A 130,053-nucleotide genomic window follows, 5' to 3' on the forward strand; every position below is an offset into this window, starting at 1 on the left:
TTAAGGAATATAAAGTTACATAACTGTGAATTTTGAGATAGCCATCCGATAAAATTATCATTTCTGCTAAAACTGAATGGACAGAATACTTCCAGTAACATGTATTACCAACCATCAAAGCAATGCAAGTAATACAAAATGTTAGTACACATTTGAATATTTTAATCAAATAACACTGATTTTAACAATGTGGAAAATATATACGTGTGTGAGGTGTGTGCATGTGCACGTGTATAGAGGCCAGAGATCAACATCACGTTTCTTCCTCTATTGCTCCTCTAGGTTTCGAGACAGTCTCAGAATCCGGAGCTTATCCCTTTGGCTAGGCTGGCTGGCCAGCAGCCCTCCAGGATTAGCCTAGCTCTGTCCATCTCCTAGTACTGGGATTTACAGTCACTCTTGGCCTTTATGTGGGTCGTTAAGATCTAGACTCTGTTCCTCATGCTTGCCTAAAAGTCTTCTCAGCTCTAAAAGTACCTTTTAGAAGAAAACAAAACAAAATAAGGTAGCTGAGTGAAAGCCAACTAAGTAGGCTAATTTCTGATTCAGGAGCATGTGGGTGTGTGTTTGGGTTGGAGCAAAAGTGAAAAGTCATTTTAGGGAGGGAAGGAGGTCTACCACAGTGGACACTAGAAGGATGAAGACAAAGTAGACACAATCCCTTCGGTGGGAAGTTTTAGTTATAAATACCCGAGTTGTCAAATAGCCTGCTCAGTTCATTTGTCAATAGTGATGGACTGGAGTATGCTCATTTTCACTTAGGAACTCAGAACATTGGAGCATTCTGTGATAAAGTCATGCTCACACATGATTTTTCCAAATAGTTTATTCAATGTTATAAACAATGTCACGGATATATTTGGCTACTTAATCATTATTTTAAGTATATTGTACAAATTCATGTAGTCAACATTGTGGTTTCTAGGAGATGACATAGATAGTGTTTTTATTTTTGTCTCTATAGTAAAACAGTGAAAATTAATAAAAAAAAGTTACATCATACTATGTATGATCTTATACAGCAATTCCCAGCCTCTTTTACCATGCATCCCATCAGCTATTATATACAATAGCTTTTATCAACTGAAAACTAAAAGCTTACACTTTCAGAAATGGTCATATTATATTCCATCAGTTTTCTGTTGTCATCTTTCACATTTACTGTACATTTTAAGCCAATATAAATATAGTATAAATTTCTGTTGTCAAAGTAAGCAAAGCTATTCCTTAAGTAGTTTAAAAATATTACCATATGGTTAATATAAATTTTACTACTTTAGTAACAGTAAAACACAAAAAAAGTTTAGCGAACAAACTTGAAGCCAGTAGGTATACATAAAATTCCACAATGCAAAGTAAGCAAAGCAGGATGAAAGTGCTGGGATATAGATGTCAGAGAAAAAAAAGTGAAGCTCAGGGAGGAGGAGGTACGCTAAGGAAGTGTTGGTCAAAAGAACCAGAGAAAGAGCAAAAGTTAAGCTAATATATTTCACAGTGAGCAGTGCCACTGTGAACCCAAACAACAAAAGAATTCTTGTGTAAGGAGAGCAAGTCGTAGAGAAATTGCATCCAAGTTGATGCACGCATTCAAAGTGACAGCTCTTGGAAAGTGGTGAGGACACAGCATGGCACAAACCTAGGACATAGCCAGCGATTGAAAATCTGAAGTTAATTCAGTGCCTTTCTAGTAAGAGGACTGCACAGTGGGATCCCATTCTACTTGGATACCCCAATCACAGTTATGAGTGAAAATGTGTTCCATTTCCTAACATAAGCTTGGCATCCTGAAACTTAAACTGATATCTCTTAAAAAAAAACATCAGAATTCTAAAAAGGAAACAAGTAGCTGGGCAATGGTGGTGCACACCTTTAATCCCAGCACTTGGGAGGTAGAGGCAGGTGAATTCTGTGAGTTCGAGGCCAGCCAGGACTACAAAGTGAGTTCCAGGACAGCCAGGACTGTTACACAGAAAAACCCTGTCTCCAACCCCCTGCCCCAAAGAAACAAGCACAGGTAACATTATCCCACTTCACAAATACTGGCTTTCTTTTTCTCTAATTTTTCAGTTATCCTGCCTTTCCACACATGTATCATACCTGTCTAGATGTGTAGGTATTTGGAGTGCTAGACTTCTTAACAGAAAGAGTTGGTCTGAGGGCTGCCTGGGGTATTTACCAATTCATTTGGTGCTTTGTTCTTAGTGAGAAACAGTCATCTTGGGCAGGAACTGGTCCTCCGCTAGTTGCTCTAGTATTTCAACCTTTGTTTAGAACCGGGGAAACATTTTGTATTTTTTAGGATTTTGAAATGGACCCTTGTCTAAAGCATAGCATGATTTATGGTGCTTGTTCACCTGGAGAGATCTGAAAGAGTGAATTCGTTCAGAACTCAAAGCAGACGAAAGCAAATGCCAAGACTGATTGTCTTTCGATTTCTTTACCAATGCCCTATGCCATATATTCATGTTTTTATTGCATTTGTATTTGTACAGAGAAAAAGAAAAGAATTTTATATATAATAAGATAAACATTCCACAGCATCTTAACCATCCCCTTAGATGTCTCTTCCTTTCTCTCGCCCTTTCTTTAGTGGTAACATTTAAGTTGTTCAAGCCAGAACCCACAAGCTTCTTATTCCACTAAACTTTAGAAATCTTAAACATAATATTTTCACTGTCGTTGTTATTTTCTTGTATTAGAGCAAGCTGGTTATCTTTCACGCCTATGTATGTGCCACGCTGATTCTTACATTCGAATGAAACGTAGTCGGAGGACTTTTTGTGAAGGACGAAGAAGACCTCTTCTGGCAGGGGGGATTGGCACTTTTCCAGCTGAGGGAAGAAGAGAAAAAGCCGGTCTGTGAATGGGAAGTCCAGGGCTCACATTGCCTCCCTGAGCTAGAACCCATGGGAGAGGAACCATTTATAACTGGTCTCCCTAGCAGGTCTGTTTACTGAGTCTAGGATGGAGGATTAAGCAGTGGGCGGGAACGGCAGAAGGCAAAGGACGTGCGGTAGGAGTGGAAGTGATTGACAGGGACCTGGCACGTTTAGATCAGCGTGGTACACACTGAGCCCATTTGTATGTGGTCCTCTGGTTTATGCCCCTCTTTTGCTGTTTACTGTCTCTAATGCAAAGCACATGGCACTTTCTCTAGCAAGCTTCTACCTTTCCTTTTTTTTTTTTTACATTTTTTTCATATTTTGATTTCATTTTTACACTCCAAGCACAGTTCTCCCTCCCACCCCTCCTCCTGCACCCCTCACCTCCTCCCACCCCTCTTCACCTCCCCCCCTAGCCCACTTCTCATGGGTAAGGGCTCTCATGAGGAGTAAACATAGTCTGGCACAGTAGGTTGGGGCCGAGCCAGGCCCCTCTCTTATGCATTAAGACTGAGCTTGGCATCATACCACAGAGAATGAGCTCTAACTAGCTAGCTCATGTACCAGGTTTGTACCTGGCCAGCATTCCCTATAGACTGGTTCATTTCCAATTTAAATACAGACATTTTTGTTAAATTAATTAGATTAATTAATAACTTAAATTCTTTAAATTATTAAATACAGAAAAGTGGTGATCATTATTTATGTTATCTTTGGGATTTATTTTACTTTAAATTATAGACATGTGGGTATGTCTCTGTGTGGGTACATGCACATGAATGCAGATACCCATGGAGGCAAGAGGCATCTCACCATCTTGCAGCTGGAGTTACAGGTGGTTGTAAGTCATCTGACAATAAATACTGGGGGCCCAACCCAGGTCTCAATCGCTAAGGACCTATAAGTGGTGATTATTTTAATCCACTGAGTTTTGAGATGGCTTGTTGCACACTAGGTGTCCAGTGTAATTATTCCATCACACACTTCCATTGAGGATCAAAGAGACGAGGCGTGTGAAGCATTGAGCCAGGACTTGATATGCCGTGGCACCCTGCTTTAACTTCTATTATATCTGCTAGATCTGACAGTATATACACTTGAGAAAATCCTCTTGAACAGAGTGCTAACCACTATCCACTGTTCATGTTGATGTCTTACGTGACTGGATCACTTTAAGTTTGGTATATTTATAGAAATGTCTTCCTTATGATGTTATCCTATTTTCTTCCTAACTTCTTGCTCTGACTTGTTTGCTTGTCAACATGCTGTCTCCTTGACAGAGGAGAAATTAATTAATACACGATTAATATATAATATATAATTAATATATACTATTTATAATATGTAATGTAAAATTATTATATAATTTCTGGTAGAACACAGCCAAATGGAAAGCATGTGAGACCATTCTGCATGGAAGTGACTCTCAAACTGCAGAGAAGTGGTGAGGCTCCTGGGAGACTGGTCAGACTTTAGTTCTGATTCAGTTGTGGGGGAGTCTGAAATCCTGCTTTCTAGCAAGTTCCCTGGTGATTCTGTGCTGTTGCTAGAGACCAGACTTGTGGTAACAAGGCCACAGCACACTTTCCTCCTTCCCCTCCTCCTGAGCAAGTCATTAGACATGACTGACTGTGTTTTCTTTACAATAGTATGCACACACCTCTGTCTACAAAATTTCCCTAACATCTGAATACACACAAACAGGTAGAATCAATTCGTGGCAGTTACATTGTCGCATTTCTGTTACCTTCACAGAGTGGTTCTTGTCATTGGCATGCAGCCTGATGTCTGTGTCTTTGAGAGGACTCATGTTCACCATCAGTAACTTACCATCCACTCCATCACCTTACAATGAAAACGATAACATGTGAGGTAATGCATGTCACTTTGCTGCACTCTACCATTCTACAAGATAGATAGACGACAGATACTTCCAAAGCTCCTGCTGTGGGGCCAGAGAGATGCTTCTGTGGTTAAGAGCATCTGAAGCACTTGCAGAGGACCTGTGTTCAGTTCCCAGAACCCATAGGATGGCTTACTTACAGGAGGTCCATTGCTTTCCACTGGCTTCTTCAAGCACTGCCCACATGTGGTATACTTATATGCATTCAGGCAAAATTTAGACACATAAAAAATAAACTCTTTTCAAAAGTATCATATTGTACATAATTAATACAATCTTACCTATCAACTAAAAATAAAAAGAACATAAGAAATTATAAGTAAAAAAACCACCTAAGTTTGTAACTCATCTCAATTTAACTTAACCCAAAGAATCCAAGATATGAAGGAGAATAGCTCACTGATCCATTTAGAAGTATTTGTACCCAAATGAAATTGAAGAATCATTATCAAGTAGGTAGAGGGCCTTTCTTCCTTTCTTTTTCCTTCCCCCTCCCTCCCTCCCTCCCTCCCTTCCTTCCTTCTTCCCTTCCTCCCTTCCTTCCTTCCTTTCTTCCTTCTCTCATTTCTCTTTTTTGAAACAAGGTTTCTCTCTTTAACAGCCCTGGGTGTCCTGGAACTTGTTCAGCAGATCAGGCTGACCTTGAATTTAGAGACTAGCCTGTCTCTGCTTCCCAAGTGCTAGGATTAAAGGTGTGTGCCACCAAGCCTGGCCCAAGATTCTAAATTCCTTAAAGGAGGAGGCTATGTTCTTAATTTCTGTCATTGTTCTGATCTTTTCTAACTGAATTGATCCCAATGGACATGACTTTGGACATCAGCTTGTCTGTGTGCATGTGAAGCCATCTCCGAGTTGTCTTTTAATAGATAATAATAGAACATTTCCCTGCCTGTGTTCTCATGGCTCAGTGTTGCTTTTGGGCTAAGTTCTGACCAACTGAAGGATGAGGAGACATGTGATGTGTAACTTCTAGTTGTGTCCTGGAAGGGAAAATGAATGTACTCACTTACCTTCCTCTCTCTTGATGATTGGTATAGTAATGAGGCATGAGACATGGATGCAATGATGATATAGAAGGTACTGTCTCTGGAAAAACTTTGAGCAGAATCTTTCTAGCTGTGGCTGAAGATGGGCTGTATTATTATACGTAGCTTACTGCTTTATATAGCTAATCCTTTATCCTACTAATCCAGAAATAGATGAGGTGGGATAAGTGCTCTCAGAAGCTAACACCTTACAATGAGCATGGGGTTGAGGATAACCTTTTGAACCTCTCTTTCTTTATTAGGGCTATTTTAGATTCACCCCTGAATGAGAAGCCAAGCAGCACCTCCACCCTGACTCCACATACCTGATTCATTCGAGGAACGGGGAGACTCATAGTAGCGCAGCAGCATCTTGTCTGAAAGACAACATGGTGTCACTTGGTGAGAGACAATTGTGTCTAAAGGTTTCCATTCCATCATTCACAGGGCCAGAAAACCTTGCCCTATTCCTTGCCATATACCAGTAAAAGCAAAACTTTAGTGGCTCTTACAAAAACTTCAAAATATATTATGCACTGATGAATTCTTCAACATGGGTGTTACCGCTTATGGCAGAGAAATATTCTTTCACAGAAGATTTATGACACTGAAAAGGTTGGAAAGATCTAGCCTTAATAAATACATGTAGTCTCTCTTTCTGTATTTCTCAACAGTTATTTCTCAACATTTGAGTTCTTTCCTGAAGAACCTGTCTATACGGAACACTTCTTAACACAGGAAAGACTGGAATAAGCATAGATGATGAAACCCATTGCTGTTGAATAGCTCAATTAGTCTATTGTTGATATTGAGTATATATATATATGTGTGTATATATATATATATATAATTACTGAGTATAGACATGTGGAAATAGTCAAAAATTGCCTACCTTTTTCTTGGTCTTTTCCAGAGTCTTCAACGTTGATCACATAGCGTCCGTTCTCCAAAACTTTGAAGCTAACAGATTGGTCGTTATATGTGCTCAGGGAGGCACAAGCCACTGCAAAGAGTGAAATTGCTGTCAGTAAGGATAAACAGCAAACCAACAATCCTATCAACAATTTTCTTGGCTAGTTTTTGAAACAATTCCTGTGAAGAATTTTGTTGTTGTTTTTTTAACATGAGCTATACTTTGTCATTGCAACATGGGCAAAAGCCACATACCATAGTTGGTACCAGGGTAGGATTAAAAGTGCTTGCTTCCTGCATGGTGGGGCTGGGGTTGAGGAAGAGGACAGCTCCATTCTTTGCCTTCCTACAGTCTAAGGGACTGTGAAAAAGAATGGTCACGTTTTGGAAGACATAGGTGAATCTATGGCCCTTTATAAAGAATGGTTACTTAGAGATGTCCAAAACACTAGGTCAGTGGTTCTCAATCTGTGGGCAGCAACCTTTTTGGGAGTTGAACAGTTCTTTCACAGGGATCAAAAAGCCATCCTGAGTATCAGATATTTGCATTACAATTCATAACAGTAGCAAAATTACAGTTATGAAGTAGCAACAAAAATAATTTTATGGTTGGGGCCACTATAACATGCGGAACTGTATTAAAGGGTAGCAGCATCAGGAAAGTTGAGAACCACTGCTCTAGGGGATGCAGATGTAAGCTAGTTTGTGTCTTTGCCTGAGACACATGCAGAGCACATGATAACATTTTTAAAGCATATGTGTGTGAACTGAAGTAGACTTGGATCCTTATGACTATCCTCCATTAAAATTTATTGTATCTTCTTCAGGTTATTGAATTTTACAAATAAAAATAACATGCAAAATAAGAATTTGTATGTGAACATTAAAGCAAAGTAATTTAAAACCAGTTTATGAGAAATAAATATTGATTAGAAGCTCAATATTATTTGTATTAAATATATACTAAATACATACTAAATATGATGCATACTAAATTGCTTTACATAATATCCTATATATAAAAAAGTAATATATATTAAAATAACATGTGATTTGTAATCATTTCCTTAGTGGTGGGGTTTTCCACTTGTTAATTAATTAATTAATTTGGGGCTTTATTTTTGAGACACTGTCTCACTATGCAGTTCTGGCTGTCCTGGGACTCAGACAGACAGACCTGAACCCACAGAAATTCACCTGCTTTCCAAATGTTGGGATTAAAGGCACATGCCACTATGCCCAGGACTCACTTTTGTTTTTCCCCACATTGACAGAGATTAAATGCAGAGCCTTGCGCATGAGGCAAGTGTTCTACCACTGAATTACACTCCCTGGACGCTCTTCAGTTTTTGGTTATCACAGTTTTATTTGGAACTTTGCACAAATTGTAAGAACTTTATTCTTCAAGCCACATTGTGTTAAAATTGTATTTTAAAAAAATAATAGTTCTTTATTCTGTCTCATGGTGAAAATTGTGAAATGAATGCAGTTTTTTCTTCTCAAAGGAGAATTCTTTTATCAGGACTAATGGACACATGATTCCAACCTACAGCAAGTATTCCAAGATATCAATGGACTGACTGCTAACCAGAGAGCGCACAGGCACAGCTACACCACGCCCGTCAGACCACGCCCATCAGACCACGCCCATCGGACCTCTTGAGTCTGATGTGCGGAGTAGCACTTGCCAAGGCCCCTGTTTTTTTGTTTGTTTGTTTGTTTGTTTGTTCGTTTGTTTTTGTTTTTTGGTTTTTTTGTTGTTGTTGTTGTTTTTTACGAGACAGGGTTTCTCTGTATTGTTTCGGAGGCTATCGGTCCAGCCCGGCCTCGAACTCACAGAGATCCGCCTGCCTCTGCCTCCCGAGTGCTGGGATTAAAGGCGTGCGCCACCCCTGCCCGGCCAAGGCCCCTGTTTTATCTCCTACCTCACCCCCACATGGCCCCTGTGACCAGTCATACCTCGGATACTCTCTTTGTCAGGAGATTGGACACATTCTTGGAAACTGCATTTATCAATCAGGGAGCGCTTCACAGCATCCTGGGAATAGGCAAGGAAGTTCCTTTCATGCTTTCTACCTGCAAGACAGCAATAGGAGGCAGGGGTGAGCCACCAATCTCCGTTCTGCAAAGATACTATCCTTTTTGACGGGCAATATGGCAGCAGCGGTAATTGATCCCAAGGCGGTGTTCACCCAATGGTCTAATGGGATCAGTACCTCTTTTTTTTTGGTTTTACGAGACAGGGTTTCTCTGTATTTTTTTGGAGGCTATCGGTCCAGCCTGGCCTTGAACTCACAGAGATCCGCCTGCCTCTGCCTCCCGAGTGCTGGGATTAAAGGCGTGCGCCACCACCACCCGGCGGGATCAGTACCTCTTTAATGGTGAGGTTTTCACTTGAAAATATGCTTTTCCATTCACACTCCAGCGGAGCTCACCAAGAGGAAGAAAACTGCTCACCACAATTGCAACACTCAAAAGCAGTCACTGTGAACCAGTTAGTGTACCTCCTCCATATTAAAACAAACAAACAAAAAAGCATGAAACCCCAAATGAGTACATACTTGTTTATAATCTGTTTTCACTTACCATTGTATCCATTTCTCCCACGTAACTAAAAACCCCCTCTAAAATGACCCACACAGTATCGTCTTTACTCTTTTCCTCAAGGATGAGGAAAAAGTGTATAGATAGATATGGAAAGTAAAAGCTGCTAGATGCCCATCAGTCTGTCAAGGAATGAACTTACCTGATTTTTGTGAATAACTTTCGGTGGGTTCCTTCTCAAAGTAACAGGTCTCCTTTCTTATGGTGAGGCCAGAACGGAGCCTCATGTAGTAGACATGGCAAATTTCTTTGGCCTTCTGTTGGGATCCTAACAATAGGAAAAAAAAGTATAGAGTTCTGTAGGTCATATCCTATAAATATATACAGCACCTCCAACAGAGACTGGAGTAGTATTACTTGGTTAAAAATTAACTTGACTAATTTTCTAGTAAGCCATAGGATATGCTATACAAAATGAACTGAAGTCTTCTATTAGTTACATTTCTCGTTGTTGGGACTTTGTCAAGAAGCAAACCAGAGGAGGAAGGGACTAGTTCTGCTCATGTTTCGGGTCCTTTATATAGGGGAAGGTGTGGCAGTGGGAGGCTGCCTGCTCACATCTCAGCAAACCGTGAAGGGGAGACTGAGAGGCGGTGCACAGCTGTCTTTACTGTATCCTTTTTAACTGGTTCTGGATACAGGCCATGGGATGTTGCAGCTGCCCATTTCCAGGGTGAGTCAAAATTAGTCCTGTCTGGAAAATGCTGTCATAGGCATACCCAAAGATATGCCTACGGAATGCCTCAAGTGGTTCAATCAAGTTGACATTTGAAATTAACCATCACAGACTTTGGGATTTAGCAGATAATAGGCTGGGATTATTATTTTGCTGCCAAATGAACTGTTGAAACATTTAGGTCTTTGTCGTTGTTTTCAGAAAGTCATTTGAGGGATCATGGCTCAACATTAAGTATGCATTAACCCAGTCATTGCCTAACCCAGGGGAGTGTTGACATCCATATGAGATTTGAGCTGTTTTTCTGCTCATCTAGAATAAACTGTAAAGGGTATTTGATACTAAAATAACTGCCATTAACCAAGCATCAGCCTTAGGCCAAACACTCTGCCAATTAATTTCATAGGTCTTTTAATTCAGCCACTCATAATAATCTTGTAACGTTTATTATTTTAGCTTTATAATGATAATCTGAGGCTTCTAGGAATCACAACACTGCCCAAGGTTACATGGTTTGTGAGCCCTCTAAGGAGTGTGTTAAATGTCCTTACAGACTCTTGTGCTTGGATACTTGGTCCTCTCCTGGTGACACCATTTGGGAGATTGTGGGACCTCTGGAATGTAGGTCCCTGCTGATATGCATACACCACAGGGGCCAGTCTCAGAAGATTACAGTCTGGTCCTTCAGTGTCCTCCTCCTTTTGGTGCCATGGAAGAAACTGCTGCTAGATCAAACTGATCCAGCCACCACCCATATCACGATTGACTGTACATTCTAAGCCGTGAAGCAAAAGGAATTGTCTGTCTTTAAGTGGCTTCTGTATGGTTTTGGCCATAGAGGTGTAAAAGTAATTAATGCAGTATGTTTAATATCAAAACTATTCATTAGACTCTACCGCCACTGATGAAAATGACCACAGTCCAGATGCGGTCACTCTCTAGTTCCAGCACTCAAGAGGTTAAAGAAGGAGGATCCTGAATATCCAGATAAGTCTGAGCTACATAGAGTCTTATTTGGCCGAGGCGGGGTGAAATCTGCTCTGCTAACCAAATACAAATTCAATCAACTAAACTAAAAAAAAAATCAACCAGTTGTTCAGTAGTCCTCATTTTACTTAGCCAAAGAAAAATAGAAAATTCCATTTGTGTCTTAGACATCATAAATAGCCTCTCAGGGTCAGGTTGAAACAAAGGCTGTAGCATGTGGGTTGTAAGATCTCAATATTCAAAGGGAGCTCTGGCATCAATGTCGGGAATTCTGCCATGTCTACTCCATAACGCAGTATCTATAATGGGCTTCATTTTCTGGATACTAAGACTTTGTTTCTCTTTCCTCGTATTCTAAAATCTGGGTTTGGAATTAGATAATTATAGTTGGTTCATTCTTCTTTATTTGGGCCTGGGTATCTTCATTTGAGTTTTGGGATTTGGTGGCAGGAACTGTGAGAAGTGTGAAGGGACTCATATAAAGGACTGTATTTTACTAAGTTTACACTCACCAAAGGTCTAAGTTATCTAAGCCAGCGCTACCCTGTGCTGTGCCCAATAACACCATGAACCACCCTTTTCCTTTCAGCTCTTACGTTCTTAGGTGTTGTGGGTAAGGTAGCATGATTGAGCATTGAAATAAAAAGTGTTTGATAATACACTGCAAACAGCGTGGAACAGAGGAACACTGATGCTCTTACTTCTTAACTTGCAAGGTTTTACCACAGCTTTGCCTGTTGTGCTGCTCAGCTTGGCCGGGGAAATTCTGGAGGTTGAATATGTCATTTTAGGTTTCATTTTTCAGGTTTCTGCAGGATTAAAATACAATATTAGTACAACCATGCGTGCTTGGAATCATCAGAAACAGCCCTGGCTAACTCAGCATGAAATTGATAGTCATACAGAATAAGAAAATAAATAAACTTGAGCATAGAATTCTGACTGTGCACTTGTGCTACACTCTAGCCATAGAATAATACCAATTTTTTAAAAGCACAGAAAAATCTCAAGCTGAGTAGATTTACTGTTAGTCGGGCAATGTTTATATTGTAACCTTAGGATTGTTTTGTTGCAGTACATAGCAAAAAAGCCATACAGATGTTGCGTGATTTTCACTGTAAGGAAAGAAATACAAATATGTAACTCAGAAGCCAAGACAAAACCCTTGTAATGATAAATTTAGTCAGTATTAAACGAGTGCCGAGCAGTGTGTGCACATACATTATTTTCTAAATATTTTCTCCACATAAAAGGAATTATGACTCCAGGAAAGTAATAATGGACAGGAAACATATTGCGTCAGAAAAGCGTCAGTTAGTTAGAAACTAATGAGGTTGTCTTAAAGCATGCGGGAGCCACCTTGGAGTTTCTGCCTCTCACAGTTGGCATCCTCTGAATATTCAAAAAGTAATGACGGTGATCAAGAATAAGCGTAATTTCTCAAGAATAAATGGAGGGAGTAAGATTGCCGATTTTCTCTGATCACTTTCAAGGTACAAGATCAGGGTAACAAAAGAGAAACTATATTCCAAGGAGGCAGGGAATCAAGGCGCGTGGGGGTGGGGGTTGGCTAAAATGCATGAAGAGCAAAAAGAGAACGTGAAGAAGTAGGAAGCAGTCCCCAAACTCCTGCTGGGCTCCGTGCATGAGTGGAGGATGGGGAGAGGGGCTGGGAGGGGTCAGGAGGGAGGGAGGGAAGCAGCAATCACGTGGTCAGCCCAGTTTGGGTGACCACAATGAGAACAAAGGAGCGGTGGTAGCCTCGGGAGAAGCACAGTTCTCACAAGCGTTAAATCCAGGGCAGGCGTTTGATCTGAGGTGAGTCCTCTCTCAATGCTGACTAGCATTAAGGAGCCATCTCCTTAATAAAGTAACTCAGAGCGTTGTGATCAGGAGCTATCTTCAAAGGGGGTCTATTGTTTGAGAAAACTCTGGAGACCAGAAAATGCAGGCAGGTGACCAGTCAGCGTGCCTGGGGACACTCTGCCCTAGCGACTGTCCAGGAGAAAGCACTGTAAGAAGACGGGACGACAGATCCACTGAGAAGTTCTAGTAACCCGGAGCCTGAGCTGTGGAAGACTCAGTGATCAGAAGTCCTGACCCCTGGTGGCGAGGACTGTGACCTGTAGCTTGTGACCTGCCTAGACTGAGGCCTCCAAGCCTGCTGCTGCAGATTTCTGGAAAATCAAGGCAGTCTGATTGATGGGCAAACAAGGTGGGTGAACTTTGCCATCCCGTGGACTGCAGACTGAGGCTCTCTGGAGTGAATGGGAACCTGTCCAGCTACAGAATGTAGACCGCAGCGTGGGGCTCAAAGGCCCCACAAACACAAAGGAAGAAAGCCTCTAGACTTTTTTTTTCTTAGAGCCTAGCTTAAACACCGCCCGGAAGCAGGCAACGCGTCCTCCACACCAGTCTGCTTAGCAGGAGCAAACGCAAACCCACTGCTCTCTCCACACAGACCTGGAAACGCGCTTCTGTCTCCCTTTTGATTTCCCTTCCGTTTAAAACTATTACTTCATTACTCAGGCAAATAGAACCGTCTAATTCTTGACAGAGATATCAAAAACACATATTAAAAAATAAAACTTTAAGCATTTTTACTGGGAAAACTGGATATCCACATGTAGAAGAATAAAAGCAGAAACCTATATCTTATCCTGTGTAAAAAGAAAGAAACCTCAAAATGTTATCTATTCTATCGTCCCATTACTATCCTATCTCCCTTTTCTGTTCAAAGGGGTTAAAAATTAACTAGTCTATAAAAGTTACAGCCCTGTATTAAAGGAAATCATTTATTCTGAGCCATCGACGATGACTGATCCTGGCTCAGGAACATGGATTTGGGTTATCCTAAAGATGCAGGCAAAGGACAGAGGAAGTCGTAAACCAGTACATTCGACAATTATTAGTTAATTACTGCAGGGAGGGGTGGGTCAGAACGTGGGGTTTTGTTTTACGCGTCCTCTCTTCTTGCACTCAAGGCACATGGCCCGCTTCTTTGGAATACTAGTCACAGATTTATGAAGATGATGGCATAAGGCAGAGCTCCCTGAAGAAGCTGTGTGCTATCCACTATCTCACACACTCTTCTCTTGGCTGAGTAAAGTATTGTGATTGGGAAGAGGTGTAAGGTCAAGAGCCAAATTATCTCAGACTGCCTTGGGCTTTTTGTGTAAGCAGCCATTTCCTGTTAATGGTATCTGATCTGATGCCCTCAGAATGTTTTGTTTACGATTCGTGCAATGCTAAGGGGCTGTAAGATAGCATACAAAACCTACAAGAAAGATTTCCTCATTTTTCTGTATCTACTGTTCGTTGAATGTGTTGCTTATGACTAATGCAGCTGTTGAATGCATTGGTTTATGACTTCCTTTGTCCTTTGCCTGCAAACCTTTATGTAACTACTTTGATTTAGGATTGAATTAGTCTGGGTAACCTGAATCCATGCTACTATTGCTGGCTTAGAATAACTGATTTTCTTTAAAAAAACAGACCTGTAACTTTTACAGAATAGTTAATTTTTAACCATTATGTGGGGGATCATGAGGCTAGGTAAACATATTAAGGATAGGCTTTCAGTTGGACAGAAAATAGTTTAAATAGTAGCCTGTACCATTAGGAAACAAGGTAATACAAGCATAATGAACATTGCCCTTCTGAGCTGTTTCAAAAACAGTGATTGGTTTTGTTTGCTCTTTCACCCAAAGGTACACGTGTCCTAGAAACAACATTTTTCTGGTTATAGAAATTGCCTTTTAAATAAATCTGTTTGTTGCAGTCTATAGCCTATCTTCTTGGAGAGTTAGAATTCACATTGTAGCATAGTAAAGACACCATGGCCCCCAGCTGAAGTGTTGTGCCTGGCTTTGCTTTTCTGTTTTCAGGGACTATCATAGCCTTCTGTGCCTTTGTTACTCCCATGGGCTAGCCTGAGAAAACACATGTGGAAGAACTCTTCTCTAAAGGGCCATTTGCTTGCATGATTGAACAAGATAGAAACTAAGAGATAAATGTTGATGTTGGAGACATCAATGTGGAAAATCAGATTCATATTACAATTACAAAATCTAAGGTATGTATGTAATCCAGAACTGTTTTCAAATTCCATTCTGAAAAACAAACCACTTTATTCAATAACAAGTCTTTAATCTTTTTGTAACAGAATTATTTGAGAGCCTATAAACAGTACCGCCCCCCCAGCAACAGAGAGCAAATATCCTTGAAGATTGGTGTGGCACTCACCTCACTAGTGGCAGGGAATAGCTGGTCTTGGATAATGCGTGCTCCCGCTCCTGCAGTCAGCACTAGCTGATAGCCAGCCCAGTCACACTCCAGTTCTATTTATACAGTAGCTCAGATTAAGCAATGTAGGTGGCCGTAGCTGATGAATGAAACTATGCAAATAGAGCTATCTGAATGGACTAGAATGTGTGGGTGTGTAGCTTTTTCCTACAGGACAAATCCCAACAGGGTAGTAATTTCAGAATTATACTTAATTAGTAATTAAAAAATACATAATCTATAAAACAGAGGCTCATTGGTGCTTTTTCTGGAATATAGAATAGCCAAGGGAGCAGGTTGTCTCTTCTAGAGAAAGTTGGGTTTTCTTTTTCTAGGCAATTTTTTTTCTGACTGTAAAAATGATATAAGTGCCCTCAGAAAAAGATGTAAATATCTAGAAGTATCGATGCTATCAAACTTTTTCCTCAATGTGGAAATGTTGCATGTGCATCTACTTTAAATTAGAAAGTAGAATCATGTTGCAAATATTTTTGTGAGCCACCTTTTTCATTCTCTAAAATTAACGCCGTATCCTAGGTGCTTTCTGCTTTGAGTCATAGAAATATATATGTACGTATGTATGTATGTAAAAATATATATCCCTTCTTGATGAACACATTGGCTGTTCTCAGGCTTTTCTTTTCTGTTTCCCTAATAAAGTTCCAGCAGAAGGGGAGTGTGTGCATGCTTCTTAGAAAACGTTGAAGTTCAGTGCTAACATACATATCATAATAGTGGAATTTACCTCTGGATCGAGAGGTGCTTGCATTTATTTATTTATTTGCAGTTTTTTTTCTATTTGACTTCTAAAAGCTTGTATTGGTTTACAGTTTGTCAGCACTCTAGCTGAGTTTCCTTGTACCTGGCCCTGAAGCAGTAATAGTTGTTATCACCTTTGACACATTTACCTTTCTGAAGAATAGAAATATTTTCTGTTATTACTCCATGTGTTGGGGTCTTGGACTGAATAAAAATGAGCTGAACACTAATATTCACAGCTTTCTCTTTGCTGGGTGTGGATACCATGTGACCAGCTACGTTAGTGTTCCCACCATGATGGGCTCTATGGACTATCAGCCAAAATAAACCTTGTCCTCTTATGTCCCTTTTGTCAGGTGTTTTGTCAAAATAATGAGATTTACTCCACAAGTTAAGATCAGGAGGCATCACCATACCTGACTTCAAGCTCTATTACAGAGCTATAGTCCTGAAAACAGCTTGGTATTGGCACAAAAATAGACAGGTAGACCAATGGAACCCACACACCTATGAACATTGATTTTTGACGAAGAAGCTGAAATTATACAATGGAAAAAAGAAAGCATCTTCAACAAATGATGCTGCCATAACTGGATATTGGCATGTAGAAGAATGTGGATAGATCCATGTCTATCGCCACACACAAAACTTAAGTCCAAATGGATCAAAGACCTCAACATAAATCCAACCACACTGAAACTCTTAGAAGAGAAAGTGGGAGATACTCTTCAACAAATTGGTACAGGAGACCACTTCCTCAACATAACACCAGTAGCACAGATACTGAGATCGACAGTTAACAAATGGGACCTCCTGAAACTAAGAAGCTTCTGTAAGACAAAGGACACAGTCAACAAGACAAAAAGGCAGCCCACAGAATGGGAAAAGATATTCACTAACCCCACATCTAACAGACGGCTGATCTCCGAAATTTACAAAGAACTCAAGAAGCAAGACTCCAAAACACCAAAGGATCCAATTAAAAAGTGGGGTACAGAACTAAATAGAGAATCCTCAATAGAAGAGTCTAAAATGGCTGAGAGACACTTGAGAAAGTGCTCAACATCCTTAGCCATCAGGGAAATGCAAATCAAAACAACTCTGAGATACCATCTTACTCCTATCAGAATGGCTAAAATCAAAAACACCAAAGACAATTTATGCTGAAGAGGATGTGGAGAGAGGGGAACACTCCTCCACTGCTTCAGTATGAAGATTCCTCAGGAAAATGGGAATCAATCTACCACAAGACCCAGCAATTCCACTTTTAGGCATATATCCAAAAGATGCAAATCCACACAACAAGGACATCTGTTCCACTATGTTCGTAGCAGCATTATTTGTAATAGCCAGAACCTGGAAGCAACTTAGATGCCCTTCAACTGAAGAGTGGATAGAGAAAATGTAGTACATTTACACAGTGGAGTACTACTCAGCAGAAAAAAAAATGAAAACTTGAAATTTGCAGGTAAATGGATGGCACTAGAAGAAACCATCCTGAGTGAAGTAACCCAGTCACAAAAAGACAAACATGGTAAGTACTCACTCATATATGAATTTTAGACATGGATCAGGATAGCACCAGTCTGCACTTCCACTGACAGAGAGTCTGGGAAACATGAAAGAACCTAAGAGAGATATTCATGGTACCCCAGAGAAGAGTAATGAGGCAAGATCTCCTGAACAGATTGGGAACATGGCAAGAGGTGGGGGTGGGGTGAGTGGGAGCTGGAAAAAAGAGAGGTCGAGAAGGGGAAGAGAGAGTAGGTCATAGGGCAGCAAAATGGTTGAGTTGGGGGAAGAATAGGGAGAGAACAGGATGAGAAATTTCATAATAGAGGGAGTCATAGGTTAGAAGAGATATCTGGCACCAGTGAGACCTCTAGTGATCTAAAGCGATGACACCAACTGGCAAGCTAAGCAATGGTGAAGAGACAACATTAAATGCCCATTCCTGATAATGAACTTGATGTCTACCCTATATTTCATCCTAGAACCTTTATCCAGTGACTGATGGAAGCAGAGGCAAACACCCACAGTTAAACACTGAACTGAACTCATGGAACCCAGTGACAGAAAGAGAGGAGCGATGAACAAATTGGCAAAAAATGGGTTGGCAAACCCAGCAGAGACAGCTGATTTGAACAAGGGGGATCTCTTTGACCCCAGACCGCCAGCTGGGAGGTCAGCATGGGACTGATCCAGACCCCGTGAGTGTGAGAGTCGGTGAGGAGGCCTGGGCAACCTATGGGGCCCTGGGCAGTAGATCAGTATTTATCCCTGGCATGCAAACAAAGGACTTCGTGTGTCCAGAACACAAAGAGGAATGCTCTCTCAGCCTGGACTCTTAGGGGTAGTGCCTGGACCCTGCCCTGAGTGAAATGACAGACTCTAGTGTTGGGGAAGTCCTGTGTATATGTCAATAAAGCACTGTTGGCCAATAGTGAAGCAAGATAGGTGGGACTGGGAGTCCAGGAGGACTCTGGGTAGGAAAAACACAGGGAGTCACAATGTAGCCGCCATAGGGATAAGAAGTTCGGAACTATTCTCCGGTAAGAGACATACTTAGATTAACAATTATGGGGTAAATACTTAAGTCAGATCTAGCCAGTAAGAAACAAGCAAGGTCAACAGCTTCATAATTAATATAGCCTCCTGTGTGTTTATTTGGGACTGATGTGGCTCTGGAACCAGGCTGGCGGGAAGGCTTCTCGTTACACTCTAGATATCCCCTATGTGGAAGGAAGTGGTGATAGGGTGGGAGGCTGGAAGGATGGTGGGGGGGGGTGTGGGAGGAGGGGAGGGGAAAGGAACTGGGATTGACATGTGAAGCAAGCTATTTAAAATTAAAGTAATAAAAAAAGTTAAAAAAAGAAATTAAACCCATCAGTGATGCTTGTTAAAACATTGTCCCTTAGTGCTATTTGTTAGATTTTTAAATGACATTTTAATCCATAGAGTTTTTAATTATCATGCGGAAGTGTTTGATCAAAATTCTTGTTTAAAAATCTGTGGTTTTTGTCTTAAGACATCTTTCTCATCTATGACTAAAAGCAAATTTGCTTATGTTATTTCCCAAAATTTTATTATTTAATGTTTTATACTTGGATCTTTGATTGACTCACTATTACTATAAGCATAGAAATGTAAGTTGTGGTCAGCCATGGTGACACATACCTCTGGAAACAGATAGACAGATCTTTCCGTGTAGGAGGTCAGCCACAAATCTCTCTCTCTCTCTCTCTCTCTCTCTCTCTCTCTCTCTCTCTCTCTCTCTCTCTCTCTCTCTCTCTCTCTCTCTCTCTCTCTCTCTTTCTCTCTCTCTCTCTCTCTCTCTTTCTCTCTCTCTCTCTCTCTCTCTCTCTCTCTCTCCCTCTCTCTCTCTCTCTCTGTGTTTGTGTGTGTGTGTGTGTATGTGTGTATGTATATGTGTGTGTGGATGATGTGTGGATGTATGTGTGTTTGTATGTGTGTGTGGATGTGTGTTTGTATGTGTGTGTATATGTGTATGTATGTGTGTGTGAATTTGTATGTGTATTGTGTGTGTGTGTATACACATATATTTGTTGTTGTTGCTGCTGTTTTTCAACTGCTTGTCCCAGTTGCATTTGCAATCCATCTTAGACAAAGTAAACCTTTTGTGTGTTGTTCTGTCCTTAGTGTGTGCAGGGCTATGAATGGAGTAAGGAGAACAGATAACCAGAAACTTCTAAAACTTATTTATTTTTATTTTTGAAGCAAGATCTCAGTATGTAGCCTTGGATGGCCTGGAATTCTCCATGTAGACTAGGCTGGTTTTGAACTCGTAGAGATCCATCTACCTCTGCCTCCAAGTGCTGAGATTAAAGTGTGTACCACCATGCCTAATAGCAGGAAGCTTTTGGAACACTGAAAATTATGTGAGCACAATTTTCTGAATATGCAAAATCCCAAAGGAAAAGAGGGGGGAAAAAGACCAATTTGGTGGCAAATATGAGACAAAAAGTAGTGAGGAATGTGACGAGGTCATGTTAGTAGGACCAATATGAAGTATATGAAGCTAAATGTGGACTATCCACACACTTGAGAGTCCTCGGGTGTCAGTATAAGGAAGTCCATAGTTCTAAGTCACAAAACAAACTGAAAAAGTGTGAACTGTAATCCATTCTGAAGTGCAAAAGTATAGGGTGGCCTCTTTGACTTTTAGAAGACTACATTCAACAAATATTGCATTCCCATTTTAGACCAAGGACTATGAGCATTAACCCATGGAACACGATGTAAAAATTTCTTTTCACTTTGTTGTATTATCTACATCTGGTCAACCAGCGAATCCTTTCCTGAAACCCCTATGTTCTCTTAGGTGTCCCTTTGCACTTAGAATGTTGGTCTGATTGCCAACCTTTCTTTCCTTAGTAGAATCTTTGAAAACTTGTTGAACCATGCATTTCCCATAACCAATGTTGCTAAAATGTGAGGTTCTTAAGGAAGTTTTTATTAAATGTGCATGCTCAACTTGGAAAATCTGGGTAAAAGTGAAAAGAGGAAACTCAACCTTTGACACTCAAGAAAGTAATTAAGCTGTGGACATCATTGCATGGGAAGCCTAACTTCCCCGGAGGTCCTGAGATCATAGCTGTGGTGGGCTTGGGTCTGTTTATAGAGGGCTGCCTCATGATAATAACAATAATAAGTCAAGTACTTCATTACTAGGCTAGGTGCCTGGGCTGCAGTAGTGAACCATGTTAAAGTTCTGCCCTCTGAAGTTTACTCTGCATTGGGGAGGTAGCTACTGAGTAATTAATATTCACACAAACACATTCCTGAACACTGACGTCGGGAATCAACTGTGGGGTTGACTGAGGAAGTGCGGTCACAACCTAATGTCTAAGGTCCATCCAAAAGGTTCAAAGGGACTGTGAAAGGGAGGGGACGAGTGCCTTGTAGGCAAAGAACACTCTAGAACAAGGCACTCAGTTCAAGACAGGCACAATCTGCTTAAAGAACAGGGGGAGCCTGGTCAAAGCTTAGAGACGGCAGAGGGTAGGAGGCAGGTTTGGTTGGGTTCAAGAAATCAAGGTTAATAGCTTGGCCTCAACTTAAAATACACAAGGAGCCAAAGAAAAATTTTTAAATAATATGGATGTCATTTTCTTTTTCTTTTTTTTCATTATTCCATTTCATTATTTTTTCATTTATTTCCTTTCTTTTTTCCTCCTTTCCTTCCTTTCCTCCTCCTTTTCTACACAAAGATTCATGTATCCAACAGTGGTATCAAAGCACTGTGTAGAGGACCTTATAAAACTACACTTATTCATATGTGTGGCACAGTCAGAGAACTTGCTGGAGCCACTATTCTCCCTTCACTATATGGTCCCAAGTATCTAACGCTGGTGACCAGGGTTAGCAGCAATCATCCTTATCCACTGTACAATCATAGTGACCTGGCCTTGCATTCTGATCCTTCTGACTGTCTCACAGGTGCTGGAGGTGCAGTCTGCCACCACGCCCGGTTGTAGGATGCTGGGGCTTGAACCCAGGACTCTGTGCTTGCTAAGCAAGTACTCTACCTGGGTCCTAACCTTTCCTTTAAAAAGAAAAACAAACATGGCTACCACACTAGAAACATTTGAAGGGCAAGAATTTAAAAATACTGTTTTTTTTTAAATTAATGTGTATGTGCCTATGTGGATTCAAGTTCTCTCTCTCTCTCTCTCTCTCTCTCTCTCTCTCTCTCTCTCTCTCTCTCTCTCTCTCTCTCTCTGTGTGTGTGTGTGTGTGTGTGTGTGTGTGTGTGTGTGTGTGTGTGTATCTCTGTCTACAAAGGCTAGAAGAGGGAATCAGATCCCCTGGAACCAGATATCCAGGTGGTTGTGAGCTGCCAGATGAGGGTGCTGGGAGGCAATCTGGCAGCTCACAACCACCTGGAAAGCCAGATCTGATATCAAGATTTTTTCCTTAGGATATGGGGACCATTGATAGAATGGGGGTAATGCTAAAGTCTGGGGCCCCAAGTTCCAGTTCTATACTAGCCAAGCTTTGTGCTGTATCATGAGGAAAAGATGTGTAAGTCAGTGATGAACTCTCAAAAACCTGTTGCTAGTTCATAGAAAAGGACAGTGTCCTTCAAATGGCTTGCCCTAGTTTTGTTTGTATAGCTGTGATAAAATACTCCCACCAAAATCAACTTGGGAAAATGAGCGTTTTAACTTCAGCTCACAATTCCAAGTCTTATAATCCATCGTTATAGGGAAGTCAAGGTAGGACCTTCCGACAGCTGCTCACATCACATCCACAGCCAAGAGAAGAAAAGTGGGTGCTGCTGACATGCTGTCTTGCTTGTACTCAGCTCTATCTCTCCATTCCTGTACTGTTCATAACCAGGGCCCTGCTAGAGAATTGTGCCATCCACCCACGGTGGGCTAGACCCATTAACCCAACTACAGCACTCCTCCACAGATATCCATCCAGTCTGCACACAATCCCTTGTTTAGGCTCTTGTCTAGAATGGTTCTAGGTTGTGTCAAACTGAAACCATCACATGGTTCTAGCTGATAGAAAGGAGAAGAAACTGGGAGCATGACTGTTTTCTCACACACTGTGACATCATCGCAGGACAGTAATGATGTAGTGTCTTCTCACACCAGCCCTCTGCTCTCTCGGGTATAGTGGTTTCACTTCTTTTCCAGTGGAAGTGAGAATACAGGAAGCATAGGAAGAAGGGAAAGCTGAAGTGAAAACAACCTCCTCATGGGAGCTGAACTGCTTTTTCTTTTCTTCCACTGCTCTGAAATTTCCCTCTCCCAGGAAAAGGAAATGGTCCATGGAGAAAGCTGACAAATCATTGAGTCAAGACAGATCACTCAGAGGGGAAGACAGGGATGGCATTACTACTGGGAAGATTTCTTTAAAGTGAGAGGCATTCAGTACTTTTTAAAATTGTCTTTATCTGTACACACACACACACACACACACGTGTGTGCACACACGTGCGCATGTGCTCAGACCACTGTGTGCAAGTACCTAAGGAAGCCAGAAGAGAGTATCAGATTTCCTAGAGCTGTAGTTACATGCAGTTGTGAACTGCCTCATACAGATCCTGGGAACTGAACTTGGGTCCTCTGGAACAGCAACAAGTGCTTTTAACCACTGAGCAGTCTCTCCAGTCCCAGCACTTTCTTTCTGTGAATCTCTGCTTTGCTTTTCTGTCTCTTCTCTGGACATAGCCTTCTCCATTCACTTCCCTCCACACCCTCTACCTCACAGGACAGACTTGTCTTCCTCAGTATCCACCTGTTGTCACACCTGCACACTTTTACCCACCTGCTCTCACACCTGCATACCTTTGCCCACCTGATCTCACACCTGCATACCTTTGCCCACCTGCTCTCACACCTGCATGCCTTCACCCACCTGATCTCACACCTGCATGCCTTCACCCACCTGCTCTCACACCTGCATGCCTTTGCCCACCTGCTCTCACACCTGCATGCCTTTGCCCACCTGCTCTCACACCTGCACGCCTTTGCCCACCTGATCTCACACCTGCTCACCTTTGCCCACCTGATCTCACACCTGCATGCCTTCACCCACCTGATCTCACACCTGCATGCCTTTGCCCACCTGATCTCACACCTGCATGCCTTCGCCCACCTGCTCTCACACCTGCATGCCTTCACCCACCTGCTCTCACACCTGCTCACCTTTGCCCACCTGCTCTTGCCAGTGACTCCTGATGACGTTTCAATTTGACCCTTGGAGCATAATTCAAACATGTATCACTCGAACAGCCCACAGCTAAGGCAACTTTATTGCTTCATCTCATACTTGGTTATCACTTCCAGCTCTGTTTCTCTGCCCCTTCTGTTGGACTACTAACTCACTGGGAGCCAGGGCCATGCTGACATCATCATCATTTTCCAGGGAACTATCCCTCACAGGTACTTTGTGCATATTCTGTGTTTTGGATCAATGCTCTCCTGGAGAATCTCCATAGACTAGTTAAAGCAGGTGTCACCTACTGAAGATATACAGGATACCACCCAAATCTTAAAGGTCTACAGAGCAGGGCAGATGGAACTCTGAGTTGACCTGTACCAACCTGGCACCACTCTGATGGTTTTATACATCTGAACCTAATGGAACTCAGACTTCTTGTTCTGGGGTAACAATTCCTCCTAAAGCATTTAAAGTAGCTGACCTTCTGGCTGGCCTATGCTCTGCAGTGTTACATAGACCATTCAAATTATTCACTTCAGGATGTCCCTTCATTTCTCACCCTCCTCTTGAACCTCACCTTGTGCTCATAGATTTTGGATGTCCCCCATGTGGTGGGTGCATTAATTCTGCAGTGATCTGAATCTCTCTCTCCCTGCCATGCATCACTTCCCCTTCTTGGTCCTTTTGGGGTTTCTATTAGGTTCCCCATTTTAAAAATGTGTGAGCCTGGCAGTGGTGGTACACACCTTTAATCCCAGCCAGGTGGATCTCTGAGTTCGAGGCCAGCCTGGTCTACAAAGCAAGTTTCAAGATAGACTCAAAAGCTACAGAGAAATCCTGTCACAAAAAGCCAAAAAATGAAAAAGTGTGTGCACTGCTGCCCTGTTTCCTGTCTCCCAGAATCCCCTTGCTCACCCTAAAGATGCCAACCTGGTCCTCTTCCATTCACTGTTGGCTCCTGCACACAGGATGAGGCCACAAGTCTGCAGAAGTGTTTGCTTTGTTTTGTTTGTATGTATTCAGAGAGCTGTCAGTGTTTCTATGTATTCAGAAAGCCGTGTGTAATGGCATGAAGGGTGTGTGTAACAAATAGACCTTAGGCTTTAGTTTATCTCTGAAGGGCAAAGTCAGTTTAAACTTAGCAAGTAAATACATAAATGACTTTTACAAAAATTCAAAATGAATATGAAATCCCCAATGAATGCAGTTTTTGCTTATTTGTTTCATTCACTTTCTCTCTTTTTCCATGCACAACAAGGAATACATTGTAAAATCTATACAATATGAGTATAATTAACACTTGAATAAGCACTGTGTGACAGGTGTATTTTACATAGTTAAATATATAATCTATATCATTAACACGCGAATAAGTATTTGTGATGAGTACTTTGCTAAGTGTTTTGCATAGTTAACTTGGTCATCACAGCAATCTCTCCAGGGTGGTACTCTGTTATGTCTTATACAAATGCAGAAAATGAAGCAGAAAATGAAGCACAGATATGAAAGTAATTTACCCAAGGTACGGTGGCTAAAAGTCCAAGCAAACACTAAGGAAAGAGGTGGAGTGACCCAATCCTGCTACATTCCAGATCTCCCTCACCACCCCCACATTCCAGCAAACTTCCTCTTCCATTCTAGGCATTCATTTTTCTAGGTAGCAAAGTTTGTGCTAAGAAAACCAAAACTGGAAGTTTGGAAATGTGGCATTAGATCAGTGTCATCTGGATTATTTGACCCCACAAGTGAGGGTCACACTCGGTATTCAGGGGATCATGGGGTCTGGTCTCCGTAGAGAGGAAATCTTACAACATAGTAAAGAGAAGTCTACGTGCTGTGGTTAGAAGGGGGAACTCAAAACACTTCGAGGCAGGAAAGCCCTTTCTGAAAAACATAACATTTCGTAGAACCCTAGTGGACAAACAAAAAAGCAAAATCAGTGCTTTATTAATAAAAAGCACGGTTTCTAAGTTTAAATTCATGTTTGGTCAATAGAAATTTAATCAGGCAAAAAATGGTTTCCAGTACAGTGTCGAATTATTTATCATGGAAACCTTCCTGACAAGAACGCTGAAGCTAAAACTCTATTAAAAGGAATAATGAGGCCTGGGGAGATGACTCGAGGTGAAGAGCACATCTTGTCTTTGCAGAGGATCCCGTCAGTTCCCATACCCACGTGTTGGCACACAACACTCAGCAACTCCAGTTCCTGGGAACCCAACCCTCTTCTGGTCTCCTGAGGCACCAGGCATTTATGTGGTACATATGCATACATGCAAATGAAAACGTTCATACACATTAAATAAATCAAACAAGTCTTTAAAAGAAAGAAAGAGTTAAAGGCTGCGTGTGGTGGTGCACAATAGTAACTCCAGAACTCTGGGAGACGGAGCTAGAGGATCTCAAATTTGAGACCATTCTGGGTGGGGCTGTAGTGTCCAGAACAATGGCCAGTAGGCAAGCCCAGTTTTCTTCTAAAACCGCCTTTTATGTCCCAGAGAAAAGCTAGAAAGTTACATGAGATGCCAAGGTTGGGGGATAAGGCCCAGGACATGCCTAAGGTGGAGGTTCTAACAGGAAGTCGGTGCCGAGAACAAGAGTTCTCAAGCCGCTGTGCCGAGAGGCGATCCTGAAATAGATAAATGCGGAACACAAAGAGGACAGCTAGAAAGCCTGTCTCAATCACATCCCTTTGAGAACTCGTCTTCTCCTGACAAGTCAGGCCCCACATGAGTGTGTATCCTGACATCATACTGCCTCTGAAATTCCAAAATACTTTACCAGAGAATTAAAGAGAAAGCAGTTTTAGCATAGCAATGTCCGTAAACAAACAGGGACAGCAATTACAGAGCTTAAAGATACTAGCATACTAAAAACCACCAGCTATTCCACGGGATTTTCAGGGCAAATGAATATTGTATAGTCCACATTTACAAAGTAAATAAGAGTTCTGATGATGGCGAGAGTCCTCAGAGAAAAGCTGAGAGCAACCACAAGCTCCCTTCACTGGAACAATCTGGAAAGACATGTGAAATAACTGACTTAATATGTTTATCAAGTATTCTCAAAGAAATAGAAAATAGGAATTGGAAACAGAAACCTTGAAGTAAAAACGTAGCTCTAAAACTAACACTGTTTCAACTAAGCACAGATTGACACAGATGAAGCAAGTCCACATCCTAGGAAATGTTCAGCTACAATCCAGAGACACAAACCAATGGGAAATGTGAGAGAGAGGGGAGGAAATTTGGAGGGCAGATGAGACAGTCTAATGTGTAAATAAGAGCAATTTGAAGATAGACTATGAGAACTTTTCAGACCATTTTTAAATAAAGCAACTCACAGAGCCAAAGATACCAAGGCATCAAGAGCAGGAAAGTGGGGGGAGGAAGGACTCCATACCGTTTGTTATTGTTGCTTTGTTTACTTTTGTTTGCTTTTTGAGGCAGGGCTTCTCTGTGTAGCCCTGGGTGTCCTGGAAATCACTATGTACACCAGGCTGGCCTTGAACTCACAGAGATTTGCCTGCCTCTGCCTCTCAAGTGCGGGGATTAAAGGTATGTGTCACTACTGTCTGAACCATAGCTTCTTTTATTATCTGTGAACCTGATAAACATTTAAAAAGGAAATTACAATATCAGTTCTGGACAATAAAAACAAAGTTTACAGTAGGCTTCTGGGTGGATGATTATGTCTTACATTAGCCCAGAACCTTGAAGTTGACACCAGATATTTGCAGAAGTACCTCTGCTGTCAATTAAACACTACTGAAACTGTAGGGATGGCCCCATACACCATATTTTATTGGTAAGGCACATGATGCAGTGAAATGGAGTCTGCTGAACCCAGGACCAGGGTTCAGGTCATTCAACTCAACTCAAAGGGCAGTTGTTGTGAATATTTTGTTCCTATCATCCTTGTATTTCTTTAGCACGTTAAACAACAGCAAAGAAAAAACAAAATGTGAGGAAAATTACAGTTTAATCTATCAGAGAGATTTTTTTGTTTTTGTTTTTGGTACCATTCTTATTTCATGTATGGGATTTAATAATCTACCGCATTGCTAGCCACTAAGAAGAATGTGCTCTGCTGCTCACCCTGTCCATGGTGGAAGGGAATGGAACCTCAGCTTGTTTCCTTCTAGTGTGGAAGAAGGCATGACGGTAGAAGAGGAGGGTATAGACACGTGCTTAAAGTTCAGACACAGAATGTTTGTCACAGCATTGGGTGGAAGGCAGCAGAGGCAGGCAGGAGAAACCTCAGTGTATCCAAAGGCTTTGCTGAGAAATAAATACACAGGGAAAGGGTGTCAACCCATTGGCTTTCAAATCCACTATCTCACTCAACTGAGGTAGGGGAAATCCCATTTGCTTTTACTTCTGCTCACTTTAGAACTAGTGTGACTTGCTGTCTGAAATATGTATGCCATAGACCCACAAAGGAGACAGTTTACAAGAATAAGGAACAGTGACTTCAAAATGTATCACTCTGCTTATTCACAAAGAGAAAGTATCGTATGCACTCACGACCAACATTTCTAGTTCTTAGCTAATTTACTGCAGAGATATTCCTCCAGGTTTGAAACCATCTAGAGCTGGCAGCAATGCAGTCAAAAGAGATTGTGTAACTGGTGATGAGAAGAAGCTCACTAATGTGAGTCTGGAAACAGTACCGAAATTCCAACGCCTTAGACGGTTTCTGCAGCATGCATAGGTCCAGGTTCTAGCTGCAACAGCTTTTCTGGCAGGGCCCTGACTGGCTTGCCGTTTATTTTTCAAGGGAAGCATGAGATTTTCCAGGTTTTGACACTTTGGATTTGGAGCTAGCTCAGGCCCAAAGTAGAGTGCACTGTCTCTTTGAATTGATTGTCTCATAAAGGAACAGGCTTGTTTGAATCGCCTGCTTTTCTCAGTTACCAACTTACAGTTAGAGCCAGTGAAAGCATCCCTAACTCCATTCTTAGTGCAAGGGGTGCTTCTAGAACAGACTCTATGCATCCGTAGGCATCATTCAAAGACAGCCTTAGAAAACATAAGGACCAGCTGGAAGAGTTTGTGAAGGGGGCATGTGTTTATAGAAAGGAAGAAAGAAGACTCTAAACTTTAACATCTAAGACCCTAAGAAAGAAGCTCAAAGTAGATACAATAGCAAAACCACTCTGGTGGGAATGTACTGGCTCCATTTAAAAAGTGTTTATATATCTCAAATGCATTTCTATGTTTTTAAGACAGGTAGGTTAGTTCACATCTATGACCCCAGAACTCAGGAAGTTTAGGCCAGAGGATTTCCACAAGTTCAAGGCTATCATGGGTTACATAAGTGAATTCCATGTCAGCCCGGGTCACACAGAGAGACATTGTTTCAAAAAAAGAGCAAATTATGGGGAATTTCCTTCTGTATATATGTTTCTCTTATTGGTTGATGAATAAAACACTGTTGGCCAATAAGGCAGGAAAACAGGTGGGACTAGGAGACTAGGAGAATTCTGGGAAAGGCAGGCAGAGGGAGAACACCAGAGCAGTCTCCATGTAGACCACCAAAGGAGTAAAAGGTAGGTCCGGACATTCTCCATTAAGATAAGACCATGTGTAAATACTTAGATTATTAGAAATGGGGTAATAATTAAGACAGAGCTTGCCAATAGGAAGCCATAGGCATCGGCCAACAGTTTTATAACTAATATAGCCTCTGTGTGTTTATTTGGGGTCCAAGGGCAGTGGGACCAGCTGGAACAAAGAACCATCAGCAACAAACAAATATGTGTGTGTTTTCTGATGTAAATGTGTGTGTTTTCAAGAAAGGAAGTCAACTGCTGTTTAGTACAGTGCTTGCTAGTGAACTAAAAGCAAATTTCAAAAACTTGCTCTGCCTGAACTTTTAAGAAAAGACTGATCATTTTATGTGTATGTTTTATGTGCGCCACATGCACACAGGGCCTAAGATTTGTGTCATCATCACATGCATGCAGTGCCCATGGAAGCCAGAAGACGGGACCAGATCCCCTGCAGCTGGGATTAAAGACAGTTGTGATCTGCCATATGGGTGCTGGAAACCCAACCCAGGTCCTTTGTAAGTGCAGCCAGTGCTCTAAAACACGGAGCCTCTGTCTACCCCAGTGCCTGAACTTGGTATCCCAGACTTCTGGTGCCCACCAGAGGTAAGACCTATCCTTGGTGGGACATGAGGGAGAAAGCTAGCTGTACAGACTCATTCTGTAGCCAGTCAATCAGCTTAAGGAGCTTAAGTGTCACATGTGTGACTTGGTTAATTAAATGGGATAAAGTAAGCAAAAAAAACCCCAAATCATTTATTAAATAAATTGCATATCACTTCAACAGTATTATAACTGAGAAAATTAATGGGACAGATTCTGGATTGATTTGTAATGACTCAACAATGTCTTTCATATCATGCCTCCTAATCAGATCCATCTCCCTCCCCACCCCAAAATAAAACAAAATACAATTTAAAAGAAAAAAGGGGGAAGGCAGTGAGGAAGAAAGGGAGAAGCTGCAAAGGGACACAGTGAGTCACACAGAAAAACCCTTTTTCCATGCATTTTTACATGCAGGTGTTCATTGCAGAGAATAAGGTCTGATTCGAGGCCCCTGGTCACTGTTATACCATAGGCACTGGGCCCTCACTGGGATTCTTCCTGGACATCCTGTTGCTGCCCTGTGTCATGGAGATCCTGCAGCCCTGTGACCTACTTCTTAGAAAAAAAAAGATAAAAAAAACTAAAGAAATTCTACTACAGCAGAACATTTGAGCCAGAGGTTATGACAGGATCTTTCCAGTCCTCCTGTTTCTGCCTCCCAAGTGCTGGGATTCAAACTCTGTGCCACTACACCCAGCAGTAGAACATTTTAAAAAGGGCTTTTGATCAACTGTTTTTCCTTTTAAAACACAAGTGCAATGTGAGAGAGCTTGCTTCTTTTACTGTTTTCTTACCTTATTAACATTGCTTTTGCACTGGAACATGGCAGAGGCATGCTCTGTCCCCAAACTCAGTTATAGGGAGACTTTCTTTTTTTCCCTGAAGTGTGCTTAATGCAAGTCTAGGCTGGGGCAAAAGCAAACAAACAGTATTTCCTCAGACTGGCAGAACATGTTTCCAATGTATCAGAATAATTAAAATGAGAAAGAAAACAAACAAACAAAAAACCCACAAGCATTGACAAGTTTGGGAGAGAGCTGGAATTTTTATGTTTGAGTGGGAGAAATACAAATTGCTACTACATCTATGGAAAACATGTGGCATTTCCCACTAACGCTCAAAAAATTGCACATCTTTGATCTGGAAGTTCCACTGAGGATATGCACTCAATTCTGAGGCACAAAGATGCTTACCGGGGAATGCTGTGAGTGATCCTGGCCATGCACCTCTAAGTAGGGAATAGCACACATGTCCATCTGCACCACAACACATATGCTGTGCTGCATTTATTTAGGGGAATTCTAATCAGTTGTGTGGCATTGAAAGCTTCTGCTACCTGACCAACAACAAAACTGCATCTTAGAAGCATGAAGATGAGGGAAAGGCAGGACACAACTTACATATCGTTCAAAACTACATATGTAGGTACACAAACCGAGGTGACTCATGTGCCACATTGGCACTATAATCTTCTGGGACCACTGTTGCGGTTTGTCATCGACTGAAGCATCATTATGCACAGAAGACTGTATATGACATCAGGAAACATGATAATGGTTACCTCTGAGATGGAATATTAGAAGGGGTGAATGAGGAGACTTGGGGCCCAGTAGGCTTCTGATTGTTTATATAATTACATAGGTTTGCGTAGTTTATGGCAATTCATTAAGCATACAATTTGTGCAATTAAGAGGACTATCTGCTTCCATCAGCCACTGAATGGGGGCTCTAGGATGACATATAATGTGTTCATCATTTAAGGTAGCCTTCATGCCAGTTGATGTCATCCTTGTAGATCTCTGAAAAATCTCACTAGTGCCAGATCTCTCCTTGAACCCACAATGGCTCCCTCTATTGTGGTACCTCACATCCTGCTCTCCTCCATTCTTACCCTGACTCAACCTTCCTGCTCTCCCATGTCTTCCCCTCCCCTCCTCTTCTCTCCCTTTCTTCCTCCCACCTCCCTCTCTCCTCCCCTCTCCTCATGCTCCCAGACACCTTAGGAGATTCTCGTCCCATTGCCCTTATCCAGGTTACCATGCATATCCCTCTTAGGGTCTTCCTTGTTTCCCAGACTCTCTGGCAGTGGGATTGCAGACTGGCAATCCCCTACTCCATCACTCACAGCTGGACACCAAGCTGAATTCCTTCCTGGAACCCAGTTGCAAAGAGGAGTGACAAGCAAAGGAATCAAGACCCGGCTGGTGAAGCCCACAGAGGCAGCTGACCTGAACAATTGGGAACACATGGACCCCAGCCTGGTGACTGAGAGGCCAGCATGGGACTGATCCAGAGCCCCCCCCCCCGCACAAACCAGCCTGGGTGTCAGAGAGGAGGCCTCTGCAATCAGTGGGACTTCGGATAGTGGGTCAGTATTTATCCCTGGCATATGGATGGACTTTGGGAGCCCATTCCACACGGAGGAGTGCTTTCTCAGCTTGGACACATGGTCCCTGGAGAGCCTGGGCCCTGACGGGGTGATGAAACAGACTTTGAAAATCCCCCCCCCCATGGAAGGCCTTACCCTCCCTGGGGAGCAGAGTGGGGATGGGGTGGGAGGCTGGGGAGATTGCGGAGCAGGGGAGGAGGGGAGGGAGAGGGATCTGGGAGTAACATGTGTAAAAAGTTAAATAATTTAAGAATTAATAATAAAAAAAGAGGACTATCTGAACCAATGTTAGGAAATAGCTGACAGGAAAGACAAAAATCCTCTCTCTGCTAGACTGAAGAGAGCTTCTGATATGCTTAATCAAACACTATTGTCCGTCCTCAGTCCTTGGATCAACTTTCAAAGGCTTCAGCTGCCCTTCTTAGTGTAAACATGAAGTCTTTAAAAAATGAAAAGCAAGGCTGTAGAGATGGCTCGTGGTTGAGAACCGCTGTAGAGAAGGCTCGTGGTTGAGAACCGCTGTAGAGAAGGCTCGTGGTTGAGAACCGCTGTAGAGAAGGCTCGTGGTTGAGAACCGCTGTTGTGCAAACACCCAAGGACCTGAGTTTGAATCTCCAGCAGCCACACAAAAGGCCAGGTGAGGCCATGCGTGCCTGTGACTCCAGCACGTAGTAATTATGGATAAAGAGATGATGACAAAATGACTTTTCAGGACTTTGAGCTGGAGATAATGATTCCTATAGTCCCAGCACTTGAAGGGACTGAGGCAAGAGAATCATTAATCCAAGGGCCAGCCTGGGCTTCATAGCAACAACCTGCCCTTTTCCCAAAAAGGACTTTAAAGAGAGACAGAGGGGAGAAAGAGGCTGTTTTCAGATAATTGCATAGAAATATTTTTTTAAGTATTAGAAACATTTTGTTGTTGTTGTTAAAAATGTTTTATTACTTTTAAATGTGTGTTTGCGTGCGTGCGTGTGTGTGTGTGCGTGCGTGCGTGTGTTTGTCACGGTGTGCATGTAAAGGTCTGAGGACAACTTTGGGGCGTCAGTTCTCTCTCTCATCTTGTTTCTGAGGCAGGGTCTTTCCGGTGTCTAACCACTGCATTGTATAAGCAAACACTCCGTGGCTTTCCTGTCACTGCCTCCCATCTCATCCTAGAACTGCTAGGATTACAGATTGAGACCACCACATCAAATTTCTATGAGGGTTCTAGGGGCTGAACATGGTTGTCAGGCTTGTGTGGCACGAACCTTTTTCCATCAAGTCATCTAATTATCTCATTGGTCCCAGTAACATTCTTTTTTTTTTTTTTTTTTTTTTTTTTTGGTTTGTAGAGACAGGTTTGTCTGCAGCTTTGGAGGCTGTCCTGGAACTAGCTCTTGTAGACCAGACTGGTCTCGCACTCCTGCCTCTGCCTCCCAAGTGCAGGGATTAAAAGTGTGTTCCACCACTGCCTAGTGAGCAACATTCTTTTTTATGCTGAGTGGCAAATACATTTTAATGTTTTTTTCTCTTCAGAATTTACATTTGCACATATATTGGTTATTAACGTATGATGTTTCCTAATTTAAAAGCTTCAATCAAACATTTGGTTCATACACTGAGCTGTTAAACATCCATCCATCCCCCCAGGAGCTAACTCCAAAGTTAAAAGAAAAACTGTAAATACAACCAAACCAACATTAAGGGCAGGAGCCAAGGCTCAGTGGTTAAAAACAACAGTTGTTCTTGCAGAGGACCTGGACTTGACTTCCAGCAGTCACATGGCATGTTATAACTATCTTTGACTCCAGTTCCAAGGAATCCAATGCCCCTCTTCAGGTCTCCACTGATACACACAGTACACATACACATAGGCAGACAACCACTCAGACCATAAAATAAAACTAAATGCATCTTCAAAAACAAAACAAAACAAAAAAACAACAGCTGGTGGGCCTTTAATCCCAGTACTCGTGAGGCAGAGGCAGGCAGATCTCCGTGAGTTTGAGGTCAGCCTGGTATACAGGACAGGCAAAGCTACCCAAGGAAACCCTGTATTGAAAAACCAAGAATAAAATAAATTAAAAATTATAAAAAAATAAAGCCCACCATCAGCACTTAAAAATTAAGCAGAACAACTTGTCCAATTATGGCAATTTGACTCAAAAGAACAGCTAACTAAAATGACTTAGCCAAAGCAATCATAAAACTGTAAGTCCACAGGGGCATTCAAAAGGTGAAACAAGATATTTTCTGATTAAAATATTATTTCATATTACCTTTATTCTAAAGTTAATTCAAATATATCCACAGAATACAGGAAAGGTTTCCCTTGTCCAAAGGCTATAATCACTCCTAGTGTAGTTTTTATGTGTTTTCTCTAAGTGTTTGTGAGGTCAACATTCACATTGTAGAGCAGGCTATTAAAGGCTTCTTAAGGCTACATGTTTCCCAACACATTCATTGCCACCCCTTCCCAAGTCAGTTGGCATACTCAAAAGCCAAAACTCGAATCCCTCCCAGTGCTGACATTCAGCCGCCAGGCCTCATAGACTTAATTGTGTAAGGCTGGCTTTTGCTTCTGCTTGTCCCCACTCATAGGCATCTCCAGCGGCATCCTAGTTCTCTGTTTGCAATGTTTTTGGAAAGGATTCCTAGTGGGCTCAGTCCTGATTACAAGAAGTGAGGCTGAAGTGAACACATGAAGTTAAAAAGACTGTTGCACACTGGTCTTCTCAGAGGTGAGGCTAATTTACTGCACCGTGTATTGAATAATATTAGCTGATGATGAGACATTTGAAAGTTAGGAGGATAGGGACTGTCCATGCATAGATAATGAGAGAGCTGGGAAACGAACCATCAATCCATTCCTTGGTCATTTCATCCCAGTCTAATGATTGTGCATTTTATGTTAACAGAAATACCACTCAGAGGTCTCAAGATGTGTGGCAAACTTCACATGTTATAGCAAGCATCTGCTGGGTCCCTGCCTCCATCACTTTAAATGGGACCCTTCACAGGCTTAGTCTTCCTAATCTAATTATTGGATTTGACATAAAAAACTCCTAAAGGAAAAAAAGACAGTTAAATACCTATCTTCTCAAAGATAACATGAAGATTCACCCCCCTCCACCTCTGGCTGTATCAGAATACTACTGGCTTTAATCCATCTGTGTCTGAGACTGCTCTCATGGGTCTGATACTGAGAAGAAAGCCTTCCACTGGATGTAATGAAGAAGATATTAGTCAGATGTCCAGCCTGATCATCATATCCTAAGCATGGCACTCTCCAAACAGTTAAGCTATTTGTATTCATTGAATTAAAAGTGCCCAGTTTATTTTATCAAGTGTCTGCTACATAATGAAAATTATTATGTCTTTACAAAGCATACTCTCAGGTCAGTGAAGAAAAAGTATGTCTTCTTTAATAAAAAAATCTATATATCCATTCCAGTAATATGAACTTTTTGTTATGGAAGTCAGAGCAGGAAGCTGAAGGCTGTCACTAAGTCAGAATCAATATGGGTACCAGTTCCTCTGGCTGAAACTTTCAGAAAATATTTGAAATAATTAGTGTTCATGAAAGCTTGCACTGGTAGTAATAATTTGCCACTACAAGTTATATAGAGACTTGATGAAGCTTTTGCTTGTGTCTTGAGACAGGCTCTCATTATAGAGTCCTGTCTGGTTTGGAATTTGCTATGTAGATCTGAGAAGAACCTATAGAGATCTGCCTGCCTCTGCCTCTCCAGTGCTTTGATCCACCTGGCTGCAAAGTACTTTTGAAGATGTTTAGTGTGAACATGGATGGGTCATATACAATATATGCATAAGAGATAACAGAAAATACAATCCCAGGGAATAGAAATCTTGAACTAATAAATTCAGGTTTGAAGAAGTTCTGTTTGGTTGTGATAAGCTCCAAGTAAGAACAAGTGATAAAAGCATATTGTCCTTCATGAAAAACAAAACAAGACATGTGTAGTGGCTCATGCCTGTAATCCTAGCACTTGAGAGGCTGAGGCTGGAGGATTGCCATGAGTTCAAGACCAGTCTGGTGGTTCCCAAGCTAGTCTGGGCTGTAGTGTGAGAACTTCTTTTGTCTCACAGTCAAAAAACCAAAACTTTCTTTAAAAAGGGAAAGGTATGGGGCTGTCCAGAGAGCTCAGCTGGTTAAGGCATTACTATGTGAGTCCAAGGACCTGAGTTCAATCCCCAGGACCCACATAAAGGTGAGAGGAGAGAAAAGACTATACAGAGTTGTCTTCTGATACACACACACACACACACACACACACAAAAGAAAATATAACTTGCTTAAATATCATTTCTTAAATATCTGTCATTAACAACCAGCAAGCTAAAACGGGTTGAGACTGAGCAGAGCAGCCATATACAACTACAAACTTCTGTTAAACTTCTCACAAAAATGTCCAGTCCCTATTAGGATTCCATGGGAATCAACCAGCAAAACAGTCTTCTGATTTATTTTAAGCACATTCTCAGATGAACTCAAACTTCTAAGGAATTTTTTCCCTTGGTAATCATTTGATTTATGAAGTGTTGAAAGCGGAAGGGAATTACACGTAAACAGTAAAGCACCTTGCCAAGTCTGTGGGCAGACCTGTCTTGTACACAGCAACAGGCATAGCAAAAGAAATAGAGAAGAGGTGGTAGGCGGTGGAAACCTTTCCCTCAGGTCACAGTGGGCTCAGCCTCCCAAATAGGTAGAAGACTCCAGTGTTTTCTCACTAATATTTTACACTGGAAAATTATGAGAATTTTGAATCAAAAGTGTTCTTCCCCAGAGAGGCTTCAAGGCATCAATGAAGTTGGTTTAGAAGCATGCTTATGTCCTTGTCATTTTTTTTCTTAGTGAAACTTAGCTTTGGATTTTAATCTCCAACCTGAAATTTGCCAACTTTGCCATTTGGAGTAAGTACTGTCTTTCTAAATCTCACTTTCTTGGTTTCACAAATCAGGACGGTAACTTTATGTTGCAGAGGTACTGCAAGAACTCCACTCTTTTTGTTGTTGTTGTTTTAAACACTTTTTAATTATATATTTAAATTAGAAACAAGCTTGCTTCCCGTGTCAGTCCCAGCTCCCTGTCCCTCCGCTACACATCGGCTCTCCCTCCCAACTCCCCCAGCCCTCACCCAATCCCCACTCCATTCCCCTAGAGTCTGTCATTTCATTCTGGGGAGGGCCTAGGCCCTCCCCCAAGTGTCCAGATTGAGAGGTATCCTTCATTGTGGGATGGGCACCCAAAGACCATTTGTGTGCTAGGGATAAATACTGATCTACTACCCAAAGCCCCATAGATTGCCTAGGTATCCGCACTGACACCCACATTCAGGGGGTCTGGATCAGTCCCATGCTGACCTCTCAGCCACCAGTCCAAGATCTCCCCCTTGTTCAGGTCAGCTGTTTCTCTGGGTTTCACCAGCCCAGTCATGACCCCTTTGCTCATCATTCCTCCCTCTTTGTCACTGGGTTCCAGGAGTTCAGTTCAGTGTTTAGCTATGGGTGTCTGCCTCTGCTTCCGTCTGTCACTGGATGGAGGTTCTACAAAAAAGAGTGACACTCGGAAGTAGCTGTCCCTCTGGCAGCATCAGGTAAACAGGCCAGCTTCCCGGCCTGTGTTCCAGAGCCTGCAGATCGCCTGGGAACTGCACAGAGCTCCCAATCCCCGAGGGAGCATCAGGTAAACAGGCCAGCTTCCCGGCCTGTGTTCCAGAGCCTGCAGATCACCTGGGAACTGCACAGAGCTCCCAATCCCGGCGGGAGCCAAGCACCCCAGACTCCAGATCTTCTCTCCCATCAAAGAGACCAGGAAACTACAGGAGCCAGGGAGACCAGGGGAGTAGCTGTTCCGGATCAGGTACAACAGGACCCAGCATAGGGTCCAGGGGACCAGGTAGGAGGCTAAGCGCCCCAGATTCCTGTTCTTCTTCTCTACCCACGGACCAGCATATGGACAAGGCATAGAAGAACCACCAGATTACTGGACTTACTAGCACCCACCAAAAGGGAACTCTGGTCCCCAGACCAGGAAGGGGCTCTTTCTGCACCCACTAAAAGAAGAGATGGGAAAGAGACAATACAAAAACACAGTCAGCAACAGAAAAACAAATATGACACCGCCAGATTCTAGAGACTCCACACCAGCAAGACCCCAATATTCCAACGCGAAGGAAGCAGAAGAGAACGACCTTAAAAGCACTTTCATGAAAATGATAGAGGCCCTAAAAGAGGATATTGGAAAATCCCTCAAAGAAATGGAAGAAAAAACAAACCAAAAAATGCAAGAAATGGAAGAAAAAACAAACCAAAAAATGCAAGAATTGGAAGAAAAAACAAACCAAAAAAGGCACGAAATGGAAGAAGAAATGAAGCAAAAAATGCAAGAAATGGAAGAAAAAGCAAAGCAAAAAATGCAAGAATTAGAAGAAGAAACATACCAAATAAGGCAGGAAATGGAAGAAGAAACAAAGCAAAAAATGCAAGAAATGGTAGAAAAAACAAAGCAAAAAATGAAAAAAATGGAGGAGGAAACAAACCAAAAAAGGCAGGAAATGGAAGAAGAAACAAAGCACAAAATCCAAGAAATGGAACAAAAAGCAAACCAAAAAATGCAAGAAATGGAAGAAAGAACAAACCAAAAAATTCATAAAAGGCAACAAACGGACGAACAGATAAACAGAAAATTGCAAGAAGCAATGCAAACGCTGCAAGGGTTGAAAACTGAAATAGAGACACTAAAAAAAACACAATCTGAAGAAAGGCAGAAAATAGAAAAGCTGGACAAACAGTCAGGCACTACCAATACAAGCATTACCAACAGAATAGAAGAGATGGAAGAGAGAATCTCAAGTGTTGAAGATACATTAGGAGAAATGGATTTATCAACCAAAGAAAACCTTAAATCCAACAAATCCTTAACACAAAACATCCAGGAATTATGGGACACCATGAAAAGACCAAACCTAAGAATAATAGGTATAGAAGAAGGAGAAGAAATCCACCTCAAAGGGGCAGAAGGCATATTCAACAAAATCATAGAAGAAAACTTTCCCAACCTTAAGAAAGACATGCCAATGAAGGTACAAGAAGCCTACAGAACACCAAATAGAGTGGACCACAAAAAAAAATCCCCTCGCCACATAATAATCAAGACCCCGAACATACAGAATAAAGAAAGAATATTAAGAGCAGCTAAGGAAAAAGGTCAAGTAACATATAAAGGCAGACCTATCAGAATTACACCTGATTTCTCCATGGAAACTCTGAAAGCCAGAAGGTCCTGGATAGATATTCTACCTACACTAAGAGACCATGGATGCCAGCCCAGACTACTATACCCGGCAAAGCTCTCAATCACTATAGACGGAGAAAACAAGATATTCCATGACAAAACTAGATTCAACCAATATGTGTCCACTAACCCAGCCCTACAGAAAATTTTGGAAGGAAAACTCCAACCCAAGGAAGCTAACTACAACCAGAAAAACATAAGCATTAGAGAATCCCTCTCTACCAACAGCCAAAAGAACAAAGGGGCGAAATTCCACCCATAATTCCACCAACAACAACCATCGCAAATCGAAGAAGGATGAGCAATCAATGGTCATTAATATCCCTCAATATTAACGGCCTTAACTCACCCATAAAAAGACACAGACTAGCAGAATGGATTCGAAGACAGAACCCTTCCTTCTGCTGCATACAAGAAACACACCTCACCCTCAAAGACAGACATTACTTGAGAGTTAAAGGTTGGGAAAAAATTTTTCAATCAAATGGACCCAAGAAACAAGCAGGGGTAGCAATCCTAATATCTAACAAACTAGACTTTAAAATAAAATCAATCAAAAGAGATGAAGGAGGTCATTACATACTCATCACAGGTGAAACCCACCAAGACGAAGTGTCTATCCTGAACATCTATGCCCCCAATACAAAGGCATCCACATTCGTTAAAGAAACATTATTAGAACTTAAATCTCATCTAAAGCCCCACACAGTTATAGTGGGAGATTTCAACACACCACTCTCACCACTAGACAAGAATACCAGACAGGAACTCAACAAAGAAGCAAAGGGTCTAATAGAAGTAATGACCCAACTGGGATTAACAGATATCTATAGAACATTTCATCCACATAAAAAAGAATATACCTTCTTCTCACCACCACATGGAACCTTCTCAAAAATCGACCACATACTTGGCAACATATCAAACCTCAGCAGCTACAAAAAAATTGGAATAACTCCATGCATCTTATCAGACCACCATGCCTTAAAATTAGAATTCAACAACAACACAAATTGCAGAAAACCTACAAACTCATGGAAATTGAATAATGCTCAACTGCACCATCCCTGGGTCAAAGAGGAAATAAAAAAAGAAATTAAAGACTTCCTCGAATTCAATGAGAATGAAGACACAACATACCCAAACCTATGGGACACTTTGAAAGCAGTGCTACGGGGAAGTTCATAGCACTAAGTGCTCACATGAAGAAACAGGAAAACAGTTATACCAGAGAATTAACATCACAGCTAAAAGCTCTAGAACACAAAGAAGCACACTCCCCAGGAGGAGTAGACGCCAGGAAATAATCAAATTGAGGGCTGAAATCAACAAAGTAGAAACCAGGAAAACAATACAAAGAATCAATGCAACGAAGAGTTGGTTCTTTGAGAAAATCAACAAGATAGATAAACCTTTGTCCAAACTTACCAAACAGCAGAGAGTGAACACGCAAATTAACAAAATCAGAAATGAAAAGGGGGACATAACAACAGACTCTGAGGAAATCCAGAGAATCATTAGGTCATACTTTGAAAACCTGTACTCCACAAAATTCGAAAATTTAAAGGAAATGGATGACTTCCTGGACAGCTATCATTTGCCAAAACTAAATCAAGAACAGATAAGCAATTTAAATAGACCTATAACCCCTATGGAAATAGAAGCTGTCATCAAAAGTCTCCCAACCAAAAAAAGTCCAGGTCCAGATGGCCTCAGTGCAGAATTCTACCACAAATTCAAAGAACAGCTTATACCAATTCTTCTCAAAGTGTTCCACACAATAGAAGCAGAAGGGTCTTTGCCAAACTCTTTCTATGAGGCTTCAATAACCTTGATCCCCAAGCCACACAAAGATACAACCAAGAAAGAGAACTTCAGACCAATATCCCTCATGAACATTGATGCAAAAATACTCAATAAAATACTGGCAAATCGGATCCAAGAACACATCAAAACAATCATTCACCACGATCAAGTAGGTTTCATCCCAGGGATGCAGGGATGGTTCAACATACGAAAATCCATCAACGTAATCCACCATATAAACAAGCTGAAAAACAAAAATCACATGATCATCTCACTAGATGCTGAAAAAGCCTTTGACAAAATCCAACACCCCTTCATGATAAAGGTCTTGGAGAGATCTGGGATAACAGGGACATACTTAAACATAATAAAAGCCATATACAGTAAACCAACAGCCAACATCAAACTAAATGGACAGAAACTCAACGCAATTCCTCTAAAATCAGGAACAAAACAAGGCTGTCCACTCTCTCCATACCTTTTCAACATGGTACTTGAAGTTCTAGCTATAGCCATACGACAACAAAGGGGGATCAAGGGGATACAAATTGGGAAGGAAGAAGTCAAACTTTCACTGTTTGCAGACGATATGATAGTTTATATCAGTGACCCAAAGAACTCTACCAGGGAACTCTTACAGCTGATTAACACCTTCAGCAAAGTGGCAGGTTACAAGATCAACTCAAGAAAGTCAGTAGCCCTACTATATACAGATGATAAAAGGGCTGAAAGAGAAATCAGAGAAACATCACCCTTTACAATTGCCACAAACAACATAAAATACCTTGGGGTAACGCTAACCAAACAAGTGAAAGACCTGTATCGTAAGAACTTTGAATCTTTAAAGAAAGAAATTAAAGAAGCCCTCAGAAAATGGAAAGATCTCCCATGCTCTTGGATAGGTAGGATCAATGTAGTAAAAATGGCAATCCTGCCAAAAGCAATCTACAGATTCAATGCTATCCCCATTAAAATCCCAGCACAATTCTTCACAGACCTTGAAAGAACAATAATCAATTTTGTATGGAAAAACAAAAGACCCAGGATAGCCAAAACAACCCTGTTCAACAAGGCAACGTCCGGAGGCATCACTATCCCTGACCTCAAGCTCTATTATAGAGCTATAGTCCTGAAAACAGCTTGGTATTGGCACAAAAATAGACAGGCAGACCAATGGAATCGAATTGAAAATCCGGGTATTAACCCACACACGTACGAACATCTGATCTTTGACAAAGAAGCTAAAAATATACAATGGAATAAAGAAAGCATCTTCAACAAATGGTGCTGGCATAATTGGAGACTGGCATGTAGAAAAATGCGGATCGATCCATGTTTATCGCCATGCACAAAACTTAAGTCCAAATGGATCAAAGACCTCAACATAAATCCAGCCACACTGAACCTCTTAGAAGAGAAAGTGGGTGGTACCCTTGAAAGAATTGGTACAGGAGACAGCTTCCTGAACATAACACCAGTAGCACAGACAGTGAGATCAACAATTAATAAATGGGACCTACTGAAACTGAGAAGCTTCTGTAAGGCAAAGGACACAGTCAGCAAGACAAAAAGGCAGCCCACAGAATGGGAAAAAATATTCACTAATCCCACATCTGACAGAGGGTTGATCTCCAAAATTTACAAAGAACTCAAGAAGCAAGTCTCCAAAACAGCAAAGGACCCAATTAAGAAGTGGGCTGCAGAACTAAATAGAGAGTTTTCAATAGAGGAGTCTAAAATGGCTGAGAGGCACTTGAGAAAGTGCTCAACATCCTTAGCCATCCAGGAAATGCAAATCAAAGCAACTCTGAGATACCATCTCACTCCTGTCAGAATGGCTAAAATCAAAAACACCAATGACAATTTATGCTGGAGAGGATGTGGTGAAAGGGGGACACTCCTCCATTGCTGGTGGGAGTGCCAACTGGTTCAGCCACTTTGGAAAGCAGTATGGAGATTCCTCAGAAAAATGGGAATAAACCTACCACAAGACCCAGCAACTGCACTCTTAGGCATATATCCAAAAGATGCCCATTCATATAACAAAGATGTCTGTTCCACTATGTTCATAGCAGCTTTATTTGTAATAGCCAGAACTTGGAAGCAACCTAGATGTCCCTCACCCGAAGAATGGATAGAGAAAATGTGGTACATCTACACAATGGAGTACTATTCAGCAGAAAAAAATAATGGAATCATGAGATTCGCAGGCAAATGGATGACACTAGAAGAAACCATCCTGAGTGAGGTAACCCAGTCACAAAAAGAGAAACATGGCATGTACTCTCTCATATATGGATTTTAGACATAGATCTGGGGAGTGCCAGCCTACAATCCTATTGCCAGAGTGTCTGGGAAACAGAAACTTCATTTACTGGCTGGTTAAGTACTGAGCTGAACTCAAGAAAGCCAGTATCAGAGAGGGAGGACTGATGATCAAAGGGATTAAGACTGGGCTGGTTGAACCCCCAGAAACAGCTGACCAGACAAAGGTTAACTCTTGAATCCCAGGCATCAGCCTGGGAATCCAGCATGGGACTGATCAAGACCCCCTGAATCTGGGTGTCAGTGAGGAGGCCTAGGTAATCTATTGAGCCTTGGACAGCAGATCAGTACCCATCCCAAGTACACACACGGTCTCTGGACTCCCATAGAACAATGTGAGGTGCACTCTCACCCTGAACTCTTGGGGAAGGGTCTAGGCCCTGCCCTATATGAAATGACAGACTATGGACACCCCCATGGAGGGCCTCACCCTCCCTGGGGGAAAGAGGGGATAACGGGGGGGGGGGGATGGGGGGGATGGCACGGGAGGAGGGGAGGGAAAGGGAGAGGGACCTCGTACTGACTTGTGAAACAACCTTGTTTCTTATCTAAATTTAAAATGGAAAATAAAAAAATATTAATAAAAAAAAACTTGAAAAAAAAAAAGAAATAAGATTAACACATTGGTCAGAGAACTTGCAATAGACTTACCTTACACACATGATTCTATTTATTTTATTAATAATTTACCATATTCCTGACTCTTATATCTTATAATTCAATAATCCATTTTGAATACAATTCTGTTGTTTATTCCATATAAAACACTACACAAACTGAAGAGATTTCACTGTTTAATATTTATTTGTTAAAGAAATAAGTGTATACAGTAATGTACATGTAGTTATCTTGATTTAGTCATTCAATAATGTGTCCCTATATTATATCATTACATTGTATCCTGTAAACTGATAGAAAATAAATAAAATTTCTTCTAAAGTAAAAAAAAAAAAGAGTGATAGGGGGTATCCTTCTGTATATTGTAAATATATGTTTCTCTTATTGGTGATGAATAAATGCTGATTGGCCAGTAGCCAAAAAGGAAGTATAGGTGGGACTACCAGACTAGGAGAAGGATAGGAAGAGCAGGGCAGAAAGGAGCCACCAGAGAGCTGTCATGTAGCTATTGGGAAGATAGAACACACAGAGATACACAGATCAATAGAAATGAGTTAATAATTAAGAAAATGTTAGCCAATAAGAAGCCTGAATCATCAGTCAAACAGTTTATAATTAATATAAGCCTCTATTTTTTTGGGACTAAACAGCTTTGGAATCAGGTGGAACAGAAACTTCTGTCTACATAGGAGTCTCATCAGTTTTTCCTGCATTAAGGGTTCTGTGTGTAAGGCGTCAGAAATCTCTACAATATTCTGTCATATTCAGTAGCTACATAAGACTAGTCTGACTAAATTAAGGAAAGGTAAATAAAATAAGAAAGGAAGGTTGTCAGTAGCACTAACCACAAAAAAAAAAAAAGAGTGACACTCTTCAAGAGAAAAATATGCTTTGCTTGTGGAAGTGAAAGTCATTCTTTGGTGAAAGAAATTCATGTAACAATAACACTCCATGAGTCAGAGATTATATTCTGCAGCTTTGACATGAAACAGAGAATGGATGGCTTCTGCCATTGGTGGAAATTGAAGAGAGCCTTTCAGGGCACTAAACATGACCAAAGAATAGAAACCAAGAACTTCCAAAAATAATACAATGAATCAAAACATTCTGTGAACTCATAAAGTATGTCTTCTCACACATGGATTCCTATCAGAGTGTGTAATGTTATGCTAGAAATAGTAAATAGAACTGGATTGTTTCCCTTTCATTACCTGAACTGTTCAATTATGTGCAATTCCATATACATGCCATAAGCAGTCTTCCCATCTCGCTTTTAATTTTACTGGCAACAGTTTCTTGCCAAAAGCTAGAGGAGTCCATGGAATAGGAGAGTGGGTGTGGGTAGAGATTTCAGAATTGGTTCAGACTTATTTTAAAGGCTGATATCTCACACAGCTCATGGAATCTTATAAGTTGAGGGAAATCTCTGCTTGGAATCCTGTGTGCTTCCTGATGCTATTTACTTCTGTATCTCACCATGATTAGTGTTAAGTATGCTAGGTGTGTTGTACTTGCCATTCTGATAAACATAACATCCATGTGAGAGTCTACAAGTATTTATATATTTCATTTTTCTCTTGACATATTAAGCAATGACAGAAAAAAAAGAACTCCAGGTAATCTCACTCTCAGTAGTGTTCAGAGATGAAATCATAGCCTCTGAGGATCACTTCCCACTTATGAAGTCAGCCACAGAACTTCTCTTGAGTGGGATTTTAGTGATGTTTATTTGATGCTTTTGTTTTGTTTCACATTTGACACTAGAGGGGACAAAATCATGTTCAGGAATGTTGAGTAAGATCCAAATTCACACAGCTAATAAAAGGTAGCTAGAAGATGGACTTGAAGCTGTCACAAGAACTTGTTTTTGTTGTTGTTGTTTTTGTTTTCCTACTACACTACATCACGTTTCCCCTAAACAAAAAGAAAAAAACCCTCAGGGGAATAACCTGACAATGGCAAAAGCAATATGTGCCAGGAGTCTGCATCAAACAGAAGGTGCCCCAAACTTCCCACACCCTTTGGTCCCCTCTCATCATGAGATCTGCCTGCCCTGTAAAAGTTGTTCCCTTAGACATGCCTTTCATGGGATATTCAATCACACTGTGAACTCTTGAGTTTGTGTTTGAGTTAATTAAATAAAATAAACCTTGGGTCAGGAGGCCAAGTTAGCAACTAGCTGACAGAAAGTAATCACAGAGGGTCACAGGATGTCAGTAGATGATCAAGAAGTGCACAGGAAGCAGCAGGGAGGGACTTTGTTTAGGCAGAACAGCAGGAAGCTCTTTCAGACAGAGGTCAGCTACTTGCTACTCGGCCTCTCTGAGCTAGCAGGTTTTCACCCCAGCCTTTCAGCTCTAAGTCTCATTGATAACTAGAATGATGGAGATTTAATTAAAAGTTATATTTGGCAGCAGTGACTTAGACAGCAGTAGCTCAAAGTGCAGCCTCTGTGCCCGTGGAGAAACAACAAGTGCCTGCCATAGGCTGGAGAGATAGTTCAATGGTAAGGTGCTTACCCAGTTTGTCCAAAGCCTTGGGTATGAGTCAAAGCACCACAAAACAAAGAGCAGCTCCGGTTGCACCCAGACACCAACACCAAAGAAGTGGTAAGGAGCAGATGAGACAAGAGGTTCTACAATAATTTTCTGAAGTCTGTGAACCAATCATCTTTTTGCACTGTTCTGCAGAATAATGGTTCCTTTCTACTGTTGCAAGTGTTCACATGTGATCTGATAGTATATAACTGTCCCTTCTGCAAATTGATGCACAAAGGGGAAATTCTACCCCCTACCTTTAGACTCACAGTGCTTGCAAAAATGACAACTGTTGCATAAATGATGCATTGATTTTGGCAAAGTCACACTCAGGTTGTTAAAAACAAAATGAAATATGTGCCATTGGATTTCCTCAGCAGAAAAATTCCCGGTCACATATTTATCTCCTTACAGCACTGCCCCTTTATACCGTTTCCTTTTCATGACTTGTTTTATGGATGGAATGTAACACTTGACAATACTCCCATTCCCATAATCTTCTCACAGAGCTCTTTTCCTGTAACCCCTGGCAGCCCCTGAAGAGAAGTCCTCATTTCTTACTGTTTTTAAATTCGCTTCCAGCCCTGTCTCAGCCTGTGCACAAAAGTTAAATTCACCATGGAATTGTTTTCCTTGTAAATGGGAAGCATATACTGTGAATTAGCAGAAATGCAAAGAAGAGGCTGAGGGAGTCAGAAGTTACTTCTCACCGTTGCATAGGAGACCCCAGAACCTCTCCGAGAAGAATGGGGAAAATGTGAAACTCGAGCCAGAGAACCATAGTGCAATCTGTGTGGCGTGCTTAACTGTTTAAGGGAACTCTCTCACTGTGTGACAGGGTTCAGGGGCCCCTAAGACTGAGAAGTTTGGAGTGTAGAACTGTGTATTATCTTCGAGGAAACCAAATGAGGATTATCACGTATTTGAAAGACAAACAGGAAAAGCAGCTGTCCAGGGTGTCGTGCCCAGTGTGGGACTACAGCATCAAGCAAGGACGACTCCAGGAAGCAGGCACAGGTGGGAAGCAAGTGCAGCCCCAGAAGAGGCAGCCAGAAACCGTACTGGCTCCTGGGTGAACACAGTACGGTGGGGGGGGGCGGTAGGCGCTGTGCTCCTTACTAAAACAATCTGAAGGGCATACATGCATCTAGAGCATGTTCTTGTAATAGTAGCTACATTACAGTTACAAAGTAGCAACAGAATAACTGTATAGTTGGGAGTCAACCACAAATTAAAGGATCGCAGCATTAGGAAGGTTGAGGACACTATTTACAGAGAGGCATAGAAAAGACTAAGGAGGAAACATTGTCAGGAGCATAAAGGGCTAGCAACCTGCAGTTTCTTATGTGAATGGTATCAAAACAGATGAGTTTTTAAAACAGTTTTTAGTTCCTTATCCCCCCGCCCCTGCCACCAACACACACACACACACACACACACACACACACACACACACACACACACACTTCTCAGTTTTTCTGTGATCTTCCATTTACTGAGATCCAATTGTAGGCAATTGCTAAGCACAAAAGTAAGAAGTCGAATTATCATCTTGTTTGGTAAAGTTTCACAGTGGAAGGGATGTAAATGCTAACATTGTCTAATCACACAATTTATTAATGATTTTAAAACTCGTCAGAAGGAAAGCCAATGGCATTATGAGTTAGTAGTGGCTATTTCTCACCCACTTCTATTAGCAATGATTTTTTTCCTCAGAAATAAGGGAGGGAGGGGGAGCTCTATAGTTCTTAAGATTTTTTTTCTTTGCAAAACCTGACCAAAAGTTTCACACAATTGTGGGCTCAGTCTTACCTTGGCGATCTTGTCTGGATTTCTCTCTTCAGCAGCTGCAGATTTTCCTCTTTGCAGAGCTCCTGACCTCTTTTTATTACCCAGAATTTGGCAGAGAACCAGATAGTCTTAGAAGGGAGATGTGGGAGGCAGGATTGGGGCCAGTTTTTCTCACTTCTTTTCAAAAAGCTAATAGCATTATTCTTTTCAACAGTATTGTTGACATTCTGTCACCATCTAATATTCAATGATTTCTGCCTCCCCTTCTGCCTTTTCTCTATATGTTGGTGGGGGCAGGGGGAGGGGCAAGGTCTTGCTGTCTATCCTAGACTAGCCTTTAATTCAGGCCCTTCCCAACAGCCCCCAGGGCTGGAACTACAAGGCCACCACACCTGCTCTTCTTCTCTGTCTTGACTGTAAATTTTAATTTTCAGTGATGGATTTCATGTGCCCTCCCCTTCTCCCAGACTCATGCCAGAATTATCTCACATGTAACTCTCCTCCCATCTTCATGTCCTAATTCTTTCTCTGCCCCCACCCTTCACAGTTTGGCTCGTGAATTCCAAACTTGTAAATGAAACCACAAAGCTTTGCCTTCAGCACTGTAACTATTGGTGATTTTTGGTCTTTGTATTACACTTTTTCCACCAGCTGATTTTGAAATCTTAAGATGTCACTTTTTCTTTTAAAATTCCTTTATAATAAAGTCATTCCCTGTTGGGTATCAGAACTATGCAGCTTATCTACAAACAAAAGCTCTCAGAGCTCCATATATCTCAACATAGCTGATCTGCCTCCACACTCTATCCACAGAGCAATTAAGCTAGTAATAATAATGATAACAGAAAGGAAAGCAAACACCAGTGGTTTGAAGAATCGACTCCAGGAAAGAAGAAAAAAAATCCTTCTGGCTACCTAGCTAAGGTGATTATTTCCTAGGATATAAAATTACCATTAAGACAATACAAATCTGTGGTTCCCTCATAGACCAAACAAGCTGGCTTGAAGAAAAAAACATAAAGACACGTTTCTAAGGATAAGTAGTGTTTACCTTCTTGCATGAAAACATCATTGCACAGAGACGGATCTGGAGTTGAAGGAGAGCCACGTTCCTTGCCCTTTCAAAGGGACCCATATACTTTTCCCTCAGCCACTAAGCAGCACCAGGAACAGATCTCTAGTGACAGCCATCCTCGGATGGCAGCTTGCCAGAATGGATGAACTAGGAGGAGTGTGCACTGTATGGTGTCAAGCAGAGGGTGGTATGTTTTAAGAAAGGAACAAGAATGCCAGGTCACAATACCTTCAGTTTTGTGAGGAGATGTGACTGGATGGAGAGAACAGGAAGAGAGAAGCATGATAGATGGGGGACCTTCTCAGAATGCCAAGGCTCCCCACAGAGGAGGAAGAGTACCATTCAGGCCTACGGGTGCCTGTTACAGTCAACTCAAAAGTCGCTGCATTTTGGCTCTGAGTGAACATGGTCTGCTGCTATTTAGCCCTCTTTTCTAAGGGGAGTCTCTTAGAAAAATGAGCATTTCTCTGTAGGCAATCTCATGACATGATTTTTAGTTGTGTTTCCATACTTTATTTTCACCAGTGAGAAACAGAAACCAGATCCAAATGAGACAAAGGACTGTTTTCCCCTTCTCACATTCAAATTTTCCAATCTTTCTGTCCTCCCTTGGGAGAGACTTGATGACAGATCCCATCTCTTTTAGGTAGACCCCAGACAGCACTGTCCCAAAGAAGAGTCTTTGTGTACAACTGGCCAGTTTAGCCAGTCTTAGCAGTTAGACTTTCTGAGAGTCAGAAACATTTTCTAAGATAATTAAAAAAAATAGAGTGTGGCCTGAACTCATATTGTAATAATGGACACAGCCCATCATGACAATCAATAGCTAAGGAGAAGGGCAGAAGAAAAAAAAGAACTTTTTATAAACAAAATTCAACAAAATGTCAAAAGAAATACATTCATGTGGTCCATAAGCCAAAAGACTTTTGGGATTCCATTTTCACTTAACACCACCAAGAAATTAATAGATTTTGTGGGACGGGGAAGAAGCTGATGATTTACTGCACAGATACAAAGTGAAGAAAGAGGGAGAGAGAAAGCCTTTTGGAGAAAACATCTGTCAAGATTATTTTCAGGGACTTGGGGAACAGGTGGGAAGGAGAGAGTCATGATGAGGGGATGGAGGGATGCTTCTGTGATTACAAATGGGTACTGTTCTTGCAGAGGACCCGAGTTGGGTTCCCAGAATCCACATCAGGTGGTTCACAACCAACTGTACTCCAGCTCCAGGGAGGGCATCTATTGCCATCTTCTGGCCTCCTCTAGATCCTGTACTCATGTGGGCTCTCTCTCTCTCTTAAAATTTTTGTTTTTAATGTGTTTGAATTGTGTGTGTGTGTATGAGTGTGTGTGCGTGTTACACACATAGTATGCTGATGGAGACCAGAAGAGGGCATTAGAGCACTGGAAGTGGAGTTATATATAGTCAGAAGTTGACACGTGGGTGCTAAAAATCCAACCAAGGTCCTCCAGAACAGCAGCCAGCCCAGCATCCCGCCCCTTAATTTTTGAAATAAATAAACAAGAACCTTTAAAATACATGAAAAATACTAAAATAAGTTGTGAAACAAGTAAATTAGAGGAGAATTTAATAAAAGTAAATTACTCATCAAAATACCACATATAGCTAAGCATAATGGTGCACGCCTTTAATTTCAGCACTTGGGAGGCAGAGGCAGGTGAATCTTTGTGAGTTCGAGGTCAGACTGGCTTACATACTGAGTTCCAGAACAGCTAGGGCTACATATTGAGACCATGTCTCAGGAGGGAAAGATCAAGCTCTACCCATCATTGGAAGCCTCATGCCTATTCTAGTTACAGTGTAGAAAAAAGACTTTAAGTGAGGTTCCTCATTTATTTCTTTGCTGCTTCAATAAAACACTAATCAAAACAAACAAAGGAGGAAAGGCTCTATTTGGCTTACAAGTTAGAGTCGTCCATCATGGAGGGAAGCCAAGATAGGAACTTGGAGGCAGAGACCATGGAACAGTGGAGCCATGCTGCTTTCTGGATTGCTTCCCATGGCTTGCTCAACCTGCTTTCTTATACAGCCAGGACCACCTGCTTAGGTATGTCACTTCCCACATGATTGGCCTACAAGACAATCTTATAGAGGCCCTTTCTCAAAAAGGTTCCTTCTTTCTTGAAGGTAGCTTATGTCAATAACACTGAATATTTTAGAAAGGATTTCAATTAGAAGGCAATCACAATAGTCTAGAAGTGATGACAAGGACCTATACCAAGGCATTTTTTGTTTGCCGTACATTTTGAAGACAGAATAAGCAGGAATTTTTTTAAATTGGAGGTTAAAGAAGAAAATGGGCCTCATCAAGCTCCAGCAATGCCATGTGGCATAGGATATCGTTGACTGAGATTGGGATCAATAGGTAATGATAACGTTGTGACATAAGGAAAGAGAGTCTGGAGTCCTTTTGCAGACAGCACTGATTTTAAGTCTCTACTAGATACATGTAAGTGGAATGGAGTTTGGCATTTGTGTGGTGTTGTCACTACTCAATGGAAAAACCACAAGGCTTGTTGAAAACGGGTCAGGGAAGAAGCCAAGACTGAAAAGAGCAGAGACATGAAGATCAAACCCTGAAGCATTTCAACATAAGGAATTGGGAAAAGCTGGAAAATCCAGCTGCTAAGGCAAGGAAGAGGCACTAGTGAGATAAGAATAAGGCCAGGAACATGTGGTGTTCTGAAAATTAAGTATTTGTGGGCTTTCAAATTTGTGGAGGAGTAAAACCTCTAAGTATTAAGAGAAATTTGCAGTTAAAAACAATATTTTGTAATTTGTTCTGAGATTTTGAATAGGATGGCTATGGTGCTGAGAGGTTGGGCGGTTACGAAACAATTTTGCCAAAAAGAATGCAGTTCTGGAGGATCTTCAGGTGTCATTAGGGAAAACGGGTTGCTTTGAGAGTGCTGGTCACAGTCAGTGGATCTGAGAGCAAAGAGGAAGTGTGCTGATGCAAGTGGAATGATGGGGGACACCGGGTCAGAATGTTTGGGTAGAGTCTCCACGGATATGTATTCGTTTACTTTTCTCATTGCTATAACAGAATTCTTGCAAGAGGCCACCTAAAGAGAAGTTTATTTTGGCTAACAGTTTCAGACATACAGTCCTTCCTAGCTGGGAAGGCATGGAAGCTGGAGGAGTTCAGCCCATGAGGCCAGGACTGATTCATATCATGGTGGCTCAGGAACAAGAAGGAGTGCACTAGATGTCAGAGCATGATCCATTCCCCTAGGCGGGTACCACAGTCTCCCAGTGTACCAGCTAAGGACTGTGTGCTTAAATATATGACCCGGTGGGAGCATTTCAGATCCAAACCACAAGATGCAATACACTTTTGAGTAAGCGAATGTTAGACCCATCCACTATTTTTAAAAATGGAGACAAGGTACATGGCATCATGCAACATAGGCTATCAATCTGGGTATAGTTTCTGTAAAATTCTGTTTGCTTCTGCATTGCCTAGAGAACTAAGAATGAGGCTGGTAGAGAGGCCATTCAATGTTTGCATTGAAAGACTAGAACAGAACTGGACCAGAGATGTATCTTGGTTGGTGGAATGCATGGCTAGCATGTACACAGCCCTGAGTTCAATCTCCAGAACTACAGAAAACTGGGTATTATGGCACATGCTTGTAATCCCAAGGAAGATAGAGGCAGGATGGCTAGAAATTCAAGGTTACTCTTGTCTATATAGCAAATTTAGTGTCAGGCTGGTCTATGTGAGACCCTGTCTTGAAACAAAAAGCAAGCAGACAAAAAAGAACAGAGAAACCCTCTGAATCGGGTGTCAGTGAGGAGGCCTAGGTAATCTATTGAGCCTTGGGCAGTAGATCAGTACCCATCCGGAGTATACAAATGGACTTTGGACTCCCATCCAACAATGTGAGATGCACTCTCACCCTGAACTCTTGGGGGAGGGTCTAGGCCCTGACCTGGATGAAATGACAGACTATGGACATCCTCATGGAGGGCCTCACCCTCCCTAGGGAAATGAGGGGATAATGGGGGGAGTTGGGGGGAAGGGCACGGGAGGAGGGGAGGGAAAGGGAGAGGGACCTGGAACTGACTTGTGAAGCAACCTTGTTTCTAATCTAAATTTAAACTTAAAAATAAAAAAAAAACTGAAAAAAAGAACAGAGAAGAATAGGATAGTTTTCTGAATCTTGAAAAGTTGACCAGGAATATATAAGATTCTGGGCAAGCCTGAATACCACTGACATTTAGTCATCTTACATGTAAAGGGAGATCAACATACTTTTGCCTTTTTCTTGAGATGGATTCAACTGCTCTGGTGCAAGTACTGAATAAATAGAGAATTTTATTCAACTGGGATGATATTTAGAAGACAAGAATAATACGACAAAATAGAAGCGAAGGAGGATTGAAGGTGCTTGCAAAGAAATGAAAAAGACTGAGCATGGAAAGTCAAGTAGGTCTGAGGGAAAATACAGTAGTTCAAGAAATGCACAGTTCTAACTGAGGTTGTTAGATTAAGGACCCATGTGATAATAAAATATTTAGTGTTTATTAAAATAGTTATGATAACATTGGAGGTGAAGATAAAGTCTTTAAAGCAGGTATCCCAATCTTTAATGATGACAAAGGACCAGTCAAGATGATGATACATGATTGAAATAAAAGGTGACAGAACAATAGGCTTCGTAGTCTAATGAAATAGGTCTCGTTTGTGTCAATGACTTCTATTCTCAAGTTTTTCACTTAAAAACAAGAAAGTCTGTGTTAGTACAGAATTTATCACTGTCTTCATATTTTAGCTGACCTCTTCTAGAATTCATTTAGCTTTACTATGTCTTTAAAATTTTTGCATTGGGACTCCTGTAATGGCATCCCCTGTGAAGCAGCTGAAAGTGGTGAAAAAAATTAATGAAAATTGTTCTAGGGGCATCCAGCAAATGATGGAAAGTGTATTCAAGAAATCTTTTAAAATAATTTCGTTTTTAACAGATGCATGAAAAATTCATGTAATGGACAATGTGGTACTTTGATATATCTATGTGTTCTGTATGTTCAAGACATGTTAAGCCTGTTTATCTTCTCAAATATTTGTCATTTCGCTGTGGTGAAGATTTTTCAACATTCTTTCTTCTGGCCTTTGGACTGTACAGGAAATGGTTGTTATCTACAGTCATCGTACTATGCACTAGCATGCCCTAACTGCTTGTTTCTATCCAATTGTAATGTAGTAAGAGAGTCACCTTTGCCCATTTCTCTCCCACTGCTCTCCTTGGTCTCTGGAGATGCCACGTGTGAGTGTGGTCATGACTATGCAGTGCTTGTCTTTCTATGGCTAGTTTATTTCACTCAACACAATGATCTTCGGTTTCACCTACATTGTCACAAATTCCAAGATTTCATTATTTGGGCGATTGAATAGAATTCTGCTATGAGATTATAACATGTTTTTTAAGGAGAAAATGTTGTATGAAGCTGCTTATGTATAAAAATGAGGGGACAGGAAGAGGAGGATTAGGGGAGAGGGGGAGGGAACATTGAGAGAGACAGCTAGAATTGAGGGACATTTGAAAAGGGGTATGGAAACCTAGTGCAGTGTAAACTTCCTAAAACATTTGAAAGGAATCCTAATGAAGTCTCCAAAGAATTCGGGAGACAGAGTTCTAACTGACCATCTCTTGTTACCAAATGAAGCTTCCAGTAATAGGACTGGGTTATGTCTAATTGAGTTGTTGGCCAAAGGAGTCCCATGGAAATCCCCAAACAACCAGGCTTGCTGGTTGCTCTCTATAAACTGACAGCAAGGTCCTGTTAAAAAAAAAGAAGTCATAATAATAATTTTAAAATACCAACCAGGCAGTGGTGGCATATACCTTTAATCCCAACACTTGGAAGGCAGAGGCAGGGGAATCTCTGAGTTTGAGGCCAGCCTGGTCTATAGAGTGAGGTCCAGAACAGCCTGGGCTCTTACACACAAAAAAATTTAATGATTATTTTATGTGTATGAGTGTTTTGCCTGTATGTATTTATGTGCATCACATGTGTGCCTTCTGCCTGTCGAGGCCAGAAGAGGGAATCAGAGTCTTTGGAACTGAAGTTACAGACAATTATCATCCAAACTGAACCCGGGTCCTTTGTGGGAGGAGCAAGTATTCTTACCATCTCTCCAGCCCATACTCCACATTTTAAAATCATTTATCATCAATCCTTAAGTTCCTTCCATTGCTGTTGCATTGCAATGACCAGTTCCTGTGTGTGCCCAGTAGCAGGATTGCTAGATCATATGGAATTCTTTTTCTTTTTAGCCAGAGATTCAGATTTATTTATATCACTGCCTAAACATGTGACCTACATTATCTTTAAAATAGCACAATCCATGAAAAAGGATTGTTTAAACTCTGTATTTCCCTTTTCTTTTGTCTATTCTAATGTCTTTGTTGCACCAGTTATTCTCTTCAAGAGTCTGAAACGAGAAAAAGCATACCGACATCCAATGTTTACTTTTTTAACTGCTACATGAAGACAAAATTGTTTGTAATAGTGAGATGTGATATTTTGAAGTATATTATTTTAAATAATGCTAAAGTAAAATCAAGAAGATATTCAAATTCCTAGGCCATGTAGCATTTCTTCCATGGAATATGGTATTGGCAATCCTGGGTCATCCCTTAAACACCAGTGACCTTTCTTCTGTGTTCCTTTGTCCTCTCCCTAGAACAACATCCCTTAAACCATTTTGCCTTGTAATGACATCTGTCATAGTACTGTAGCTCACTAGGTCATACTCAACAAGGACTGTTGCAAAGAACTTGTGAACCTGACATGAAAATATAGTACAGGCTAGTTGCCAAACAACACTATTATTAGTCAAATCTCTATGTTCAGCAAACCTTTACATTAAAGATTTGAGATGCTCAGAACAGCGGAGGTTGGCTGGCTACTACATTAAAAATGGGGCCCAAACCATGGCCAGTGTTACCACTGAAGGCCTTGTGGATGGGTGTCCTGCAGCAGAGGGCCAGCCTGATGCTTGTGGTCTGTACTGCCACCAGAGACCACACTGAGGTCTGTTGCTCGTGCTGACACTGGAGACCATGTGGACGTCTGTGATCCATGCTGTCTCCAGAAACCATGTGGGAGTCCATGATCCCTGTAAAGGGCAAGGAAGCCATGTTTGCAGTGGTATCCATGACTGCAGACTCATGGGGACATTAGAAAGCTTCTGTGAAAACTCCTACCCTCCCCCCCAAAAAAACCTAGTAACAGCCTAGACAGAAATCCATCAAAGAGAACTCTTAAAAATTGTGCTAAGGGTGCTGAAGGACGTATAGCTCTTCACAGTTGAGGGCTTCTGCTGGGGAGTGGAGATGGGGAATGACTAAGTTTTCTTTAAGGGGCTGAGCACTGGGAGTTTGAGCATTGCTCCAGTGAGTTATACAGGCAACACAAATTGGGCATTTTTTCCTTTTCCGGAGTGGGGGAGTCACAAGGTTAGGGACAAACTTGGGAGGACTAGGAAGTAAGGGTGATTAGGATGCATGATGTGAAACTCTCAAATAATCAATAAAAATATTATGGTGGAAAATGAAACAAGAGGGGACATAAAAAGAAAGATGTGCACTTACATCTTTACACTTGATCTTAGCCAAAAGGCCGAGAAGCGATGTGCACTTACATCTTTAGCGCTGAGCATCTCTCCAACCGCCGGCTCTGCGCTTGCATCTTAAGCTTGTTGATTGATCATTTCCATCTGCTTAGCATGTTTTGTCCATGTGAACTGAAATGTGCATCCAAAGGGAATACACATTTATTGTTTCAAAGCCAGAGCAATTGAGTTTCTTTCCCGTAGCACTGGTTCACATTGTAGCTGAAGGAAACGGACATCACGTGCTAGGCACCACGTGTGTGAGATGCTGATGACACTGTGGATGCTGGCAGCCTTCACTGAGTCATCTTACCATTCTTAAAGTGGAATTGACTCAGTTAGCCTCTTCCTTTCCTGGAAGTGCATAGCCTCCCAACCTAGGCCAGCTGCTGACAGAAAGTCTGTGTCATCCCTGTCCCCAACACAGAAGAGCATTCTTCTGCCCTGCAACAGCAATTTGTCTCAGGATAACAAAAGGACCATTCTCTTTCCCTATTGATTTCTGGAAGAAAAAAAAACTCCCCCAAACCATCTACACATTTAAAAATTTTCTTTATTCTTCAGCATTTCATACATATTTTACTTAAGATGACCTAAAATACTCCATTTTCCTCCCCTATCTCTACCCATACCCCAACCCCATCCTAACTTAATATCCTTTTTAAAAATACAAACTACAAAGACGTATTGCTGCCTATGTGAGCCTGGGGATGAGGTTACCCTGGAATTTTGGCTGGCTCTCATCACTATTTTTGGCTGGACTGTGAGATAGAGGCCTCCACATGGGTTTTCTTACAGCTCTTCCTTTGGCTTCGCCCTCCCTTCCACCTCCTGGTTTGCCCCATACCCCTTCACCCCTCCCTGCTTGATCTGTCTTCCCAGACCATTCTACATCTCTGCTTCTGGTTTACTGCTCCTCATCCTTAACATGGATGCCGCGCACCCCCAGGCTCCGTTACAGTCTCCTGGCTTCCACATGTGCTCCAAATTAAACACGAAGCAAAAAATTAGAGCCAGGACCCTCACATGAGAGGGAACATGCAGAATGTGTCTCTCTGGGCTTGCCTTGCCTCATTCAGTCTCTTGCCTTTTCAGATCCAGCCATTTACTGCAAATTTCATGATTCCCGGTCTTTTTACAGCCAAATGATACGCCATTGTATATGTGTAGCTCTGTTTTCTTATTCAGGCATCGGTTGATAGACATCCATTGTGGACTGTAAATTAAAACTGCTTTAAGATTCCATCTCACCACAGCAGGAATGACCACCATCAGCAGGATTACAAATGCCAGAAAATGGTATAAAGAACTCATATACTGTTGGTGGAGTATGAACTAGTCCAGCAACTTTGGGAATCGGTTTGGAGGTTTCTCAAAAAAGTAAACACAGAACTATCATATGGCTACACCATTCCTGGGCTTTTATCCTATTACAGAGACACACCAGTGTTTATTGCTGCTGTGTTTACAATAGATAGGAAATGGAACTGATTTCAATGTCTATCAACAGATGAATGGATAAGAAAACAGTGCTACATGTATACAATGCTTATCTTGTAGTTGTAAAAAAAAAAGAAATTTGCATATAAATGGCTGGATCTGGAAAGAAAAGAGACTTAATGAGCCAAGGCAAGGCAAGCCCAGAAATCAGTTCCATTTCCTAGCTATTGTGAACACAACAGCAATAAACACTATGTGGCATGCCAAAAAATGAATGCCCACAATAAGAAAAAGAGCCAGTAATAAAAGTTGCCTATGAGAGGGTCTAACAGACTCAACATCAAAGGAATTCCAAGATGCTATTACAAGTTTGATCATGTGCCTACATGCACCATGCACACACACATTATTAAAAACAAAATCAAATCTTGGGGATGAAGAGACGGATCAGTAGTTAAAAGTGCTTATGCTCTTCCAGAGGACTCAGTTGTAATTCCCAGCATGCACATGGTGACTCATAGTCACCTGGAACCCATTTCAGGGAATTTGACGCTGACTCTGGCCTCCATAGGTACTGCATGCACACAAGTGTCCACTGAGGCCAGAAGAGAGACATGGATCCTCTAGAATTATTGAGAGTTGTAAACTATCCGGTATAGGCACAGTAATCACTCTTAACCACTAAGCTGTCTCTCTGGCCCCTTGATCATACTTTTTTAATTTTTTTTATTTAAATTAGAAACAAGCTTGCTTCACATGTCAATCCCAACTCTCCTCCCTCCCCTTCTCCCCCACCCTCCACTAATCCTCCAAACCCCCATCCAATCCCCACTTGACTCTCCAGGGAGGGTCAGGCCCTTCATGGGGTATCTCCAACGTCTGACATTTCATCCAGGCCAGGGCCTAGGCCCTCCCCAATGTGTTCACACTGAGAAAGCATCCCTCCATGTGGAATGGGCTCCCAAAGTCCATTCAGATGCCAGGGATAAATGCTGATCTAGTACCCGAGGCCTCCTCACTGACCCCCACGTTCAGGGCTTCTGGATCAGTCCCATGCTTCTTGGGATTCTTCTTATGTTGAGTCCATATAGCTCTCCCCATAGGCAGCTTTAGTTGCTTGCTCTTCTTCGTGCATGTGGACATTCATTCTTTAAAAAAAGTAAATAGCCAGCTGGAGGTCACCCATGCCTTTAATTCCAGCGCTTCGGAGGTCGAGGCAGGTGGATCTCTGTTACTTCGAGACCAGCCTGGTCTACAAGGTGAGTTCTAAGATAGCCAAGGCTGCACAGAGAAACCCTGTCTTGCAAAACCAAAAATGAATAAATAGATAAATAAAATCTTAAAACATATGTGCCCAAAATCTAAAATAATGATTAAAGAAGACTTTTTTTAATGGTTGATGGCATTGTCCTGTGAAACAGAAGATCAACAAAGAGATGAAAACCAGAAATTCTAGAGGTGAAAACTGTAATACCTGAAGTGGGAAACTGGTTGGAAGGACTCAGTAGGTTTGAATGTGCAGAAGAAAAGCAGAAGCAAAAGGATATTGATAGAGATCATGCTATCTGAAAAAAAGGAAGAAAAAAGTAAAGAAAAAAGGCAGATGTCCAGGGTACATCAGTATATTTATAAATATATACAAAAATATAGTCTAAAGAGCAAAGGGAAATATTCAAAGAATTATTGGTCAAATATTCCCCAAATTGAAAATCTATGTGTCCAGGTGGGATAAAGGCAAAGACACACACAATGCATCAGTAAAAAAAAATCTCAAAAGCCAATACAAAGAAAAAACATTGAAAAGCATAACAGAAAAACCCTGCTTGCATGCAGTGGGTAACCAATGGTCTTAAGACCAGAAACAGTAGACTCGAGAAGGGAACTGAAGAACATTCTGGGAATGACAAGTAAGCAAATTACTAAGCAAGAAATTTATGTTCAGCAAAATATATTACACAAAACACAGTTTTCTGGTGCTGAGGAGGTGCCTTAGGGGTAAAAGACCTACTGCACAAGCATATGTTCAGACCTCAATTACCTATGGAAACACTGGCTATGGTGGATCACACCTGCAATCCCAGCACTAGGGAGTCCTCAGAGCTTGTTGGTCAGCCAGTGGAGCCCAAATGGTGAGCCCATATATAGTGAAAGACAGTTTCTCAGAAAGTAAGGTACAGAAATATAGAAGAAGACAGCTGATGGTAAACTCCGGCTACACACACACACACACACACACACACACACACACTCACAGACATACACACACAGACACACACACACACAGAGACATACAAACACATACACACACAGACACACACACAGACAACAGCCTCTGACTTACAGACACACACACACACACACACACACGTTTCTCAAAGAAAACATAGATATGGTCACGAAATACATGTAAGAATTCAGCATCACTATCCATCAGGAACTGTAAACCACAGTGAAATGCCTAAAGCAAACCAGGATAATAATAATAATAAAACCAGAGAAGCCACAGTAATGGGTGTTAGAGAGGATGTGGGAAGCTGGAAATTTGAGATACATTGCAGATGTGAAACTTCTTATATGCCTCTGGTCTAAACCAGAGTCAGACATGATTCCTACCTTGGGTCCCTAGCTTCCACAGAAACATTTTGTTTTAGACAGATCACCGCCCTAGAATGTGATGTGTTGCCCGTGCTGGCCTTGACCTTGCCATGACCACTGCCTCTGTCTCCTGAGTGCTGGGGTTACAGGCATGTACCACCATGACTGGCTCAATTTTTAATTTTGGGGGAGAACCTCCATACTGTTTCCCATAATGGATATATTAAGTTGTACTCCCACAAACAGTTTACAAAGATCACCATCATGGCTACTGGTGGAAATGTAAATGGGGTAGCTACTGTGGAAATCATTCTGGAAGTTCACCAAAAGATTAAAACGTCTCCAACAGAGAGGAGGAACTGTATGCCTAAGTATACAGTGGAGAAAAATAAAGACATGTATTCGTGAAAAGAGTATTATGAGTGGTTGCAACACCATTCATAATGGCAGAAGGAGAGATTTGAAAGTCCATTGACTGGAGTATCATTTGACAGTAAAAAGGAATGAAGTCCTGGTATGTACGATAACATGAATAACTCAAAAAACACTGTTAAGTTAGGGTTATGCATGGTGTGTTGTCTAATTCCGCTTGTATGAAAGACCCAGAATCTCCAGATCTTTAGGCAGACAGAAATAGATGTATAGTCCTTAAGGTCTGAACTGGGGTAAGGGAAAGAATGAGAGTGATGGTAGATGATGTGGAATTTCATATGAGATCATGAAAATGTAAAAATGATGGTGGTGATGGCTGTACAACTGTGAACCTGCTTTAAAATATTGACTTGTATGTCTTTACACAGGCAAATTATGTGCACATAAATTGTATTTTCATGGAAGCTGATAGTTTTTCACTAATGACTGGAACAATTGTAGCAACCATTATCAAAGCCCGATTTCTCACATGAAAAGTCATTGCTGTGTCTGTGACTTCATTCCCTTCACTGTCATGCTGATTTTCAAGTTATCCCAAAATAAGTATTTTCCATTTATATAAGATGAAAACATTTGCTTTTAGTACTTTTGCTATGTTTGATGAAATTTAGAGTACTTATTGCAACTTATTTTTAAGGCAGAACAAAGATTGCTTCTCAGATCTGCATAGAACACTGTATTTTAACAGCTTTTATTCCTGTTGTTATGTGTTTTGGAAAAAGTGGAAGAATATTGGCCTGGATATTCAGAGACTTACTTTCAAGTCAGGAGTAGTGGCCCCTGCCTGCCGCATTCAAATGACAGAGGCAGTAGATTGTCAGTTCAAGGCCAGTTTGAGCTACATTAATTTCCCCTCTATCTAACTTTCTATTTCTGAGAGTTTTCTGTTTAAGAATCTATTTATATCATGACCTAGTTTGTTGTTGTTTTGTTGCATCTTAGTTCTTAGGATAAGATCGACTGACATGAAATCTCAGGAATCTATGTTCATCAATCCAAACCATAGTCTAGCAAGTGCCATGTGAAGGTAATACAGAAAACTAAAATGCCTAGGATACCCACTGAATGTGAGGCACTTTTCATATGTCATATCATTATTGCATAGCTTTATGTCATTTCATCTACATAATGGCCCTATGAGGTAAACTGAGGCTAAGCTAAGTTTCTTGCCCAAGATAACAGTGTGAATAGATAACAAGCTAAGGCTGTCTGGTTGCCTTTCTGTGGCTGCTGCCGACGTTAAACAGTGTGGTTGCTGTCTTCTAAGCTCAAAGTCTGCATGTTTCTGGGGGCTGTAAGCAATTGGCATTCCTCTCCATGAACTCTCCACCCCTGATTCCACCCACAGCTCCTCTCTTCTTCCATTCTTCTCATCTTTCCCCAACCCAGCCTTTGACAAAATCTAGCTGCAACTGCAAGGAAGCTAGGAAACTCCTTGGCAGATCTTTCAGCACCTACCCTCAGGAAGTAGCATCACAGCATTGAGGCTTGTCACCCTCTTGGTTTTACAAACCTCTTTTGTGCAAACTATGTGGCAATTCAGTGTTCTGGGGCTGAGAGGTTTGGAGATGTCTCCTGACTTCAGGAGAAAGGGGATTTATTGGAAAGACGCCGGCTGACTCACACTAATACCGGAAACCGATAGAAAGCAGTTTATGAAACAGCAGGATCTGAGACTGAGAAGTGGTCAAGTTGAGACTGTAGAGCACGTCTGTTCAACGGAAGTCACCATGATCACTTTTCCTTCTTTAGATTTTAAAAGATTCAAAGCCCAAAGGAAGAGAACTAAAGTGGTCAGCCTTGGAGGGCAGCCCCTTCTCTAGAAAAGGCAAATTTTCAAGTCAATGCAGGAATTCTGTCACTTAAAGATATGAAACTAGTTCCTGGGCAGAAACAAACAAACAACAACAACAACAACAAATAGATACCAGCAAAACCAAATAGCCCCATGGACCCTCTCGCCTATTTGGTATCTTTTCTCCCTTGACTTGAGTCCATTTCGTATTCCTCTAGGATAAAGGGATCCACCCTCCCTTGATGGGTGCAGGGTCATCTTCTTTTCCTACCTGGTATCCTGGAGCTTGGTGAGTCATCTTATACATACTGCCTAGGAACCATTTTCCCTTCAACACCTCTTCTAAGCCCCAGGGCAGGAATTAAGGTTTGAATGTGAAATGTCACTTTGGTTTCTGTGTCTGAATACTTGCTCACCAACTGGCAGTGCTGTTTTGGGAAGCTGTGGAACTCTGGGAACTCAGAGATGGACACTGGCAAGTATGAGCCACTAGAAGTTGGCCTTGAGACCTATATCGCAGCCTTGCTCCAGGTCCCATTCTCATCGACTTCTCTGATACTGGGATATGGGAAACCCCAGCCATCCACCAAGCCATAAACACTGTCATAGTGGGCTAAATCCCTTGTATTGGGAGCCCAAATAAACCCCTCCTACACTAAGGTGCCTTTGTCAGGCAATTTGTCACAGCAGCTGAAAAAATAAATAAAGCAACTAATACACCAGGTTTCTGTGCACACATTGAACCAAGTGTTGATTTAACTTGGAACTTTTGGAGAGGAGGAGTTCAAGTTTCATTTGAATGTAGACAGAGTTTTAATGAACTTTGAACTTTCAAATCTGATGAAGATTTCTATCTTCTGTGGTCCCTGTGGATCTACAGCAGTCATGTTTATTGTTGTTGTTGTTTTGAATGGATGAGTTTATTAAGTATACAGCAGGCAGGAGTAAAAAGACTAACAGTAAGCAGCAGATTTGGCATGCCTCTGGGACAAAACAGCCAGCTGGAGCCTGGTCACCAAAGAGAGTCCTGGGCAGAAAGTCTTTTCCTGAGTGAGTATTTCAGTTAACCACTAGTATTTCAAAAAACCCAGGTGTTTTCCTATCTCAGCCTAAACTGGAGCTGAGCTCTTGTTTGGAGAAGGTACCCTGGAATGATTTCCCTGTATGAGAACTCAGTGTTTTAACTCAAAGGACTCTCTCTTGGACTGTCTCTCTGTCTCTCTTTCTCTCTATCTCTCTCTCTGTCTCTTTCTGTCTCTCTCTCTGTCTGTCTCTGTCTGTCTCTGTCTCTCTGTTTCTCTCTCTGTCTCTGTCTCTCTGTCTCTGTCTTTGTCTCTGTCCCTCTCTGTCTCTCTCTCTCTGTCTCTCTCTCTCTCTCTCTCTCTCTCTCTCTCTCTCTTTAAGCCATAATACTTTTTTACTCTTGGGCTGTTTTATTGTTCCCTTTAAACCATACTTTGGGGACCAGCCCATCCCTGAACAAGACCTCAGGGAGGACACTCTAAGACAAACATGCTGAAGTGTGTGTGTGTGTTGTGTGTGTGTAGTGGTGGTGGTGGTGTTGGGAGTTCATCTCCAGAGTCCTCGCAATGAGCTCTAACAGCACATCCATTGACAGATACAGCGGGAGTTACACTCAGCATCCCAAGGGAAAATAGTGATGGTGTTTTCTTGTTCTGTCTACAACTTTCTTTCTCTCAAGGAATGTTTTCTGGCTTATTTTGCCCTACTGGTTGACCTAATCTCCATATTAAATACCCATGACTACCATTTATTATGAATGTTTGTTTGGCAGATTTATACATGTTATTTTATTTAATTTGCACCAAAACCCCAATAAAATTCTCACCGCAAAGATAGCACAATCCAGCTAGGCAGTGGTGGTGCAGACCTTTAATCCCAGCACTCCAGAGGCATAGGAAGGTGGATCTTTGTGAGTTCAAGGCCAGCCTGGGCTATAGAGTAAGTTCCAGGACATCCATGGATACACAGAGAAACCCTGTCTTGAAAAACTAAAAGAAAATGAAAAAGAAAAAGAAAAAAAGATAGCAAGTTTAGGGTCAGCAAAGCTAAATGGCTGATTCAAGGTGATATATTCGGTTAACACTAACATTCACATTTGAGTCAGAATCAGGAAATGGAAGAAAGATTGTAAAGTCCATCCATGATTCTTGAAAGGTCTTCATTTCAGAGAGCACTTTAGACAGAAGGGATGTGGTGACATAAACAGAATTGGAGGAGCAGGGAAGCTTTAGTTTGTGCATTTTAGGTATATCATATTATTTAATACTGACACTTGCAATAAAAAATATTTTGACAACATAAAATACCTTGGGGTAACGCTAACCAAACAAGTGAAAGACCTGTATCACAAGAACTTTGAGTCTTTAAAGAAAGAAATGAAAGAAGCCCTCAGAAAATGGAAAGATCTCCCATGCTCTTGGATAGGTAGGATCAACATAGTAAAAATGGCAATCTTGCCAAAAGCAATCTACAGATTCAATGCAATCCCCATTAAAATACCAGCACAATTCTTCACAGACCTTGAAAGAACAATAATCAACTTTATATGGAAAAACAAAAGACCCAGGATAGCCAAAACAACCTTATTCAACAAAGCAACATCTGTAGGCATCACCTTCCCTGACTTCAAGCTCTATTAAAGAGCTGCAGTCCTGAAAACAGCTTAGTATTGGCACAAAAATATACAGGTAGACCAATGGAATTGAATTGAACACCCAGATATTAACCTATAACGTATGAACATCTGATCTTCAACAAAGAAGCTAAAAATATACAATGGAAAAAAGAAAGCATCTTCAGCAAATGGTGCTGGTGTAACTGGATGCTGGCATGTAGAAGAATGCAGATAGATCCATGTCTATCGCCATGCACAAAACTTAAGTCTGAATGGATCAAAGACCTCAACATAAATCCAGCCACATTGAACCTCTTAGAAGAGAAAGTGGGAGGTGCCCTTGAACGAATTGATACAGTAGATCGCTTCCTGAACATAACACCAGTAGCACAGACACTGAGGTCAACAATTAATACATGGGACCTCCTGAAACTGAGAAGCTTCTGTAAGGCAAAAGACACAGTCAACAAGACAAAATGACAGCTCACAGAATGGAAAAAGATTTTTACTAACCCCACATTTGACAGAGGGCTGATCTCTAAAATTTACAAAGAACTCAAGAAGCAAGTCTCCAAAACACCAAAGGATCCAATGAAAAAGTGGGCTGTAGAACTAAATAGAGAATTCTCAATAGAGGAGTCTAAAGTGGCTGAGAGACACTTAAGAAAGTACTTAATATCCCTAGCCATCAGAGGAAGGCAAATCAAAACAACTCTGAGATTCCATCTCACTCCCCTCAAAATGGCTAAAATAAAAAACACCAATGATAGTTTATGCTGGAGAGGATGTGGAGAAAAGGGAACACTCCTCCACTGCTGGTGGGAGTGCCAACTAGTACAACCACTTTGGAAATCAATATGGAAACTCCTCAGGAAAATGGTAATCAGCCTACCACAAGATCCAGCAATTCCACTCTTAAGCATATACCCAAAAGATGCATATTCATACAACAAGCATGTCTGTTCCACTATATTCATAGTAGCATTATTTGTAGTAGCTAGAACCTGGAAGCAACCTAGATGCCCCTCAACTGAAAAGTGGATAGAGAAAATGTGGTACATTTACACAATGGAGTACTATTCAGCAGAAAAAAAAACCAATGGAATCTTGAAATTTGCAGGCAAATGGACGGTAACCCCGTCACAAAGAGACAAACACCATATGTACTCACTCATATATGGATTTTAGACATGGATCAGGGGAGTGCCAGCCTACAATCCCACTGCCTGAGAGTCTTGGAAACAGAAGCTTCAACAAATGACTGATGGAAGCAGAGGCAGACACCCACAGCTAAACACTGAGTTGAACTCAATGAACCCAGTGACAGAGAGGCAGGACTGATGAGCAAAGGGGTCAAGACCGGGCTTGTTTAACCCACAGAAACAGCTGACCTGAACAACGGGAAGCTCTTGAACACCAGACTGATGGTTGGGAATCCAGCATGGGACTGATCCAGACCCCTGAATGTGGGAGTCAGTGAGGAGGCCTAGGCAATCTATTGGGGCCTTGGGTAGTAGATCAGTATTTATCCCTGGCATACAAATAGACTTTGGGTGCCCATCCCACAATGAGAGATGCTCTCTCAGCCTGGACTCTTGGGAGAGGGCATAGGCCCTGCCCTGGATAAAATGACAGACTATGAACACCCCCCCCCATGAAGGGCCTCATCCTCCCTGAGGAAAGGAGTTAGGATTTGGGGAGAGGGATGGGGATTTGGTGGGAGGGTGTGGGAGGAAGGGAGGGAGACAGAGAAAGGACTGGGATTGACATGTGAAGCAACCTTATTTCTAATTTAAATTTAAATATAAAAAAGACAAAAAAATAGTTTGAAAGATAGCTCCAAAAACTGAATGTACTTTTTGCTTCCTTCCTTCCTTCCTTTTTCTTTCTTTTTATCCTTTCCCTTCTTGCATTTTGTTTTTGGTCCTGGCCTTAGTAGGCACGTTGACTGACTAGGAAAAGGACTGCAGTTCAGATCTGTAGACGTACGTAAATGGCATGTGAATATGAAGACTTCCTTGTAATTCCCACCTCCCAAAGCAAAACGCTGGGGTGAGACGGTCAGCAAGACTCACCGTATCAATCAATTTCTGGGTCGGGCTGAGAGGCTCTGTCTGTAAGTTTCAGGAGGAGCAGCAGTTATCCAGATATCAACCTGTCTACATACTGAAGTACACACACATACAACAACTTCTGCCCCAATGTATGTGCGAGCTCATGTACCGGCACACCACAAACACGTGTAAACAGAAAGCATCTACTTACAAAGCCCTCTGAAAAGTCAGTTGTACTATTGAAGGCATCTTCACAAACTTGAGGAGTCTGTGTCTAAGTGAAAGCAGCTGTGCTCATCTCTCCCTTGAAATGGTCACATTCCAGGAATGATGAGTTCTTCATGAGGATTTTGATCAGCTGTGACAAAAAATTATTTTTTGAGCTCCCAAAGTATTTCTCCTAAATAGCAATGTGAACTCCCTGGCCTTTATCCCATAGATAAGAGGAAGCATCATGTCTTGGAAAGCTAAACAGGAATTTCTTGAAACTTTAAGATCAAATTGTCTGTTTTCTATGGGCATGCGTAACTGAGCAGAGACTAAATTCCAAAACACCCAGAAACACAGGAGCCATTGCATAAAACCACATCTTAAAATCATAGCATTGTTATTCTGTGTCTCAATGTGCTCATCTCCCTTGCAAGTGTTACTTGAGTTCTTTATATGTACTTTGATCAAGTGTAACAAAGATTATTTCTTTGAGCTCCCAAAGTATTTTTCCTAAATAGCACTGTGAACTCTTGTCCTGCTGGATCCTCTCATCTCTCTTCTCCCTCTGGGGTCAACTTGCTGCAGATGGCAGACATTCAAACATGTCTTTTGTCCCTTCATGGTCACCAAGTTTGTTCTCAGATTTATTCAGAGTCCTCAGACATCATGGACCCATTAGACCAGGTTGAGTCACTTTTCTTCAATAAACCAATTAAGCAAGTAATAATAAAAAACAGGGGGGAAAGTTATTGTGGCCACATTGAGAAGATGGAGCTGGGAGGTAGCTAGGTCTTTGTCTCTCTTCCCAGTGTGGCCACATAGAACAAATCTCCTTTTGCGGCTTTTCACTGTTAATTGTTTGCATAATTGGCTAATCAAGGATGGGTGACTCTGATACAGTACTGTTCTCTAAGCCAAACTGCTACCATTGTCATGGGTTCAATTGTGACTGTTTATAAGATATCAGCAAGGCTGGCCTTGTTGACTGTTGATAACCTTACATACTACATTAGTTGACAGTCATAGGATGTGTACAGGACTATCCTCTAGCCAAACTGTCATCATCTTCACAAGTTCAGCTGTGTCACTTGCAAAAGATCATCACAGGTGGGAGCATGTGTTTATTGACCATTAATAGTCCCCATAGGAGGAGAGGCAGGGGAAGTCTTGGGACTCTGACCCAAGTATCCAGGCACACCTCCCCAACCAGTTTTATGCAATTTTTCCTAACTGCAAGAAGCCTCAGGAAGGGACTAGAAGTATATTGATTGGGAGGGACCAGGGAGGGGACTCCATCTTCAGAGTCATAGGGAAATTATGATTCACACAGGGTGCAGACCATCTAGAGTGACTGCTTTTGGGATACCCTCACTCCTGCCCCTAACTTCTTACCCATTGCTCTGTAAGTAAGCCTAATACACTCATTGGTTCCCCAGAGTGAATTGTGGTGGAATTGTACCTTAGGTTGTTTGAGACTTTTTAAGGAAGGGAGGTAGATGTTGCCTAGTTTCTCCTCACCACAGAGAAATTTAAAACAGTGGCTGAGCCTGGTTTACTGAGGCAGGCAGGGCCCAGGCTGTTACTCTTGTAACTGTCATCTTTAAAAGGGGACATGCTGGGCCTCGGTTTCCAGCCATCTTTTCTCCTTATGCAGTTTCTTTCCCTAGGACTATTCTGTGTTCACATCTACAGCTGCCTTATCAGTCAATGGCTCTGAATTCTATGTCACAATCCAGACTGCGTTTCACATATCTGTCTTTTGAAATCTGACTGGGACAATTTACCAGCATCTGCAGCGCATTATGTCCTAAATCACTCTGCCCTTCTCCTTGCTCTAGCCAGTGGCATCATCAATTGCCCAAATAAAACCCTGGGTAGTTTCTTTGGCCTCTTCTTTTCCTTTGGCATTCTCCACCCTCCAAATCTCCACTTAATGGATAACCAAATCATCCTAATTCTATTTTCCAAGTATTTCTGGAATCCACGTTCCTCCCTCTGTCACAGACCCTCCTGAACTTAGCATTGAGTCCAAGAGGGAAAAGTGCCTTTAAATTTCAGAGATAAGAAAACGCACTCTGAGTGGAGATGCTTGTTGAGGAATGCAGACTTGTGAAAGCATGGCTGATTGAATCCAAGCCTGTGACTCCAGAGTCTTGGGTGCCTGACTGTGCACCTTATCAACTGTAGAAGAGACATGTTCCCTTCTCCCACTTCCCACCCCACACCCCACACCCCACACCCCACACCCATGAGGCCTCCCAGAGAAATCTCTGTTGATTACCTGTGGTCACATTTGGAAGACTACACAGATCTAGTCCTAATCCCACAACCTCTGTCTACCTAGCCCTTGACTTAGTCCTCTCTAGCCTCTAGAGTGACAAGATCCTCCTCATAGGTGCCCTCAAGCCAGTCTTCCCATCTTCCAACCTCATCTTTATTATTAGTGTGTGTGAGTGTGGTGTATGTGTGTGGCATGTGCACACATGAGAGGAGGTGCCTGAGCCTGTACAAACATGTGCAGAGGCCAAAGAGGCTCTCCACCTTATGCCTTTGGGACAAGGTCTCCCTCTGAATCTTGTGACTATGTTTTTTCAGCAAGGCTGGTAGCCTGCAAGCCCCAGTGATTCTTTCCAGTCTGTGCTCCCTACCCCCATCAACACTGCTGGGGTTGCTGGTGCATATGCTTCATAACAAGTCTTTCTCTATACCACCAGCTCCCAAATAATGGCACAGAGATTTATTATTAATTATAAAAGCTTGGCCTTAGCTTGGGCTTTTCCCACTAGCTCTTATAAATTAACTCATTTATTCTAATCTATATTCTGCCTCCGGCCTCCTTACCTCATCTCTCCATGCTGCTCATGCTGCTTTCTCCATCTGACTGGTGACCTACTTTTCTTCCTGTCTAAGTCTTTTCTATGCTTGGAAGTCCACCTAACCCCTTCCTGCCTAGCTATTGGCCATTCAGCTCTTTATTAAACTAATCATAGCAACACATCTTCACGTAGTGTAAAGGAATATTCCACAAAATTTTCCCTTGTTTGTTTAAGTAAAAAGTATAGGTTTCAACATTAACATTAACAAAACTCTAAATAATAAGAACAATAATCAGGTAAGAATTACATTTACAATGTCTGGTCTATTTGTATTTGACATATTTGGAGAAAATACTCTATTATCTATCTTATCTTGATGAATTTAAAGTCTTATACCTGAACCATTTTCTATCATAGCTTATATCTTAAAACTGTTTTTAGACCTCAAAACATTTTTAAGCTTTTATGTCTCTCAATCTTATACATTTTATATCTCTTTTGTGAGTTTCTTTTTTGAATTCAGTAACAAAGAAAATGTAACTTTAACTATTTTGTCTTCAAGTTCATCAGAGACACAAGAAAAATATAATATTACCAAGTACAGAGGAAGTTCAATGCAAGAAAATTCCAAAACTATGAAATGACAGAGACATCTGGCTGCTTGGACAGTCACCCAGGGTTCCTTTGCCATGTTGGGGCATCCATCTTCAGCCTACAGGCCTAGAATATCTGACAGACTTTTCTGTGAAGCAGGAATTTTGAAGGACTGCCCCAACTTGTCTTAACAAAGTTGGGCTATTGCCTTATTTTGTGCCCTTCTTGTCCTACTTGGACATCATGCGGTCAGAAGTTGAGACAAAGGCAGTGTCTTCCCTTGTGACTAACTTAGTCACAAATGAAAGCATCTCCATATGGATGTTCTTTGATGTCCATCATCCTCTTTTGGATTAAATTGGTACTACCAGGAGCACCAGGAGCAGATGTCTCACTGTCATGAAAAGCCCAAGTTATTAAAACATTACAATGGTATATTCTGTAGGTCTCTGAAGCGTTTGAAGACCATCTATCTACTTAAAATATGTAGTTAATTAACCATGAAACTATACCTAACATGACTATAAGTTTGATTGTAATAGATGTCTAACTATTAACCTGTATTACTTTATTATCCTAAATAGCACTCAAGGACTAGAACTTTACATTACATTTTTAAATGAGCTGCATAGGTACAACACCTTAAACAAGAGTAGACCCATATGCACAGTATAACATAAATAATCTTAAATTTGTATCAACATGCAAAAATCCATAACAATGTAAAATATGAGATTAGTGGTTGTTCAAAAGTAGACTCAACAATCCATACTTTTATCCCATAATTTCTATATTATATCCCCCTTTTTCCCCTCTAGAAAGAGATCTCTGAATCTAATCTTTGTTTAGTTCTTTTCCTGACAATGACCAACAACAACTGCAACACCCCCTAAATGTTGACAAACATCCATAACCCACCGAATGACCAAAAACCACCCACCCCATCCCTTGGGAATCCGGGCATTGTGTTCTCTAAATTTCTTTCTGTTGTCTTAGGGTCGTGGTATCTTTACGAGATCCTGAGGAAATTGAGATAATGGTCAAGTCATGGGGGAGCTGGCTGTATCATTGGTTGTCTAGTTTTTGTGTAATGGGAAAGTGTAGGACTTATCGTTAGTCCTGGCAAGAGTACCCGTGATGCTGGACCACCTCAGCTAGTAGCTTTGAAGATGCTCTAGATGCAGAATTTTGAGAGGAAACTGCAACGGAGGCATTCCAGGAGGCTGGGTCACCTGGGCTACTTGTCTTTATTGACATCTGGTACAAATATGATTTCCTATAAGAGCTTATCCTATCCATATTGTTAAGAACCCCTAGTAATAGACTTTACCTCAAATGGTTAAAATGAAAATCTTTGGTCTAATTAGAAAGGTGTGGACAGGATTAAGGAGACGGAAACAAGCGAGGTTGTATTCATGTGTAGGCCTGAAGGGGCAAGAAATAGTTATTCAGAGGGAGCTGGAGCCACAGAGGGGCATCTGACAGGACCTGTGGTCAAGGCAGGGTAAATCCACAGAGACAGATGTAGCACTGAAGCCAGGGGAGCCATGCCATGGACAGTCCAGGAACTGGACCCAGATGGAAGTCAGTAGGAAGGACACAGGGATTAAGGATCCAGGGAGGAGCCTCATTCCAGACAGGAGCAGAGTGCATTCAGGAGCTAGTGAAAACCGAGCAGCTCTCCTGCTTGAGAGTAACACCTCATGTTGGGAGACACCCAGGTTTAGATGTCTATGGTTTCCGGGACACGCCCCCTCTTGGGCTGGGCTGGGCCTTCCGTTCTGCTTCATCGCATGCTTTATCAGCTCCTGCTCTTCCCGTCACTACGCTCAGCAATGGTTCTCTCAGACCCACAACCTTGTAAACGATTTCCTTTTTTGTTGGTTTCACGCTCCCTCTCTTTATTCTTGATATGTGTCACCTATGTATTTCAATTAAAGTGTCACTCTTTGCACTAATTCTACTATCATGTGGCCCTGACAGGACTTACCCTACATTACCACATCCTATTTCTACTTCAACAAACTTACCAATTTTGGGAAATTTCAGCAAAATTTTCTTGTAGCTTCAGTCCTATTAAGAGTTTTGTGGAACTCAGACAGCATCTATCATGCTCAGATTGTATTCCCAGGATGCATCTGGTACCAGTGTGTATTTATGGAATGAGCATGTGTTTAGTATATTATAGGAATTTTTCATTGATTTTCCTTTTTCTTCAATTAATAGTGAAGTTGCTAGTCTAATCTACTTAGTGGTTGGGCTTCCAAAACATAATGAACCAATCCTTTTTACATATATATGTGTGTAATAAATATATAATATACATAATACATAAATATATGTATGTATACATGTATGCATATATTTGCATGTTACATGCATATCATTGCACACATGTGTATTACATATATAACATATGTATAATGCTATGTGATATTATTTTAGGATCCAAAAGTATGATCTACAACCCATCATTGATTGCAACAGAAATTTAAAGAAAACCCACATGATCACACCAGTACTTGATAAAGTTCAGTAGCTTTGCCTAGTAAAATCTTCGCCTAATGAATTGATGGTTTATGACATATTACACTTTACCGTCCATCATCTTGGGGAAGCCAAGGCAGGAGCTCAGGATGGGAACTGAAGTAGAGTCAAAAGGAACTGCTTACTGGTTTGCCCACTCTATTTTATTCTTTCTTTCTTGCTTGCTTGCTAGCTTGCTTCCTTTATTTATTTATTCTTTCTTCTTCTTTTTTTTTTGAGACAGGGTTTCTCTGTGTAGCTTTGGAGCCTATCCTGGCACTCGCTCTGTAGACCAGGCTGGCCTCGAATTCACAGAGGTCCACCTGCCTCTGACTTCCTAGTGCTGGGATTAAAGGCATGCGCCATCAGCACCCGGTGCCCACTCTCTTTCCTATGGAGCTGAGACCCACCTGCCTCAGGATAACACCACCCACAGTGGGCTGAACCCTTTCCACCCCCACACACAGATCAATTAGCAATTAAGAAACTGCCTCATATACATAGATACAGGGCATTCTGATTGGGGTAAATTTTCAGTTAAGGTTCCTTTTTCCCAGGTGACACTGCATCTGTGTTAAGCTCAGAAAAAAAACTATCAATTCACGTTGGGTGGTAGTGGCATGTACCTGTAATCCAAGCACTTGGGAGGCAGATGCAGGTGAATCTATGAGAGTTCAAGGCCAGCCTGGTCTACACAGTGAGTTCCAGGACAGCCAGAGGTACATAGGGAAAACCTGTCTTGAAAAACAAAAACAAGCAAACAAAAACCCTAACCATCACAGTTTTACCTAAAGAAACAAAAGGGGTGGGTAGATCTTGGTTCCATCTAGGAACAGGTTCTACCACTCGTGAATGGACGAAGATTAAGAAAATTTCCTGACCCAAATGTGACAGAAATACAGGCGTTTCTATTTCCAAACAACATCCAAGGTGCTATTTGGGGTACATAGAGCATGGGATTATCTAGTCTTAAGGTCACAGCTGTACAGCCAGATGCAAAGAGGGGATCTTGTGCACCTGACCTTAGGAAGAAAGAATTTATGAGCCTCCACATGTATCTTCTGGTATACACCCTTTTCCCTCCAGTTTTGTTTTAGTATGTATGAGTGTTTTGTCCACATGAATGTCTTTGCGCCACTATGGGCCTGGTCCTGCTGAGACCCGAGGAAGGTGTCAGATCCCTTGGAACCAGAGTTATACAGTGTTATGAGCTGCCATGTGGGTACTGCTCTAGAAGAGAGGCAGTGCTCCTAACCTCTGCGCCATCTCTCCAGTCCCTCTTCTGATGTACCTTTAAGGTAAATAGTTGCAGGCCCTATGGTATAGATGTGAGGAGGTGAATTGGTTATAGAGGGTGTTGAAATACCACCTGATCTTCTTCCCTTGATAACTATTTTTTCTCTTTCCAGCTCCTCTGGCAGGAAAACTGGACCTTGAGGCCAAGGACTAATACCTTAGGAGAGGAAAGGCAGCAGCAACGAGGCACAGGTCAGCTCCATGGTTTGGGAATCATGAAATTGCTTTGGTACTGACAGATTATCTGATGGGCTTCAATTAGACTGACTCAGAACCAAATTAGGTATAAAATTAGCCCTCTACCATTTTGATTCTCAGAACTGCCTATAGCTATAACCACAAGTTGCCTAACTTGTTCCTGGAGACTGTCAGTGACCAGTTGGCTATGAACTCATAGGTATTAACCCTTGCCTGCACCCATTACTGAAGGTTTCCACCTTTTTAAATCCCACCCTTTGTTTTCCTGTTCAGAACAGTCTTTTGGTTTTAAACAAATATGCCTGCCAAATCACACCCCCTAGAACCCTCATATAAAGTTCTTTTACATTCTCCAGCCTTGATATTGATTAGACTAAATCCAAACTTTCAGAGATCCAAAAGCTACATATTTAAATGGTTAAAATAGAAATTTATCTGGTTGAATATAGATGAAATTTTAGTTGGGGAAGTCCCATCCCATGAAAAGGTCACCTGGGTGGAAGGGAAGATTTACAAATAATACTGTGTTCATCCCCAGTAACCTTTAGTTTTGCTATGCTTATATCTTAGTGTTTTTTTAAACATGTTATGGACTTTTCCCAGCATCACTTGGCAGTCCTTGTCTGTAACTTACCTACCTTCTACCTTCAGCAGTTTCTAGGGCCCTGAGTAGGTGTGTCATGTGGACTGCAGCTGGGGCACAGGAGGAGGAGGAGGAGGAAGAGGAGTGAGCCTCCTCCTCCATCCCCCTTCTTCATCCTTCCCCTATTAGGCATTTTTAAAGTATACATTTGGGCTGTAGTAGACACCTCGAAATTATGAGTTTAGTATTCAGTTACAAACATTTGTAAGTAAGCACATCATTCCGTATGTTTGAATGAGACATACTGTAAAATTGGAGTTGCCAGAGAGTGTAGACAGCTAACACTTGGCACCTGCATCTTGTCTTGCCTTCATTACCATGTCACAGAAGCATGCTACATGGAGGATGGGATGGATACGTCATTTTAGAAATTTAATTATTTTATGTTTACAGGTGTTTTTTCTGCATGTGTGTTTGTGCATTGTGTGTGGGCAGTGCCCATAGAAACCAGGCAAGGGTGTTGGACCCTCTGAGAATGGAGTTACAGATAGTTGTGGCTGCCTAGTGTGTGCTGGGAATTGAACTCCTGTCCACTAGAATAACATTGAGTGCTGTTAACTGTTGAGCCTGCTCTCCAGCTCCTAGACACCCATTCTTTCAAATGCAAAATGGACATAAGTGGAAAGAAGTTAGCCTCTACGACACGAGGATATGCCTTGGAAGCAAGAGACCTTCTGTGGGAGCTGAGTTTGGGGGAATTCCAAGAGTCTGCCTGGACATTTCTCTTCTCACAGCTTTGAGGATGCATGACTGTCTTGGAATGTGTCTATGGTAAATGTTAGGGTTTGTAAAAGTTAACTGTTTTCAATCATGGAACAAGCTAATTAACTTACTCATAAGCAATATATCATTTCTTTCTCACTTCGTTCATATGAAAAGAGTGTTTTTAAGTTCTGCATTTGTGATCAGTCTGTTTTGACTGCAAAATCACATTCTTGTTCTTCAAAAATGATTGCCAGTGACTTGGGACCTGAACAGAGCCTATGGGAGCCATGACTCAAAAAATGTTCCAGTCACAGCTCTCCAAAATTAACAGAGAAGAGTCCAACTGGTATGATCTTTCCAGAGACTGACTTCAGCCAAATTCCTGGGAGTGTAGAAAGTATGCAGAAAAGGGAGCAGGTAACTTTTCCCTTCCCTTCACTCTTCCCTGCAGATAGAGAGACCTGCTTCCAATATCATAAGTTTGGGGATCATTTGTTTTAGATGAAGAGATTGTGAAAGATGTTTAGGAAATAAACTGACTTGTCATGGACCATGTGACCAAACCAGCTATTGTAAAAGGAAGTTGGAAGAGGTTTGTGTTTCTGGAGGCTTTTTGGTGATTTAAGAGCCAATTTTATAATTGCTGCTATCCCTGTGCTCCTGTCTTAGTACTTTATGTTAGCACATTATTACTGTGATGCCACATTTTTTATGTGTTAGCTATATTTTCCCATCATGCATTGGCATAATGTCGTGCACATTATAATTTGGGGGGAGGATTGAGTGAGAGAGTCTTGTATAACTCAGATTGGCCTCAACCTCTCATGCAGTGGAGACTGACCTTGAATTCCTAATCCTTTTGTCTTCACCTCCCAAGAGCCGTGATTACAGGCACTTGCTACCCTGCCTGGGAAACATTGCAATCTTAAATGGTTATCTCTACACCCAGATAGCCTGCATGGAGCACCCTTTGGAAAACTAGCTTACAGACTTCATGAGGATCCTTCCAGCTTTAACAGTTTAGCTGGTTGACCCTTGTCACGTGGAGAGCTGGTATCAGACAACTAGGTATGGGGGCTTTTTTGTTTCCCTCCGGTTCTAACATTCATGGGCTGTACAAAGTGGGCAAGTCATTTGAAACCTCTTACCTACATTAGCTTTTCCCATGTCCCTGAGTTGCAATGAGTCAATGAGACAATAAATGCCAAGTGTTTACTCAGTGCTTAGCCCTGCATCATAGGTTTGAGTCAACCATCATTATCAATGCCAGAATCACAGGTACAAGCAGAGTTTTGCTGCAGGGCACCGCAGTTCTGGAGATATCACAGTTTTCCAGCTACTGAATACGCACATACTTGACTTACTGGCACTTTTAGTTAATGTTGTCTGGCTTTCTCTGAGCCTAATGCCAGTCCCCCTGGCATCAGGAGAACTCCAACAGAGACTATGGGTTGAAGAGAGATACTCTAGTTCCAGTGCTTTTGTTTAGAGAAACCATGCTAGTCTTAAACTCACAATTCCCCTGGCTCAGCCTCTCACAAGCTGGAATTTCAGACCACCACACCCTCTTTAGGTGCCCTTTTAGGTGTGATGTAACCATTTCTTCCCCACAACATGCAAGTCACACCACTGATTTGAAGGGAATTTGCTTCTGCTTACTCTTAAACAAGATGGGGCTACTTCTCACGAAGGGTGGACGTGGAAGTGTAAGCAGGAAATTATTTTCCTGTGGGTATCTTTCTAGAATTCAGGAGAACAGCCCTGCCTTGACATAAGTGACTTTAGAAAAATGACTGTCTTGAATTTTTAATGGTTGGTCCTGATAGCATTATCTGAAGTCAGGGCTGTCACGAACCCTCTGCCACAGAGGAGAAAACTTAGAGAAAATGAATTAACCAGAAGCTGTGGGACTGTTAAGCGGCCAAGTGGCAATTCCAAGCCAGATGTTTTGGCTTAGAAAACGTGCTCTTACCATACCAAACCCAATGTCTCAACATTTGCCTTTTTATGATGTAACCTTCTTCTGCCCACTTAAAATCAATCTAGCCCCTATTCAGAGTAATAACAACACGATGATCAAAGGTAGATTCCTATGCTCACCTCAACCACCTGCATACTGTGTGTATGACTCTATGAGTTAATTATCTGTTCCTTTGCTTCCCTGCACAAAAAGCGGAAATGGTCATAATGGAGATTTCATGGGGCTCTTGTGGCTATTAAATAAAGGACTTGGGACTCATAATAAACACATTGTAACTGTTGGCTATACTTAGTTTCTCCCTTCATGATTGAATATAAATTTATCATATTTATCAGTTTATCACGAAATACTTTAAATTTAGACCTTTCTGTGGTTTGCCTAATGAGTAATGATTTGCAGTTTTGGAGAGGTTCCTTCCTTGGAGCTCCTGGAGTTCCTAGCAGAGTGATCTCACGGTCCTCCCTGGACTGTGCAGCCTGTCCTCCTGTCAAAGAGTAAATGTGGCTCATATTTTAGGGAATTCTTTCTTGAGTTTTTTCTACAATCAAGAACCTTTCTCCTCACTCAAACCTTTGCTTTGTTTTTCATTTTGGAGAGATTTCTTTTCTTTTGGTGTTTGTTAATTTTTAAATATGTTCCTTCTTCCTCATCAAAAAGTTAGTTTGGACAGGTAATTTTTTTTTTTTTGTTGCTCAACATGACTTGCTCAGCCTGTTTTATTGTAGAATTCTAGACCACCAGCCTAGGGACAGCACCACCCACAATGTGTTGGGCTCTCCCCCAACAATCACTAATTAAGAAAATGCTTTACATGCATGCCCACAACCCGATCTTATGGAGCTATTTTCTTAATTGAGATTCCCTCCTTTCAGATGACTTTGCCAATGCCACCATATGGCAGATGAGGGGTGGGGTCAGATCTCTCATGCTTATGTTCTTGGTGTGACACACCAGCACCCCTCTTTTTCCCCCCAACCCCCCCCATTATCCCCTCATTCCCCCAGGGAGGGTGAGGCCCTCCATGGGGGTGTCCATAGTCTGTCATTTCATATAGGGCAGGGCCTAGACCCTTCCCCAAGAGTTCAGGGTGAGAGTGCACCTCACATTGTTCTATGGGAGTCCAAAGTCCGTGTGTATACTTGGGATGGGTACTGATCTGCTGCCCAAGGCTCAATAGATTCCCTAGGCCTCCTCACTGACACCCAGATTCAGGGGGTCTTGATCAGTCCCATGCTGGATTCCCAGGCTAATGCCTGGGATTCAAGAGTTAACCTTTGTCTGGTCAGCTGTTTCTGAGGGTTAAACCAGCCCAGTCTTAATCCCTTTGATCATCAGTCCTCCCTCTCTGTTACTGGCTTTCTTGAGTTCAGCTCAGTACTTAACCAAGGGAGTCTGCCTCTTCTTCGATCAGCCACTAAATGAAGTTTCTGTTTCCCAGACTCTCTGGCCATAGGATTGTAGGCTGGCACTCCCCAGATCTATGTCTAAAATCCATATATGAGAGAGTACATGCCATGTTTCTCTTTTTGTGACTGGGTTACCTCACTCAGGATGGTTTCTTCTAATGTCATCCATTTGCCTGCGAATCTCATGATTCCATTATTTTTTTCTGCTGAATAGTACTCCATTGTGTAGATGTACCACATTTTCTCTATCCACTCTTCGGGTGAGGGACATCTAGGTTGCTTCCAAGTTCTAGCTATTACAAATAAAGCTGCTATGAACATAGTGGAACAGACATCTTTGTTGTATGAATGGGCATCTTTTGGATATATGCCTAAGAATGGAGTTGCTGGGTCTTGTGGTAGGTTTATTCCCATTTTTCTGAGGAATCTCCATACTGCTTTCCAAAGTGGCTGAACCAGTTGGCACTCCCACCAGCAATGGAGGAGTGCCCCCCTTTCACCACATCCTCTCCAGCATAAATTGTCATTGGTGTTTTTGATTTTAGCCATTCTGACAGGAGTGAGATGGTATCTCAGAGTTGCTTTGATTTGCATTTCCCGGATGGCTAAGGATGTTGAGCACTTTCTCAAGTGCCTCTCAGCCATTTTAGACTACTCTATTGAAAACTCTCTATTTAATTCTGCAGCCCACTTCTTAATTGGGTCCTTTGCTGTTTTGGAGACTTGCTTCTTGAGTTCTTTGTAAATTTTGGAGATCAACCCTCTGTCAGATGTGGGATTAGTGAATATTTTTTCCCATTCTGTGGGCTGCCTTTTTGTCTTGCTGACTGTGTCCTTTGCCTTACAGAAGCTTCTCAGTTTCAGTAGGTCCCATTTATTAATTGTTGATCTCACTGTCTGTGCTACTGGTGTTATATTCAGGAAGCTGTCTCCTGTACCAATTCGTTCAAGGGTACCACCCACTTTCTCTTCTAAGAGGTTCAGTGTGGCTGGATTTATGTTGAGGTCTTTGATCCATTTGGACTTAAGTTTTGTGCATGGCGATAAACATGGATCGATCCGCATTCTTCTACATGCCAGTCTCCAATTATGCCAGCACCATTTGTTGAAGATGCTTTCTTTATTCCATTGTATATTTTTAGCTTCTTTGTCAAAGATCAGATGTTCGTACGTGTGTGGGTTAATACCCGGGTTTTCAATTCGATTCCATTGGTCTGCCTGTCTATTTTTGTGCCAATACCAAGCTGTTTTCAGGACTATAGCTCTGTAATAGAGCTTGAGGTCAGGGATGGTGATGCCTCCGGACGTTGCCTTGTTGAACAGGGTTGTTTTGGCTATCCTGGGTCTTTTGTTTTTTGGACAGGTAATTTGCCATGACTCTCTGAACTTCTCCAATGTCATGCTCATTCATTCTCTGTAGCTGTATTCTTACCAAGACAGAACTTTAAAAACCTATTTCAGAAATACTGAGATCATAGGAAGCCTTGAAAATCACTTCCATAAAGACGACAGAAAATATATCACTACCAGAATGGAGATATTTCTTTCTTTTCTTTCTTTCTTTTCATAATATGTGAAATAGGAAAATAATTTTTAAAAACTTTTTTGGGGGTGGGGAACAGGGTTTTTGAGACAGGGTTTCTTTGTGTAACTTTGCCTTTCTTGAACTAGCAATCAGGGTCTGTGTTAATATCCACAGCCCATGTTGCCACCAAGGGCCTCGTGGACACCTGGAGTCTGGGATGCCACCTACAGCCCATTTAGTGTCTGAGAGCCAGGCTGCTGCCAGGGTCATACAGATCTGAGATACCTGCACTGCCATCCTGGACCATGGTGTTATCTGGACCTGGGCTTCTGCCAAGGGCATGTCTGTGTTAGCGTCCATGGCTCATGTTACCACTGAGAGCAGTGAGGCTCCGGCTGCAGAGTTGGCCCTGCGCCTCACTGGTTACAGCTCTGAGGAGAACCTGTTTCTCTGTAGACAAGAGTTTCTGTTCAGCCTAGTCCTACTACCCTTCAGTGACAAATAAACACACAGAGGCTTATATTAATTATAAACTGTTTGGCCAATGGCTTAAGCTTCTTACTGACTAGCTCTCTCAATTATTAACCCATAACTATTAATCTATGTATTTCTACATGGCCTTATCTTACCAGAGAATGTCCAGTGTCCTATATTCCTGGTAGCTACATGGTGTCCCCTGAAGGCTCCTCTCTGCCTTCCTCTTCCCAGCATTCTCCTAGTCTGGCAGCCCTGTACTTCCTACCTGGCTACTGGCCAATCAGTATTTCATTCATCAACCAGTAAGAGAAACATACAAACAGAAGGACATCCGCCATCATTTCTCACTGACATCCCCCATCATTTCAGCACACGGGACGGTGGGCCCTGCGCCTTGCCTGGGCAGCACACTAGAGCTGGCCCTATTGGCAGGAGCACTCATAAGTAGGCCGAGTTAGAGAGAATGGGAGAGTTGACCCCATTCCGAGGCAGTGCTGGAGACCTCACCCTAGTGGTGACAATGAGGCAAACCTGGCAGGATGACCAGCCTAGCTACCACCCAGGCCCAGAACCAAGGCTATGAATTAACCCACCCCAATGTCCACCTCATTTATGAACTGCTAGACCATGAGAAGGGGCCAGACCTGCAGATTCATAGCTGCAGGATCTCCATGACATAAGGCAACAGCAGGAGATCCAAGAGGAGTCCCAGTGAGGGCCCAGGATCAAGAGTGTAGCAGAAGTCAGAAGCCTTGAACCAGACTAATGTCTCATTGAAATGAACACTTAAAGGAAAAGATGTAGAAACTAACGGGTGTACTGTGTGACTCACTGGACCACACTATAGTGTCAGTACCCAGACATTTTGCTTGTTTGCTTGTTTTTTGTTTTTTTTTTCAAATTTTATTTTATTTTATTTTGGGGGGTTGCAAGGGCAGAGGGCATGCTGAAGGGATAGGGATATGAATGGGATTGGGATGCATGCTGTGAAAGACACAAAGAATCAATAAAAACGCAGAAGTACGCTGACACGTACCTGCCATCTCAGTGCTAACCTAGGACATGGAAGCAGGAGCATCGGAAGAATTAGTGGCCAGCCTCAACTACAAAAGGCTAGCCTCAGCTACATAGAGTTCAAGGCCAGTCATCTACCTGAGACTTGGTCTTAAAAATACATAGAAATACTACTTATGTACACTGAGCCATTTTACATTAATCTGCATAAATTTTACTCTTTTTTAAATACAGGGTTTCTCTATATATACCCAGCTAACCTGGAACTTGTTATGTAGACCAGGCTGGCCTTGAACTATCAGAGATTGGTCTAACTCTGCTACTTCAGTGCTGGGATTAAAGGATGCACCACCATATCAAACCCCATAGTGTACCTTATTTTTAAGATTTGTTTTTTATTTTATGTGTGTGAGCTTTTGCTTGCATGTATCATTTCTATACCTTGTTCCAGCAAAGGCCAGAAAAAAAGTGTCAGATCCCCTGGAACTGGAGTTAGAGATGATTGTAAAATATCACATGGTGAGCCCAACTAGGGCCCTCTTCAAGAGCAGTAAGCATTTTTAACCACTGAGCCATCTCTCTAACCCCAGACATTTATTTTTAAAAATACCACACCTTGTTTAAGACTCAGTTCCAAAATCTTTCAGGATTCATATATTTTGTTTTACTTTAATTTTTTAATTTAGTGTGTGTGTGTGTGTGTGTGTGTGTGTGTGTGTGTGTACTGACTCATATGTAGAAATCAGAGAACAACCTGAAGGATTTGGTCCTATATTAATTTATAAATTGTTGACTGATATTTAGAGCTTCTTATTGGATATCTGTCTTAATTATTTATCCATTTCTATTAATCTATGTATTGCCTTGAGGCTATGACTTACTGATAATCCAGCATGTTACTCCTTCGGCAACATGGTGTTTCTTGGCCTCTCTGCATCTCTCCTCAGAATTCTCCTCCTTTCCTAACCCCACCTATTTTCCTGCCTCTATTGGTCAATCAGTGCTTTATTCATCAAACAACAAGAGAAACATAGACAGAATAACCTCCCCATCAGAATAGTCTCAGGGGAGGAAATTTAGTACTATATTCTTATAATTAGGTTTTTCGTTTTGTTTTGTTTTGTGGTTTGAAACAGAATTTCTCTGTGTAACAGTCCTAGCTGTCCTGGAACATGCTTTGTAGTCCATGCTGGCCTTGAACTCACAGAGATCCACCTGCCTCTGCCTCTGGGGTGCTGATATTAAAGGTGTAGGCCACCACACCTGGTTGTAATTAGTTTTTAGAACCAGATAGTATACTTACATGACTATTACACATAGAAATTGGCATTAAATGCCTTCAAGAAATGTACAAGTTGGGATGGAATTCAGCAGTTAAGAACACTTGCTGTTATTGTAGAAGACCTAAGTTTAGTTCCTACCACCCAGATTAGGCAATTCACAGCTGTCTGTAACTACTCTTCTGAGGGACTGAATACACCACAAATTGTAAAGTACTTACACACTTTAAAAAATAAAATAAATCTTTGTTTTTTAAAAGAGTGGACTAGAGAAATGGCTCAGGAGCTAAGAGTACTTGTTGCCCTTCCCAGGGATGCAGGTTCCATTCTAGCATCCACATGATGGCTCACAACCATCTGCAACTCTAGTTCTACGCAGCCACTTTGGAAATCAGTATGGAGATTCCTCAGGAAAATGGGAATCGGGCTACCTTAAGATGCAGCAATTCCACTCTTAGGTATATACCCAAAAGATATACATTCATACAACAAGTACATCTGTTCAACCATATTCATTGCAGCAATATTTGTAATAGCCAGAACCTGGAAGCAACCTAGTTGCCCCTCAACTGAAGAATGGATGGAGAAAATGTGGTACATTTACCCAAGGGTGTACTACTCAGTGGGAAAAAAACGATGCAATCTTGGAATTTGCAGGCAAATGGAACTAGAAGAAACCATCCCGAGTAAGGTAACCCAGTCACAAAAAGAAAAACATGGTATGTACTCATTCATATATAGATTTTAGACATAGAGCAAAGGATTGCCAGCCTACAATCCACACTGCCAGAGAAACTAGGAAATGAGACAGACCCTAAGAGAGCTAGATATACATGGTCCCTGAAGAAAGGGAAAGGGACAAGATCTCCTGAGCTAATTGGGAGCATGGGGGAAGGGAGAGGGAGTTAGGAGAAAGAGAGTGAAAGAAGAGGAGGGGAGAGGAGGACAGGAGGAAGCAGGAAGGTTGAGTTGGTGGAAGAATAGAGGAGAGCAAGAAAAGAGATACCATAATAGAGGGAGCCATTGTAGGTTTAAAGAGAAATCTGGCACTGGGGAAAAATGTCCAGAGATCTACAAGGATGACTCCATCTAACAATCTAAGCAATAGTTCTGAGGTTACATTCAATGTCCTTCTCTGATAATGAAATTAATGACTACCTTATATGCCATCCTAGAGCCTTCATTCAGTAGCTGATGGAAGCAGAGGCAGACACCCACAGCTAAACACTGAGCTAAACTCCTGGAATCCAATTGCAGAGAGAGAGAGGAGTGATGAGCAAAGGGGTCAAGACCAGGCTGGAGAAGCCCACAGAAACAGCTGACCTGAATAAGGGGGAGCTCATGGAACCCAGACTGATAGCTGGGAAACCAGCATAGGACTGTTCCAGACCCCCTTAATGGGATTTCAGTTTGGAGGTCTGGTTAATCTATGGGGCCTCTGGTAGTGGATCAGTATTTAGACCTGGTGCATTAATGGACTTTAGGAGCCCACTCCACATAGAGGCATCCTTTCTCAGCCTAGACACACAGGGTGGATCTAGGCCCTGCTCCAAATGATATGACAGACTTTGAAGATCTCCCATGCAAGGCCTCACTCACCCTCCCTAGGGAGCAGAAAGAGGATGGGATAGGGAGTTGGTGGGGGACAGGGGAGGAGGTTAGGGAGAGGGAACTGGGATTAACATGTAAAACAAGCTTGTTTCTAATTTAAATTTTAAAAAAGGAAAAAATCCCAAGGAGGAAGTCATATAAAGGTATAAAATACACTAATATACATACAACATTATTGATAGCAACTGTTTGAAAAAGGCCAGTATGTTAGTTGAGAATTGGATCAACTAATTACAATATGCTTGTAACACAGAATAGAAGTCTCCATTGAAATTTTATTAGTGTAAATTTAGGTTGAATGACAAAGGGAGTTAATATTTAAGGTTTTTTTTGATATGGAATCTCGCCAGGTAGCTTAGGCTGACCTCAAACTCAAATTCACTCTGTAGCTCATGCTGGTCTTGAACTCATGATCTTCCTGCTGTAACTTCTCAAGTTCTAAGATTACAGATTCATAGCTCTATGCCTGGATAAGACATGAACTAATTAATACAAAATTTTATATCTGTTCATGCCTATGTATACATGTAAAGGTGTATCTTGAATGGTGTCCATCCAAAAGGTACCTTTGGTTATTTTTTTTCTTTATCTTTAAAGTCTCCATTTTGAAATAAACTATAGTCAGAAATTTTTGTTCCAAGGATCTTACTAGCAAAAATAAATGTATAAATTATAAATATGTATGTAATTGTCAAAGACAGGACCAAAACTACATCCACAATTCCTTAACTTCTTACCTAAGCAAAGACACCCCTGGAGTCTGCCAAAAAGTTTTTCCTGGGATGCAGTAATAGTGAAACTCCACCACAATCCGTGTTCCCACAGGTCTTTCTTCACCCTGAGTCATTGCTGTAACAGAAGGGTAAATGGCACTGTCCGCTCTTCAGTTGTGAAGTATCCTGGAACACCCTGACTGGAATTCAGTTATTATAAAGCTGTCTCATACAAAAGGCTATGTCTTCAACTGTCCTCACTTAACATTAGTCAAGTGACACTTCTGCTAAGGGTTTTCAATTACTTTTTTAAATTTTAATTGTTTTTCTGTGATGGTTCTTCTTGACTCTCAACTTGAGGGAACTGAGGTATGCTTAAGAGATTAGTAATGCACATACTGGGGTGTGCCTGTGAAAATGTTTCCAGAAAATATTGAGTAAGTGAGGAATGATCTATCCTAAGAATGAGCAACTCCATCAACAGGTGGAGGGCTTGGCAAGGAATAAAAGAGGATGAAGGGGGATGGTACAGTGTGCAAGGGTTCTGTCTCTACTTCCTGACTGACATGAGATGAGTTTTTCTGCTCCACCATGCCCCTTCCCACCATGAGACCTCCAAAACAATGATCCCAAATACATCTTTCTTCTAAGTTGTTTACATCATGTATAATTTATAACAGCAACAGAAAGCTAACACAATTTCCGGTCTCTATCTTTCTTTCCTGGTTGTCATGAGCATCCTCTATTACATGCTCCTCAGTCTCACCTCAGGCCCCAAACAATAGGTCCATCCAACTCTGAGCTGAAACAGAAAGGAATCATTTCCCTTTTAAGCTGTTCCTGGCAATTTGCTTCAGTAATGAAGAAGTAACACGGAACTCTAAACATTCAATCCACTCATAGGTGTTATGATGTTTAGTCTTGACTGCTAGTTTGATTGATCTAGACTTGCCCTAGGAATTAGTAAAGCATTCCTTGGTGGGTTTGTAAGGGTATTTCCAGCATGGATTCCCCGAGGAGTGAAGGCACTATGAAGATGTCACTAGGATTGGTTTATAAAAAAAGCTAAATGACCAATAGCTAGACAGGATTTTAGGGGCAGAGGGAATGCTAGAAAGAAGGCAGAGTTGCCAGATGGAGAGAGGCAAAAACCACGAATCATGTGGCAATAGAAATGGGTTAATTTAAGTTATAAGAGCTAGTGGGATGAGCCTAAGCTATAGACCGAGCTTTTGTAAGAAGTCTCTGTGTCATTATTTGGGAGCTGGATGGTGAGACAGAGAAAGATTCTATATACACCCTGAATTCAGGCGATCCCATCAAGTAAACCAGAAGCACAGCCACTCGGGCAAGCAGATATCTCTCTCTTTCTGCTTTCTGGCTACTATGACGTTCATGCCTCGCCACAGGCAAGAACAAGTGAAACAGACAGAAATATCTGAAAGTGCGAACCAAAATAAGCCCCACCCCCAAGCTGTTTTCTCTTGTATATATCACAGTGACAAAAGCAAACATCTAACACAGACCTATTAAGAAGCACGTCTCCCAGCTGATCTCAGATCCAACAACATTGGCAACCAAGATAGACAGTTTCACTATGTATTAATCTCTAACCACATCCATGATTTTCAGTATCCTCTCATTCTGTGGATTGCCTTTTTACTTTGTTGTTGTGACCTTTTTCTGCACAAAATTAAAAATTTTTATCAGTCTAATTTGTTGTGTTTTAGTTTGGTGTGTGTGTGTGTGTGTGTGTGTACGTGTGTTGGTATAATCAAAAATTATTGACAAATTCCATTTCATTATGCTTTCCCCCAAGTGTTGTTTTGCTTTGTTCTTTTTCTTTATTGGTTTTTCAAGACAGGGTTTCTTTGTGTAGCTCTGGCTGTCCTGGAACTAGCTCTGTAGACAGGCTACCCTTGAACTCATAGAGATCTGACTGCCTCTGCCTCCTGAAAGCTGAGACTGAATGCTGAGATTAAAGACTTGCACCACCATTGCTTGGCATACAAAGGTTTTATTATTTTGAAGTTTTATACCTGATCAATTTTAGTTAAATTATATGCATATCAAAGTAAGATTCCAACCTCATGCTTTTCCGTGTATGCTCTTCTACACACCTGAACTGTTGGTGGCATGATCAACCTTGTAAAGAATCGTCTGATCAAACAAGCAAGGGTTTACAGTTACAGTGTGAAGGATGTTCTTCCAAATCTGGGGAAGGAGGGACAGTATAAAAAATAAACATTTACAGTGACAGAGTAGTCAGACTGAAAGAACCAAGGGACATTAGGTGACTGTCAACTTTAAGTGTCAGGGGCAATATGATATAACCCCAGAATTCAAGATTCAGATCTAATTCAAGATTAAACTAGCCAAGATAAGAAATGTATTCAAGAAAAAGGAAGTTCTTTGTGACTTGATAGTAGATAATCATGGGGGTTACTATGCCTTGGTTGAATCATCTGAGTAGTAGGCATGACAGTGACTACCTACCCCACAAAATTGTTCCAGGAATCAAATGAACTGATATTTATAAAATCTTTTTTGTGATGCCTGGCAATTGCTCACTTAGTCTTACTACTCATTCTGAATCATCCAAGCTAGTATCTTAAAGCCAACACCTTGTAGGCCTCACTCTTGGCTTAGTATGTGAGTCATGAGTCATGGTATCTTAAATTCACACCAATGATATGATCAAAGAGCATTAACACCTCAGCTGACCTTGTAGAAATTTTTTAAGATTTAGTTTTATTGTTTCTAATTGCATATATGAGTGTGGCTATGTGTGTGTGTAAGCACAACACCTAAGGCAAGGCAATTGATCTCCCTTCTTCCCTGAACTAGGATCACATGTGGTTGTGAACTGCCAGATGTGGGTGCTAGGAATCAAACCTTGGTCCTCTGAAAAAGCAATATGTACTCTCAACCACTGAGCTATCTCTCCTTCCAACATGCAGGTCATCTCAGGTGTCAGCCTTGGCACCAAAAGTCTTCACTTGCTGAGCTATCTCACCAGTCCTAATCATGCCTTTAAAAAACACTGCTCATGGGCTGAAGGGATAGCTCAGTCATTAAAGAATAGACTCACACCAAAAACAAAACAAAATAACAACAGCAGAAAACCACTGCTCATGATATCATGAGTATAATGTCTTGAAAATGCTTAACTAGTTTATTGGAGTAAGCATTAAAAGTTCACCCAGAATGCATAGATTCTCTGAAACCTTATCTAAATTCTTTGCTGAAGTATTAAGCCCTTCAACTAAGATCCCTTGGAAATGACTGCAGAATTTTACTGGTTAGAGTGGAGTGAGATGCTGTCTCAAAAGCCTCTTTGTTTGTAGAAGCACTTCCTTTTAGCAAATCTACCTAATAAATTCCCAGAAAACAAACAAACAAAACTACTCAGTCGCAAACTCTAGGTGTTGTGGGGTATTCACCAGAGAAGACAGCTCCGACATGGGTTTAAGCCAACAGAAAGTCTTTATTAGCCAGCTGGCAACTACTCTGAATTTTCAGAATCCCAGTGTAGTCCTGAGGCTTTCTCAGGGTGAATTTTTAAGCATAAAAACTCTGTTTTTGGATTGACATACTTCAGTCGACAAGAACAGTTAGCCAGAAGCCAAAAGCAAGGTGAGCACACCTCCATACTGTCCTAGAAGTATGAACTTTGAAGGGTTAGGTCTTGTTTTCATTTTTGGCAGGTGGTACAGTGTATGTGCTGAGTTTTACAGCCTGAGTGGCACATCATGGAGTCAGTTGTGCTAAGGTCCCGGGCCTGTTACATTGGAGAATATGATTGATCTGTTTGATTAAACACAGTTATGGAAATTCTGTCATAAATTGCTTGCTAAGGGAACAGTAGGAAGCACTCTGAGGAAAATTCCCGGGCAAGTCATTGGTTTGCCAACTTCAGACAATCTAAAAAGCTGGATCTTTTAACAGTTCTTTCCTCATTTGTTCAGAGACAGACACTCAAGTCTCTCCTCAGCTTCAAGGTCCAACTTTACCATACAATATGGTTTCAACTCCCTTCATTACTCTGAAGGTTAATTTAGAGAGAGGCACACTCCTTAAAGTAGTCAAGATGTTGTGTAATAGCTTCAGATTGTCTCCATGTGCTAGAACATGCCTTTAATCCTAGTACTGGGACAGGCGTTGGTGGTGCACGCCTTTAATCCCAGCACTTGGGAGGCAGAGGTCTCCGTGAATTGGAGGCCAGCCTGGTCTACAGAGCAAGTTCCAGGACAGCCTCCAAAACAATACAGGGAAACCCTGTCTTGAAAAATAAACAAAAAAAATTCTAGAACTCAGGAAGCAGAAGAGGATGGACTCTGTGAGTTTGAGACTAGCCTGGTCTGTGGTCTGTGTAGGGGTTTCCAGACACCCAGGTCTACATAGTGAGACCCCATATAAATACATTAATAAATAAATAAAGCTTTAGCAAATATTGATCTAGTACCCGATGCCCCAAAGAGCGCCGAAGCCTCCTCATTGATACCCACTTTCAGAGGATCTGATTCAGTCTCATGCTGGCCTCTCAGTCATCATTCTGGGGTCCATGAGCTCCCCCTTGTTCAGGTCAGCTGTTTCTGAGGGTTTCATTTGTCCGGTCTTGACCCCTTTGCTCATCACTCCTCCCTCTCTGCAACTGGGTTCCAGGAATTGAATTCAGTGTTTAGATGTGGGTGTCTGCCTCTGCTTCCATCAGCCACTGGATGAAGGCTCAAGGATGGCATACAAGGTAATCGTCAATCTTATTATCGGGGAAGGGCACATAAGGTAGCCTCTCCACTATTGCTTAGATTGCCAGTTGGTGTCATCCTTGTAGATCTCTGAAAATCTCACTAGTGCCAGATCTCTTCTCAAACCTATAGCGGCTCCCTCTGTTATAGCATCTCTCATCCTGCTCTCCTTTATTCTTCCCCCGACTCAAACTTCCTGCTCCCCCATGTCCTCCTCTACCCTCCTCTTCTCCCCCTCTCTTATTGCCAGCACCCTCTCCCTTCCCCCCATGCTCCCAGTCCACTCAGGAGATCCTGTCCCATTCCCCTTCTCTGGGGTACCATGCATATCTCTCTTAGGGTCCTCCCTGTTTCCCAGACCCTTTGGTAGTGGGATTGTAGGTTGACACTCCCTGCTTTATATCTAAAACCGATATATGAGTGAGTACACACCATGTTTGTATTTTTGTGACTGGGTTACCTCACCAGTGTCATCCATTTGCCTGCACATTTCAAGATTCCATTAGCTTTTTTTTCTGCTGAGTAGTACTCCATTGTGTACATTTTCTCTATCCACTCTTCAGTTGAGGGGCATCTGGGTTGCTTGCAGGTTCTGGATACTACAAATAATGCTGCTGTAAACATAGTAGAACAGATGTCCTTGCTGTATGAATGTACATATTTTGGGTATATACCTAAGAGTGGAATTGCTGAATCTTGTGATAGACTGATTCCCATTTTCCTGAGGAATCCCCATACTGATTTTCAAAGTGGATGTAAAGGTAGGAACTCCACCAGCAGTGGAAGAGTGTTCCCCTTTCTCCACATCCTCTCCAGCATAAACTATCATTGGTGTTTTTGATTTTAGCCATTCTGACAGGAATAAGATGGTATCTCAGAGTTATTTTTATTTGCATTTCCCTAAGGGGTAAGGATGTTGAGTACTTTCTTAAATGTCTCTCAGCCATTTCAGCATCCTCTATTGAGAATTCTCTATTTAGTTCTGTACCGCACTTTTAATTGGATCCTTTGGTGTTTTGGAGACTTGTTTCTTGAGTTCTTTGTAAATTTTGGAGATCAGCCCTCTGTCAGATGTGGGGTTGGTGAATATCTTTCCCATTCTGTGGGCTTCCTTTTTGTCTTCTTGACTGTGTTCTTACAGAAGCTTCTCAGTTTCAGGAGGTCCCATTTAATGATTGTCGATCTCAATGTCTGTGCTACTGGTGTTATGTTCAGGAAGACTTCTCCTAATCCAATTCATTCAAGGGTACCTCCCACTTTCTTTTCTGAGAGATTCAATGTGGCTGGATTTATGTTGAAGTCTTTGATCCATTTGGACATAAGTTTTGTACGTGGTGATAGACATGGATCTATCTGCAACCTTCTACATGCCAATATGCAGTTATGCCAGCACCATTTGTTGAAGATGCTTTCTCTTTTTTTCCATTGTATAATTTTAGCTCCTTTGTCAAAAATCAAGTGTTTATAGGTATGTGGGTTAATATCAGAGCTTTCAGTTAGATTCCATTGGTCTACCTGTCTATTTTTGTGCCAATACCAAGCTGTTTTCAGCACTATAGCTCTATAATAGAGATTGAAGTCAGGGTTGTGATGTCTTCGGAAGTTCCTTTATTGTACAGGGCTGTTTTGGCTATCCTGGGTCTTTTGTTTTTCCATACAAAGTTGATTATTGTTCTTTCAAAGTCTGTGAAGAATTGTGCCCCTACTTTTATGGGGATTGCATTGAATCTGTAGATTGCTCTTGGCAAGATTGCCATTTTTACTATGTTGATGGGAGATCTTTCCATTTTATGGTATCTTCTTTAATTTTCTTTAAAGACTCAAAGTTCTTGGTATACAGGTCTTTCTCTTGCTTGGTTAGCGTTATCCCAAGATACTTTATGTTGTTTGTGGTTATTGTAAAGGGTGATGTTTCTCTGATTTCTTTCTCAGCTCATTAACAATCTGTAATTAATAGGGCTACTGATTTTTTTAGTCAATCTTGTATCCTGCCACTTTGCTGAAGGTGTTTATCAGCTGTAGGAGTTCCCAATTAGAGTTTTTTAGGTCTCTTAAGTAAACTATCATATCATCTACAAATAGTGAAAGTTTGACTTCTTCCTTTCCAACTTGTATCCCCTTGATCTCCTTTTGTTGTCTTATTGCTCTAGCTAGAACTTCAAGTACAATATTGAAGAGATATGGAGAGAGTGGACAGCCTTGCCTTGTTCCTGATTTTAGAGGAATTGTGTTGAGTTTCTCTCCATTTATTTTGATGCTGACTATTGGTTTACTGTATATTGCTTTTATTATGTTCAGGTATGTTCCTTTATCATGAAGGGGTGTTGGATTTTGTCAAAGTCTTTTTCAGCATCATGTGAGATGACAATGTGGTTTTTCTCTTGGAGTTTGTTTATATGGTGGATTACATTGATAGATTTTCATATGTTGAACCATCCCTGCATCCCTGGAATAAAGCCTATGTGACCATGTTGGATGATTTTTCTGATGTGTTCTTGGATTCAATTTGCTAGTATTTTATTGAGTATTTTTGCATCAATGTTCATGAGGGATATTGGTCTGTAGTTCTCTTTCTTAGTTGTGTCTTTGTGTGGCTTTGGTACCAAGGAAATTTATCCTCATAAAAAGAGTTTGGCAATGAACCTTCTGCTTCTATTGTGTGGAACTCTTTGAGGAATATTGGAATTCGTTCTTTGGATTTCTGGTAGAATTCTGCACTGAGGTCATCTTGCCCTGGGCATTTTTTGGTTGAGAGACTTTGGATGACTACTTCTATTTCATTAGGGGTTATAGGTCTGTTTAAATTGCTTATCTGCTCTTGATTTAATTTTGGTAACTGGTATCTATCCAGAAAATTGTCCATTTCCTTTAAATTTTCGAGTACAGGTTTTCAAAGTATGACCTGAAGATTCTCTGGATTTCCTCAGTGTCCGTGTTATGTCCCCCTTTTCATTTCTGATTTTGTTAATTTGCATGTTCTCTCTCTCTGCCTTTTGATTAGTCTTGATAAAGGCTTGTCTATCTTGTTGATTTTCTCAAAGAACTAACTCTTTGTTACATTGGTTCTATGCATTGCTTTGTTTCAACTTTATTGATTTCAGCATGTTTCTTTTTGTTTTAGAACTTTCAGTTGTGCTGTTAATTCTCTATTGTGACTATTCTCAAGTTTCCTCATATGAGCACTTAGTGCTATGAACTTTCCTCTTAGTACTGCTTTCAAAGTGTCCTGTAAGTTTGGGTATGTTGTGTCTTCATTTTCATTGAATTCTAGGAAGTCTTTTATTTTTCTTTATTTCTTCCTTGACCCAGGAATGGTGCAATCGCACATTGTTCAATTTCCATGACTTTGTAGGGTTTCTGCAGTTTGTATTGTTGTTGAATTCTAACTTTAACGCATGGTGGTCTGATAAGATACATGGGGTTATTCCAATTTTTTTGTATTTTTTGAGATTTGCTATGTTGCCAAGTATGTGGTCGACTTTAGAGGAGGTCCCATGTGGTGCTGAGAAGAAGGTATATTCTTTTGTGTTTGGATGGAATGTTCTATAGATGTCTGTTCAGCCCAGTTGGATCATAACTTCTGTTAGTTCCTGTTTCTTTACTAAGTTTCTGTCTGGTGGTCCTGTCTAGTGATGAGAGTGGGGTGTTGAAGTCTCCCACTATAACTGTGTGAGGTCTTATGTGTGATTTGAGTTTTAGTAATGTTTCTTTTGTGAGTGTGGGTGCCTTTGTATTTGGGGCATAGATGTTCAGTATTGAGACTTCATGCTGATGGATTTTTCCTGTGATGAATATGAAATTACCTTCTTCATCTCTTTTGATTGATTTTAGTTTGAAGTCTTATTTGTTCGATACTAGGATAGCTACACCAGCTTGTTTCTTGGATCCATTAGATTGGTAAATCTTATCCCAACCCTTTACTCTGAGGTAATGTCTGTCTTTGAGTTGAGGTATGTTTCTTGTATGCAGCAGAAGGATGGATTCTGTTTTAGTATCCATTCTGTTAGCCTGTGTCTTTTTATAGGCAAATTAAGACCATTAATGTTGAGGGAGATTAAGGACCATTGAATGTTAATTCTTATTTGTTTTTGATTTGTTGTTGGTGGTGTTATTGTTTGTGGATTTACCCCGCTTTTTCTTTGACTTTTGATAAAGTTGAATTATCTATTGCGTATGTTTTTCTGATTATAGTTTCCTTCCTTAGGTTGAAGTTTTCCTTCCAGTACTTTCTGTAGGGCTGGATCAGTGGATATGTATTGTTTAAATCTGGTTTTGTCATGGAATATCTTGCTTTTTCCATCTATAGTGAATGAAAGCTTTGCTGGGTATAGTAGTCTGAACTGGCATCCATGGTCTCTTACTGTTGGTAGAATATCTATTCAGGACATTCTGGCTTTCAGAGTTTCCATGGAGAAGTCAGGTGTGATTCTGATAGGTTTGCCCTTATATGTTACTTGGCCTTTTTCCTTTACTGCTCTTAATATTCTTTCTTTATTCTGTATGTTTGAGGTTTTGATTACTAAGTGGCGAGGGGACTTTTTTGTGGTCCACTCTATTTGGTATTCTGTAGGCTTCTTATACTTTCATTGGCATGTCTTTCTTTAGGTTGGGAAAATTTTCTTCTATGATTTTGTTGAATATGTTTTCTGCACCTTTGAGCTGGGTTTCTTCTATCCCTATTATTCTTAGATTTGACCCTTTCATGGTGTCCCATATTTCCTGGATATTTTGTTTTAGGGATTTGTTGAACTTAAGATTTTCTTTGGTCGATGAACCTATTTCTCCTAGTAAAGCTTCAACATCTGAGATTCTCTTTTCCAACTCTTGTATTCTGTTGGTTATGCTTGTGCCTGTAGTTTCTGATTGTTTACTCACCTTTTCTAATTCCAGCATTCCTTCAGACTGTGGGTTTTTGTTGTTGTTGTCTCTATTTCAGTTTTCAAACCTTGCACTGTTTGAATTGTTTTTTGCAATTTTTGGTTTGTGTTTTCTACCATTCCTTTAAAGGATTTTCTCATTCCCTCTCTTAGGGTCTCTATCATGTTCGTGAAGTTGTTTTTAAGTTCTTTGTCTTCTGCTTCATCTGTGTTGGGATGTTCATGTCTTGCTGGTGTAGAGTTCCTAGACTCTGGTGGTGTCATATTAGTTTTTCTGTTGTTGAATGTGCTCTTATATTGTCATCTTCTAGTCCCTTCTTCCAGTGGGCAGAGGTGGGGTCTCTTCCTTTCCTTGTGGATACGGGTCCAAAGTTCTCCTCCGATGGGTGCAAGCAGGTCCAATACTCTGATGGGTCTCACAGTGGGTGCAGGCAGGTCTGAGGCACTCCCTCTCCTGGTGGGTGGAAGCTCTGCCCTCTGCACTCTGCCCTGAGTGGGGGCAGGAGTATACTGGCATTCTCAGAAGACTCCTGGTTGCTTGGTCCTCTGAGGATGAGTTGACCTGGCTGCAGTCCCCAGGCCAGCAGATCCCAGAGTGGGCAAGAGGAAGGAAGTCGGCCCAATTGCTCATTGTTTACCATTGTTATACTGAACCTGGAGGAGCCCTCTAACTTCACTTACTTTTACTGAGTTTTAAACATTACTCATTTAGATTATCAGAGCTGAGCAATATATTATTCATCCCCCTCTAGTTTTGCTAGGGATTGTATTTCCATCTGAAGTTCCCAAAAGGATTAAATATTTTCCCTGGCCAAAAGTGTATCACATACTTTTAAACCCCAGTCTGCATCTTAAATGGCAGGGTTAGGTACTAGTTTCCAAATGAGGCACAAGTCATACAACTTACTCGTCTGTGATGTTCCTTTAGATTTTTAGATGCCAGCACATGAGGAATCTTTGGATATTAGAATGTTGGCAAAGACTTGTTAATCATGTTATGTAATTAAAATTACAATGATATTTGACTTCCAGGGAAATGATGTATTTGCTTTAAAAGAAAATTCCAGATACTAGCCCAGGAGGTAAAAAACCATTTATTAATAATAAAAAAAGATGTTTAAAAGGGGCCAGAGAGACAAACAGTCAGCAGCTAAGAGTGCTTGCTGCTTTTGCAGATGTCTGGAGTTTGGATCCCAGCATTCAAGTTGGGCAGCTCACAACTGACTGAACTCTAGTCCCAGAGAATCTGACATCCTCCTCTGCACTCCTCCAGCACCCGAACTCATTTGTACATACTGACATACAGACACATAGACACAGACACAGACAAACAGACACAGGTACAGACCCCCACACACATACACACACCATAAATAAGCAAATGTTTAAAATAAAAGATGAGCCGGGTGTTGGTGACCCACACCTTTAATCCCACCCCTCGGGAGGCAGAGGCAAGTGGATCTCTGTGAGTTTGAGGCCTGGTCTACAGAGCAAGTTCCAGGACAGCCTCTAAAACAATACAGAGAAACCCTGCATCTAAATAAATAAAATAAAATAAAAGATGGGGTGCTTAAGGTGAGTGGGGGCCCTGCTCTGAGCCCTAACTCCCTACATGCCCCAGCTCCAGCTCCCTGATTGTTTTCTGCACCTAGAGAGGACCTGCCCTTCCCAGAGGGACCACCCTGATTCTGCCCACACCTCAGTCTTCAGTGTCTTCCAGTTCTTTCCTGGTGCTTAAGTTTTTAGTCCCCTCTGGTCTCCACCCTGTGCTTGAGAGTGTCCCAGACACACCTGCACCCATTGAAGTATTGGACCTGCTTCAACACACTGGAAAGGATCCTTAGACCCAAACCCACCAGGAGAGGAAGCTCTCACTGAAAGAAAGGATGGGAAGAAGGCAATATAAAAACACAGCCAATAACAGAGGAACTACTATGACACCACCGGAGTCTAGAAACTCTACACCAGCAAGACCTGAACATATCAACACAGATGAAACAGAAAAGAATAACCTTCAAAACAACCTCCTGAAAAGTGATAGAGGCCCTCAAAGAGGATATGAGAAAATCCCTTAAAGAAATGGAAGAAAACACAAAACCAAAAAATGCAAGAAATCAACAAATCTCTTAAAGAAAGCAAGGAAAGCCAAGAAAAAACAATCAAACAGATGAAGGAAACAGTTCAAACAGTTCAGTACCTGAAAACCGAAATGGAGACAATAAGAAAAACACAAACTGAGGTAATGCTGGAAATTGAAAGGCTGAAAAAACAATCAGGAACTACAGATGCAAGCATAACTAACAGAATACAAGAAATGGAAGACAGAATCTCATGCACTAAAGATAAACTAGAGGAAATAGATTCATCGATAAAAGAAAGTCTTAAATCCAACAAATCCTTAACACAAAATATGCAGGAAATATGGAACACCATGAAATAAACCAAATCTAAGAATAATAGGTATACAAGAATGCAAAGAACCCAGCTCAATGGTGCAGAAAACATATTCCACAAAATCATAGAAGAAAATTTTCCCAACCTGAAGAAGGAGATGCCTATGAAACTACAAGAAAGTTTCCAAACACCAATAGACTGGACCAAAAAAGAAAGTCCCTTTGCCACATAATAATCAAAACACCAAATATACAGAATAAAGAACAAATATTAAAAGAAGCAAAGGAAAAAGGCCAAGTAACATATAAAGGCAAACCTATCAGAATTACACCCAACTTCTCCATGGAAACTATGAAAGCCAGAAGGTCCTGGATAGATGTTCTACAAACACTAAGAGACCACAGATTCCAGTCCAGACTACTATTCCCAACAAAACTCTCAATCACTATAGATTGAGAAAACAAGATATTCCATAACAAAACCAGATTTATGCAATACATATTTACAAATCCAGCCCTACAGAAAGTTCTAGAAGGAAAACTCTGACACAAGGAAGTTAACTACATTCAAAATAACAAAGGCAATAGATAATCTAACTTTACCAGAAATCAGAAATAGGAGAAAAACTCACACATAAAACCACCACCAAAAACGGATCCAAAGCAAACAAGAATGAACAATCAATGGTCATTAACATCCCTGAATATCAATGGTCTCAACTCACCTATAAAAAGACACAAGCTAACAGAATGGATATGAAGACAGAATTCATCCTTCTGCTGCATACAAGAAACACACCTCAATTTCAAAGACAGATGCTACCTCAAGGTTAAGGGTTGGGAAAAGACTTTCCAATCAAATGGACGTAAGAAGCAAGCGGGTGTAGCTATCCTAATATCAAACAAAATAGACTTTAAACTAAAATTAATCAAAAGAGATGAAGAATGTCATTTCATATTCATCATAGAAAAATCCATCAGGAAGAAGTCTCAATTCTGAACATAGATGCCCCAATATAAAGGCACCCATGTTCATAAAATAAATATTACTAGAACTCAAATCACACATTAAACCCCACACTTATAGTGGGAGACTTCAACACCCCACTCACACCCCTGGACAGGTCCACCAGACAGAAACTTAACAAAGAAACAATGGAACTAACAGAAGTTATCACCCTGTTGGGTTTAACAGACATCTATAGAACATTCCACCCAAACAAAAAAGAATATACCTTCGTCTCAGCACCACATGGAACCTTCTCAAAAATTGACCACATACTTGGCAGTAAAGCAAACCTCAATAGATACAAAAAAGTTGGAATAACACCCTGTATCCTGTTGGACCACCATGGCTTAAAATTAGAATTCAACGTCAACACAAATTGCAGAAACATCACAAACTCCTGGAAATTGAACAATGCTCAATTGCGTCACCCCTGGGTAAAGGAAGAAATAAAGAAAGAAATAAAAGACTTCCTAGAATTCAATGAAAACGAAGGCACAACATACCCAAACCTTTGGGATACTTTGAAAGCAGTTCTAAGAAGAAAATTCATAGCACTAAATGCCCACATGAATAAACTGGAGAATTGCCACACTAGAGAATTAACAGAACACCTGAAAGCTCTAGAACAAAAATAAGCAAACTCACCAAGGAGGAGTACATGCCAGGAAATAATCAAATCGAGAGCTGAAATCAATAAAGTAGAAACAAAGGAAACAATACAAAGAATCAATGAAACAAAGACTTGGTTCTTTGAGAAAATCAACAAGATAGACAAACCTTTATCAAATTTCACTAAAAGACAGAGAGAGAACATGCTAATTAACAAAATTAGAAATAAAAAAGTGGGCATAACAACAGACACTGGGGAAATCCAAAGAATCATTAGGTCATACTTTGAAATTCTGTACTTCAAAATTTTTGAAAATCTAAAGGAAATGGATGATTTTCTGGATAGATATCACTTACCAAAATTAAATCAACAAGAGACAAACAATTTAAACAGATCTATATCCCCTAAAGAAATAGAAGCAGCCATAAAAAGTCTTCCAACCAAGAAAAGCCCAGGGCCAGATGGTTTCAGTGTGGAATTCTACTAAAAATTCAAGGAAGAGCTAATACCAATACTCTTCAAATTGTTTCACACAAGAGAAGCAGAAGGATCACTGCCTAACTCTTTTTACGATGCTACAATTACATTAGTAGCCAAACCACACAAAGACACAACCAAGACAGGGAATTACAGACCAATCTCCCTCATGAACATTGATGCAAAAATACTCAATAAAATACTGGCAAATCGAATCCAAGAACACATCAGAAAAATCATACACCATGATCAAATAGGCTTCGTCCCAGAGATGCAGGGATGGTTCAACATATGAAAATCCATCAATGTAATCCACCATATAAACAAGCTGAAAAAGAAAAACCACATGATCATCTCACATGATGCTGAAAAAGACTTTGACAAAATCCAACACCCCTTCATGATAAAGGTCTTGGAGAGATCAGGGATAATAGAAACATACCTAAACATAATAAAAGCTATATACAGCAAACCAACAGCCAGCATCAAAATAAATGGAGAGAAACTAAAGGTGATTCCTCTAAAATCAAGAACAAGACAAGGCTGTCCACTCTCTCCATATCTCTTCAATATTGTACTTGAAGTTCTAGCTAGAGCAATAAGACAACAAAAGGAGATCAAGGGGATATAAGTTGGAAAGGAAGAAGTCAAACTTTCGCTATTTGCAGACGATATGATGGTCTATGTAAGTGACTCTACCAGGAAACTCCTACAGCTGATAAACACCTTCAGCAAAGTGACAGGATACAAAATTAACTCAAAAAAATCAGTAGCCCTACTATATATAGACAATAAAGGGGATGAGAAAGAAATCAGAGAAACATCCCCCTTTACATTAGCCATGAACACCATAAAATAGGTCTAGCCAAACAGGTGAAGGACCTATATAACAAGAACTTTGAGTCTTTAAAGAAAGAAATTAAAGAAGATGGAAAGATCTCCCATGCTCTTGGACAGGTAGGATCAACGTAGTACAGGCAACCCTGTACAATAAAGGAACTTCCGGAGGCATCGCCATCCCTGACTTCAAGCCCTATTATAGAGCTATAGTCTTGAAAACAGCTTAGTATTGGTACAAAAGGAGACAGGTAGGCCAATGGAATCGAATTGAAGACCCTGATATCAACCCACACACCTTTGAATACCTGATCTTTGACAAAGAAGCTAAAACTATACAATGGAAAAAAGAAAGCATCTTCAACAAATGGTGCTGGAGTAACTGGATGCTGGCATGTAAAAGACAACAGATAGGTCCATATCTATCACCATGCACAAAACTTCAGTCCAGATGGATCAAAAACCTCAACATCAATCCAGCCACACTGAATCTCTTGGAGGAGAAAGTGGGAATTACCCTTGAACGAATTGGTACAGGAAACCACTTCCTGAACATAACACCAGTAGCACAGACACTGAGATCGACAATTAATAAATGGGACCTCCTGAAACTGAGGAGCTTCTGCAGGGCAAAGGACATAGTCAATATGTCCACAGAATGGGAAAAGATATTCACAAACTCCACATCTGACAGAGGGCTGATCTCCAAAATTTACAAAGAACTCAAAAAGCAAGTCTCCGGAACACCAAAGGATCCAATTAAAAAAATGGGGTACAGAACTAAATAGAGAATTCTCAATAGAGGAGTCCAAAATGGCCAAGAGACACTTGAGAAAGTGCTCAACATCTTTAAGGAAATGCAAATCAAAACAACTCTGAGATACCATCTCACTCCCATCAGAATGGCTAAAATCAAAAAACACTAATGAGAGTTTATGCTGGATAGGATGTGGAGAAAAGGTTCCAGTCCTCCACTGCTAGTGGGAATGCCAACTTGTGCAGCCACTTTGGAGATCAGTATGGAGATTCCTCAGAAAAATGGGAATCAGTCTACCACAAGATCCAGCAATTCCACTTTTAGGCATATACCCAAAAGATGTACCCTCATACAATAAGGACACCTGCTCAACTATGTTAATAGCAGCATTATTTGTAATAGCCAGAACCTGGAAAGAACCTAGATGCCCCTCAACTGAAGAGTGGATAGAGAAAATGTGGTACATTTACACAATGGAGTACTACTCAGCAGAAAAAAAAATGAAATCTTGAAATTTAACGGCAAATGGATGGCACTGGAAGAAACCATCCTGAGTGAGGTAACCCAGTCACAAAAAGACAAGCATGGTATGTACTCACTAATATATGTATTTTAGCCTGGAGCAGGGCATTACCAGCCTACAATCCCACCGCCAGAGAGTCTGGGGTGCCAGGAGGACCGTAAGAGAAATATGTATGGTAACCAGGAGAAGGGTTAGGGCATGTGATCTCCTAATTGGATTGGGGGGGAGAAGGGGAAGGTAGAAGAAGATGGGAGAAAGAGTGGGAGAAAAGAGGAGGGGAGAGGAGGATATGGGAGATCAGGAAGGTTGAGCCAGGGTGAAAATAGAGGAGAAAAGGATGGGAGATACCATAAAAGAGGGAGCCAGTATAAGTTAGAGGAAAGATCTGGCACTAGTGATATCTTCACAGATCTACAAGAATGACACCAACTGGCATTAAGGCTACCTTAAATGCCCTCCCATGATAGTGAGAATGATGACTACCTTATATGCCATCCGACAACTCTCATCCAGTGGCTGATGGAGGCAGAGGCAGACACCCACTGCTGGGAACCGAATTGAACTCCTGGAACCCAATTGCAAAGAAGAGTGATGACCAAAGGAATCAAGATCGGGCTGGCAAAACCCACGGAGGCAGCTGACCTAAACAAGGGGAACACATGGACCCCAGACTGATGACAAAGGGGCTAGCATGGGACTGATCCAGACATCCCTCCTATCGAACCTGGGTGACAGAGAGGAGGCCTTGGTAATCTGTGGGACCTTGGAAAGTAGAGCAGCATTTATTCCTTGTGTGCAGAAGGACTCTGGGAACCCATACCACGTGGAGGGATGCTCTCTCAGCCTGGGCACGTGGGGAAGAACCTGGGCCCTTCCCGGGATGATGTGACAAACTCTGAAAATCCCTCATGGAGGCCCTTGCCCTCCCTGGGGAGCGGAGGGAGCATGGAGTGGGGGGTGAGGGGTTGGGAGGATTAGAGGGTATGGCAGGAGGGGAGGGAGAGGGAACTGAAAGTGACATGCGTAAAAAGTTAAATAAAAATAAAATAAAATAAAAGATTTTCTAGGAGAGTAAATAAAAATGTCCCAAGTGACAGAGATGGCGATGAACCTGAATTTGTGTGACTCAGCCTATAAATCTTGTGCCTGTTGTCCCCAGACTCCTTTTCCTGCAACTAAAAGTTCTTTGTATTCATTCTTGGGTTTCCAAAGATCAGCTTCTGCTGTTAGGACCAGGCCTTGAATAAAACTTAATCTCTGAGCTGGAGAGATAGTTCACCAGTTAAGATGGAGTACTGATCTTTCAGAGAACCCAAGGTCATTTCCAAGCACCCACATCAGATACACCTGTAACTTCAGATCCACGAGCATCTGAAGCCTCTGGCCTCCACAGACACCTGCACTCACATGCACACACCCACGCACAGACACAGGAACATGATTTAAAATAAAATAAAAATTTCAAAACTTGATTTCCTTCTTGCTAACTCTCAGTCCATGGGTATTGTCTTTTCAGCAGTGAACAACTGGACTCGGGTTCAGTAAGGGTACCAACTGTTCTCAACAACTACTTCTTTGGACTGGCTCAGACCAAAGATAATGTTCTCATTAGCCTCGAACAAAATGTGGAAAATGAAAACAATGTCAGATTAATGTAGGAGTGGAAACTGGCAACGGTTCCCCTGGTACAGCATTAACCTTTATTATGATGTGTTCCTTCTACTTGATTAGTGAACAAGAGGATTTTGATCCTGTATACAATCTGCTAAACCTAGTTACAATAAAACTGTGTTTATGTGATATCCGGAAAAAAAGACAATTATATAGATTATTCGGCAGGCCATTACCAGTGTGTATTTATTATTTCAATGGACACCATTACGAACCCTGGAGAGAATCCTAAAGAAGTGAAGATTTCTTCCTTTAACATGGCTGGAAGTACCTACAAGTGGCCTCATCTGTTACAGGACTCAAGATTCCTTAATGATGAGGATGGCTCTGGCCTTACATTGAGTTGTCAAGAAAAGAGAATTAGGGCCTGGTGATGTACTCATCTGGTAGAGCAGGGTTTTTTGTTTGTTTGTTTGTTTGTTTTGTAGTCTATACAAAGTCTTGGGTTCAATCTCCTGCACTGGATTAACCGGACGTAGTGACATACACCTGTAATCCCAGAATTTAGAAGGTGGAGATAGGAGAAGTTCAAGGTCATCCTCCGTTTCTTAGCAAGTTCATGACCAGACTGAGATGCAAGAGACCCTGCAGGTAAAAGCATTTGCCAGCAAAGCTGAGGACATGAGTTCAATATCCTGGACCCACAAGGTGGAAGAAAAAGAGAACAAACTCCCAAATGCTGTCCTCTGACCTCCATATATGCCCCCACATACAAATTTTAAAAGCGATGTTAAAACTAAAAAGAAAAAGAATGCCAAAGAAATTGATCGCTGGGCCTTTTAAAGCAAACTTTACATGGGAAATATATATATATTTCCCCTCTGACTTCAGAGAAGCCCAGCCGTACATTATTTCTCCAGGTTCCCTAGCATCCAACAGTCCCTGAGAAAGTAATAGCAGTATTGAGTCTTTCATGTCACCCATATCTGACCATGGTATCCATGTCTATTGCCTTAATATCTGCCCCTTCCCACTTAATATCTCAGATGTCCCTGTGATCCAGTCCTACACCCTGCCATCTTTGGTATCCCGTATCTCCCTTCTACATCCCTTTTCTGAGATTTATATTTCTTAATACTCCCTCCCAATTCATTCACATACACTGGATATCTTCCTTGTCCCAGAATTTCCCTAGGTTCTGAAGACAAAGACAAATAGTTTGGATTCTTTCAAAAGAAAATGTGTGTGTGAGTGTATGCACACACGTGGAGGTCAGAGGACAAGTAGTCAGTTCCCCATTTGAGGGACCTAGGGATCAAACTCAGGATGCCAGGTTTGCCTATCTGGTGTGATTTACCTGCCGAGTCAGTGCGTGACTTGGTGAAATCCAGGAAAACAGTATATATTAACCACTATTACTCCTGTATTCTTATTCTTTAAGCTAAGGTCCACACTTCTGGTACTCATGCTGCTGGCTCTGCTCAAACTCAACAGTCTTGTTTTGTCACAGACCAAAGAGAAAAGAGCAGAGGTGAGTTAGTCGGGAGGCTTTAAAGGAAGGCTGGAAGTGCCTTACAACGTTCAGACAAGTTCGCTGAGTCTCTGCTCCCCACTGCTCTCACAAAATCGGCCCCCATAGCACTGGCTCTTACACTTCTGCTCTAAGAGAAGTGTCCTTAGCTCTCAGTCAAGTCCCTCGGGGATGTGTACCAGGGTAGCAGTGTAAATGGAACTTAGACAGATAAAGTGCAAAACACCTCAGACTTTGCAAGATACTAAGATTGTTTGGAAAAGGAAAAACAAAAAAAGGAGTATCTGGTCAGATAATATATATTTTAAGGATGTAATTAATTAAAATTTTATTATTATTTTCACACAACATATTTAGATCATTTTCATTCTCCTCTCCCAAATCCTCCCCAGCCAACTTCATACTCAAATGTACACATATGTGCTCTCTTTCTTTCTTTTTCTTTTTCTCTCTAAAAAAGAATAAAAAGAAATCCAAAAATGAAATCAAAACAAACTAAATCTAAAAACAATGACAAAAAAATCAAAGCAAAACAAAATGTTCATACATAGACACATTAACATAGAGGCTGTTTTGTGTTGGCCAATTAGTGAGACATAACAGAACCTGCTTTAGAGTGTTGATACATCCAGTGACACCAAGTGAATATTTTAATATGTTTTTCTATTGCTATAAAAATAATCAAGCCAAGTATGGTATTACATGTTTTAATCCCAGGACTTGGGAGGCAGAGCAAGGCTGATTTCCAGGACAGCTAAGGTGTATATAGTGAGACCTTGTCTCAAAAAAAGAAAAAGAAAGAAAAGAAGAAAGAAAGGAAGGAGAGAGAGGAGAGAGAGAGAGAGAGAGAGAACAAGATTGAATTGGTTGGTTTTAGATTTTCATTTTATCTGATACACTTCTTGAAAAATCCTATTATAACCAGATGGTTTATGAGGAATCGAGGTTTGTTTGTCGCATAGTTGTGCAGATGGGGAAGTCCAGCGTCTTGGAAGCAGCATCTGTGGAGGCCCTTCTTGTTGCATCACAACGTCGTCTAGTGAGACAGCATTCAAGACAGAGGAAGCCTGCTGTTCCTGTCATAACCCAGTCATCCATGAGTAAAGAAGTTTGTCTTATCAATTATTTTGTGGTTACTATAGTGAAACCCCAGACACAGCTTATTATGAATAACAGGTTTATTTAGCTTGCAGCTTTGAGAGATTCAAGGTCAAGGCACTGACTACATCATCTTAAGTTTTAGCTATGTCAAATGATGGTGAATGCCATCATGTAAGGACAAAAAAGTGGCTGTGTCTTGAACCAGGAGCAGAGAAGAGCATGGGTCAGGCTTGTTCCTTTTATAGTGATACTCAAGAACTACCAAAAGAGGGCCTCATGGGAGCTGCCTAAAGGGTCCCAGAAGACAGCACTTATGCATCAGCTCTTGCTACTGAGCCCTGCTTCCCAACAGCAGCCCCTAGGAACTAAGCCTTCAGCTATATGGAACCTTGGGAAATCTGATCCAAACTATAGCACAATTTAAAAGGGAAAAACCTTCTCCACTTCAGACTCCCTCCTCAAAATACCACTAAACGTGAGTACCTTTGAAATCTGTCCTGGAATTCACTCTGTAGACTCATAGAGATCCTCCTACCTGTGCCTCCCAAGTGCTATGATTAAAGGCGTGTGCCACCAACGCCCCACCACCACTAAATATGAATGTGGAGATTAAGCTATTGCAAATGTTGGGAGACACATTCAAACCATAGCCGGGCATTTGCTTGTTACCATAGTAATAGTGTGTAACAAACCATTACCAAATTCAGTAACTCAGCACAAGCATTAACTTTTATTTTTCTTCTTCCCTTTTTTTTCTTAAGTTAGAAACAAGTTTGTTTCACATGTCAATTCCAGCTCCCTCTCCCTCCCCACTAGGCCCCATGGTCTCCCACTCAATCTCCACTCTGATTCCCAGAGAGGGTGAGGCCCTCTATAGTGGATCTCCAGAGTCTGTCACATCATCCAGGGTAGGGTCTAGACCCTCCTTCAAGAGTCCAGGCTGAGAGAGCATCCCTCATTGTGGTATGGGCACTCAAAGTCTATTTGTATGCCAGGGATAAATACTACCCAAGGGCCCATAGATTACCTAGACCTCCTCACTGACACCCACATTCAGGGGGTCTGGGTCAGTCCCATGCTTTCCACACAGCCATCAATATGGGGTCCAAGTGCTCCCCCTTGTTCAGGTCAACTGTTTCTGTGGGTTAAACCAGCCCAGTTTTAACTCCTTTGCCCATCAGTTCTCCCTTTCTGACACTGGATTCCAGGAGTTCAGTTCAGTGTTTATCTGTGGGTATCTGCCTCTGCTTTCATCAGTTGCTGGATGAAGGTTCTGTTTCCCAAACTCTCTGGCCATGGGATTGTATGCTGGCACTCCCCTGATTCATGTCTAAAATCCATAAATGAGTGAGTACATACCATGTTTGTCTTTTTGTGACTGGGTTACCTCACTCAGGATGGTTTCTTGCCTGCAAATTTCAAGATCCCATTGTTTTTTTTTCTGCTGAATAGTACTCCATTGTGTAAATGTACAACATTTTCTCTATACACTCTTCAGTTGAGGGGCATCTAGGTTGCTTCCAGGTTCTGGCTATTACAAATAATGCTGCTATGAACATAGTGGATCAGACATCCACAAACATTTACTTTAAGTTTGAAAAGCGGTGTAGTGGTTCTGCTGATTATGGTTGTACTCTGGTCACAGGTGGGGTCATCTCTCAGCTGGCTCTTGGCTGATCTAGGATAAGCTTGACAGGGGAGAATGACTCTGCTCTTATCCTCCAGTGATCGAACCTTCCTCATGCTGTGATCCATTAATACAGTTCCTCATGTTGTGGTGACCCCCAACCAAGAAATTATTTTCATTGTTACCTCATAACTATAATTTTGCAACTGTTATGAATAATAATGTAAATACCAGGTATTTGGGATATCTGATATATGACCCCTGTGAAAAGTGTCATTCAACCCCAAAGGAGTCGACACAGACATGCATAGAATTTGAAACCTAGGCTTAGAGCTAGACAAAGGTACTTCTGTTGTGTAGACAACCTTAAGGCTTTAAAGAAAGCAGGTTCAAGGAAATAGATTCTGTTAAATCTGGAGCTCACCACTCGCCTATATGAGCCTGATAGCAAATTTGGAACTCTCCCGGCTCTGCCTATCCATTGCTACAGTGACAGGTGTGCCACACCCAAGTTTTTGCATAGACTCAAGGGCTAGAATTAAGGTCCTCCTGCTTCCATGGCTCCCCTAAATTAGCAAAACCCAACTTTCCTACCGTAGTGCTAAGGCAGAGAGGAAGAATGATTAAAGCCACATTAACATTAATGGCAAGATGCCAGTCAACATAGCAGAGGGTCAAAAGACACCATATAAAAGAATAAAGCATTGTTAATGGTCTGCTGGGCATGTTCACAAAACATCTTATGGAGCTGCTCAGAAATCCACAAGCATGGGGGCTTCATTAGTCAATTCTCCATCCCTTTGACAAAACACTCAGGAAGACAACATAAAGGAAGGAAGATTTTTTGCTCCGTTTCAGGCATCTCAGCACATGTTCCATTATTTATGGGTCTGTGGTAAGGCGGGGCATCATGGTAGAGATAGTGCAATACATAGACCTGCTCACCTGATGGCAGTCAGCAAGAAAAGAGAGAGAGCCAGAAGGTACACGGCACACCCAGGGCGTGGTGTCAGTGGGCTACTTGCTTCAGCAAGGCTCTGCCTAGTTCAGTTTCCACCACTGCCCAACAGGTCCCTCAATTATGAATGTTTCAAGAGATTAGTCCATTGGTAAGGTTAGGGCCCCATGAGCAGAGTCACCTCTGCTCACTGAAGCATTTGGGGATCAAGTCTTCAACACACAAACCCTTTGTAGCTGTTTCAGATCCAAGCCTTGAGAATGCTTAATCCATTAGCTTTGACAACAAACGACATGGAAGAATATTATAAAGCTTGCACATAGTTTCTTTTGCTCCTTTGATATTTCCTATCTTCTCACTTCTCCCACAATTCCACCCACCACTACCTTATATACTTTGAGGAGTATAGTTCTTGCTTTGGTTTTTAAAAAAAAATCCAAAGACAGAAAATGCTTATAGAAAACAGCAAAATTAACAAAAAGGACACTCCCCTCCCTTAGAGACTAGAAAAGAATTTTTCAAGGAGAATGCCAAAAAATAAAGGGACATGGATGAAAGTTGAAGGACAGGTAACCTTGTGCCTAATTCCTGGGCAGCAGAGAGAGCACGCAGAACATACAGGCGAGAAAGAAGCTTCTGGAAGATTTTCAGGTTCTGGGTAAAGGAAACAAGGTTTGCCAGGGATCCAAAGAGAATGCAACATACTTGCTAAAACTCATAGATCCAGGAGCTGACTCTAGAGGATGAATGCCCATTCTATCTTCTCTAGCTTGCGTGACCTCATACAAATCCCTTAACCTTTGTGTCTTTTGGCTTCCTCATTCCGCAAAATTTAAATGGCTGATATATATATATATATGTATATCATATATATATCCATCCCTCTGAGGATTTACCTACCCTAGGTAACTCCTGTACATATGGCATGTCATCATCTTTTATTTCTGCTTTTTTCCCCACTAGAATGATGTTTTCAAGGTTTATCCATGTTGCGGAACACATGCGTTCTTCATCCCTTTTCTCAACAACTAACCCTCCATGACACACACACACACTACCATTGGTTTATCTTTTCATCCTTTCTTGACATTCAGTTCATTTCCACCTTGGGCTACTATGAGTAGCTGCCATAGGAAATGGATGTTCATGTATTTCTTGGATTACCTGTTTTCAATCCATTAGGAATTGAGTAGCTAGATAATGTGATGATGGTGCATTTAACTTTTTGAAGGATGGTCATACTGTTTCCACAACAGGAAAGGCAGTTGCTGATTAAATCAAAAGCCGTATATCATATTGTCCTTTTAGCATCTTTGGGTGGCCAGACTCTAATCTGTGTCAAATTTCCTTTTAGCTCAACAATTCCCAGAATCCCTCCATTCTCGGGTCCCTAGAGTCTGAGTTGGACATCATGGCTACGATTTCCCAGCCAGAGGCTGGGGCTTCCCTTTATCTCTTGGAATAACCCTGGAACAAGATGACCCAACCCACCCTGTCCGAATCCTCCTCCTCCTAGAACTACATCTTGGTCTGTCTTCCCCAGGGTAAGAATGTTATTACAAACGGAAATCTACCATAAACTTCTTCAGACTTACTTTTAAATTGGTTAAAATAACATGAATACAGAAGAATACGAATATGCGAATACAATGAAGGCTGTGGCAGATAAGCAAACCTGTCACTAAATTGCAAAGCAAATCTTTCGGTTTGGGTGTTAGAGATCAAACCTGGGACCATGCACATGCTCAGAACACACTTAACCTCTGATAAATACCCCTGCTGGAGAGAGCTTTCTTTGAATCTCTTTCTGCTCAAGTAGAACTCAGTCAGCTTCGCAGGGGCTGTGCTTGTATTCCCTCTCAAGAGAGACACTGTCCTAACCTTTAGAAGAACCACTTCCTTGCCTTTCTTACAGCCTTCTAACTCAGTGTGAGTCTCTGCCCTTTGTATTTCCTACACATTAGTAACTGGACCTCAAGGACAATCAGGTTCATTGTTCAGAGTAAAGACTGCTTTGCAGATTCAGTGCCATTCACCTGGAGACATCGCTGTGTTTGTTGTTCAGAGTCAAGGAACTCAATCCTTTTATCCTTAATTTATTCAATATTGTAAAATGTTGACATTCCAGTGCCATTGTTTCTCCCTCATTCATTTGCTGGCATGTTATATCAAGGGAAACTTCTGCTCCTCTGCCATTTAGTTATCCAGCAGGACTGTTTGTATTTTGAAGATGAACATTGGACTCTTGCTCTCTACTTACTAAGTTTCAAAATAAACAGCCTCCTGGCATCTTACAGGGTGTGCAATTAGAGTCTCAGAGGACGCTGTCGTGAACAATGAGTCTGGTGTGTTCTGGTCTGCTGCAGCTGTTGCCTTTACCGATGTTGTGTGCCAGTTTTAGGAGGATCTTTCTTTAAATTGGTGTATATTCCTTGCTTAACATCAATGGGTTTCATTATGGTATTTTCATGCACATGTATCGTGTATATTGATGTGTCATTCACACCCCCCCCCAGGTTACACTCTCTCTCCACTGCTCCATGTGATCCTGCATGTGCATCATATACATTGATCTCGTTCACATCATGCTCTCCTCCCCGCTGTGCTAGTGAAACGTAATCGGCTACTGGTTGTGTCACGGGATCCACTTAACTACATCTGGGAAGTTCTTGGAAAAAAAATCATACTTTTAGAATGTTGAAAAAGTGTGGTCCTCTCTCTCTCTCTCTCCTTCAGCAAAACCACCATGGGGCACTGCACCTGTTGTTATGATTTGAGTAGCCAGGAAGTGGGGTTCTCCTGGGACCCACCTCTGCAGCTCCTCCCCGCCAGTGCAGCGCAAAGCGTCCCTTGCCACATGTGTGAGCAGGGGTTTGATTGAGTCTTGGGTCTTGATAGGCCTCGTTTGCTTCTCAGATGTCCACTCTGCCCCAGCCCTTTGCTTCCCCAAAGGACACTTTCCAGTTCACAAACGCGTCAAAGCAGAAAAATGGGAGCTTTTCTCGGAAAAACAAAAACAGAAGCAAAGTCCCCAGAGACCTTTACTGGGACACACGCTTTCAAAAGGAACTAGCTTGGAAATACAAGTGCCCAGATGTCCCAGTCAAGGCTTCGCCCTGACCTGTGAGGCTTAAACACTAAAACCTGTAGTGAGAGAGCTAACTATGCACCTATGGCTCTGACCACGCCCTGGGCGTGGTCACAAATGCGCACGTGAGCAGGTGGGATTTAGGCCTGAGGAAAAGGACAGGCTTTCTCTCTAGATTCTGGTCGGGTCTTGGAGGGCAGTTGAGGTTGGATGCTGGCTTATTGGTTTCTCATGTAAGTGATTTCTCCCCAGTAAAATTAACCTACTCCATCCCTATCCCGTGTATTGTAATTTTACTACCACAAAGACCTGACAAAATAGCCTGTCACGATTGAATTTCTACATTTCTTTAAAATTTCTTTTTTTGCAAACATGTGCTTCCCCAGAGCTTTTGTGTAAGTTCAGTCTCACGACAGCTGTCCATTTGTGTGGCGTGTTCTACTTGCCATAACGTTCTCTAGGTTCATCCGTATCCCAGGACACATTGAATCTGTATTCATTCCTTTTTTTATTTTTTATTATTTATTTTTAAGTTTAAATTTAGATTAGAATTAAGGTTGCTTCACAAGTCAATTCCAGGTCCCTCTCCCTTCCCTCCACTCCTCCCGTGCCCTCCCCCCCAGAATCTGTATTCATTTCTAAAGCTGGATAATACCCATTACGCGTGCGTGCGTGCGTGTGTGTGTGTGTGTGTGTGTATGTGTGTGTGTGTGTGTGTGTGTTCATACAACATTTTATCTGTCATACGGTTATTGTTATTGTGAATGGAGTTCCTGAGAACATAGGTGTTTGAGTATTTTTTTCTTTTTCTTTATTTTCTCTCATCCTGATCAAAAGCCTCCCCTCTCTCCTCTCTGCCCAGCACCCCCTCCCCACCTCCCCTCTCCTTAGGTCCACTCCTCTGTTCCCCTACAGAAAAGAGGCCTCCCTGTGATAGTAACAGAACAGCATAACAAAATGCAAGAAGACTAGGTATAAACTCTCATAGCAATGCTGGACAAGGCAACCCAATAGGAGGCAAAGGGTCTCACAAGCAGACAAAAGAGTCAGAGATACCGCCACCTCCTACTGTTAGGAGTCCAGCAAAAACTCTAAGCTAAACAACCACAGCATGTTTAAAAATAAGATAATTTTTAAAAATGAAGGAAAAGGAAAATCCTTGAAATGACATTACAAGACAAGCAACCTCCAAAGACGCTGTTGAGTTCGTTTTCTCTTGGCCATCTACTGCTGGTCCTGTGCAAACTCAGCTCATACTAGAGCTCCTACCAGCTCCTTGAGCTGGTGCTGAGCACAGAAGATACACCATAAGGAATTTTCTCTAGGAAGATGTTATCTGGGACAATGTGTTCCAGTACTGCTCCTAGGCTGCACCTCTGGCCCTCAGACAGATGGGAAGATGCTAAGAGACAGGGACTCCTGGCCTTAGGTAGAGTCCTCTCTATGCACCCATCTAGACATACTCTCTCCCTCCTCAGGACCACTCTATAACCAGAGGCTAGTTTTAGAGAATATACAAGGAGCCTTGTTCTTGTGCTTTGGTTCATGGGCTTTACTGACTGAAACGGCACAGCCAACAACCTCAGATAACCACAAGTATCTGTTTCCATCTCCTGACACCTGAGGGCACTTCTGTTGCTCTGTAGCTTGGATCAGCTCATGCTGCCTTTGAAAGTCTGTTCTACGTGTCCATTTTCTCATCATGGCCCCCAGCTAAAGATCAACTGCTCTTGGGAAACACCTGATGAGAGCAAGGTCAGAATTTTATTTCCTGGGCTCCATATTAGGGGCTTTCCTCAGAACTGTGACAGAATACCCAATGGGAGCAAATTAAGGGAGAAAAGATCTACTGCAACTCAAGGCTTCAGAAACAGTCCATTGTGGAAGAGAAGGCATGATGGTAGGGATATCTCTCCCTGTGCGAGCAGAACAGTAAGGCAACTGCAGCTCATGTGGAGACTGGACCAGGAAGAAGCACAGGGATGATGGGAAGGGGTCAGGAATAACACATCCCCAAGAAACAACCCCCAGTGACCTACTTCCTGGGAGGCTCCACTCCTAAAGCTTCCAAAATATCACTGTCAGCTGAGGGACCAGGCATTCACGCACACAAGTCTACGAGGGACAAACCATGACAGCTCCCATATTGCTAGGTCTCTGTGGTTGGCTCTCTGCTTCTCCAACAGCCAGTTACTATTAGACAGTTTCTTTCTAGAACTGTGTTCTGTGGATCCACCTGCTCACTATGTTTGACCCTCCTGGCTGGCTCCTTTAACCTTATCCAGCTTGTTATAACTGACTCTTTTGTTAATTAACTCTCCTTATTCTGCCTGTTTGGGCATGCTATAGTTCAAATATTTACTGTCTATACAAAAACTCACATTGAAGCTTTATTCTTCAATGTGCAGTATTGGCATATGGGATCTAATGGGAGGTCACGGGGGCTGGGCCCTCAGGAATAATGAATGAGTTCTCATTCTCAAGGACTGGCTTCGTTAGTGAACCCGGAAAAGAAAAAAGAATGTGCTCATGAGTGGGGACAGTCTGAATGGGAAATGCCTTTGCAGAGGTGGATGGGATGGACAAAGTGCCCTGGAGTACAGTACATGTGTGGTGCCCTGGAGTACAGTACATGTGTGGTGCCCTTTGATGAAGCCCCCCATGCCAGATCCCATAGGAGAGACACAGCGTGTCGGCCTCAAGCCTCATGCACAGGCCTCTGCTGCATCCTCCACTTGATTTCATACTGGACTTGGTCCAGCAGCACTCTAACAAAGAGCCCTTCTTTTCTGTTGCCTGGCAACCCCCACCCATTCTGGCTCATCCTAGCACATGGGCATTCTTGGATATAAAACAGTGCAGTGCATCCCCACAGTCTTGTCTTCAGAGTAGTGGTCCTCATTCTGTGGGTCATGACCCTTTGGGAGTCAAACACCCTTTCACAGGGTTTTATGTAATATTTTGATTTGAGATGAAATTTCTGGTCATGAAAGATGCTTGAAAGCTGCTGTGGTGGTGTGAAGTGAAATATCTCTCATAGACTCATCTGCTTGAACAGTTGGTCCCCAGTGCTAGTTGCATTATTTTGGAAAGAACCAATAGTGAGTGAGTGAGTGAATGAGTGAGTGAATGAGTGAGTGAATGAGTGAGTGAATGAGTGAGTGAATGAGTGAGTGAGTGAGTGAATGAGTGAGTGAATAAGTGAATGAGTTAATGAGGTGAGTGAATGAGTAGGTGAGTGAATGAGTGAGTGATTGAGTGTGAATGAGTGAGTGACTGAGTATGAGTGAGTGAGTGAGTGAATGAGTGGGTGAGTGAGTGTGAATGAGCAAGTGAGTGAATGAGTGAGTGAGTGAGTGTGAGTGAGTGAGTGAGTGAGTGAGTGATTGAGTGAATGAGTGAGTGAATGAGTGGGTGAGTTAGTGAGTGAGTGAATGATTGAGTGAATGAGTGAGTGAACGAGTGGGTGAGTGAATGAGTGAGTGAGTGAGTCTGAGTGAGTGAGTGAGTGAATGATTGACTGAATGAGTGAGTGAGTGAATGAGTGAATGACTGAGTGGGTCCCTGGTGCCTGTTGTCCAGGTTAACCAATGTGGCAAGCTCCAGGTTCAGCGGGAGACCTGATCTCAAAAAATAAGATGGAAAAAGAGTAAGATACCTGAAATTGACCTCTGGCCTCCCCACGCATGATTACACCAGAGTGCACTTGCAATACACATGTGTGCACACATATGAACACATACACCACACACCACACACATGAAAACAGGACAGTGTGTTGTAACACTTTAAAAGAAATCCTACTAGGGGCTGGAAAGATGGATCAGTGGTGAACAACACTTGATTAATTTGTTGAAAATTTTCCTATGAAGATACGGAGAAAAATGTGTTATACAGAAATTGGAGAAAAATAATTTATGATGTTTCCCAGAAATAAACATGAAAGTATAGAAATAGAAATAGTTTTATTAGTTGATGGGAATAATAGATTAACGTTTTAAAAATCTGTTTTAATAACATAATTTTAAAATAGAAACTAAACGAAAGCTAGTATATAGGATTCAGAATGACATTTAAGTAATACTTTATTTCATTGAAAAGAAGAAATGGCCAAAAATGAGAGTCGTTTGAACACTTTTCATTGTATATATTTGTTGTCTGTTATACTGTGTTACCTAAGAAAGTTTTCATGTGCATGTATATTGTAGAGTGAGGACACCCAGCCACACTCCCTATCCTCCTCTCCCTCCACCTCACATCAGTGTCTTTTGCTTTCCTACGGTTTTAATTCTATTTCATCATATTCACACATGATTTTGTGTAGCTATATAAAATCAATGAAAAATAAGATATCTGTCTTTCTGGAAACTGCCTTAATGCATTTGATATTACTTCCAGTTGAGTCCCATATTCTGTAAATAGTGTAACTTCATTCTCCTCTTTGGATGAAAACATCCCATTGTGTATACACCACATTTTCTTTATCTCTGCTGTAGCCACCTGGGCTGGTTCTGTACCTTAGCTGTTGTGAATAGAGCTGCAATTAACAGTGCTGTTTCTCTGTGATACAGTGACTTAGAGTCTTCCAGTGTTATTCCTAGACCATATCATAATTCTATTTTTACATTAAGTACCTCCATTGCTGTGGAACAATGTTTGCACAATATAAATATTTGTTGTTCTCATTGTTAATAAAAATCTGATTGGCCAATAGGTAGGCTGGATTTTCAAGGCAGAGAGACTGCTGGGAAGAAGAGCAGAGTCTGAGAGTCACAAGCCAGACACAGAGAAAGCAGGAAAATGAGGTGACATGCCATGAGTCACATGGTAGAACTTAGATAAGAAACATGGATTAATTTAAGTTGTAAGAGCTAGTTAGTAACAAGCCTAAGCTATCGGCTGAACATTTATAATTCATATGAGTTTCTGTGTGGTTATTTGGGGAGCAACTGGCAGTACAGAAAAGTCCACCTACACTCCATACTGATTTCCGCAGTGGCTGAACTAATTTACATTTCCACCAATTGATTGTGAGGGTTCCCTTTTCCTTTCTGCTCTTCAAACAAGACTACAAAAGCCCAGTGAATGACTCAGTCAAGATCATTATAATGAGCAAAATGAGTCAATTATGAACTACTATGGAAAAGTGAACAACTATGAACAGCTATTTTCCAGAAATCGTCCCCACCCCTAACTACCACACTCCCAGTTTTATATGGTTCCAAGTCTACCACAGAATTGATTTAAACCTGGCTTCAGATGGCTATTTACAATTAAAGTAGTAGAGATGACTACAGGTTCCGACAACATGAGGCACAAACAAAATCACACTCTGGGAAATTTGTTTTTATCTATATTCAACCCTTGCCTATATCAAGGACTTACTGTCCACCCATTGGAAGAACGGACTGCTTTGTAGCAGTTTGGCACACAGAGATAAATTTTAGCTTACTACAATATAGCTTCTGGAGTCGGGAGGCCTAGTTTCAGCATTAAAAATTGGAGGACTAATGTTGGCTAAATTAAAGAGACACTATAATTATAGTAATCATAGCAGCAGGCTAATAATGAAATAATAGACACGGAAAGATAATTGAAACAAATAGAAAATCCAGAAATAAAATCTTAGAAATACAGCCAAGGTGATTTTAGGCAAAAATATTAAAGCATTCAATGGAGAAAGGGTAGTGTTTTCCACAAATTATGTGGAAGACAGTGACCGCCTGTATAAAGAAAAAGAGACACAGAATTTATACCTTATACAAATACTAACACAAAATAGATTTAAAGATCCAAATATAAATCTAGAAAATTCTAAAAGAAACACAGAAATTGGTGTGACCCTTAATTTACTGATGAGTTATAATCCATGAAAGAAAAACATAAATATTTGGTGGTTTATTAAAATTAAAGTCTTTGGCAAAAGGCACTATTAAAAAAGAATGAAGATGTAAGCTACAAACTACATATGTGATAAAGGACCATAGTCAAAATGTATAAACCACAGTTAAAATTCAATGGTAAGCAAATTTAGAAGTTTAAAAGATCTGAAGAAATATGTCATCCATGAAGTGGTAGATGAATGAGAGGGTCAGTCATATGAAAAGATGGTTGACATTAGTTTTCTGTAGAGACGTGTAACTGAAACAGACATCAGATATCAGGACACATGTGGTGATACATTGTTTATGATCTAATAAAGCCACTGGAGGTCAGTTTGCAGAGCCAGCCACACTACTTAGCTATAGAAACTATGCAGAGGTGGCACACATCTAATTCCAGGACTCAGGATTAAGAGGTAGACAAATCTCTGTTAGTTCAAAGTCACCCAGGGCTACATAAGAGTGAATCAGTCTAAAAGAGTAACAGAGCTCACGCCTTTAATCCCAGCTCTAGAAAGGTATAAAAGGAGTCTTCAGTAGTCAGTCTCAGGAGTCTCTAGCCACACTGAGGAGAGCATAGCAGTATGAGTACTGAGGAACAGTAAAGTCTGGAGCAGTCTGAGGATCGCCCCTTTGGTCAGAGCTTAGATAGAGCTAAGAGCTCGTGCCTGGCTGCTTTGCTTTTCTGATCTTCAGCTTGAAGCTTGAACCCCAATATCAGTCTCTGGGTCTTTTATTTATCATGCTACAGACACGTCTATTAAAATATCTTAAACCCGGCACACTGACATCACCTAATGCTGGTGAGGAGGTGAAGCAACAGGAAATCACTCATTGCCGTTGGAAGAGAACTTGGTAGTTTCTAACCAGGTTAGACATACTCTCAACAGACAGTATGACAGCTATACTCTCGGTTTGTGCCTCATTCACCCAAACTCATTTGAAAGCATTCACACAAACACCACACATAAGTGTTTAGAGTGATTTTATTCATAATTACCAAAAATGGAAGTGTCCAAGCCATCCTTAATAGTGAAAAGAGTAAACACACTGTTCTACATCGGAATTCTTCAGAGTTGTGGAGAAATGAGCTATAGAGCCATTCAAAGGCACAGTTGAATCTTGAATGCATTGACCTACGTAAAAGGAACCTATTTAAAACACTTAGAAACTTTATGATTCAGTTTTCAGAAAAAGCAAACAATTAAGCTGTTGTCATAATTCAAAGAGTGATGGGTCAACCAGAGATGGTTCTATTGACAGTGAAATAATTATATCATATTATATTATCATGACACAATACCACTTTCAAGAGCTATAAAACCCTACAGCATGAATAATAAGACTTTATGCAAAATTTAAAAGCTCAAAGGGAGAATTAACCTCTCCCAGGAATGAGCCCTTTATTGATTGTCCAATACAGAGTGATCAGCCCTGAAATCATGTGCACACAAATAGCAAAAAAAAAATGGTACAGCATGTTGTGTATATGCATGTGTGTGAATGTAATAATCATAATCAAAAGAAAAAGGGACTATGGAGATTGAGGGGAACATGAGAGAGGTTCAAGGGAGGTAGCTGGGAGGAGCTGCAGGGAAGAAAGGGAGGAGGGAAAGTGGTATAATTATATTTCAATTAAAAGCATTTTTAAATAATCAGTATATTGGAGATCTCAGCAAGGGATTTAACTGACATAGTTAAACCTAACTATATTGCAACCACATCAAACAATGTACTGAAAAATATGAAGGATAGATGGAACATTAAAAAGTTCATAAATACATGTAGCCTATAAAATTAAAAGCAAAAATAAGCACGCATACATTGTGCTCTGGTTGATTAAGTTGTCTCCTACAGGGTATGGATTAACAATCCTGATACCAATATGCGTGTATCCTGGAGTTGAACAATTAAGTTTCTAAGTGTTGGAGTGCAAATTTAGAATGCATAGGAAGGTGCTGAAGTGGTCCATGTGACGATAGATTGGTTAAGACATATGTATATGAGCTCATAGTTAGCTCAATGTAGATATACATGAAAGCATGGACACGAGTGTATATATCCAGATCGGTACACAGATACATTATCCCCTTGCTCAGTTTACATTAAGGGACTAGAAGCTATAACACACCAATGATAGTAAGGACACAGGTATTAGTGTCTGGTGCTATTCTCTAATGAAGGAAACTGCAGAGAAATGGTTAAGTGTAAGAGTGTGACAGGAAATATACAAGATGGTTTTGGAGTATCATATAGTACCAGAAAATAAGGAAGTTTGAGAAAACAGTATGGTTGTTTCAAAGAAATAAAGAGGCCGCTTTAAGAAAAGATCCCAATAGCTAAGACCAGAACCATCTAAGCAACAAAAGACATAAAACAGTATTGGACCCCTGTACTAAATCAACACCCACGACCCATCAGATTCAGTGAACAAACAGTTGGATTTCTACGGACACATCTCTCGCAGCTAAGCATTACTCATACAGAATTCTAAGTACTTTCTGTTTATATTTTGCCCTCACAACAGTAGAACATGGAAAGTGTGGTATGGTGGTTTGAGTTAGAAAATACTCCACAGGCTGATGCATTTGAACACATCCTGTTGGGGGATGTCTAGGATATCTAGGAGGTGTGACCTTGCTGGAGGAAACATCACTAAGGGCAGACTTTGAGGTTTCAAAGTCTTATTAATCCCAGTCTAGATCTCCTCTCTCTCTCTCTCTCTCTCTCTCTCTCTCTCTCTCTCTCTCTCTCTCTCTCTCTCTCTCTCTCTCTCTCTCTCTCTCTCTCTCTCTCTCTCTCTCTCTCTCTCTCTCTCTCTCTCAGTTCCTTCTCTATATATATCTCTCTGTCCTCTGTGTGTGGTCTGTCTGTGTGTTTCTCTGTCTCTGTGTGTATATATCTCTGTGTCTGTGTGTCTGACTCTCTGCTACATGTTTGTGGATCAAGGTGTGAGCTCTTAGCTTACTCTTTCAGCTGCCATGCCTTCTGCCTGTTGCTAAGCTGTTCCTGCCCTCATGACTCTTACTCTCTGAAAGTATAAACCCAAATAAACATCCATAATCGTTGCCTTAGTCATGGTGTTTTATTACAGCAACAAAAAATGAATGAATAGGGGGGACAAAGAATAATTCTACATAGGAAAACCTGACAACTCTAAAATGTTGCAAAAGGGAGAACAAAAAGAATGAAACATTGGAACAAAACAGAAATGAGACATGAACTGCTATCTTCATACCATGGCAGTCATTACAACCCTGATCTCATAGCAGATGTGGACTTGTGCAAGACTGGGCCTGTCAGCATCCAATCATGGATCAGGGAGGAGCTCCAGGATTCCGATGGGGGGATATTCATTGCCTTCAGTTGGGTATTAAACTGTGATCCCACCACGCTCCAACAGATAGTTTTAAACCTGTGACCACTCAGACAGTCCTAGTTAAAACTGAAGGTTCACAAAAATAAAACAAATATGGGAAAGGGACTTGGATAGGAGATAAAAGAGCTGGGATAAGAGAGGGTAAGAGGTAAAAATATAAAACTGTCAAAGGACAAATGTTTATGGTAAAAAGAAAAAGAAGGAACTAAAGAGATGGCTCAGAGACTAAGAGCTTCCTAAGGTCTTCCTAAGGACCTGACTTTGGATCCCAGCACCTGCACTGGGCAACTTACAGCCAACCGTAACTTCAGTCCCAGGGGCTGCAACTCCCTCTTTTGGTGTTTGCAGGCTCTGCATACAGGTAGTGTACACACATACATTTAGGGGCATACACATGATAGATAGATAGATAGATAGATAGATAGATAGATAGATAGATAGATAGATAGATCCTTAAAAAGAGAAACAACAAATACTACATTGTCCAGAGTACCACTATCTACATCAACATGTGAGAGTGGTCCCAGGATGCACCTTCGTGTAACGTGATGGGAATGATTCTGTGTCTATGCAAGCTGCCTCCAGAGAACCTGTAACCCTAATTTAACCTCTGGGAGGGAGAAGAAAATCCCAAATGGGTGAGTATTTTATAAATACTTGTCAGTTGTTCTCTGATGTCAAGATCATCTAGAACCAAGAAAATACAAGAAACTGCCAAGCAAAGAAGAGCCTAGAATGATGTAATTTTTAAATGTTAATGAGGTATTCTAGATGGAGTTGTGGGATAGAAAATGTGTATTAGACAAATCTAAGGTAATCTAAATAAAATGTGACTTAACACCAGTGGGGCAATATTGTTATTAAGTTCCATCATAGCAAAAATCCTATACTGACATAAGATATTAACAATTGGGGAAACTGTGTGCAAGGTGTATGAGAAATCTACTCTTTTTGTGACTTTTCTACAATTATTATAAACTTTTCTAAAAAATTCATTTTTCTTAAATGGAGAAAAATTACAGGATTTGGGAGGCTGAGGCATAAAGATCACTAGTTTAAGGCTAGCCTTAAATACATAGAGAGTTCAAGGCTACCCTGGAGTATGTTATTGATTTCTATCTCCAAAGACTGGAGAAGAAAATGAGAATACAGAATTAGTATAGAAAGTCCAGTATGCAACTAATGGGGATTTCACAAACTGGGGGAGGGGAGAACACATATGAAAGTTATTAAAGAAGATGAGAGTACATCCCATCCCAGAAGTAAGAGATGTGTTCCAGATAAAATAACTGTCTGCCTAGTGTTCAGAACAAACACATATTGGTTTTTTTTAAAAAAAACATAAGGTTATTTCATTTTTGTGTAAATAAAAGAGAATAGAAGCCTTGAGGGATCAGAAAGGAGTCACACAGTGCAAGGGAAAATTTTAAGCTGCTGCTGCTGATTCTCCTTCTTCTTCTTCCTCTTCATCTTCCTCTTTTTCTTCTTCTTCTCCTTCATCTTCCTCTTCTTCTTCTCCTTCTTCTTCTTCATCTTCCTCTTCTTCTTCTTTATCTTCTTCTTTATCTACTTCTTCTTCCTCCTCTTCTTCTCCTTCTTCTTCCTCTTCTTCCTCTACTTCTTCATCTTCCTCTTCTTCTTTCTTCTTCTTCTTCCTCTTCTTCCTCTCCTTCTTCTTTGTTCTTCTTCCTCTCCTTCTTCTTTCTTCTTCCTTCCTCTTCTTCCTTCCTCCTCCTCCTCTTCTTCTTCTTCTTCTTCTTCTTCTTCTTCTTCTTCTTCTTCTTCTTCTTCTTCTTCTTCCGGTTTTTCGAGACAGGGTATCTCTGTGTAACTCTGGCTGTCCTGGAACTTGCTATGTAGACCAGGCTGGCCTCCAACACACAGAGATTCACCTACCTCTGTTTCCAGGGTGCTGAAATTAAAGGCATGTGCCACCATCACCCAACAAAATTTTTAAGCTTATTTTTAAAAAATGACTGAGGGAATCTAACTTTCTATAGTTATGATCAGATGTGGAATGCACTGGGAAATGCTTTAAATGTTCTATGGGAAATTATCCTTCCTAACGGTAGCCATAAGCAAGTGGATCAGCTGAATCCAGGCATCAATAAATGTTCTTCCAAATATTTTTCTTAGGAAGTATTATGAATGTGCTTTGCCAAATGAGAGACTAAAAGAAAGTAGAAAACAAAAGATCCAAGATCACAATCCAATGTGGCAGTGGCAATGTGATTTCCCAGGGTGATGGCAATGCAGGATCCAGGGTGGTCTCTGTCTAGCAGCTCCCAACAGCGCCAGGCATGTGAGGGCTCCAGGAAAACAGCATAACATTAATAAGATACCTGATATTGGAAAATGTGCTGATAGTTTATTATAAAATGTAGAGGAATTGTAATAAGTACCAAGAAAATAATTAAAAAATAAAATCCATTATGCAAAAATCATTATCAACAAAGGAAAGAAGTCATAGTATACTTGGTTAAGCAGTAAAAAATATTAATGTGGATATAATAAAAAATAGTGTAAAAAATTTTTTGTTTGTTTGTTGGGTTTTGTCTCTTTTTTCTGAGACAGGGTTTCTCTGTAGCTTTGGAGCCTGTCCTGAAACTCACTCTGTAGACCAGGCTGGCCTTGAACTCATAGAGATCTGCCTGCCTTTACCTCCTGAGTGCTAAGATAAAAGATATGTGCCACCATCACCCAGATTAGTAAAAATTTTTAATAAGCTTTGAGGAGAATAATAATGAAGGAAACAGATAAAACAGGCTGCAGCTTAGCCAGTAACTTGCTAGCTCAGGCTGTCCTAACAAAGGGCCACAAATAGTAGGAATGCATTGTTTGAAATTAGAAGTCTAGAATCATCAAAGTGCCAGTGGGGTTGTGCTCTCAGAGAATCCTTGCTGGTCTCTTCACATCTTTTAATTCCCCAGGAATTACTCCATGTCTCTCAGGCTGAAGATAATTTTGTCTCAGTATCCCTACTATTCAACATTTAAGATTGAAGCTATACCATGCTTGGCCCTTGGTGAACTTCATTGATTTCTGAAGACCAAGATAATTAAATAGAAGCATCCCTGCAGGGATTTATTTATATGTGAGCATATTGGACCCCAGCTGAACATTGAAGTCTCCAGTAGTTATTTCAGTGGGTTTTCTGTTATGAAATAAAACACAGCAGATCCCTGTTGTGGCATATATCGGCGAAATGATCAGTCCAGTTTCCCTTCCTGAGTACACAGGATAGCTATACTTGCCAGTTTCCATTATAGTTGCCATGTTACTAGGTATTGGACACTAGAATGTGAAAAGAGCTCATACATCACATTTTCAAACCTAGGTGCATTTCCTTTTTGTGTACTACATAGAAAAATGAATGTCATGGGTCTTAGTACCCTGGCATTCATACAGCTCTAGGTTCAATCCCCAGCGCCATACACACAGACAAAAAAATTAACAAAGGGTTTGGAAGGTTTTATTAAGAAGTTAGGACAATCGGGCTGTGGTGGCACATGCTTTTAATCCAGCACTTGGGAGGCAGAGGCAGGTGACTCTGTGAGTTCGAGGCCAGCCTGGTCAGGGCTACACAGAGAAGCCCTGTCTCAAAAACAAAGCACCACTGCTGCCAAGGAAGGAAGGAAGGAAGGAAGGAAGGAAGGAAGGAAGGAAGGAAGGAAGGAAGGAAGGAAGGAAGGAAGGAAGGAAGGAAGGACTATATAGATAACACAAACTGGACTTGTTTTTGTTGTTGTGTTTTGTTTTGAGAGGTCACAAGGGTGGAGGTACAGACATGGAAGGACTGGGAAATGAGTGTGATCAGGATGATGTGAAATTCCCAAAGAATCAGTTTTAAAAATCAAACAGTTTAAATAGACCTGTAATCCCCAGCAAAATAGAAGCAGTCATTAAAAGTCTCCAAAACAAAAAACCTAAGGCCAGACAGTTTTAGCACAGAATTCTACCAGATTTTCAAATCAGAGCTAATGCTAATACTCCAAATTATTCCACAAAATAGAAACAGGAGGAACATTACCTGATTCTTATGAGTCCAAAGTTACCCCGATACCCAAAGCACATAAAGACCCAACAAAGAAAGAGAAATACAGACCGATTTCCCTTAGATGCAAATATACGCAACAAAATACTTGCAAACTGAATCCGAGAAGACATTAAAAATATCATTCACCATGATCAAATAGGCTTCGTCACAAAAAATACAAGGTTTAATATATAAAAATCAGCAAATGTCATCCACCGTATGAACAAACTAAAAGAAAAAAATAAACACATGATCATCTCATTGGAAGCTGAAAAGGCCTTTGACAAAATGCAACACCCCTCCTGGAGAGAGTAGGGATACAAGGGACTTACATAAACATAATAAAGGTAATTTGCAGCAAATCTATAGACAACATCAAATTTCTAGTAGTGTTTGCCTCTATGAGAAACAGGAAGAAACTGGCCTGAGAATCTGAAGGTAAATGAGTAACTGGAAACTCTTAAAATAATTCTACATAGCTTCTCTAAATAAATACACTGTGGTTTGGATATGATTTCAGCATTTCCCCCAAAGGCCTGTGTGAGCTTGCGGCTAGGTTGTCAGTGTCACAACCCAGAGGAGGTCAAACTTTAAGAAGTGGGTGTGGTCATGGGGGAACAGGAAGGCTGAGTAGGGGAGTAGAATAGGGGGAAGAGGGAATCATAGAAGACAGATCAGGCACCAGAGTGACCTCTAGTGATCTAAAGGGATGACACCAATTGGCAAGCTAAGCAACAGTGGAGAGACCACCTGGAATGCCCATTCCTGATAATGAACTTGATGTCTATAACCACCCGGGAACCTTCATCCAGTGACTGATGGAAGCAGAGGCAAACACCCACAATTAAGCACTGAACTGAACCCAAGGAACCCAGTGACAGAGAGAGAGGAGTGATGAGCAAATTGGCAAAGAATGGGCTGGCAAAACCAGCAGAGACAGCTGATCTGAACAGGGGAGAGCTCTTGGACCCCAGGCCGACAGCGGGGAGGCCAGCATGGGACTGATCTGGACCCCCCACCCCGAATGTGAGTGTCAGTGAGAAGGCCTGGGCAACCTATGGGGCTCTGAGCAGTGGATCAGTGTCTATCTCTGGAATACAAACAGTCATCGTGTGCCCATAGCACAAAGAGGGATGCTCTCTCAGCCTGGACTCTTAGGGGAGTGCCTGGACCCTACCCTGAGTGAAATGACAGACTCTACATATCCCCTATGTGGAAGGAATTGGCAATAGGGTGGGAGGCTGGGGGGGGATGGGGGAGTGCGGGAGGAGGGGAGGGAGAGGGAACTGGGATTGACATGTAAAACAAGCTATTTAAAATTAAAATCAAAAAAAGGAAAAAAAAACAAGTGGGTGTGGGAAGGAGTTAGGCCATAGGAAAGACTGTTCTTTAAAAGGGTTAAGGCTTTTTTGTTTGCTTTGTTTTGTTTTGGTTTTTGGTTTTTTGAAACTGGGTTTCTCAGTGTAGTCCTAGCTGTCCCAGAACTCACTCTGTAGACCAGGCTGGCCTTGATCTCAGAGATCCACCTGCCTCTGCCTCCTGAGTGTGTGATTAAAGGCGTGTGCCACCAACTCCTGACTAATAAAGCTTTCGTAGGACTCAGGTTTGGCTCCTGTGTAAGAGGGTGATTAGGAAAGAGCTAGCCTGGGCCTGCTCTATATAGCTTGCAGTTTCCTGTCTCTCCCTGGATAGTAATCTCTCTCCATTAAACATGCTTCTATTACAGTGCCATCTACTCTGCCGTGATAAAGCCAAGATGGTCCCCATCAGAAGGCAGCTGAATAGGTGGGGACACCTAATCTTGTCCTTTTAGCCTCAAAAACTGTGTCAAGAACCATTTTTATACGCAAATAAATAAGTAAAGTTAGGACATGATGTTACATGTAAATGTTATTTCTGTCTTTCAATGGTGATACTATAGATTGTTGATTTTATATATAGTTACAACTTTAGCCTTAGTTGGGAAAGTTCTAATCTTATCAGGATATTTCATGTAGCTTTCTTACAGCTAATTTCAACCATGTTGCTAACCTCTCATCAGCCAGGGTTAAGTTGGATGTTTGCATGGTCAGTTTCCAAAGCTGTCTATACATTTGTACTTTGAAAATATTTATTGGGGCTGGAGAGACGGCTCAGCAGTCAAGAGCACTGGCTGCTCTTCCAGAGGTCCTGAGTTCAATTCCCAGCAACCACATGGTGGCTCACAACCATCTACAGTGGGATCTGATGCCCTCATCTGGCAGGAAATCAATAGGGCACTCAAATACATAAAGTAATTAATAGTAAATAAATCTTTTCAAAAGTATTTATTGAATGAGCTGGTTGGGTATAAGACTTCCGTGGGTCTCCTGAAAGGCAACAAGATGAACAATGCATTTGTCCTTTCTTCCAACCTGGTTTTGGAATACCGATACAAACTGTGTGAACTGTCTTTAATGAACCATGGGGATGAAGACTAGGGCAGAGTAGTAACTGGAACTAATCCTTATGACTACAAAAAAAGACACCTCATTATATGACACTGTAAGTTTTTTACATAATGAAATGACATCCACTTGGTTTAAGCTTCTGGATTTTTTTACTTATTTCCAGTAAACCCTAATCTAAACAGGAGCAATGATTCATCTTCTAACGACAAAGCAGCAAAGTAGTTTCCAGGAAAATGGCAGCTGCACATGGGAGTGTCTCAGTTAGAACTGAACTCGAGTAATAGCAGCAGTTTCAGCTGGACAGACATTTATATTTCTCCCATTATTAAAACTGCTATCTAGAAAGTTCAAAGTTTGGTTCCACTGACTTTGCTACAGCTCCCTCTGAACTCTGTGGGATGGGACATGTGAAGCTGTGCTTTGGGGACCACAGTTTCCAAGAGGACTGTTCAGCCCCTACTTGGGTACTGTGAATGGCCAATATCAAGGTCATCTCAGTAAATGGTGCTTACATCTCTCCAACTAGTAAAGAAACATAAAATGAATACACCTACATGGAAGCACCCAACTCCTCCCCATCCTACAAACACAAAATGCTAGTAATTTCACAAGCCACAAATGGGATAAAAATCTGCCTCACATCTCTATGTCATCCCTGACATAGAACCTCTTCCTGCTCAAGTTCAGTCAAGGCTAAGCCAGTGTTTAGCACTGCATTTTGAATGGCTGAAAGGAACAGAGCCATGTCCCTATCTCCTGGGAATTGCAGTTTAACAGGTGTAGCATAAATGCATAGGGACCACCAACGAAAGGAGATGCAAGACAAGATCCATTTATTTTACCGAGACCTTGTCTACCTA

The 130,053-nt window shown here is 41.3% G+C and overlaps 1 protein-coding gene and 1 long non-coding RNA gene across 3 annotated transcripts; one reads left to right on the top strand and one right to left on the bottom strand.

Moving 5' to 3' along the window:
- Positions 1–808: 808 nt before the first annotated feature.
- Positions 809–48,979, bottom strand: Il33 (interleukin 33). Of its 2 annotated transcripts, none has more exons than XM_040745706.1 (8): positions 48,675–48,979; positions 11,691–11,798; positions 9,469–9,594; positions 8,682–8,798; positions 6,703–6,813; positions 6,137–6,187; positions 4,630–4,727; positions 809–2,831 (listed from the first exon to the last, which is right to left on the bottom strand). In XM_040745706.1, the coding sequence occupies exons 2-8, from the start codon at positions 11,785–11,787 to the stop codon at positions 2,640–2,642; spliced, it is 792 nt and encodes a 263-aa protein (XP_040601640.1). In that variant the 5' UTR covers positions 11,788–11,798; positions 48,675–48,979; the 3' UTR covers positions 809–2,639. The 2 variants fall into 2 exon arrangements, with proteins under 2 accessions (XP_040601640.1, XP_040601643.1); XM_040745709.1 differs by lacking the exon at positions 48,675–48,979 and adding an exon at positions 15,235–15,345.
- Positions 12,722–16,373, top strand: LOC121140412. The gene is made up of 2 exons (XR_005877244.1): positions 12,722–15,064; positions 16,104–16,373. It is a non-coding gene; the product is annotated as an uncharacterized LOC121140412 (long non-coding RNA).
- Positions 48,980–130,053: the final 81,074 nt, after the last annotated feature.

This window comes from Mesocricetus auratus, unplaced genomic scaffold (assembly GCF_017639785.1).
Source record: "Mesocricetus auratus isolate SY011 unplaced genomic scaffold, BCM_Maur_2.0 Super-Scaffold_4256, whole genome shotgun sequence".
Classification (NCBI taxonomy): Eukaryota; Metazoa; Chordata; class Mammalia; order Rodentia; family Cricetidae; genus Mesocricetus; species Mesocricetus auratus.

Bases quoted from the DNA above. Each gene is read 5' to 3' on its own strand.
- Il33 (XM_040745706.1), bottom strand. From the start codon at position 11,787: ATGAAACCTAAAATGACATATTCAACCTCCAGAATTTCCCCGGCCAAG. The intron at 4,728-6,136 runs GTATGTGGAGTC...TTTCATTGTAAG, and splicing joins CCGTTCCTCGAATGAATCAG to GTGATGGAGTGGATGGTAAG. The intron at 2,832-4,629 runs GTAACAGAAATG...TTCTTCCCTCAG, and splicing joins ACAAGAACCACTCTGTGAAG to CTGGAAAAGTGCCAATCCCC.